The 137,543-nt window shown below is 44.0% G+C and overlaps 1 protein-coding gene across 1 annotated transcript; it reads left to right on the top strand.

Moving 5' to 3' along the window:
• Positions 1 to 33,134: 33,134 nt before the first annotated feature.
• Positions 33,135 to 92,027, top strand: NCLN (nicalin). Its single transcript, XM_082270590.1, has 15 exons — positions 33,135 to 33,474; positions 50,856 to 51,046; positions 52,213 to 52,357; positions 52,471 to 52,565; positions 54,371 to 54,451; positions 54,771 to 54,874; positions 62,233 to 62,321; positions 62,800 to 62,939; positions 63,131 to 63,309; positions 74,122 to 74,209; positions 74,298 to 74,336; positions 77,372 to 77,535; positions 78,233 to 78,286; positions 81,728 to 81,806; positions 91,557 to 92,027. Exons 1-15 carry the CDS (start codon positions 33,300 to 33,302, stop codon positions 91,614 to 91,616), a joined length of 1,683 nt encoding a protein of 560 aa, XP_082126716.1. The 5' UTR covers positions 33,135 to 33,299; the 3' UTR covers positions 91,617 to 92,027.
• The last annotated feature ends 45,516 nt before the right edge of the window (positions 92,028 to 137,543 follow it).

Here is a 137,543-nt window from a genome sequence, read left to right as displayed (position 1 = left end):
TGGACTTTACTGAAAGGGTCAACATGTATTTGTGGGACTTTGCTGGAGGGCTAAAGCTGGCCATAGACTGGTAGACCTTTTTTTACAAATGTTCTTATGGAAAAATCTCATAAATACATTCAATAATGCCAAAGAAGATTTGATGAATGTTGTTCGAAAGTACTTTTTTGCTTGATTTAATGGAATTTTTAGAATGAAAACCACTTGATGTTGTTAGAGCTTTGTTTGTTCAAGAAAACTTTTCCATCCTAATCCTTCAAACTTTCTTGTCACTGCACTTTAAAATGAAAGTCGATTTGACCCCACTAAAAATGTGAAATTTGAACAAACTTTTTGAAATGGAAAATTTGTGTTGCATGAGATATACTTTTTAATAGGAGGCCATAGTTCTAAAATTTAACAAAACATACTGAAAACCGAACTTCAGCCAAAACGTATTCTGATTTAGATTTAGTGCAAGGAAGGGTTAGAGCTACTATAAGGTTTTTATTGCTTATCTGTCTTCCTGCTTGGGAGACTTCCCTTCATTTCCTGCCAATTTCCAAATCACGGCAGTGATTAAACCCAAAATACACATATAAAATAGTTTATTTCTCAAAGCCACTCACATGCACAAGATAATATCTGAAAATATATTTCCAGGAGAAGATAATTTTATATTATATTTTTACAAATTTTGAAAGGCAAAGAGGATTTCCTTAAAGCGGTAGTAAACTGCAACAAAAGTTAAAAAAAAATGGGCCCTGGGCAGTTTAAACCATAATGTGCTAGTATGCACTGCATACTAGCACATTATGATGGACTTACCTGAAAATGAAGTCTTTCAGCGGCGCACTGTCACGGCTGTAGGAGCTTCCATCTTCATTGTGCCCATTTAGCATTTATGCTATAATTATTATAGGCTTACCTGTAGGTAAAACTCAGCCACCTGACTTTACTACCACTTTATTTGGTAATTCATAATGTTTTCTATTTCAAATGACTCTTACTCTAACAACAAAAAAACAAGGTGATGATGGATAAGCAGTATAGGTGCTTACCTGAGCTAGCTTTCAGTGCCCCCTCTCTGCTCAAATGCCAGCCGTCTCTGATCAGGCAAAGCTTTGACATGTCCAGAGAGTCACTTTAAAGTGTAGCTCCACTTCTGTTGGGAACAGCAATGCTATCCAGGTGAATTGTATACATTGTAAGAAATATTGCAAGCTTTGTTGCAGAGCCTTACCTGCTACTAATCTGTAAATATTCTTGCAATGAGTCCCCCTGTACTGCAGGGTGTAAATGCTTGTTAAGCCAAGGGGTACAGGAGTAAAGTGTGATAACTTTTTCCTCTCTCAGGTAGGCCCCCTTCAACTATGCATTCGGTCCCCCAAAAGCTCTTCTTTAGGCTAGTTTTACATCTATGGTTGTCGGGAACGTGCACAAAATCATGCACTTTCCTGACATGCAGAGGAACATTGTGCACTTTAAAAAACGCAGGCGGGGGATAATTTTTTCTGCATTTCTCATGCATTGTGTAGCCTATTAAAATAAATGTGATGCATGGGAATATGCCAAATATGCGCAGAAATGCATTCTGACACACGCACAAGTGTAAACAAGTGTATAGGGTGCTCTGACATTACCAAGTAGTAATGCAGGACCAAAGCCAGAAACCCTGGAGAGAAGAGGAGAGCCTCTTCATGTTGCCTGGGGCCTGATGGCCAGGCAAAGTCCATGGGCACATCAGCGCAGGTGCCATCAATGCAGCGACGGGGGGGTTGCAGCCACAGCAAGAATTTGTACCTTCTGTTGCTTTGTAAATGGACCGGTCTGCAAGTATTGCACCTTAAGGGGCTAAAGAGTGTGGTGAGGAGGCTATACAGCACCTCCTCACCGCCTGTCAAATGCAATCTTATTCTGTGTGCATTATGGCCATTAGATGGAGCTGAGGAGCATAGGAAATACATATATACATATATATATATATACTCTGTATATATATATATATATATATATATATATATATATACATACTATATATATATATATATATATATATATATATATATATATATATATAATGGATCTATTTTTTATATATATATATATATATATATATATATATATATATATATATATATATATATATGAATCCATTATAAAGTAGATGACAATAATAGTCAAAAGATTAAAGTAAAAAATACATGCATTTCAATTCCAGTTTCATGAGTTTTACTTTCAGGTTGTATGCATTTTCCTCCTACTTTACATGTCTTATGGCTCTGGTTTGCATGTGGTTTTGGTGCTTTGCCATTGAAAGCAATGAAGCGTTTGTCTTCTAGGACCTGGGGGGAAAAAGCTGCAGGCTACCCATAGATGGAACCCATTAAAACCCAAAAATGGAATTGTTCCCTTAAACATACAAGTACAGATTTTTCTTTGCTTTTTGTGCAGTTTGGTTTCTTTCCAAAACCTGGGTGAATTGCAGCATTGGAAACGGGCCTTAGAACCTGGCATAGGATGAAATCCTGCCCCAGTCTATCTAAAGTGGAAAAGACTAGAGATGCTTTTTATCCTATTGCCACCGTCCTGTTTTTGGAAGCTAGATTCTCCAGATGGAAAGTTTTATGTTATACAGGCTCTCCTCACTTAACGACCAGGTTCCGTTCCAGCGACCAGGTTGTTAAACAAATTGGTTGTTAAAGCGAGGAGCCGCAAGTGATCAATATTTTAAGCATTCCTAACTACTGTACTGTATTCTGAAAAAAAAGGTCTAAACACAAAACTCCAACTCAATAACATTGTTTTAATTTGAAAAAGTACAGAAAACAAAAATATAAACAACAAAAATCCTTTAGTGCCAGTTCACACTGAAGCGGCACAACTTCGGGGGTGACCTGTGAAGTCGCGTGCACCGCGACTTCAGCACGACTTGCACGGACTTCATAAAATGAATGTCTATGCAAGTCGCTCCAGGTCGCCCCGAAGTAGTACAGGACCCTTTTTCTAAGTCCGAGCGACTTGTGTCGCTCCTATTAGAACGGTTCCTGTAGCAGTCAATGGACCGCGACGGTGCATGACTTGTCAGGCTGACCAAGTCGCCTGACAAGTCGCGGTAGTGTGAATGGAGACTTACTGTACTGTACAATACAATGATTTACAGGGCCCAAAAGGCTGGTTGTAAGTCTAAGCGGTCGTTAAACAGGTAATTCGTTAAACGAGGAGTGTCTGTATACCTAGGATGAAATTGTTCTGCTTGAATTATATGTTTTTTATTCAGCACCAATCAGTGATCAAGCATGGATTGTGTCATGAAATAACATGTTCTTGCTGTGTAAATATATGCATATATGTAAATATATACCTTATAAGCAGAGAATTTTGTAATCATGTGTTATTAGCCAAGTTATACATTTGGTTAAGCAACTTTGCTGAAATTATATCATGGGTAGGTCTATGTAATATGACATCCCAATATATAGCAGCTGCTATAAAGACATCAGTAATAAAGACATCAGTGTTACCTAATTAATTATTTAGCGTTCATAGTTTTCTTTCAATTTCTTTTGCTGTTATTAAAAATGGGTCCTGTGTCAGCCCTCCGCGTCCTTACGTGACAATGTCAGAGTGCCTGTGGCTAGCAAAAGGGTGAAAAGATGCAGCTTAGGGGTATTGGTCATGCAGCTGGGGGAAGCGAGGAATAAGGTAATTATAATAGCTTTTTATGTTCCCCCTAAGCATATAGGAGTGGGCTACTCTAGGCACCTAGAACAGGGTCACTTGCCTAGCACAGGGGGTGCCTTTACTTGTGCCCAAGCTTCGTATACACTTGAACAAATAAACTGGACTGCATGCATGCAATTAATTAACTTTTCCTCTTCCTCTTAACTGTGTACAGGCTGAGAGCCTGCCCCTGTTGCTATGGGAGATGGATCACTGCAGACGGTGTACTGACAACATCTCCCTCTCTGCAAGATGCTTTCTCACCTGCCACACTATGACAAGCTGCTTGCCAAACCTTCGCTACCCTACCCATAACCACTGCATCCTTACACTGTATTAACTCTTTGTACTGATGTCTTCATACCCCAATGTGCTTGTGACCCAACTGTAGACTATATGTGCCAGTTACTTGCGTTGTACCCCTTTAGTTACTTCAGACCAGGCAAAGGCAACGTTTTAAAAGCTTTACTAGAATAATGCGGCATGATGAGAATCACAAGATAACAGTTCAACTTAAAGTGCAGTCTTTTTCTAACATCCCTAATGCCTAATTACAGGCTTGTGGCTGCTCCAGCATACCTGTTTAGGAAAGAGTCCATGGCTGCTATCCTTAAAGAGGACTGCAAATCCCATCAATCCCCCTACATGTGGAAGGCTCTAGGACACAGGTGTCTGACAGAAACAGGGACTCTCAGGGAGGCAGAGAGCTAACAGTAAATAAAGTTGTGGTGGGTGGTAATAACTAGCTTGGCTGATTTGTAGTGTTTATGATCATTTGGGTTTTCTCTTAAGATTGGTTTAGCTGAGGTTCTTCCTTTTTGTCAATAGGTGTCACTGTTACTTTTGGCATTAGTATAATGAGTTATAATGAAGCAAGGTTGTGAATATGCATACTTTTCTTAGCCAATCAGTAGGAGTTTCTCTTTCCGCTGAGCATGCTGGCAAATAGTATAAATATTTGGGGAGGTCAAGTGATCAGGGTCCTACCACCCAGACCTTGGTCTGGTGTGGATGTGTGAGGAACAGCTGCTGTGCTGGGTAGGCCTGAAGCCTAAAGCCCAGTACACACCGATCGTCCATCTTTTGTCCAGAGGTGTTTTGTTGGTTGGAATGTGCCTAGACTGCACACAAATTTTCTCGCCCAACAAAAATCTGCTTCAGAAGTGATGTCATGTGTTGGTTTGCTTTCTTTGTGTTCTTTCTTCTCTGAGCATGCCCAGACTTGCTCATAACATTTTTCCCTGTCGAAATCTGTACTGACTGCACAAAAATCGGCCGTGTTTTGACAGCGGACAAAAATTTTATAGCCTGCACACCGGATTTTTTTCGGCCGAAAAGTCGGAGTCGGTTGTCGGAAGCATCATACTAACAAGCCGAAAATCTGCAGATCGGACGTTGGACGAAAATTCCCTGCCAATTTTCAACGCGTGTGTACGGGTCTTAAGGCCTAGCCATGTGCTCAAGGCTCTGCAAGCGAGAGCTTGCTTATGAACTGGAGGCATGAGGAAAGGATGAAGACCTGAGTTCTTTTTCATTTGCTATAGGAGTCAGCTGTTGCTACAAAAGTACTGGTTCCAGCTTAAAGGCTCTTTTTCTATACTGCTGTCTACCTTTTCTACTTGTTGTCCATGTAGTCTACTAATCTGCTGTTTTATTTGACTAAGGGTGTTCTGTGCCCTTCCCCTCTCTCCCTGAATTGTTGTTGTTATAGGCTATAAACTCACCTTTGTTCAGCATAAACGTGATGGCACCCATCTTTTCTACCTTGTACACCACCCACCATGCCTAGCAACCTGCACCCTGAGATGAAATGTCAGCCCTCTTTGCCTCTGGGGGTCGTCACCACGTCTCTGGAGGTCAAGGGGGCACTACACCTACTATGAAGGTCCTTGTTCAGAACCTTCTTAATAGATATTGACAGCACTCTACCCCATCTCCCAACTGTGCTCCTGCATTGTCACCCTGTCACACAGACTTTTGATGGAAATTTCAAGTGATCATTTCAGCACACATTACATAGGAATGGTCAACTGTGGCCACTATCAGAAAACCTGCCCTGAAAATTTTAATTTAGCCATTTCTGCAGTGCATGCCTATAGGCAGTAATTGGCTGCTAAGAGGCTGCAGGAGATCAGGAGTAGGGATGAGCTGAACCTGGGTTCAGTTCCAGGCAGGTTTGTTAAACATTACTAAAGTTCAATGCCAAATCCAAACTCGATTGAAGTGAAAAGAGCCAAAAAAACAAAACAGTAATTCCCAATTTTTAGGCTTTTAAACAAAAGATTGTCAAACAAAATGGTGTGGGAGGGGCTGTACCAGAGCAAAAAAAAAAATGTGCGGGGCATCTTTTTCACTAATGCTTCAGGGTCAACAATAAAATGCCGAATTCCTTTATCCACTTGACCTCCGGAAGATTTATCCCCCTTCATGACCAGGCCATTTTTTGCGATACGACAAGCCGTTACTTTAACTGACAATTGCACAGACATGTGACGCTCTACCCAAATAAAATTTATGTCCTTTTTCCCACAAATCGAGCTGTCTTTTGGTGGTATTTGGCCACCTCTGCAGTTTTTATTTTTTTGCGCTATAAACAAAAAAAGACAGACAATTTTGAAAAAAAAAAAAAAAACAAAAACAATATTTTAAACTTTCTGATATAAAAAACATAGCCAATTAAAAAAAACTGAACCCCCCCCCCCCCCCAAATTTCATTCATTGATTTAGGCCAATATGTATTACGCTATGTTTTTGATAAAAAAAAAATCCCAATAAGTGTATATTGATTGGTTTGCGCAAAAGTTATAGCATCTACAAACTATGGTAATTTTTTTTTTTACTAGTAATGGCGGTGATCAGAGACTTATAGTGGGACTGCGATATTGCGGTGGACAGTCGGTCACTAACTGACACTTTTTGGGGACCAGTGACACTATAGTGGTCAGTGCTAAAAATATGCACACTGTGTGTCCGACCATTGTTTTATTGTACTGTGGGAGGTGCCTTTACTAGGGAAAGGCATGGATCCATGGCTCTGCTTTGCAGGAACATGGGATCCATGCCTTCCCTACTAACAGAACAGCAATCTGCCTTATTTACATAGGGAGACCGCTGTTCTGCCTCTGTGCTGGATGATCAACGGGTGCCAGCAGACATCGAGTACCTGCAGATCAGCTCCCGCTTTGTATAATTAATAAGTGGCACATCTATTTGATGTAGACAACCTACTACAGCAAAACTGACATTTACAAGGAAAAAAGTATGTTCAAATTGCTAACAAAATGACAGCTTCGGTCACTTTGTTCTGTTTCTAAACAAAGCTGCTAGGGATTTCCTTCATCTATACCTAACCCTTAGGGTCCTTTCACACGGAGCGGACCGTTTTTTGATCCATTTATCTTTCCATCCGTTTGCGGATGATAAACATAGATAATGTATGTCAATGGGATTGTGGATGCAGTGGCGGCTGGTAAAGTTTTAAGATGGGGGGGCGCAAGACCCCGCCCTTCTATTTTGCCCCCTCCCATTTCTCAGAAGCTCCACCCCTTATAGACTCCACCCATTTTGTCCCCTGTATTTTGCTTGCGTGAACAAATTCTCCCAATATATCACATATTAAGGGGTCTCTCAGTACTAGTATATCCTATAATAGGGAGCAGGGGCCCTATTATGGGATATACTGTGAGAGACACGCTATTATGGGATACACTGACTGAGAGTGGCACAAACCCCACAGTACAGGCCCCCTAGCACAAACCCCACACTACAGGCCCCCTAGCACTAATCCAACAGTGCAGGCCCCCTAGCACTAATCCCACAGTACAGGCCCCCTAGCACAAACCCCACAGTACAGACCCCCTTTCAATGCAGTGACCAGCGTACATGCCCCCTTTCAATGTAGTGACCAGTATACATGCCCCTTTCAATGTAGTGACCAGCATGCATGCCCCCTTTCAATGTAGTGACCAGTATAAATGCCCCCTTTCAATGTAGTGACCAGTATAAATGCCCCTTTCAATGTAGTGACCAGTATAAATGCCCCTTTTCAATGTAGTGACCAGAGTACATGCCCCCAATGTAGTGATCAGTGTACATGTCCCCAATGCAGTGACCAGCATACCATGCCCCCAATGCAGTGACCAGCGTACATGCCCCCAATGCAGTGACCAGCGTACATGTCCCCAATGCAGTGACCAGCGTGCATGCCCCCTTCAATGCATTGATCAGTGTAGATGTCCCCAATGCAGAGTTTAGCGTGTGTGCCCCCTTCAATGCATTGATTAGTGTACATGTCCCCAATGCAGAGTTTAGCGTGCGTGCCCCCTTCAATGCATTGAACAGTGTACATGTCCCCAATGCAGAGTTTAGCGTGCATGCCCCCTTCAATGCATTGATCAGTGTACAATCATCATGTCCCCAATGCAGAGTTTAGCGTGCGTGCCCCCTTCACTGCATTGAACAGTGTACAATCATGTCCCCAATGCAGAGTTTAGCGTGCGTGCCCCCTTCAATGCATTGATCAGTGTAGATGTCCCCAATGCAGAGTTTAGCGTGCGTGCCCCCTTTAATGCATTGATCAGTGTAGATGTCCCCAATGCAGAGTTTAGTGTGCGTTCCCCCTTCAATGCATTGATCAGTGTAGATGTCCCCAATGCAGAGTTTAGCGTGCGTGCCCCCTTCAATGCATTGTTTAGTGTAGATGTCCCCAATGCAGAGTTTAGCGTGCGTGCCCCCTTCAATGCATTGATCAGTGTAGATGTCCCCAATGCAGAGTTTAGCGTGCGTGCCCCCTTCAATGCATTGTTCAGTGTAGATGTCCCCAATGCAGAGTTTAGCGTGCGTGCCCACTTCAATGCATTGATCAGTGTACATGTCCCCAATGCAGAGTTTAGCGTGCGTGCCCCCTTCAATGCATTGATCAGTGTACATGTCCCCAATGCAGAGTTTAGCGTGCGTGCCCCCTTCAATGCATTGATCAGTGTACATGTCCCCAATGCAGAGTTTAGCGTGCGTGCCCCCTTCAATGCATTGATCGGTGTACATGTCCCCAATGCAGAGTTTAGCGTGCGTGCCCCCTTCAATGCATTGATCAGTGTACATGTCCCCAATGCAGAGTTTAGCGTGCGAGCCCCCTTCAATGCATTGATCAGTGTAGATGTCCCCAATGCAGAGTTTAGCATGCGTGCCCCCATCAATGCATTGATCAGTGTAGATGTCCCCAATGCAGAGTGTAGCGTGCGTGCCCGACTGAGAGCAGTGCACTTACCTGGAGGCTGGAGCCCTGTGAGTCACGGGGGCTTCTCCTCTGACTCCGTCCTCTTCGTTCTGCGGGAACCGGCGGGAAGGTGAGCGGCTTCTCCCTCTCCTCTTCTTCGTTCGGCGGCGGGAAGGTGAGCGGCGCTTCTTCCTCTCGGCCTCTCCTCTTCTACGGCGGGCGGCGGGAAGGTGAGTGGTGCCGGCTTCTTCTCTGGAGACTCCTCTTCGGCGGCCGGAAGGTGACCGGGCGGTGACGGTGAGTGACTGATGCACGCACCGGCACTGCCCCCAATGAGGTCAGCATGGATGTCCTGAATCATGATTGGTCCAGGCTGGAGTCTGGACCAATCATGATCCAAAACATCACAAAAGGGGTGTGTTGTAGCGAAGTGCTCTGCGCCACAGTTACGCCCCAGAAGGCCGCCAATCGGCGCCTCTGCCGGGTGGAAAACCCCACCCCCCATAGCCACCAATGAGGCGGGTGCCCCTAGTGGGAAAAACAATTGATTTTTTTTTAAATCTTTTTTATTTTCCTTTTGGGGGGGGGCGGCACCCCTGCGCCCCCTATCGGCCGCCACTGTGTGGATGTCAGCGGATGATACCGCTGACATCTTTTTTTGCATCCGTTCCGTTTTTTTAAACGGAAGAAAAATAGGGTTCTCTTCCATTCCGAAAAACGGAACTGATTTTTGATGTTAATAAGGACCCCCTTAAAAAAAGCCATGTTTGTCCAAGGTACCCTGGGTAAAATTTGAATCCGATTCAATCTGTCCTTTTTTTCCTTCAAGGCCTACTGTGGTCTAAGGGAGTTTTACTCTCCAATTTACAAGCTCTAAATTCCCTAGTTGCTCAATCATTCCATCTCTGGAAAAGTTATAACACCAAATTTTCTCTACCTACTCAGGCTCCACCACAAGCACCCTTTCTAGGAGATCCTGCCTTCGCTCCAGGCTACACTAATCTCTTAGATTATACCTGGTGGATAAACTCGGATGTTCTATCTGTAGCACCCTCCTAGATACTGTAGGTGCTAGGAAGCAGATAGGTTTGCTCTGCCTGCTTATCAGGGGAGCAGCAGGCAAATCATAGTCTGCTCCACCTGCTTATCAGGGAAGCCTGATCAGTAGTTATGCCTGTTACATGTGTCCACGTGTGATTCATCTGGGCTGAGGGAGTGTCCCTACTGTATCCAATAGGGTAGCCTGTAGGACAGTGGAGGAAACCCAGCCAGTGACACACAGACTTTGTACCTATCCCAGTGGGTTGGCACAAACAGTGGTGCATCCTGGGATATGTTATAAAAGCCAAGGATACATGTGACAGGGTGTCTTTGGGCGGGAAGCCAGGTCCCAGTTGGAGGGTGACGGCTGTCTCTCCTACTGTCTGAATGGAAGGTGGTCACAGACGGTCGGCCTAGTGACCCAGAAGTGTGGTTCTGACCCAGGAGATCCAGTGGATGCTGAAAAGTGGAGTTGAAGGCAGAGCAACCTTGGGAAAAACAGTGTCCATGAGTACTGGGAAGCTTGCCAGGGGTCTGCCCAGGAAGGGGACCATTCCAGTGGAGAGTCGGTGGACAGGAGCTAGCACACACAGCAAGTGAGAAAGGGGGTGCCAAGTTAAAAACTTTACGACCAGCCGCCGCAGATGTACTGCGGCAGGCTGGCTCGTACAAGCGAAGCCCCGTACATGCTCGTTCCCGGGGCCCTGGGCCCCCCCCCCCCGCGCGCCCCCGGCCCCGCCGATGGTCTGATTCGGTTCAGAACCGATCAGTCATCAGGTCCAGGCCAATGATTTTTGGCCTGGACCTGCTGATCATTCCTGACCAATCACAGACTGACCTGTGCCTGTGAAATGACCCTCTCTCTCCTCCCAAAATCCTTTTTGGATTCCAGCGTGAGAAGAGAGAGGATCAACTCTGAGTATTGCACCAAGCACACTTCCACACACATAGACAGGTACATTTAACCCCCTACACCCCCCCCAGTTAACCCCTACACCCCCCCAGTTAACCCCTACACCCCCTGTCACATTGCACACTATACACAGTATATAGCAGTTTTCCATATTTCTGTATTAGTGTGCCTTGTGACATCATTTAGCGCTAGCGACTGTTACTTTTAGGCTTAGGATACCTGCCACCCCCCCAATAAAGATTTAACTCCCTGATCCCCCCCTGATCACCCCCCAGTTATCCCCTCCCCCCCTGTCACATTGCACACTATATACAGGTACATAGCGGTTTTCTGTGTATCTGTAATAGTGTGATTGTGACTTCAGTTAGCGCTAGCAAGTTAGTTTCTGTCCCAAGTAGGTTTAGGGTCCCCGCCACCCCCCCAATAAATATTTAACCCCCTGATCACCCCCAGTTAACCCCTACACCCCCTGTCACATTGCACACTATAGACAGTATATAGCAGTTTTCTATATTTCTGTAATAGTGTGACTTGTGACTTGGTTTAGCGCATGCAACCGTTACTTTTAGGCTTAGGATACCCGCCACCTCCCCCCAATAAAGATTTAACCCCCTGATCCCCCCTGATCACCCCCAGTTAACCCCTTCACCCCCTGTCACATTGCACACTATATACAGGTATATAGTGGTTTTCTGTATTTCTGTATTAGTGTGATTGTGACTTCAGTTGGCGCTAGCGAGTTCATTTCTGTCCCAAGTAGGCTTAGGATACCCGCCACCCCCCAATAAAGATTTAACCCCCTCATCACCTCCAGTTAACCCCTTCATTGCCCTGTCACAGTGTCACTTTTATAGTGTACAGTTTTTTTTCTGATCACTATTATTAGTGTCACAGGTGACATTAGTTAGCGTTAACGCTAGGTCAGTCTAGGACAGCGCAAATCCCCGCCGCATAGTTAGAAATATTAGTTAACCCCTTGATTACCAGTAGGCCCGGACTGGGACAAAAAATAGGCCCGGGCATTTTGGACTGAGCCGCAAGCGGGGGGCGTGACGGGGGCGTGATGGGGCGTGGCGGGGCGTGGCGGGGCGTGGCGTTCGTCGGGATGGTTGATGACAGGATTGTTCCAGGATGTGTGGATTCAATTACGGTACCTTTTTTAGTTTAATCTGACAGATTGGGTCCAATTTAAATCAGAGCTGCCATATGATGCTGTTTTTTTTGTCTTACTTTAAATCCTGTTTTGATGGTTCAGTCCTAAAAATAGTATGAAGCAGCACAAGATGAGGGTTACTCTAATCAAGGCGTAGACAACCTTTTTGGGCACAGTGTGCCGAAAAATGTTTTCAAAGAAATTGGGAGTGCCAGAAACATAAAAAACAATTGTCAACTTCATATAAAGTAACTGCTGTAAACCGCTTGAATAATAGTAAGAAATCAAGTGAGCTTTGCACCTTCACAAATCAGATCAGCCCCAATTCCTGCACCTTCACACATCAGATCACCCCAATTCCTGCACTCACATCTCAGATCACCCCAATTCCTGCACCTTCACACCTCAGATCACCCCAATTCCTGCACCTTCACACATCAGATCACCCCAATTCCTGCACCTTCACACATCAGATCACCCCAATTCCTGCACATTCACACCTCAGATCACCCCAATTACTGCAATCAGATCTCAGATCACCCCAATTCCTGCACCTTCACACCTCAGATCACCCCAATTCCTGCACCTTCACACCTCAGATCACCCCAATTCCTGCACTATCACACCTCAGATCACCAAATTCCTGCACCTTCACACATCAGATCACCCCAATTCCTGCACTATCACACCTCAGATCACCCCAATTCCTGCACCTTCACACATCAGATCAGCCCAATTCCTGCACTATCACACCTCAGATCACCCCAATTCCTGCACTATCACACCTCAGATCATCCCAATTCCTCCACTATCACACCTCAGATCACCCCAATTCCTGCACTATCACACCTCAGATCACCCCAATTCCTGCACCTTCACACCTCAGATCACCCCAATTCCTGCACCTTCACACCTCAGATCACCCCAATTCCTGCACCTTCACACATCAGATTACCCCAATTCCTGCACCTTCACACATCAGATCAGCCCAATTCCTGCACTATCACACCTCAGATCACCCCAATTCCTCCACTATCACACCTCAGATCACCCAATTCCTGCACCTTCACACCTCAGATCACCCCAATTCCTGCACCTTCACACATCAGATTACCCCAATTCCTGCACCTTCACACATCAGATCAGCCCAATTCCTGCACTATCACACCTCAGATCACCCCAATTCCTCCACTATCACACCTCAGATCACCCCAATTCCTGCACCTTCACACCTCAGATCACCCCAATTCCTGCACCTTCACACCTCAGATCAGTCACAATTCCTGCACCTTCATACATCAGATCAGCCCCAATTCCTGCACCTTCAGGAGGAGGATGAGGAGGGGGGAGGGAGGAGGAGGGGGGAGGAGAGGAGGAGGAGGGGGGAGAGAGGAGGAGGGGGGAGAGGAGGAGGAGGAGGAGGGGGGAGAGGAGGAGGAGGGGGAGAGAGGAGGAGGAGGGGGGAGAGGAGGAGGAGGGGGAGAGAGGAGGAGGAGGGGGGAGAGGAGGAGGAGGGGGGAGAGGAGGAGGGGGAGAGAGGAGGAGGGGGAGAGAGGAGGAGGAGGAGGGGGAGAGAGGAGGAGGAGGGGGAGAGAGGAGGAGGATGCAGGGGGAGAGAGGAGGAGGAGGGGGGGAGAGGAGGGGAGGAGGAGGGGGAGAGAGGAGGAGGAGGAGGGGGAGAGAGGAGGAGGAGGAGGGAGAGATGAGGAGGAGGGGGGAGAGGAGGAGGAGGAGGGGGGAGAGGAGGAGGAGGAGGGGGGGAGAGGAGGAGGGGGGAGAGGAGGAGGAGGGGGGAGAGGAGGAGGGGGAGAGAGGAGGAGGGGGAGAGAGGAGGAGGAGGAGGGGGAGAGAGGAGGAGGATGCAGGGGGAGAGAGGAGGAGGAGGGGGGGAGAGGAGGGGAGGAGGAGGGGGAGAGAGGAGGAGGAGGAGGGGGAGAGAGGAGGAGGAGGAGGGAGAGATGAGGAGGAGGGGGGAGAGGAGGAGGGGGGAGAGGAGGAGGAGGAGGGGGGGAGAGGAGGAGGGGGGAGAGGAGGAGGAGGGGGAAGAGGAGGAGGAGGGGGGAGAGAGGGGGAGAGGAGGAGGAGGGGGGGTAGAGGAGAAGGGGGAGAGAGGAGGAGGGGGAGAGAGGAGGAGGAGGAGGGGGAGAGAGGAGGAGGGGGAGAGAGGAGGATGAGGGGGGAGAGAGGAGGGGGGAGAGGAGGAGGGGGAGAGAGGAGGAGGGGGGGAGAGAGAGGAGGAGGAGGGGGAGAGAGGAGGAGGAGGGGGAGAGAGGAGGAGGAGGAGGAGGGGGGAGAGAGGAGGATGAGGGGGGGAGAGAGGAGGATGAGGGGGAAAGAGGAGGAGGAGGGGGAGAGAGGAGGAGGAGGGGGGAGAGAGGAGGAGGGGGAGGAGGGGGAGGGGGAGAGGAGGAGGGGGAGGGGGAGAGGAGGAGGGGGGAGGGGAGGAGGAGGAGGGGGGAGGGGAGGAGGAGGAGGGGGAAGGGGGAGAGGAGGGGGGAGAGAGGAGGAGGAGAGAGGAGGAGGATGGGGAGAGGAGGAGGGGGGAGAGAGGAGGAGGAAGGGGGGGAGAGGGGGGAGAGAGGAGGAGGAGGAGGGGGGCAGAGGAGGAGGAGGGGGAGGGGGAGAGAAAGAGGGGGAGAGGAGGAGGAGGAGGGAGGAAGGAGGGAGAGGAGGAGGAGGAGGGAGGGAGGGAGAGAGGAGGAGGGGGGAAGAGAGGAGGAGGAGGAGGAGGGGGGAAGAGAGAGGAGGATGCAGGGGGAGAGAGGAGGAGGAGGGGGGGAGAGGAGGGGAGGAGGAGAGGAGGAGGGGGAGGAGGAGGAAGGGGGAGAGGAGGAGGAGGAGGGGGGGGGAGGAGGGGGGAGAGAGGAGGAGGAGGGGGAGGAGAGGAGAGGGGGGAGAGGAGGAGAGGAGAGGGGGAGAGGGGGGAGAGGGGGGGAGGAGGAGAGAGGAGGAGGGGGGAGAGGGGGGGAGGAGGAGGAGAGGGGGGAGGGGAGAGGAGGAGGGGGGAGGAGGAGGGCTGAGAGAGAGAGAAAGGGGAGTGAGGTGGGTGATGAGAAAGATCCAGTGACCAGTCTCTGTCTGAAGATGTGCTGGCCAGCCTGGCCAGGTATGTGTATGATGATGGATGACGGTACCTTAAATTCCTGCCATGCCATGCCAGATGATCCGTCCAGTAAGTTCCACTGGCTCCCGCAGCAGCCTGCGCCTCCCGCCTGTTCTCTGTTACAGGCAGCTCTGTGCCCGGCCGCAATCAGCCTGTCCTCCGGCCGGGTCTGGGCAGGTTAGACTCAGCGAAGAGGAAGTTGGAGCCGGAGCCGTCCATGCTCTGGGTACGCTGCGTCCGCTGATTTTCGCCTCTTTAGGGGGCGGGGTCAGGGGGCGAGGTGAAGGAGGAGGCGGCTGCCGTGGAGCTCTTCTCCCAAGTCCCAGACTCAGACAGGGCCGATCGTAGAGACAGGCAGGTAGAGAAGAGGCACACTAAGAAGCTCCAGGCGGCGGGCGCCCTCTCCTCCCAGCGCCGGCCCTGGCCGTGTCTCAGACTCAGAGAGAGTGACTAACAGTGTCAGTTTGTGATGAGAGCCGCGGGTGGCCCACCGGGAAAATGCTCGGTCTGCCCTATGGCCAGTCCGGGCCTGATTGCCAGTAACACACACATACATACACATAAACACACATACACACACATACACCTCCATTATTGTATAGTATCTGAATGGATCAATATCTTTGATCTGATCAGAACTATACTGGTGTCCCAATAGTTTAGGGTTTCCAAAACGCAGCGTTAGCAGGATCAGTCACGACACCTGCCAGCACCTGCGTTTAGCCCCTCCGCCAAGCCCACCCCACCCAGGCAAGTGCAGTAATCAATAGATTACTGTCACTTCCAAAAAACACAACACACAAAACCGCTGCGTTAGCAGAGTCAGGACTGATCCCTGCTAGCACTAACAGTTTTTTGGTAGCGGTTGAAATAGTCCTTGACAACCAGGTGCTTTTTTACCTGTGAGTCACACTACTGTACCTGTAAATTTAGTTGCTAAAATGTCTAAACCGTGGTACAGTAATGAAGAGGCCTACAGCATACTGACCATGTCAGATGAGAACGATGGGGAAGACTCACTGGCAGAATCAGGGTCAGCATATGAGCCTGTAGAGAGCAGTGGTTCCCTGAAAGATAGCTCTGGCGACGGAGGGGTCCCTGCTAAGATCAGGTGTACCCGACCCCGTTCTGGAGTTGCTGAGGTGCAGGAATTGCAGGGTGCTCATATGGAGCAGAGAGCCAGTACTAGTGCCACTCACACTTCTGGTGAACTGTAAAGCACCAGCGGCCTAGTACACCTTGGTCGTAGACATACCAGTACTGCAGTATCACTCGGTGACGTGGCAAGTCTCATAAGTGCAGTTGAAGATGGTGCGGTGACTAGCACGAGTAGTGGCCCGCAGCCATCCTGAATTCAAAGACAGGTCCGTAGAGTCCATAGTGTCCTCCCTGAAGCGCTGGCATATCCTAATTGGCAGCCCACAGATTCTACAGCGGCCGTACTTCCCCCATTCACTGCCCAACCCGGAATTCACGTGGAAACAGTCAATTTTACTCCCCTTCATTTTTTTAGCTGTTTTTCACTGAAGATCTTTTCAGATCTATTGTGGACCAAAGCAATTAATATGCTGGTCAATATATATCGCCGCACATCCAAATTCGTCCCTTGCCAGAGAATTCGCATAGAAACCTATAACGGTTTCCGAGTTTAAAACCTTTCTGGGCCTTTCCTTCAACATGGGTATACCTGTAACTAAAAGGAGTGAGTTGCGGTTATAATGGTCCACTAACCCAATTCACCATATACCCGTATACTCTGCTTCCATGTCCAGGGCGAAATACGAATAAATTCTGTGGTTCATGCACTTCAGTGACAATGAACTCTGTCGTCCTCAGGGAGACCCTTAATATGACCGGCTCCACAAAATTTGGCCCCTCGTAAACCACTTCAATCAGGGGTTTGCAGCCTTGTTTACCCCCCAACAAGTTGTCTGCATTGATGAGTCCCTGATTAAGTTTACTGGAGCCTGCTTGAAAACTGACAAATTGCTTGCAGTGAAGCGGAGGGATACATGGAATCGCCAAATTCATACGGCAACTGGTGTTTTGGAGAAGCTCCTCTGTGTCCAAGAATATAACCTTAATATGGGAGGGGTGGACCTCAACGACCAGCTTTTGGTTCCGTACTTAGTTGCCCATTAAGCCAGACGCTGGTACAAAAAAGTGTCTGTTAATTTATTCCAATTGGCTTTGCTGAACGCCTTTGTGCTATACAAAGCGTCAGGACGAACTGGATCCTTCCCAGAATTACAGGAAGAGATCATCGGAGCCTACCTGTATCCAGGAGGTGCTCCTGCCCAACTTCCCCTTCCAGATGCAGTGAGCCGGCTGCATGAGAGGCATTTTCCACATGTCCTCCCGAGTACCCCTGCCAAAAGAAACCCCCAAAGAAGATGTTGTGTCTTTAGTAAGCACGGATTTAGGCGTGACACCCGCACTTATTGTCCCTTCTGTCCTGACCAACCTGGTCTCTGCATTGGGGAATGTTTCCAACGTTACCACACACTAGTGGAGTATTAACGTAGGGTACAGCACAGCACAGTCTAGGGCACACTAACACAGGGTCTCGAAAGATGTTCGATGGCTATCGTCATTTTGAGAGACCCTAGCCTGGAATGTTACAGTTGAGTTGAAGAAAAAAAAGTTACAAAAATAAAAGTTACAAAAAAAAAGTTACAAAAATAAGTTACAAAAAAAAATTACAAAAAAAAAATAAAATAAAAAAGACAAAAATAGTTGTCGTTTGAGTTATTTTTCTGTTCTTACTCTGCTCTTCTACTTCTACTCTTCCTACTTTTACTGTACTTTGTTACTGTTTTTCATTGGTAACCATTTTTTACTTTTCAGGTACCAATGTAATGTTTTATGTTTACTGTTCAGTTTGCCTTGCAGGTACACTTATCAGCTGCCAGACTGATTTACTATATATATATTCTGACACAAACAGTGTTTGCGCTCAGCATATATGGAAATCTCTGATGGCAGCGCTGTAGGAGGGGATTTCACCACCACAGTTAAATAAAAAAAATTAGGTATACATGGCGTTGGTCACGTATACCCATCATTAGAAAGTGGGTTGGATGTTTTGGGCGGCTAATGGTGGGTATACTACACATTTTCTGGTGGAATCTGTTACATTCTCTTTTTTTCGTTCAGCCCACAGGCTGCATGAAAAAAAAAAAAAAAAACTACAATATATGCCAAACAAGGACCAGCAAAGTACTGGTACGTTGCTGGACTTTGGGTGGTTATACCAGGATGATGCCTGCAGATTTAGGCATCATCTTGGTATTGTTTTTTTACAGCCAGCGGTCGGATTACATGTAAAAGCGATCCTAGTGGATAATTGGCTGCTAGACTTCTTTTGCAAGCAGTGGGAGGGGACTCCCCTCCCTTCCCGCCGCCTTCCGCGGTTTTTCTTGGGCTCTCCTGTCCCACCGGTTAAACAGAGAGTGCAGCCGGTGGTTCAATTATCTAACCATAGAGCTGATTGGAGACAAGAATGGCTCCAATCATCTCTATGGCCTAAGATACCGGAAGCTACAAGCATTTTCATGACTTCTGTTTCGCCAGAAATAAACAGCGCCATCGGGAAATTGGGAAAGCATCTGATCACACCAATCTTGGTGTGGTCAGATGCTTTAAGGTCAGAGGAGAGATATAAAGTCTAAAATACCCCAATTTTTTTTAAAAAAAGAGTACTACAGATTGCTATCATAGGGGATATGTAAATTCACTGTGATAACAATAAAAATGATAAAAAAAAAAAAAATGAAAGGGAAGGTGTCAAAATAACATAAAAAAAAAAATTCAAGCACCCCTGTCCCCCCGTGCTTGTGCACAAAGGCGCACACAAGCGTCGGTCTAGTGTCATATGTAAACAGCAATTGCAGCATGCATGTGAGGTATCCCCGCAAACGCCAGGTCGAGGGCAGTAATTCTTGCAGTAGACTTCCTCTGTAAGTCCAAAGTGGTAACCCATAAAGACTTTTAAAGGCTGCACGGGTGTGTGCAATTTTAAAGCATGTTATGTTTGGTACCTATGTACTCAGCATAAGATAATCTTTTAAATTTTACCAAACAATTAGGAATTATATAGTGTATTTGTGCATTATATTTAAAAAAAGTGTTTTTTTTTTCACAAAAATTGCATTTGGAAAATCTGTGCGCAAATACCGTGTGACGAAAAAAAACTGCAACATCCACCATTTTGTTCTGTAGGGCCTCTGCTTTAAAAAAATATAGAATGTTTGGGGGTTCAAAGTAATTTTCTAGTAAAAAAAAAAATATTTTTCCATGTAAACAAAAAGTCACAGAAAAGGCTTGGTCTTCAAGTGGTTAGAGGAGTGGGTGATGTGTGGCTAAGATTGAGCATAAAATGCCAGGACAGTTCAAACACCCCCCAAATTACCCCATTTTGGAAAGTAGACACCCAAATCTATTTGCTGAGAGGCATATTGAGTCCACGGAGTATTTTATATTTTGCCCTAAGTTTCAAGAAAATTACAATTTGTTTTTTTTTTGTTTTTTTTTACACAAAGTTGTCACTAAATGATATATTGCTCACGCATGCCATGGGTATATGGGAAATGACACCCCAAATACATTCTGCTGCTTCTCCTGAGTATGGGGATACACCATGTGTGAGACTTTTTGGCAGTCTAGCCGCGTACAGGACCCCGAAAACCAATCACCGCCTTCAGGCTTTCTAAGGGTGTAAATTGTTGGTTTCACTCCTCACTATCACTACCACTATCACAGTTTTGAAGGCCATGAAATGCCAAGATAGCACAAAACCCCCCCAAATGACCCCTTTTCGAAAAGTAGACACCCCAGGGTATTTACTAAGATGCATTGTGAGTATTTTGCAGCTCTCATCTATTTTGGAAAATGAAGAGAAAAAAAAGGAAAATGCATTTTTTTCCTCTTTTTTCAAATTTCAAAACTTTGTGACAAAAACTGAGATCTGCAAAACACTCAACATGCCTCTCTGCAAATAGCTTAGGGTGTCTACTTTCCCAAAAAGGGGTGATTTGGGGGGGGGGGGTGTGCTGTCTTGGCATTTCATGGCCTCCGAGACTGCTATAGATAGTGAGGAGTGAAATCAAAAATTTACTCCCTTAGAAAGCCTGAAGGTGGTGATTGGTTTTCGGGGTCCTGTACGTGGCTAGACTGCCAAAAAGTCTCACACATGGGGTATCCCTATACTCAGGAGAAGCAGCAGAATGTATTTTGGGATGACAACTTTGTGTAAAAAAAACAAAACAAAAAAAAATAATTTTCCCGAAACTTGTGGCAAAATATAAAATACTCCATGGACTTACCATGCCTCTCAGCAAATATCTTGGAGTGTCTATTTTGCAAAATTGGGTCATTTGGGGGAGTTTTGTGCTATCTTGAAATTTCAGAGCCTCCGAAACTGTGATAGGTAGTGAGAAATTAAAATGTGCAATTTACGCCATTAGAAAACCTGAAGGTGGTGATTGGTTTTGGGGTCCCGTACACAGCTAGGCTCCCAAAAAGTCACACACATGTGGTATCCCTGTACTCAGGAGAAGCAGCAGAAAGTATTTTGGGGTGTCATTTAACATATACCCATGGCATGTGTGAGCAATTTATCTTTTAGTGACAACTTTGTGTTAAAAAAAAGATGTAATTTTCCCAAAAACTTGTGGCAAAATATAAAATATTCCATGGACTCAACATGCCTCTCAGCAAATAGCTCGGGGTGTCTACTTTCCAAAATGGGGTCATTTGGGGGGGGGGGGGTTGTGCTATCTTGAAATTTTGGAGCCTCCGAAATCGTGAGAGGTAGTGAGGAAGTAAAATGCACAATTTACGCCATTAGAAAACCTGAAGGTGGTGATTGGTTTTCGGGGTCCCGTACACAGCTAGGCTTCCAAAAAGTCTCACACATGTGGTATCCCTGTACTCAGGAGAAGCAGCAGAATGCATTTTGGTGTGTCATTCCACTTATACCCATGTCATGTGTGAGCAATTTATCTTTAAGTGACAACTTTGTGTTAACAAAAAAAAATGTAATATTCCCAAAACTTGTGACAAAATATAAAATATTCCATGGACTCACCATGCCTCTCAGCAAATAGCTTGGGGTGTCTACTTTGCAAAATGGGGTCATTTGGGGGGGGGGGGGGTTGTGCTATCTTGACATTTCAGGGCCTCTGAAACCGTGATAGGTAGTGAGAAAGTGCAATGACAAATTTACGCCCTTTGAAATTCTGAAGGTGGTGATTGGTTTTTGGGGTCCCGTATACAGCTAGGCTCCCAAAAAATCTCACACATGTGGTATCCCTGTACTCAGAAGAATCGGCAGTATATATTTTGGGGTGTATTTACACATATACCCATGGCATGCGTGAGCAATATATCATTTCAATGACAACTTTGTGTAAAAAAAAAAACATTTTTTTTTTTTTTAGTCATTTTTCAAACACCTGTGACAAAAAAATGTAATATTCAATGAGCTCAACATGCCTTTCAGGACATTCCTTAGGATGTCTACTTTCCATAAAGTGGTAATTTGGGGGGAGGGTTGTACTGCTCTGCCATTTTAGCACTTCATGAAATGAGATAGGCAGTCAGAAAGTAAAAGCTGCATACATTCCAGTATTTACACCATAGTTTGTAGACGCTATAACCTTTGCGCAAACCAATAAAAATACGTTTATTGAGATTTTTTTTGTCAAAAACATGTAGCTAAATACATTTTGGCCGAAATATATGACAAAAATTGAGTACATTGGATATTTTTTAAAAGACAAAGTAGAAAATGTCATTTTTTCTCAAAATTTTTGCTCTTTTTTTATCAATATCGCCAAAAATATAAAGCACAGAGGTGATCAAATACCACCAAAAGAAAACTCCATTTGTGGGCACAGCATTTCATGACCGCGCAATTGTCAGTTAAAATCACGCAGTGCCAAGTTGAAAAAAGTGGCCTGGTCATTAAGCAGCAAAATCTTCCGGTCTTAAAGTGGTTAAGACCCTGAAGAGTAACTATAACAGGTTCATATTCTTTATCTTAACTTCAGTGGCAAGGTGAAGCAACGGACTTGCCACACACTACAGCTAGTTGTCCTCAGATTTGTGCATAGTTCAAATACGACCAAAAGAAAGCTCTGTTTGTGGGGAAAAAAGGAAGTAAATTTCGTTTGGGTACACCATTTCATGGCCGCGCAATTGTCAGTTAAAGTCACGTAGTGCCAAGTTGAAAAAAGTGGCCTGGTCATTAAGCAGCAAAATCTTTCGGTCTAAAAGTGGTTAAGACCCTGAAAAATAACTATAACAGGATCATATTCTTTATCTTCACTTCAGTGGCAAGGTGATGCAATGGACTTGCCGCACACTACAGCTAGTTGTCCTCAGATTTGTGCATAATTCATAGTTGAAGTATCCCACTCATCCCTTCTCCTATCCTAGTTCTAAATAAAACAAAAACCAAATCCCCTGGACTGTTCACTGTCTGAGCCAAGCATTTAAAGTGATAAGTATCCACAGATTGTTGCTACGGGTAACCCAGGGGAATCCAGAAAGTGCAATTCTTAGCAGTTCTCTAGGGGGCAGTGCTACATATTTCTGCACAACTTAGTTGAGAACTAAGTTTATCTTCTTCCAAACCCTTCAAACTAGATACCTTGCCCCAAATAAAGAAATATTTCACTATTTGCAAATCAAAATTTTTATAAATCCCAGTTCCATATAGACACAATGTCAAAACTGTCTCTATACGAGCATATCTGCTTACACAACCCCAGAGGCAAGGGTCTCATCTCCGAAATCTATACACACCTAAACAATCCGTTCACTTCGGATTCCCTCACTTTCAGAGGCAAATGGCAATCTGAGTGCGCATTGCAACATGATGCCCTGAAATGGATTGACTGTATTGATGATTTGAAGAAATGTACAAGGTCTCCTAACGTTAGAGAAACTGCTCTGAAACTACATACAAGTTGGTACCATACCCCAGGCAAAATCTATTCTATCTTGCCTATAGTGTCATCACTATGCCTTAGGGGTTGCCAATTATCTGATACATTTCTCCATCTTTTTTGGGAATGCTCACATGTTGTTTCAATTTGGAGAAAACTTGATATCTTTGCCACAAAAATTACAGATGCTCAACTCGCCCTTACCCCATCTCAGTGTATTTTATTTGCTCCAATGAAAGAGAGTACCACTCTGCAAATTAGGTTAATTCACACACTCGGCATGGCCATTCATTGGGCAATTGCTCTACATTGGAAATCTCAATACGTACCTCTCTCCCAAGTTAAACTTAGAATGGAATGGACTCCATAAGCAGAGTCAAAAATATTTTTTACACTCTTCACCATACTATGCCTTATTATGACTGTGACGGGAGACACTTTGGGTGCGGGCTGACCAGGAAACTGGGGGGCACTGGGGATATGGTTTGGATTGCTCCAAATGGGACAGTGATATTTAGGAATGATGTCTGTCTTGAAATATGAAAATGTTATTCCCTGTACATTGTGAGGTCTATGACCAGGAAGTACAACTGCTAATATGGGCATTCCAGGAAGTTTAATGTGGAGACCGACTGTCTATGGCTTAACGATGTTGCTTTTGTCTGAATAAGTAAATTGTGATATTCTTGTCTGAGGTGGCTTTCCATTCACCTATTGTTGAGTGTGCGAATGAACTCACCTGTTGTCTGCTAAGGGATGAATTGACACTCAGAGTAATGTGTATTGGGGGCTCGTTATGTAACCATTGTGTGATGTTGGGGGCTGGATTTGGGTCATTGTACATGTAGTGACTGCATTACTTCTAACGTGTATATAAAGCGTGTATTCCTTTTCAATAAAGTGTTTGATTCCTGCTTGACCCTCAATACAGAGCCTCGTCTCATACTTGGGGGGGGATTATTCGTATGGGTTTCTTGTTCGGCTGAGTGAAGTGAGCCTTTGTGTTCGGGAATGAAATGTCCTAAACGACTGTAACCCCTTTCATACCCAGGGTGTCGTTACAATTGGTGGCAAGCGGCGGGATAATTCCCACAGCCCAGAAGGACAGCTACAACAGGACACAGGCCAATGGAAGCACAGTATGAATGGCTAAAGCGCTCTACCCTCAAGGACATACTGGAGAACCGGGGCCGACCGGCCAACAACCGTAAGAAGAGGGACATTATCACAGAACTAGTCGAAATGGATAGAGCTGAAAGACCCAACATAATAGAAAGGCCCAGCGTAACAGACAGGACACCCGAAGAGGCAAGTTTTGATCGGGCTGTTAACATAAGACACATTATGGTCCTAACCCTTCAGCAGAGATCATAGACCGAGTTATAGTGGCTGTGGAGGCAAATTGGCTACAGCAAAGAAGTGCTGCAGCAGCAGAAGTCACAGCAGCACCAACTGAAAGGAGAAAGGTACATTTTGCTGCTTTTAAAAATTTAGTTGAAACGGAAGGGGAGATTGATGGGTACCTTGCCGATTTTGAACGGCAATGTGCCCTACACCGGGTGCCCACAGAAAAATGGGTTACCATTTTGTCTGGGAAATTGCCATGCCGAGCCAGTGAAGCGTTCAGGGCCATCCCAGACGAGGATATTATGAACTATGGGCTGGTAAAAGAAGCACTTTTGGCCAGGTATGCTGTCACATAGGAGGCATACCGGAGGCGGTTCCGAGAGACTAGCAAGCAGACTGGAGACTCATATACAGAGTGAGCATGCCGTCTACACCGCACGGCATCTCACTGGTTCGCTGGATGCCAAGCAGTATCCGGGGAAAAGGTGCTGCAGCTGTTCCTGCTGGAGCACTTCTTTGACAAGCTGTCCCCGGAAGTCAGAGAGTGGGTCCAGGACCAAAAACCTTGCACCTTGCTTGAAGCAGCTCGCCTGGCGGACGAATACACAGACGCTCTCAAACTGGATAACCCTGTAGTCAGGACAACAGCTCGGGTGGATTATTGATCAGCGGCACCCCCTACAGCTGCTGCCTACCAACCATAGACGTACCGCCTTACAGCACTACCTCCAGCGGCCACTTATTCTCAGCAGCCCAGGTTCAACTTCCAGGACTACTCACAACCCATCAGGTGTTTTGGGTGTAAACAGCTAGGGCACAAAAAGCCAGACTGTACGTTGAATCCAGCCAGGCAGTCCCAGTCTTGGAGAAAGCCAGCAGGGGGGAACCCCTGAACAACCATGCCTGCGGCCCACTGCGTTGAGGCGGTAGAACATTGGGACGTCCTGCACAAGGCTGATCCAGTAGAAGCGGCTAACCGGAACAACAGGCAGCAACACAGGCAGACTGTCTGGGTTAATGGAAAGGTAGCCAATGGCCTACGTGATACTGGCGCCACCATGACCTTACTACAGAAGAACCTCATCCCAGAGAGCCAACAGACCGGAGACACTGTATCCGTAAGGGTAGCGGGAGGCACCATTTTCTGGCTACCCATTGCCCGTGTTCACCTGTATTGGGGGGTTGGTTCGGGACACGTGAATGTGGGGGTGATGAAGGATTTGCCAGCGGAGGTACTACTGGGGAATGATTTGGCCCCCCTTGTTTCTGCTTACGCCCCGATGGGCCCTGCTGAAGCCAACCCAGTGACTACCAGTGCCCAGACCCATGCAGCTGGAAGCGGCCCGCCCGCTGCTGAGACCCCGGTAAGACTATCTTCCCCGACATGTACCTTAGATCAGGCTCCCCTAGGCTGGGATACCAGCAATTCAGCCAGGGTCCAGGGTCCATTCAGAAGGGAAACCCGGGAGGACCGAACCTTACACTAGTATAGGGCTAAGGCAGATACTCAGGAAAGAGGAATAGATGGGGAGCTTTATGAATGGGTGGGGGATAGACTGTATAGGATCTCTAAGCCATCCCCGAGAAGTAAAGCCCTTTTGCAGAAAAGACAGCTGGTGGTGCCTAAGAAATACCAGCTGGAGATTCGGTGAATCGGGCATGATGTACCACTAGCAGGACATCTAGGGTCCCGTCGCACAGCCCATAGGATTACACAGAATTTCTTCTGGCCCAATTTCAACCAGGATTTGCAACAATACTGCAAAACGTGTGACACGTGTCAATGGGTAGGTAAGCGGGGGGACCACCCTAAGGCCAGACTTATGTCCATGCCTATTATTGACGAGCCCTTTTACCGCTTAGCCATTGACATTGTGGGTCCCTTGGCGAGGCCTAGTCCATCCGGAAAGAAGTATATTCTCACCGTGGTGGACTACGCCACCCGTTACCCAGAGGCAGTAGCTACGGTATGTCCAACATTGAAGCAGAGACAGTAGCTGATGCCCTGGTTAAGATATTTACTAGAGTGGGGTTCCCTAAGGAGATTCTCTCTGACCAGGGAACCCAGTTTACCGCTGTGCTCACCCAGCAGTTGTGGAAGGTGTGCAATATTAAGCCCTTGCTGAGCTCACCTTACCACCCCCAGACTAACGGTCTCTGCGAACGCTTTAACGGGACCCTCAAGGAAATGCTGAGGACATTTTCGGACGCTTGCAGAGACTGGGAGAGATTCCTGCCTCACCTGTTATTTGCATACAGAGAGGTACCCCAGGAATCTACTGGGTTCTCTCCCTTCGAGTTACTCTATGGGAGAAGGGTCCGCGTACCCCTCAATCTCATTAGAGGACACTGGGAGGGAGCGACAGAGCAGGAGGGAACCCCCATAGTGCCCTATGTTCTGGAACTTAGGGACCGCATGGAGCAACTGTCTCTGATAGTAAGGGAGAATCTCCAGGCAGCCCAGGGGAGACAGAAGAGATGGTACAATCGGGGGGCCCGACAGCCTATCTTCCAGGTTGGGCAGAAGGTCTTAGTGCTCAAGCCGGTGAAGACCGACAAGATGCAGGCATCTTGGCAGGGCCCGTATAAAGTAGTAGCCCAGGTATGTGATACTACCTATGTTATTGCCAGCTGTGCAGATGAAAGAATCCAGTGAACCTTTCATGTGAACACGCTAAAGGAGTATCAGGAACGGCAGGAGGATGTTGCTGCAGTATGTGCCCCTACTGTGGACGACTCAGAAAGTCTACCCCTCCCTGACTTACTAGAGAGAGAACCACAGACTGACCTCACTAGCCTTGTACAGCTAGGGGACCGGTTAAGCCCCACAAAGAAGGAACAGGCTAAGCGGCTTCCGTGGGAGAAACAGGCAAATTTCTCCCAAGAACCGGGCTACACGACCCTGGCTGTGCATAAGGTAGAGACCCCGGGACAAGCACCCCTTCGACAGCCCCACTACCGTATCCCTGAAGCAGTCAGAGAAGGAATGCGGAAGGAGATACAGGAGATGACTCAGTTAGGAGTCATTGAGCCCTCTGACAGCCCTTGGGCCTCGCCTGTAGTCCTGGTGCCTAAGAAAGACGGAACTACCCGGTTCTGCGTGGACTACAGGCGACTCAATGAGAAGACCACCACTGACGCCTACCCGATGCCCAGGGTATACGAACTACTAGATCGTATAGCCAGGGGACGTTATTTAACTACAAAACTGACACTAAAGTAAAAATGAATGGTCACACTACACTATCACTATTCTCACACTAAACTAACACTTAAAAAAAAATGAATGGTCGCACTACACTCATGCTGCACTATCACTATATTCATACTACACTTACACCAGGGCTTGACAAATTTTCCTGAAATCTAGGAGCCAGCTAAAAAAGTTAGGAGCCAGTTTTTTTTTTTTAACCACTTTACCACTAGAGCATTTTGCTGTCTTACGTCTGGGCCACTTTTTGCGATTCGGCACTGTGCGACTTTAACTGACAATTGCGCGGTCGTGCGACGCCGTACCCAAACGAAATTGACGTCCTTTTTTTCCCACAAACAGCGCTTTCTTTTGGTGGTATTTGATCACCTGTGCGATTTTTACTTTTTGCGCTATAAACAAAAAAAGAGTGTTTATTTTGAGAAAATAACAATATTTTTCACATTTTTTTATATGAAATTCCCCCCAAAAAAGATGTAAAAACCAATTTTTTTTTTAATTTTTGGCCAATTTGTTTTCTGCTACCTATGTTTGGTAAAAAGAAAATCGCAATAAGCGTATTTTGATTGGTTTGCGCAAAAGTTATTGCGTTTACTAACAAAGGGAAAGATTTATGTCATTTTTGGTGTTTTTTTTTTAACGAGTAATGGCGGCGATCTGCGATTTTTTTTGCGGGACTGCGACATTGCGGCGGACAGATTGGACCCCTGACTGACATTTTTGACACTTTTGGGGGTACCAGTGACATTACTGCAGTAATCAGTGCTATAAATATGCACTGTTACTGTAAAAATGACACTGGCAGGGAAGGGGTTAACTTTATTGGAGAGGGAGGGGTTAATGTATGCCTGGTGCTTACTGACGTGTGGGGGGGAGGTGACTGTGTGAGACAGGGACAGATCGGATGTCCAGCTATGCTGAACACTCCGATCTGTCACTCCCTGTCACTGAGGAGATCCGCCCGCTTGTGTTTACACAGGCGGGCGGATCTCCACACTAGATCCCCGACGATCGGGGCAGATCGCCGCTGATCGCTGCTCCTCCCCTGGCCCGACTCGCGCTGTGAATGAAAACAGCGGGAGCGCGCCTCCGGCGGCGCGCGAGCGCCGCCTACAGGGGAGGAGTCTGGCGACGTAGGTCTACGTCGTCAGACGGGAACGAGCCACTTTGCCGCAGTACTATTACAGTACTTAGTGGTAAAGTGGTTAAACTAACAACAAAGCTTTATTTAATAAAACGGATACTAAATTTACACATAAATACGACTAGAACCCCACTCTCCTCTATAGCACAATTGGATGAAAACAGACTGTCTGTCTCTTTCCATCCGATGCCATCTGATCCGATCCACGGGATGGATAGAAAATAGAACCACCTTCCGTCTGCTTTTGGTGGACAGGATCAGATGGCGGCAGATTACTGCTTCATAGAGGAGAATCAAGGGTCCGATCAGGTCTGCCTGAAAAACTGACAGGCGGACCTGATCAGACAGCCCGTGTGAAAGGGGCCTTCGGACGGCCCGGAAGTCCGTGCACTCCGTGCGTGGAAGTCCGGGCAAAAATGACAGGACACCTTCTGCAGGGCACCCCCAGGCACCAGGTCGCTAATTCTAGTCGCAAATGCGACCTGGCGCCTGGGGATTGTCGAGCCCTGACTTACACTCTACACTCACAATAGAATCACAGACCACGTCCACCTTTGCCTGTGGGCACAGACACTGCTGATCCCCTCACAGTGCCATCGGAACGTCTACCTCACCTTGTTGGCCTCCTAGACATGATGGCGGGGGGGGGGGGGGGGGGATTATTATCAAAATAGCCTCTTTTTGATCTGTAGTCTCACGTGTTCAGTTTTGACAGCCATTTGATCAGTCGATGGGTTTAGTTCCACTTTAAAGCGGAGTTCCACCCAAAAGTGGAACTTCCGCTTTAGGGAGTCCTGACCCCCCGACATGCCACATTTGGCATGTCATTTTTTGGGGGGGGGGGGGAGCGGATACCTAGTTTTGACAGGTACCCGCTCCCACTTTCGCTCGGATCGCCGCGGCGCCCTGAGCGGAAGTTCTCCTCTCCCCCTCCCTCCCTGCAATCTTCTGGGACACGTCAGAGGTCCCAGAAGATTGCCGGCTAATCACGGCGCACAGCGCGACTCGCGCATGCGCAGTGGGTACCCGGCTGTGAAGCCGCAAACTGTAACAGCCGGGTGCCCACAGCAGTGATGCCGGCGCCGAGGGAGAGGATCGAGGCTTCCGGCGGCCGCATCGCTGGACCGTTGGACAGGTGAGTAAATGGCTGGAACTCCGCTTTAAGTACAGCTGTTTGGGAGTAAGAAGAACAGGCTCCCAATGAAGTCAGACCTGTACAGCCAATCACGATCAGCCCTAGGGGTCACAGCTGATTTAAAGCACGGGCTCCTGCCAGCGTACAGGGGTTAAAATGGAATTATATACGTACATACAATCCAACCTGCACTATATGTGTCTCTGTCTATATGTGTCTATGTCTGTTGCTGCTGTTTATTTCTTAATCAAATAGTATGCCACAAACCACAGCGCAAACAGTATTGATAACAAACATCTAAGGTGCAAACACTGTGCATACACCATGAAACATAAGGTAAATATGATTAGTGACATTTCAAAACAAATAAATCATGAAAGTCCAAAGTTATATGAACTGAAGTCCATTTTGGACTTTCACTAGCTACTTGCTTTTCAGCTCTTATAACATTGGACTTTTTATGATTTATTTGTTTTGAAATTTCACTAACCATATTTAACTAATGTTTCATGGTGTATACACAATGTTTGCACTGTAGATGTTTGTTATAAATACTGTTTGCGCTGTGGTTTGTGGCATACTAAAGTGTAATAATACCCTCCTATCCTTTAATACAAGGAAGCTGCCATCTTAGCCTTTGTTTGATTTGCAGTTGCCATGCTGCTCTACATGTGATCAGTTATGGCACCAGCCATTTGAAGGCTTGACAGTTCAGTTGAGAGCACAAGCAACCGTGACACTTATCATTCACAGCATGCCTTGAATGTAACGGTTTTTGGAAGTAGTTTAATTGAGTTAATTTTAATGGGTTTAGTTCCACTTTAAACCTTTAAACTTTAGCCATAACAACTTGATAAAAAAAATAATGCTCTTTAACAAGGAACATACGTTCCACATTAACGTGATTGTAAACTATCATTGTTTCTATTTTTATATGAAAAAAAAAAACAAACATGTCATACTTACCTGCTCTATTGCAGTGGTATTGCATAGAGCAGCCCAGATCCTCCTCTTCTTGGGTCCCTGGCTGGAGCTCCTGGCCCCTCCCTCCTGTTGGGTGCCCCGGCACCCGAGCCAAGCTGCAGCTCTGTGTATCCAGACACAGAGCTGCAGTTCAGCCCCCCCCCCCCCACCACCTTTCTCTCCTCATTGGCTGAGTTTGATTGACAGCAGCGGGAGCCAATGGTGCCGCTGCTGTGGCTCAGCCAATCAGGAGGGAGAGTCCTGGACTGCTGAGGCATTTGTGGACGTCGCTGGATCGAGAAGCGGCTTGGGTAAGTATTGCTGGGGCTGCTGCACACTGAGGGCTTTTCAACTTAATGCATTAGAATAAACATAAACCCTCACATATACCCAATGAGGTGAACAGATTTAGATGATACACAGAGATGATACAAATCTCCCTACATAAGTTTTACATGCATATCTGCTGTCTTCAGCTTTATAAATTCTTTAGAAAGTGTGCATTGTGTTAAGAGATTTTCTTTTTCTTGTTCAGCACTGGGAGTGGATTCTTGGAATACAGCCAAGACAGCTGATTGGAGGAAAGCCCCCCCCCCCCCCCATCTTCCATCCACATAAGCAGAGACTTGCAGAGCTGTGCTGTGACAAGACAAACTCTCTGCTAATCTATCTTTAGCAACCTCCCATGACACAAATTTCAGCCTGGTTTTACCTTTGTTGACAGAAAACTTGTCAGAAGTTATCATGCTGATAACAGAGCAAGGAAACAGCAGAAAAACACTGGACTTAGGGCTTTGGAGAGAGATAAGAAAACACTACAGATATATGTGCCTAGGTCAAATTTCATGAATCAGGTTTACATCCAGTTTAAGATAAAAACCTTCTGCCTTTACAATCCCTTTAATAATTATGCTACCAAAATTAGTGTGTGCTGTAAATTGCCTCCAGCATTGCTCCTGTTCCTTATTGCTGGAGGCTGCCATTTTGCTGAAACCCAGAGCCCCAGCAGTAAACCATAAAGCGGAATTATTTAATGATTTTAAAAAACAGTTACATTCCCAGGAATGCTAAGATTGCTAACGGTCACATTTGCTTGTTTCCTCAACCAAACTGTCAAACCATCAAAAGTCTGGTGTCATAACTGATCACATGTGCATCAACATGGCAGTTGCAGATCAAACAGAAGCAGCTTCCTTGGCTGTAAAAGGATAAGAGGGTTTAATTCCACTTTAAGGCTGCCACCAGATCGGCCTCTACAAATTCAGCAGTGCTTTAAAATAGAGGGCATCTCGGCTGAAACAGAGCAGGGTGAGACAGCGTATTACTGGATTGTAAACAGTATAGAAACCTATTTTTATTGTTTTACATAGCTATAAAAAGGGCCAGCCTAAAGTGATCTAGCAGGACTTCATTGTCTGACTGAAGTTCCACTTTAAGTCATTTTCAAGACAAAAATACGCATTTGAATATGTGATGTGTGCAACAGAATTTAAAAATTGTTTCAGCAAGGAAAGGGTAAAACTGAACAGGACTGCAACCCGGAGATGACCTTTGAATAGAAAAGTCATTGTGACAACACATTAAATGACATCTCCCCTCTAACATTACTCAGTCCCCGAGCTCCGCCCTCTCTTGTCAGTAACAGCCCCCTCTCATACAGTTCTCAGTACAAGAGCCCCGCCCTATCCTTGGGATTGACAGCTCCCCTCTTAGTTCCCGAGCTCCGCCCTCTCGCGTGAGTGACGGACCCTTCTCCTACAGTTCTCAGTACCCGAGCTCCGCCCTCTCCTGTGAGTGACAGGCCTGCTTATGTTCCAGAGCTCCGCCCTCTCGCGTGAGTGATGGACCCAGCTCCTACAGTTCTCAGTACCCGAGCTCCGCCCTCACCTGTGAGTGACAGGCCTGCTTATGTTCCCGAGCTCCGCCCTCTTGCGTGAGTGATGGACCCCTCTCCTACAGTTCTCAGTACCCGAGCTCCGCCCTCCCCTGTGAGTGACAGGCCCGTTTGTGTTTCCCGAGCTCCGCCCTCTTGCGTGAGTGATGGACCCCTCTCCTACAGTTCTCAGTACCCGAGCTCCGCCCTCTCCTGTGAGTGACAGCTCCCCTCCCAAAACAGCTCTCGGTACGAGAGCTCCACCCTATCCTTGTGAGTAACAATCCCCACCTACTTGTGCCCTTCGAAAACAAAGACCCAGCCTTTAGCTGCCTTTTCCATGCCTGCGCAACTTTTGATTGGGTGTCTTTCAATGACTCGTAGGCCCTCTCTGTTAGCTGTCCTTGTAGTGCCTGCTGGTCCCCAGCTGCTGAGGAAGCTGTAGGCATTGCGGGTCCGCCATTGCTTCGGTTCCCGGACGTCCCTACGAGTGTCACGCCGCAGCTTCCTCACATTCCCCTTGGCAGCTCTTCCTTAGACCGGCAGCATGTTGGAGGAAGCAGGAGAGGTGTTTGATAACATGCTGAAAGCGTCATTCCCGCTTACCTTCATCGTCTTCATCCCCGCCGTGCTGCTCCTCGTGTCCCCGCTGCAGGCCGAGGCTGCTCATGAGTTCACCGTCTATCGCATGCAGCAGTACGACCTGCAGGGACAGAGCTACGGTCAGTGACAGCTCCTGGGCCTTCATTGCCACCACGTCAGCACATGCTCATTCCAGGACACACATACAGTACTCATTCATAGTACTATACCTGGACAGACATACAGTACTCATTCATATTACTATACCAGGACAGACATACAGTACTCATTCATAGTACTATACCAGGACATACTCATTCATAGTACTATACCAGGACAGACATACAGTACTCATTCATATTACTATACCAGGACAGACATACAGTACTCATTCATAGTACTATACCAGGACATACTCATTCATAGTACTATACCAGGACAGACATACAGTACTCATTCATATTACTATACCAGGACAGACATACAGTACTCATTCATAGTACTATACCAGGACATACTCATTCATAGTACTATACCAGGACAGACATACAGTACTCATTCATATTACTATACCAGGACAGACCTACTCGTTCATATTATTATACCTGGACAGACATACAGTACTCATTCATATTACTATACCAGGACAGACCTACTCGTTCATATTATTATACCTGGACAGACATACTCATTCATATTACTGCAAACAAAAACACAAAAAAGGGCACACCGACCTAGCGCATTATCCTCAATATAGGCTTTATTATTAAAACATAAAAATGGCTACTCACAAACACAGGTGAAAATCAATCACATCAGACTCATGAACTTGAGTATCAGAAGTAGTCCATACAGGTGTCCATAGTCTCATTAGGATGATGACTGATGCGTTTTGAGGCATATGCCTCTTCCTCAGGGCTCTGAGGAAGAGGCATATGCCTCGAAAAGCGTCAGCTGTCATCCTAATGAGACTATGGACACCTGTATGGACTACTTCTGATACTCAAGTTCATGAGTCTGATGTGATTGATTTTCACCTGTGTTTGTGAGTAGCCATTTTTATGTTTTAATAATAAAGCCTATATTGAGGATAATGCGCTAGGTCGGTGTGCCCTTTTTTGTGTTTTTGTTTGCAGTATTGTTGGACTGCCCCAGTCCTTTAGGGCAGCAAGACCTTAGCCTTCCGAGATGCCATTTATAAAGTCCAGTCGGAAAAGCAGTTGGGGAAGCCTCATTTTCTGAGCGCAGGAGAAAGGTGGTTCATTCACCACATTTTGTTTTGAGTCATTCATATAACTATACCAGGACATACATACTCATTCATATAACTATACCAGGACAGACATACTCATTCATATAACTATACCAGGACAGACATACTCATTCATATAACTATACCAGGACAGACATACTCATTCATATAACTATACCAGGACAGACATACTCATTCATAGTACTATACCAGGACAGACATACTCATTCATAGTACTATACCAGGACAGACATACTCATTCATAGTACTATACCAGGACAGACATACTCATTCATAATACTATACCAGGACAGACATACAGTACTCATTCATATTACTATACCAGGACAGACATTCTCATTCATATTACTATACCAGGACAGACATACTCATATTACTATAACAGGACAGACATACTCATTCATATTACTATACCAGGACAGACATACTCATATTACTATACCAGGACAGACATACTCATTCATATTACTATACCAGGACAGACATACAGTACTCATTCATAGTACTATACCAGGACAGACATACTCATATTACTATACCAGAACAGACATACTCATATTAATATACCAGGACAGACATACTCATTCATATTACTATACCAGGACAGACATACTCATATTACTATAACAGGACAGACATACTCATTCATATTACTATACCAGGAAAGACATACTCATTCATAGTACTATACCAGGACAGACATACTCATTCATAGTACTATACCAGGACAGACATACTCATTCATATAACTATACCAGGACAGACATACTCATTCATAGTACTATACCAGGACAGACATACTCATTCATAGTACTATACCAGGACAGACATACTCATTCATAATACTATACCAGGACAGACATACAGTACTCATTCATATTACTATACCAGGACAGACATTCTCATTCATATTACTATACCAGGACAGACATACTCATATTACTATAACAGGACAGACATACTCATTCATATTACTATACCAGGACAGACATACTCATATTACTATACCAGGACAGACATACTCATTCATATTACTATACCAGGACAGACATACAGTACTCATTCATAGTACTATACCAGGACAGACATACTCATATTACTATACCAGAACAGACATACTCATATTAATATACCAGGACAGACATACTCATTCATATTACTATACCAGGACAGACATACTCATTCATATTACTATACCAGGACAGACATACTCATTCATATTACTATACCAGGACAGATATACTCATTCATATTACTATACCAGGACAGATATACTCATTCATATTACTATACCAGGACAGATATACTCATTCATATTACTATACCAGGACAGACATACAGTACTCATTCATATTACTATACCAGGACAGACATACTCATATTACTATACCAGGACAGACATACTCATATTACTATACCAGGACAGACATACTCATTCATATTACTATACCAGGACAGACATACTCATTCATATTACTATACCAGGACAGACATACTCATTCATATTACTATACCAGGACAGACATACAGTACTCATTCATAGTACTATACCAGGACAGACATACTCATATTACTATACCAGAACAGACATACTCATATTAATATACCAGGACAGACATACTCATTCATATTACTATACCAGGACAGACATACTCATATTACTATAACAGGACAGACATACTCATTCATATTACTATACCAGGAAAGACATACTCATTCATAGTACTATACCAGGACAGACATACTCATTCATATAACTATACCAGGACAGACATACTCATTCATATAACTATACCAGGACAGACATACTCATTCATAGTACTATACCAGGACAGACATACTCATTCATAATACTATACCAGGACAGACATACAGTACTCATTCATATTACTATACCAGGACAGACATTCTCATTCATATTACTATACCAGGACAGACATACTCATATTACTATAACAGGACAGACATACTCATTCATATTACTATACCAGGACAGACATACTCATATTACTATACCAGGACAGACATACTCATTCATATTACTATACCAGGACAGACATACAGTACTCATTCATATTACTATACCAGGACAGACATACTCATATTACTATACCAGGACAGACCTACTCGTTCATATTACTATACCAGGACAGACCTACTCGTTCATATTACTATACCAGGACAGACATACAGTACTCATTCATATTACTATACCAGGACAGACCTACTCGTTCATATTACTATACAAGGACAGACATACAGTACTCATTCATATTACTATACCAGGACAGACATACTCATATTACTATACCAGGACAGACCTACTCGTTCATATTACTATACAAGGACAGACATACAGTACTCATTCATAGTACTATACAAGGACAGACATACAGTACTCATTCATATTACTATACCAGGACAGACATACAGTACTCATTCATATTACTATACCAGGACAGACATACAGTACTCATTCATAGTACTATACCAGGACATACTCATTCATAGTACTATACCAGGACAGACATACAGTACTCATTCATATTACTATACCAGGACAGACCTACTCGTTCATATTATTATACCTGGACAGACATACAGTACTCATTCATATTACTATACCAGGACAGACCTACTCGTTCATATTATTATACCTGGACAGACATACTCATTCATATTACTGCAAACAAAAACACAAAAAAGGGCACACCGACCTAGCGCATTATCCTCAATATAGGCTTTATTATTAAAACATAAAAATGGCTACTCACAAACACAGGTGAAAATCAATCACATCAGACTCATGAACTTGAGTATCAGAAGTAGTCCATACAGGTGTCCATAGTCTCATTAGGATGATGACTGACGCGTTTTGAGGCATATGCCTCTTCCTCAGGGCTCTGAGGAAGAGGCATATGCCTCGAAAAGCGTCAGCTGTCATCCTAATGAGACTATGGACACCTGTATGGACTACTTCTGATACTCAAGTTCATGAGTCTGATGTGATTGATTTTCACCTGTGTTTGTGAGTAGCCATTTTTATGTTTTAATAATAAAGCCTATATTGAGGATAATGCGCTAGGTCGGTGTGCCCTTTTTTGTGTTTTTGTTTGCAGTATTGTTGGACTGCCCCAGTCCTTTAGGGCAGCAAGACCTTAGCCTTCCGAGATGCCATTTATAAAGTCCAGTCGGAAAAGCAGTTGGGGAAGCCTCATTTTCTGAGCGCAGGAGAAAGGTGGTTCATTCACCACATTTTGTTTTGAGTCATTCATATAACTATACCAGGACATACATACTCATTCATATAACTATACCAGGACAGACATACTCATTCATATAACTATACCAGGACAGACATACTCATTCATAGTACTATACCAGGACAGACATACTCATTCATATAACTATACCAGGACAGACATACTCATATAACTATACCAGGACATACATACTCATTCATATAACTATACCAGGACAGACATACTCATTCATAGTACTATACCAGGACAGACATACTCATTCATATAACTATACCAGGACAGACATACTCATTCATAGTACTATACCAGGACAGACATACTCATTCATAGTACTATACCAGGACAGACATACTCATTCATAATACTATACCAGGACAGACATACAGTACTCATTCATATTACTATACCAGGACAGACATTCTCATTCATATTACTATACCAGGACAGACATACTCATATTACTATAACAGGACAGACATACTCATTCATATTACTATACCAGGACAGACATACTCATATTACTATACCAGGACAGACATACTCATTCATATTACTATACCAGGACAGACATACAGTACTCATTCATAGTACTATACCAGGACAGACATACTCATATTACTATACCAGAACAGACATACTCATATTAATATACCAGGACAGACATACTCATTCATATTACTATACCAGGACAGACATACTCATATTACTATAACAGGACAGACATACTCATTCATATTACTATACCAGGAAAGACATACTCATTCATAGTACTATACCAGGACAGACATACTCATTCATATAACTATACCAGGACAGACATACTCATTCATAGTACTATACCAGGACAGACATACTCATTCATAGTACTATACCAGGACAGACATACTCATTCATAATACTATACCAGGACAGACATACAGTACTCATTCATATTACTATACCAGGACAGACATTCTCATTCATATTACTATACCAGGACAGACATACTCATATTACTATAACAGGACAGACATACTCATTCATATTACTATACCAGGACAGACATACTCATATTACTATACCAGGACAGACATACTCATTCATATTACTATACCAGGACAGACATACAGTACTCATTCATAGTACTATACCAGGACAGACATACTCATATTACTATACCAGAACAGACATACTCATATTAATATACCAGGACAGACATACTCATTCATATTACTATACCAGGACAGACATACTCATTCATATTACTATACCAGGACAGACATACTCATTCATATTACTATACCAGGACAGATATACTCATTCATATTACTATACCAGGACAGATATACTCATTCATATTACTATACCAGGACAGACATACAGTACTCATTCATATTACTATACCAGGACAGACATACTCATATTACTATACCAGGACAGACATACTCATATTACTATACCAGGACAGACATACTCATTCATATTACTATACCAGGACAGACATACTCATTCATATTACTATACCAGGACAGACATACTCATTCATATTACTATACCAGGACAGACATACTCATTCATATTACTATACCAGGACAGACATACTCATTCATATTACTATACCAGGACAGAAAGCCTAACTCCAGTGTGTTTTGTTTTCTAGTTTTGGGTAGGGGGGCGATTACAGTTTGTCACATTTTTAACTCTGTGACCCCAGTGGGGACATTTCTATGACTTCCTGCCCTGCTGATGCCTTTTACTGAAAAAAAAAAAAAAGGTGAGGACAGCGAAAAGAAAAAGTAAACTTTTGTTTTCATCTCTGTCCCCATTGGAGACATTTTCCATCAATTCCTGTCCTGAAAAGAAATACCAGGGCTTCTCCCTCCAAAGGGGACACCGAGCAATAAAAACCTGACTGGGGCGCTAGATCTTGGCTGTTCTATTCACCTTGAGGATATAAATACAATGGCTGGTGTTGGGCTGTCATTTTCAAAAAGTATTCACAGGGATGGCTAAAACATGAGAATTCTTTGTTTTATAATCCAGCTGTAGGGGTCATGATATGGTATAAAGTTGTGGGGATAGTACCTAGTTTGCATGAGATTAGACGATGCTGTGTTTTGTAAGTTAGTCCTAGACATGGAAGTGTATTTGGACTGAACAATGTTCCCCTAAACATACACGCTTAAAGCGGAGTTCCACCCAAAAGTGGAACTTCTGCTTTAGGGAGTCCTGACCCCCCGACATGCCACATTTGGCATGTCATTTTTTTGGGGGGGGAGCGGGTACCTAGTTTTGACAGGTACCCGCTCCCACTTCCGCTCGGAGCGCAGCGGCGCCCTGAGCGGAAGTTCTCCTCTCCCCCTCCCTCACTGCAATCTTCTGGGACACGTCAGAGGTCCCAGAAGATTGCCGGCCAATCACGGCGTGCAGCGTGACTCGCGCATGCGCAGTGGGTACCCGGCTGTGAAGCCGCAAACTGTAACAGCCGGGTGCCCACAGCAGTGATGCCGGCGCCGAGGGAGAGGATCGAGGCTTCCGGCGGCCGCATCGCTGGACCGTTGGACAGGTGAGTAAATGGCTGGAACTCCATTTAAGCCTGGTACACACTAGTATTTTTTTTTTTGGTTCAACCCAGCAGGGCTGAACAAAATAACTGACAGCTCAGGAAGGGCTGCTGTACTAACTATGCAATGTTAGGACAGTGATCTCACCTGCTGTGCTGTTGTGTTCTGACAGGGAAGGGGGGTGGGGGCTCCCTGCCAGAACACTGTGATCAGCACTCTCAGCCATCGGCTAAAAGCGCTGTTCAGGAACCAATCGGCAGACCTTTTTTGGTCTTGGCCCTTTGACAGAAGCCAGCTGAACAGCTGGCCTCTGTTAGACTGGCTGCAGTACTACATTTGGCTTGTGTGTACTAGAATTAAGGCTCCATTTACACCAGAGATTAAGGCATGTGTGAATTGTAGCGGCAGTTCCTGATGCGTCTCTCAGCAGCTAGATCAGTGATGTCAAACTTTGGCACCCCAGATGTTTTGGAATTACGTTTCCCATGATGCTCCACTACACTGCAGAGTGCATGAGCATCATGGGAAATGTAGTTCCAAAACATCTTGGGTGCCAAGGTTCGCCATCACTGGGCTAGATGCAGCCGCCGGCCACATTTACTATAATGACAGGTCCCTGGTGGTCAGTTATTTGCGGCTCTCTGCTCAGCCAGTGATTACTTGCAGTGATCACTGCAGGACGCACACATAGTGCCTCCAGTGGCAATCATCTCAGGTAATCACTGGCTGTGTGGACTAGGGCTGCAACTAACGATTATTTTCATAATCGATTAGTTGGCCGATTATTGTTTGGATTAGTCGGATAATAACCTTAAAAGTGTGGTGTATAATTTAGTTAATGTGTAAAGTTAAAAAAAAAAAAAGGCAGTTTATTCCTAAATATATATATATATATATATATATATATATATATATATATATATATATGCAGTGGTAAATATAAACTAGAAAACGTACAAAATCCGGGGAAATTGTGTGAAGTGTTCTTGCCGCCACCGGTAGTCTCCAGCTGAAGTGGGCGGAGTAACTATGTGTATGGGAGTGGCAGCAGTTTGTGTGGTGGGTGGGAGTGGCTGTGTGGGAGTGGCAGCAGTTAAGAAATGTTGGCAGTTGGAAACAAACGGTCTACTTTTGAACATTCTGGAACATTCCCCCATTCATTCTTATAGGGCAACTTACCAAAGTTGGAGGTGCCTATTTTCATCAGGCTCTAGTGTAAAAGCTATAAATCTCACAGCTTAGAGACTTATACCGTAGGAATCACAAGGCCCCGGCAGACATTTTGTTGTATAGTATGTCTATGAAACATTAAAACTGAAGGCACAGTCACAGGTTAGAAAATGGCCTTTATATTTGAGATGGTTTGAGTGGAGTTTCAATGAATGTGAATGGAAGGTGTGAGTTGGAAACAAACGATCATAGTGTAAAAACTATTAGGGCTATGGCTTAGATGTGGACATGTTAAGTGGCAGCAGGGATAGGCAAACGTTTTGATGTAACATTTGTGTAGGTGGTTTTAAAAATGAGGGAGTGGCAGCAGTTTAGAAATTGTGGCAAGATTTCTTCGCTCACCCTCTAACTATTTTCAGGTCCCACTCTAGTTTTGAACATTCCGCTATTCGTTCCTATGGGGCCAATTTTGCCACAAAAACGACGATATTTCACAAACCATTCAGCGAAACCTTCCAAAAAGTAACAGCAATGTGATCGGGAACGATCCGCTCGTTTCGATATATTACTTGTCTGTGTAGTGTAAAAACTGTGGGAGGAGTTAGGGTGCCTACATTTTCCCATAGGCTTTCACTATCATAAGAATAACTAGAAAACGTACAATTCCCGGGGAAATTGTGTGAAGTGTTCTTGCCGCCACCGGTGGTCTCCAGCTGCAGTGGGCGGAGTAACTGTGTGTGTGGGAGTGGCAGCGGTGTGTGTGTGTTTAAGAGCTGGTTCACACTACCCCTACCAGAAAGTCACCCCGTGACTTGAAGAGACTTGTTTAGAGACTTGTTTAGAGACTTGTTTAGAGACTTGTTTAGAGACTTGTTTAGAGACTTGTTTAGAGACTTGTTTAGAGACTTGTTTAGAGACTTGTTTAGAGACTTGTTTAGAGACTTGTTTAGAGACTTGTTTAGAGACTTGTTTAGAGACTTGTGCACTACTTTGAAGAGACAGGCGACTTTGTCTGTGGGGAATGCCTGGCTAATCTCTTTCTTCTTCCTGGAAAGTCTGATAACAAGTCGTGTCAATTAAGATAAGGAGGCAACTCCCATTGAAGTATATGGGACAGTCGGATCACAGGTCGCTTCAAAGTAGTACAGGACCCTTTTCTGAAGTCGGAGCAACTTCAGTAGTGCCAATTAAGACGGCACTGATTGATTAACATTGCTTGTGTTATGTCAAGCTACCTGGGGCAACACAAGTTGCCTCACAAGTCGCGCTAGTGTGAATGGGCTCTAAGTGTGGTGTGTGTGTTGAGTGGCAGCAGTTAAATGTTGGCAGTTGGAAACAGTCTAGATTTCAAATAGGGCAGGGAAGAGCGGTTAAAAACAAACTGCTCCAAATTGCTCACTTCACTGGCGGTTACCATCTTCAAACGGTCGTAGTTTTAAAAACTATAAATCCTACAGTGAAGCGCTTTATATTGTGAGAATCACAAGACCCAGACCTACATTTTGATGCATAGTATATCTCTGAAATATTAAAAATGAAGGCACAGTTGCAGTTTAGAAATTGCCCTTCAAATTTGAGGTGGCTAGAGTGGAGTTTCAGTGTCAATGAGCGGCGTGAGTTGCAAACGGTCATATTGTGAAAACTATCAGGACTATGGCTTAGCCGGGGACATTTTTAGTGGCAGCAGGAATAGTTGAACACTTTGAAATATGTGTAGGTGGGCCTGAAAATGAGGGAGTGGTGGCAGTTTAGAAATCTTGTCCTGATTTTTCAGCTCCCACTCTAGTTTTGAACATTCCACTGTTCATTCCTAACGGGACCAATTTCGCTACAAAAACCCAGATATTTTGTGAACTATTTGGCAAAACGTTCCACAAAGTAATAGCACACCAATCGGGAACAATCCACACGTTTTGGTATATTGCTGTCTATGTAGTGTAAAAACTATGGGGGGGGAGGGGGGGAGAAAGGGTGGTAAATTTGGATATAATAAAAATATATACCATATGTGAGATAACAGTAAGTGGTCTTGCCATGCAAGAACACTTAATAACCAACTATATGGTTGGGGAGCAAAATCTCTAATCCACTCTGAGAATAACAGACAGAAGAGATATACTGTATATACTACTAGAGGTTGAATCCAGTAAATATCATCAGACTCAGAGATCAAATTTATTTCAAGAAAAAAAAAATTGATTGTTTTGCCGATTTTCAGACAGAACTTCCTTTTTTCATTCAGCGAATGTATAAAGATTTTTTGTATAAATATTCTCGCCTGAAAATGGATACAGGTATGGCCAGCATAAGGCTAGGTTGCCACCTATGCAGTTTGCTTTTGAGCCGTTTCTGCAGTGCGTTTTTGCCACGCGATTTGCTTTATGCATTTTTTTGCTTGTTGGGCAAATTACAAAATGCAATTTGTGGCAAAAACGCACTATATGCTTTTCTACAGTTTCTCCATTGAAGTCTATTGAAGCCAAAAAATGTGGACGTTTCCCATAGGAAACAATGTTAAATGAACAGTAATGCGTTTCTGCAGAAAGCACCAAAAAAAAAGCATCGGTGTGAACCAGGCCTGAGACGTTAAGTAGCAGCAGCATGCTTTTTTTTTTTGGAAGTTTTTTGGAAGTTTTTGGGGTTAAACTAAAATGAGCGCTTTATAGTACAAAAAGAGCAGATAATCGCGACTATAAGGGGTTAATTTATACTGTAAAACAGTAAAAGTAATATATATTACTTATAGATATACATACATATATATATATATACATATATATATATATATATATATATATATATATATATATATATATATATATATATATAATCTATGTATCTATATCTCTAGAAGTAGGATTTTTGGGCATTTTAACTAGGAGTCAGATATGGAGCTGTATGAAGGGTGAAAGGGAGATATAAATCTTTTATATTAAAGTAGTACAAAAAGCTGAGATTTTTTTTTATGGATATAATCGTTTTAAATACCATGCACAATACTGGTAAACATTTACTTTAAATGTAATTGTATTGCCTTGTATTACCTTCAATCTTTCAGCTTCCACCTTCTCTGGGTACAGATGCTCATCTTCCCCCTTCAGAGTGCCCCAATAGCAAGCTGCAAAATATAGTATAGAGTGCTTCTATAGCAAGGTAAAAAAGTTCTGCCTTTAGAACCACTTACTTCCTGCCCAGGACTACATGTCCCACGAGGCACTGCTCCTCACACATTCACAAATTTTCAGGCACTTACTGACATGTATGGTGGGTGTTCTGAGTTGTATGTGTGCTGCACTGTGTATACTGACATGTGTGAATGGTGTACTGAGCTGTATGTGCGCTGCGCTGTGTATACTGACATGTATGGAGGGTGTACTGAGCTGTATGTGTGCTGCACTGTGTATACTGACATGTATGGAGGGTGTACTGAGCTGTATGTGTGCTGCACTGTGTATACTGACATGTATGAACGGTGTACTGAGCTGTATGTGTGCTGCACTGTGTATACTGACATGTACGGAGGGTGTACTGAGCTGTATGTGTGCTGCACTGTGTATACTGACATGTACGGAGGGTGTACTGAGCTGTATGTGTGCTGCACTGTGTATACTGACATGTACGGAGGGTGTACTGAGCTGTATGTGTGCTGCACTGTGTATACTGACATGTATGGAGGGTGTACTGAGCTGTATGTGTGCTGCACTGTGTATACTGACATGTATGGACGGTGTACTGAGCTGTATGTGTGCTGCACTGTGTATACTGACATGTATGGAGGGTGTACTGAGCTGTATGTGTGCTGCACTGTGTATACTGACATGTACGGAGGGTGTACTGAGCTGTATGTGTGCTGCACTGTGTATACTGACATGTATGGAGGGTGTACTGAGCTGTATGTGTGCTGCACTGTGTATACTGACATGTATGGAGGGTGTACTGAGCTGTATGTGTGCTGCACTGTGTATACTGACATGTATGAACGGTGTACTGAGCTGTATGTGTGCTGCACTGTGTATACTGACATGTACGGAGGGTGTACTGAGCTGTATGTGTGCTGCACTGTGTATACTGACATGTACGGAGGGTGTACTGAGCTGTATGTGTGCTGCACTGTGTATACTGACATGTATGGACGGTGTACTGAGCTGTATGTGTGCTGCACTGTGTATACTGACATGTATGAACGGTGTACTGAGCTGTATGTGTGCTGCACTGTGTATACTGACATGTACGGAGGGTGTACTGAGCTGTATGTGTGCTGCACTGTGTATACTGACATGTATGGAGAGGGTGTACTGAGCTGTATGTGTGCTGCACTGTGTATACTGACATGTATGGACAGTGTACTGAGCTGTATGTGTGCTGCACTGTGTATACTGACATGTACGGAGGGTGTACTGAGCTGTATGTGCTGCACTGTGTATACTGACATGTATGGACGGTGTACTGAGCTGTATGTGTGCTGCACTGTGTATACTGACATGTATGAACGGTGTACTGAGCTGTATGTGTGCTGCACTGTGTATACTGACATGTATGAACGGTGTACTGAGCTGTATGTGTGCTGCACTGTGTATACTGACATGTATGGAGAGGGTGTACTGAGCTGTATGTGTGCTGCACTGTGTATACTGACATGTATGGAGAGGGTGTACTGAGCTGTATGTGTGCTGCACTGTGTATACTGACATGTATGGAGGGTGTACTGAGCTGTATGTGTGCTGCACTGTGTATACTGACATGTATGGAGGGTGTACTGAGCCAAGGGTGTAGGAACCCACACAAATCTGGGGAGGGACAGCATTTTTACTCGCCAGGTATATGTTTTTTCAGTAAACTGCGAGAGAGAGAGAGTGTGTGTGTGTGTGTGTGAAAAATCTCACAACAAACAAATATGCAAAAGGAACAGTTCTTTATCAGGTCAAAACAATTGCAACTGTGCTGTGCCCCCTTTAATGCAATGAACACTGTGCTGTGCCCCCACAATGCAGAGTTCAGCGTGCGTGCCCCCTTCAATGCAATGAACACTGTTCCGTGCCCCCATCAATGCAGAGTTCAGCGAGCGAGCCCCTTTCAATGCAGAGCGCCACAGCATTGTCCCCCAATGATTGCAGAGTGCCCACAGCATTGTCCCCCAATGATTGCAGAGTGCCCACAGCATTGTCCCCCAATGATTGCAGAGTGCCCACAGCATTGTCCCCCAATGATTGCAGAGTGCCCACAGCATTGTCCCCCAATGATTGCAGAGTGCCCACAGCATTGTCCCCCAATGATTGCAGAGTGCCCACAGCATTGTCCCCCAATCAATGCAGAGACCAGCGTGCGTGCTCCCTTCAACCCAATTCACTTACCTGGCGGCGGCTCGGCTATCGGCGGCGGCGGGAAGGTGAGCGGCTTCTCCCTCGTCCTCTTCTGCGGCGGGAACCGGCGGGCGGCCTCTCCTCTTCTCTGCGGCGGGATTCGGCGGGAAGGTGAGCGGCGGTGACGGTGAGTGACTGACGCACGCATCGGCACCGCCCCCATTGCGACGTCAGCGATCGGATGTCCTGGATGATGATTGGTCCAGGCTGGAGACTGGACCAATCACAGCCAGGACATCACGAAGGTGGGGGTGGCCAAGCGCTCTTTCCAAGTACTAAACTGGGGGGGATTTCACCATACCTGTCCCCCCCCGCATTATTTCCTGGGGGGGATGTGTGTCGTCCCCCCCATCCCCCCCCCCCCCGGTTCCTACGCCCATGTACTGAGCTGTATGTGTGCTGCGCTGTGTATACTGACATGTATGAATGGTGTACTGAGCTGTATGTGTGCTGTGCTGTGTATACTGACATGTATGGAGGGTGTACTGAGCTGTATGTGTGCTGCGCTGTGTATACTGACATGTATGGAGGGTGTACTGAGCTGTATGTGTGCTGCACTGTGTATACTGACATGTATGGAGGGTGTACTGAGCTGTATGTGTGCTGCGCTGTGTATACTTACATGTATGGAGGGTGTACTGAGCTGTATGTGTGCTGCACTGTGTATACTGACATGTATGGAGGGTGTACTGAGCTGTATGTGTGCTGCACTGTGTACACTGACATGTATGGAGGGTGTACTGAGCTGTATGTGTGCTGCACTGTGTATACTGACATGTATGGACGGTGTACTGAGCTGTATGTGTGCTGCACTGTGTATACTGACATGTATGAATGGTGTACTGAGCTGTATGTGTGCTGCGCTGTGTATACTGACATGTATGGAGGGTGTACTGAGCTGTATGTGTGCTGCACTGTGTATACTGACATGTATGGAGTAGGGCTGCCACGACGCGTTGACTACAAAAAATAGTCGACGTGCGTGAAAAGCGTCTACGCGTGACGTCACACGCCCCCTGGCCGGCCGCCGCGCCGCTTGAAATTCCCCCGCCGGGCTCCGTCCACACCGATGCCGGAGACAAGACCGTCCACACCGATGCCGGAGACAAGAGGTGAGCGCTGACCGTCTCCAGCACCCCTGTACTCCGCCACAGCTTCTGCCGCAACGCCATCCTCCCCGATCACCCAGCTACTTAAGAGATGTCACATGTGCGGCACTACACCGGCTTGTAATGGCCTGTACTAGGTGGGAGGGCTTACTGGGGGGTCTGTACTGGGAGGGGGCTTACTAAGAGGTTTGTACTAGGTTGGAGAGCTTACTGAGTGGTCTGTACTAGTGTACTGGGAGGGGGGCTTACTAAGTGGTCTGTACAGTACAGACCACTTAGTAAGCCCCCCTTCCAGTACAGACCCCTCAGTAAGCCCTCCCACCTAGTACAGACCACTTAGTAAGCCCCCCCCCCCTCCCAGTACAGACCCCTCAGTAAGCCCTCCCACCTAGTGCATACTGTACTAGGTGGGAAGGGCTTACTGAGGGGTCTGCACTGGGAGGGGGGGCTTACTAAGTGGTCTGTACTAGGTGGGAGGGCTTACTGAGGGGTCTGCACTGGGAGGGGGGGCTTACTAAGTGGTCTGTACTAGGTGGGAGGGCTTACTGTGGGGTCTGTACTGGGAGGGGGCTTACTGAGGGGTCTGTATTAATTACAGGATTAATTAGCTAATCAAAAAAACACTCAATTAAGCAAAAAAAATAAAAATAATCGTTAGATTAGTCGACTAATTGTAAAAATAATCGATAGATTAGTCGACAGACAAATTAATCGTTAGTTGCAGCCCTAGTATGGAGAAGGTGTTTTTCATAATTGATTAGTTGTAATATATAGTTCATGTTAAGTACAGGCATGCTATGTAATTTCTACTATTTAACAGGTATTTATTACCTTTAGCAGAAATCACAGTACTATCCCCACCAACACCTTAATCTGCTTTTCTATTCAGAAAAACAGCACCATATTTGTTCAAGCATTACCCAGGGCTGGAATCGACTTCCTGGACTGAGTGACTGGCACAAAGAAGACACAATCATGTGATTCCTGATGCCTGTGCAGCTCTTTGCTGTGTTCCAAGATGTCTGACACAGCCTCTCACCTTGACAAGTTACATTATTGCAATCTGATTACAGAGTGAGTGATTGAGGAAGTGCATCTTCTTACCTGCAGCAGACAGACAACATCATCTCAGTCCTGAGGCCCACACACTCGATCATAAAATTATACAAAAAATACCGCTTTTGAAGCAATCATACAAAAAACTGATTAATACACAGCTTTCGTCCAAAATTATCTAAAGGGACAAAAGCGAGAATGTTTCTCTTACGATTTTTATTTATTAAGTACAGTTTTCATCCCAAAATACAATACAAAACATTACATTACTTCTGAATTTTTATTCTGTCATATGAGAATTTTCGATTATGGAGACTAGCATGCAAAAAAAAAAAAAAAACATTCGTCAGATAATCATTGCGTGTAGCACGCTTAAAAAAAGTCACTTAAAAGGTCAGCCTAATGAGAAAAGGTGTAGCTTTTTTAGCAAATATACTACCGTTGTATATTGTGATCGGTCAGGAATATATTCATACAAGCCTGTAAAATTACTAAAAGGTCAATTGAAGTAGATCAACCATTTACACCCCCATATCTTTCTCTTGATAGGTTTACTTTTAGAGTCCGTTTTAGCTGAGACAAAACTCAAATGTGTTTGATGTTTCCAGTGCTTCAGTGATGTACTGCTCGCTACTGGGGTGCTAAATACTGGATATAAGTGCTGTCTTGCCTTATACACAAGGGCTTAGTTTGTTTTCTAAATACTGGATAGTCATTCAAATTCTTCCCAAATTACTATCTTAGGGCCGGTTCACATTAGTGTTATCACAGAGATCGCATGTAATTCGGAGCGCACTGCTCCTAAAATACATGCGATCTCTGTGCGGTGCAAATTTCAGCCATACACTTTGTATGGCTGAATTCGCACAGCAATCGCACTAAACACGCACATGGCCCTTTTTTTTTATCTGCAGCAGAATCGGATCGCATGGTGGTTCACACTAGTGCGATCCGATTCTGTGAGAACTTGCAGATCGCACTGTGATATGCAATCTTAACTGGGGGTGTCAACTTTTAATTGACACCCCCTGCGTATCGCATATGGCAGTGTGAACTGCCAGGGGTGCGGATGCGATGCGGGAACACGCTGTATATTCGCAGTGTTCCCGCATCGCACAAGTGTGAACCGGGACTTAAAGTGATTCTAAACCCAGACATTTATCAAACCTTGAATAGATTGGGCACACCACCAGGGATTCAATAGTAAAGTAAACAAATAAAAAAACCTAGTAATACCTCGTTTTTAAATTTATTCCTTAGATAATGTGATGGTATTTCTTCTATACAGCCCGGCAATGCCCAAATCAGGGGCTGTGCTAAGTCCTATGTATTGGTGATGTTGCTTCAGCTATTACATACCCTCCCTTTCAGGCCATTCAGAGTGGAGTGCATTTTTAGTCAGGCATCTGATCTGTTTGCAACAGCGCATTAAGTGCATTTGAATCAGCATAGTCTTTTATTGCTTCATGAGAGCTGAGATTTTTCCTAGTTCAGACGTACTTCGTTGTAACATGATAAAGAAGACTGGCCACATAATAATAAATTCAACCTTTTTGCAGATTTCTAATAATTGTTACATTCCCATCCAAGTTCACTGATCAGGAGTGGCTGTTCAATCATATACATAAATTCTGTAATCTGCCCTAGATAATAGTTCTTATATTTGTGCAAAGAAGGAAATGCTACCAATTTTCTAAATGTTGAAGCTGTGATCTTTATATGCTTTTTATTTTATTTTTTTATGTAGGTACTCGCAATTCGGTACTAAACACAGAGGCCCGTACAGTAGAGGCAGACCTGCTTAGTCGGCGATGTGTGCTTATGCGCTTAGCAGATTTCTCCTTTCAACAGTATCAGAAAGCACTTCGTCAGTCAGCGGGTGCAGTGGTGATAATCCTGCCTCAAGAAATGGCAGCCTTGCCACAAGATATTGTGCAGGTGAGAAAATTTCCAAGTCTTCTTTTTAAAAAGCACTGGACTTTATATGTCCTCTTTCATTTGTTGACTTTTTTTCTGACATTGCTGGTTGCCTAGATCTCTTGCTTTAAAGTGGTTCTAAGCCCTTACTTTTTTTTAAATTAAAAGAACAAACATGTTATACTTACCTGCTATGTGCAATGCTTTTGCACAGAGCAGCTCTGATCCTGGGGCCCCCCCACCGGCCTTTCAGACCCCTCTTTGGCGGGTACTTTCCATGGGGGCACTCTTGCTTGCTCCCACCCAAGCCCTGTTGCTGCGTCCATTGACACAGACAGCGGGTCTCGAAGTCTTGTAAGTTGGAAGGTTATTTCCCTGTAACTTGTTTAGCTCAGACATAGTTCTGAGACCTAAAATCTGAACAAAGCGCCTATTTCTATAGTTTTTACCTGCCTCTCTCCAAAGCAATGAGGCAGGCCACAGACGATGCAATTTTTCTTTCCTGCAACACACGATTCCCCCATCAACATGGAATTGATGGGGGAATCCCTCCTGCGGGGCTATTGAGAGCCACCCCAGCCAAAAGAACACAGTAATTATTGCTAGCGGGTATAGCCACTGGCAATAATTGCATGCTAGAAAGCCAATATGCACGCTGGTTGTATCCAAGTCGATCGATGGATCAACTTGGGAACAATCAGCCTGTCTATACATGGTTTGAATCTCGGCCAGTCAATGCTAAATTCGAACCATCTATAAGTATCATTTCTGTCTGCTGTCTCATTTCTCATCAGCATGCATCACTTCTGACAAGTTTTCCTGGTACCACGAGATAGAGAGTTGACGGGAAGGACCTCCAGCACACAGATTGTGATGGACAGCCTTCGTTCTGTTCTGTGTCTTTACACACAGAGATAGGGGGAGCTCTTGTACAGTGTATAACTGCAGCTCCCCAACACCACACACCCCACCCTGAGAGTCTGAAAAATGATTTTAATCTCAGAGTTTTGCAAGGATGTGCAAATAAACAGGTACAATGTATGTAGGAGGATTCACTGGGTATAGGTAAGGGTTTACAACCACTTTAATAATATTTTTTATGTAGAATTTGAGAGAGCAATTCATCTTTTGTTATAGACCTTATTGCATATGGTTCTTATGTTTTTCATGTTCTCATTGTTTTGCAGCAATTCATGGATATTGAGCCTGAAATGCTTTCCATGGAGACTCAAGTCCCAATATATTTTGCAGTGGAGGATGCAGAGCTCATATCTATATACGAACAAACTCTTGCAGCTTCTGCAAGTCAGGGCACCTCTTCTGCTGCTGAAGGTAACGCTGTTTTTAAAAAGAGGTCTTCATGTAAAATGTTTTATACAAGATAAAAAGACATAATTTCCAATGCTTTTTGTAGATCACATATTCTACAATTTCTCCCCATGTAGTGCTTCTTCATACAGCCACTGCCAATGGCTTCCAAATGGTGACTAGTGGAGCCCAGAGTAAGGCTGTTAGTGATTGGCTTGTAACCAGTGTGGAGGTAAGCTTGCTTGAAGGTATTAAAACTAATATGAATTTTAAATACATCCTTTAAATTCTCAAAAAAATTAGAATTAATATTTTATTGTTGGGTATGAAATATTCAGGTCTTACAACTCCCATGTCAAAGTAAACCTGACACAAACCTGGGCAGATTGCATTAAAAATGTAAACCGTTCTCCACATTGCATGAAAAAAACCCAAGCTTAGTCCATACCCCACCTCCCCAAGGCTGCTTTTTAGTGTTTTAAAATTGTCTATCTCATCTCATAAAAGAGAAATGGAGGGGCTGGGAAAGTTGTGATAGGGCCAAGTACGGATGTTGACAGTCAAGAGTATAGTTCTTCTAAAAAGAGAATTATTTAGGCTGCCATTGTTTGACCCAATTTGATATTGGGTCCAGTAAGCATTGAAGCTAAAGCATCAGCTTGACATCCTGACTGTCATGGTGATGCTTTAGCTTCAATGCTTCCTAGACTTGGAACAAGCATAGAGATGAGGATTTATGACACACAATGACACGCTTGTTTCCAGGTTTGTAACTTGGGCAATAGAGCCAGGCAACTTAGACTAACAGAAGAAGGCTTTCAATGGCAGCCCCAGTATTTCTGTTCTGACTGGTAAACTTTGAGCTACCAAAATTTGTACTAGAGGCTACTAAAAGTAACCACTACTTATGCAGTTTGCCTCAAATTCTTCCCACACCAGGAAAAAAAAAATGGGGTGCCTGCATTTGCCACTGTATGCTCAATTTAGAATGACTGATAGGATTCTTTGTGACTCAATTCAGCATAAGCATTGAGCCATAGCCCCTTGTATCTAGTGCATGGTGCTTTTGTTACTGAAAATATCAGTGTTTACATTGTTTTTCCTCTTTCCTTTCCACCTTTACTACCCTCCTACCTTCCCTTTCCCCTTTTATCCCACTACAGTGTTATACCACTATAGGCATGGCAATAGTACAATGACCAATTGTAGGAATGTGCTGTATCTTGTAATACTGACACGTTTTATGTACACTGTACTTTTTCTCTGTCAGGAGTGGACTTGAATAATGTCAAATAAAGTTATGACAAAAAAATAAAGGGGCCTGCAACACAAGTAGGGCCGAAACAACTAATCGTTTATGAAAATAGTTGTCAACTATTTTCATAATCGATTAGTTGGCCTGCATACAGAATGCATTATTTGTTTACATATCAGGGAATACAGTGCAGCACACATACAGCTCAGTATACCATCCATACATGTCAGTAAGTGCCTGAGAATGTGTGAGGAGCAATGCATCATGGGATATGTAGTCCTATGCAGGAAGTGAGTGGTTCTAAAGGCAGAAGTTTTTTTACCTTGCAATACGAGCATTCTATGCTATAATTTTGCTATTGGGGTACTGTTGGTTCCCTACTGCATGCGCAGTAGGGAACCGGCTGTGAATCGTTAGTAAATAATTGTTAGTTGCCGCCCTAAACACAAGTGGTGTCCAGGGATGCTTGGCAGATGGTGTTATATTGTTTCTCTGGGGTGGATTTTCTGAATCATTACCGTTACTTTGCTTTGTGGCATGATCTGCACAAATGTTGGCCATAGGGCTCAGAAATGGAAGTAGCAATGTTATGACGGTGAACGTTTTTTTTTTTTTTTTTTTTTTTTTTTTTTTAAATAGAGGTAAGGAAGTGGGTGGGCAGTTTTCTCTAAAGGCATTAGCCATGAAATTAGCATTGTCCACTCCACATCAAAACTCTGTTAGCTACCTGATATTATAAAGCCTTGTTTATATATTAATATTGATTTCTTGTCTTCATGCAGGGACGTTTGACTGGTCTTGGCTCAGAAGACCTTCCTACCATTGCCATTGTTGCTCACTATGATTCATTTGGAGTTGCTCCGGTAATTCTCACACCAAAGCTTTCTAATGTAGTGTACAAGACATTCTGTATGTGATCTATTTTTTTTCGGGCAGTTTTTACAGCAATATTAATGCAATATTGCGTGTTTAAGTGAAATTGAAGAAAATGGTTAAATGCACATACATATATGCATATCATCTTGGGTGAAGCACAAAACTTTAAAGCTCCCTTTTTCAAAACTTTTATAGCTCCCTGGCTATGCTTTCATAGCAAACTTGTGAACATTTTAGAAGTTATACTTTTAAATATTTTAGAAACAGTTATGCTGTGGCAACTGATAACACTTTTATTCTATGCAGTGGCTGTCATATGGGGCCGATTCCAATGGAAGCGGGGTGGCTGTCCTTCTAGAGCTGGCACGTCTCTTCTCACGACTCTACACTTACAAGCGAACACATGCCAGGTTAGATTCCCAAACATAGCACTCTTGACTTAGTCCTACCAGCCCTGCAACATGTTTCTGTTTCTTTCTGGCTGGGCCTGAATGAAGCAAGGCCTTAACCACACCTATATCATGCTTACAGTTAAACAAATGCTTTCTTAGAACTGTTGCAGAGTTTGTCTTGCGTTGACTACATTTTCTGTAATTTAAAGTTGTAAACCTTTACCCTCCTCATTTCTGTACTGTGTTTTGTTTTTAGGGACACTACAAAGTTTTTTCCTTTTTCTTTTTTTTGCCTGTGGTTCAAAAGTGTGTGTCCTAAAATTCCACTGGTGTAAAGGGCCAATGTACACCAGTTAACTGTTTAATGAATGTAATTTACAGCACAAACATGGAGCAGATCGGAGGATATAGCACAGTGTATAGACAGTGGTCTAGTGTATGTAGTATGCAGCACGGCATCCAGAATGCAGTGGTCCTAAATATTTAATGTAAAGCAAAATGTACAGAGTGCAGTGGTCTGCTGTAAGTAACATACAAAATAGTGTAACCTTGGTTCTTGATTATGAATGCCATGCTCAAGCTGGAGAAGCCAAACTCCTTCAGTCACCAGGGAGAAAGGTACAGACCCAATGATTAAGCTCCAGTGGGCGGAGCGAAACATGGGGGGTGGCTTTGGTGGAGACTCATTGGCTGAGGCTGCTTTTAAGTCTACCCAAGGTTGGCTGTACGGGAATGTGGCATTTCTATAAATTTATACCGAAATGTATACATTGTGCATCAGTCTGCGGTATGTAAAATTCAGCACGAGTGTTCTGTGATCCAAATGATGTAACATGCATTACAATGTAAGAAGTGCAGTGGTCAGGAGTATCTAAAGTTCAGATTACAGTGGTTTAGAATATGTACCATACACTGAGGTGTATGAAAACTTTCTACATATGTATCTGCTTACATACTATGTAATGTACAGAGTTTATTGGTTCAAAGTATAAAACTTACAATGCAGCATGCAAATGACATACAGCATGGTGTGCAATAGTTTTCTTCATGCTGGCGGTCGGTAGGAAGGTGTCCCTGTATGTTGGTGGAAGAATGTTCCTACATATTTATAGTCCGAGATAATTTTTGCATAAAAGTTGTTGCTAGCATAAAATATGACTCTCCACTAGTCAATTGCTACTGTGTGCCTAGTGACATCTGCATCTATACAAGAATTATGCAGGCACCATCAAGTGACAGATCAATCCACCTGCATGTTTAGTGTAGTGACGTGCACTTCCTCAGCAACATTGTGGCAGAGAGAACTTTTGATCAAAAGCTGTGAAGTATGCATTTCTGAAAATCAAAGATTGTTGGTTCTTGGTTGTTAAGCACAGGGCTTGACAAATTTGTTTGGGATCTAGGAGCCAGCTAAAAAAGTTAGGAGCCAGTTTATTTTTTAAAAACAAAGCTTTATTTTCAATGACGAAAATAACCGATCTTAAATTTAAACAGTGCAGCAAGGTTGGGGCGATAGGAGATCCAGTGACCAAGAGTAACATATGCCACCTTAGGCCCCTTTCACACGGGCGCCTACGCTAAGCAGAATCCGCATGCTCAGTGGGGATCTCTCTGCTGATCCCCGCTGAGCAGGTGGAGGACAGGTTCTGTCTGCTATGCTATGCAGACACAGCCCATTCTCCTCTATGGGGCAATCAGATGGAAACGGACCGTCTGTTTCCATCCGATTCCATCCAATCCGTTTCACTGGACGGATGGTAAATAGAACCACCATCCGTCTGTTTTTGGCGGACAGGATCGGATGGTGGCGGCTTGCCACTCCATAGAGACTGAAAGGTCCGATCAGGTCCGCCTGAAAAACTGACAGGCGGACCTGATCAGAAAGCCAGTGTGAAAGGGGTCATCGGCTGTGTGGCATGACAGGGCAGGGAGATGATGAAAAATATTTATTTATTTTTTTCCATAAAAGATTCTTATTGTGAATAAGGGATTTTAATGCAAAACAAAAGATCAACACATTGCAAGGAGATTACAAAATGCAATTTTTAAAGTAACACTCTTTTGCAGAAGTGCATAAATATGTAGAACACATTATCCTTGAACTTCCAGGAGAGAGCAGTGTAAAATGGGATTTAAAAATAAAATCAAATAATACCCACACTCCCTGCACACTTACCTTTAAACAAAGGGCGCCAGATGAAGACTGCAAAAACTTCCATCTCTCCACCTCCTTGGGAAGGAGAAGGGCGGGCATTGAAAACAAGCAGTGGAAATTCCTTGCATTCCTAATTACTGCTTGTTGTAATACTCCCGGCCACCACAAGAGGCCGCCAGTTTCACATTGGCAGCATCTCAGTGAAGAAGGCCCAAAAGCCGGGGGCCTCAATTTTCAGATGATGCGGTAGTTCGAGCGCTGGGGGGGGGGGGGGGGGCGCAAAGCGACAGGACATCTCCTGCAGTGCACCCCAGGCGCCAGGTCGCTAATTCTAGTCGCATATGCGACCTGGCGCCCGGGGATTGTCGAACCCTGGTTAAGCACCTGAAGTTCAGATGCAACTCTCTAGAAAGGAGGATGGGGAGCGCAACCACACTTTCTGGATTGTAGTTTTCATAGAACTATAAGATATGAAATACAGTATATGTTCATGGGAATGCCATTACTAATTTGTAGTATAGCATAGTACATGCCTGTTGCTGTTATTCTCTTCCGTTTGCATGTCCATCGATTTAGTCAGGCAGATTGATATCCATGATCTTGACAGTCCTCCAATATAGATGCTAATTGCATTCCCCGATAATACAAACCAGACACTTAGGGGAGTCTACAAATCTGTGTGCAATATCATCGAAATATGAAGCATGAAAAGATGTGACAGTAACATCCAAATTACATTTATATAAATACTGAAAAATGATTAACTACAGGTCCTTCTCAAAAAATTAGCATATTGTGATAAAGTTCATTATTTTCTGTAATGTACTGATAAATATTAGACTTTCATATATTTTAGATTCATTACACACAACTGAAGTAGTGCAAGCCTTTTATTGTTTTAATATTGATGATTTTGGCATACAGCTCATGAAAAACCAAAATTCCTATCTCAAAAAATTAGCATATTTCATCCGACCAATAAAAAAAAAAGTGTTTTTAATACAAAAAAAGTCAACCTTCAAATAATTATGTTCAGTTATGCACTCAATACTTGGTCGGGAATCCTTTTGCAGAAAAGACTGCTTCAATGCGGCGTGGCATGGAGGCAATCAGCCTGTGGCACTGCTGAGGTGTTATAGAGGCCCAGGATGCTTCGATAGCGGCCTTGAGCTCATCCAGAGTGTTGTGTCTTGCGTCTCTCAACTTTCTCTTCACAACATCCCACAGATTCTCTATGGGGTTCAGGTCAGGAGAGTTGGCAGGCCAATTGAGCACAGTAATACCATGGTCAGTAAACCATTTACCAGTGGTTTTGGCACTGTGAGCAGGTGCCAGGTCGTGCTGAAAAATGAAATCATCTCCATAAAGCTTTTCAGCATATGGAAGCATGAAGTGCTCCAAAATCTCCTGATATCTAGCTGCATTGACCCTGCCCTTGATAAAACACAGTGGACCAACACCAGCAGCTGACATGGCACCCCAGACCATCACTGACTGTGGGTACTTGACACTGGACTTCAGGCATTTTGGCATTTCCCTCTCCCCAGTCTTCCTCCAGACTCTGGCACCTTGATTTCCGAATGACATGCAAAATTTGCTTTCATCCGAAAAAAGTACTTTGGACCACTGAGCAACAGTCCAGTGCTGCTTCTCTGTAGCCCAGGTCAGGCGCTTCTGCCGCTGTTTCTGATTCAAAAGTGGCTTGACCTGGGGAATGCGGCACCTGTAGCCCATTTCCTGCACACGCCTGTACACGGTGGCTCTAGATGTTTCTACTCCAGACTCGGTCCACTGCTTCTGCAGGTCCCCCAAGGTCTGGAATCGGTCCTTCTCCACAATCTTCCTCAGGGTCCGGTCACCTCTTCTCGTTGTGCAGCGTTTTCTGCCACACTTTTTCCTTCCCACAGACTTCCCACTGAGGTGCCTTGATACAGCACTCTGGGAACAGCCTATTCGTTCAGAAATTTCTTTCTGTGTCTTACCCTCTTGCTTGAGGGTGTCAATGATGGCCTTCTGGACAGCAGTCAGGTCGGCAGTCTTACCCATGATTGCGGTTTTGAGTAATGAACCAGGCTGGGAGTTTTTAAAAGCCTCAGGAATCTTTTGCAGGTGTTTAGAGTTAATTAGTTGATTCAGATGATTAGGTTAATAGCTCGTTTAGAGAACCTTTTCATGATATGCTAATTTTTTGAGATAGGAATTTTGGTTTTTCATGAGCTGTATGCCAAAATCATCAATATTAAAACAATAAAAGGCTTGCACTACTTCAGTTGTGTGTAATGAATCTAAAATATATGAAAGTCTGTTTATCAGTACATTACAGAAAATAATGAACTTCATCACAATATGCTAATTTTTTGAGAAGGACCTGTGTGTGTGTGTGTGTGTGTATATATATATATATATATATATATATATATATATATATATATATATATTTATTCCTCCTGAGAATACCCTTTTAGTTTCCCTTTTTTAAAGTGTACGTGAGCCTAAAACCTTTTTTTTTTTTTTAGTTTTGAATGAATTAGTGAAGGGTTAAATCTTCTGTCAATTTACATTTTTGCTGTCTGTGCAACAGGAAGTGAGAGGGGTTCTCCACAAAATAGACAATTCCTCTTAGCTGTCTTTAAAGTAGGTGTCTACACTGGAATATTTTTCCTCCGCTGCTTAAATATTTGATTTCCCATCACTTCATGTCCTGAAGACAATAGTCACCAGGAAAAAATAGACATGGTGAATCTCCCTAGCAGGAGACACAGGCAACAATATTTTTTTGGGGTCCTGTTCTTTCCCTACCCTATCCAAAACCTGAAAAAAAAAAATTGGAGTATACATACTTTATATAAATGTAGAATGATTTGTTATCCAACTCTTTTGTTGAAGTTTTAATAGCTATACAAAATAATGAACAATGGTAATATTGTCAACTCTGACCTAATGGATAGTTTGTGTTCTTGTGACTTGGTTTGTCTTGTAAAATAGTTACTTCTACTACAATGCAGCTGAGATATGTGACTGTATTTTTTGTCTCTTAGGGCTCATGCACACTGCATCTCGCAGAAGCTGCTCCTACAGGCTTTTGAGCTCAATTTTTTTTTTTTTGCCTGAAGACTTCTCTTCATGTTAGCCAATGTGTCCATGCGCACAATGGCTTTCCCAGGAGTTTACAGTCATATGAGCTTACAGGCAGAAAAAAAACCCACCGAACTTGTATTTTTGAGAGGAGCTTTTGAGCAGAAAAGACGCCTAGGCACCTAAAAAGTGAGAATAAGCGCAAAAAAAGCACAAAATTGAAAAATTTGCTGTGGGGACAGTTTGTGTACAAAAAAAATGCAATAAAATGCGTAAAAGAGCACAAACAAGCTTTAAGGCAGAGAGATAAAAGCTTAAATGCCTCTAAAAGCATTGCCTGTCCTGTACCAATTCTAAATACAATAAACTGCTTCTGTTTTGCAATGGCAAGCACTACCAGGTTCCCAAAGATATCCCCAAGTTATTGTTTAAAGTGCTATATTAAGCAAATATCAGTTCTTCAGCTAGGAAGTTAGTACAGTAAAACCTTGGATTGCGAGCATAATTCGTTCCGGAAGCATGCTTGTAATCCAAAGCACTCTTATATCAAAGCGAATTTCCCCATAAGAAATAATGGAAACTCAGATGATTCGTTCCACAACCCTTTATTCATAAATCCTTCAATTTATAGTCCATATAAAAAGATTATAGCATTGCGATAGGTGGTGTAACCATAAAATGTCCATCCACAAATAGCCGCTTCCACAAGGGGATTGGAAGCAAAATCCAGCAGGAGCTACAGGGTATCAAAGAGAAGAGAGGCGCCTCTAAGTGTAGCAATATGGTTCCATTTAATGAAGGTACAACATTTAGCAACTCACATGGTTGATGAATAAAACAGGCACATCTAAGTATGCAGGCATCCGGGGTAAAGCTGTCCACATAGACCATCTTCTGCACTGCCGGCTGCCAGTCTGTAATACTGACCGGGAAGACCACCCTGCAGTAAAGTGATCTGAAAGCGAGGGGTAGCATGGAAGGGATGACGTAGATGACGGTGCGGAGGATGGTCCTATGTGGACAGCTTTACCGCTGATGCCTGCATACTTAGATGTGCCTGTTCCCATCATCAGCCATGTGAGTTGCTAAATGTTGTACCTTCATTAAATTTAACCATAGTGCTACATTTAGAGGCGCCTCTCTTCTCTTTTATACTCAGCTGTGACTTGACGCTACTTGTATATCAAGACATCGCTTGTATATCAAGTCAAAATTTATTTGAAATTTTTGCTTGTCTTGCAAAGCGCTCTTAAACCAAGTTACTCTCAAACCAAGGTTTTACTGTATTTCCTTTTTAAAATGTTTTATTAGGTACAGAGGTAGTACAGCTATAATAAAACAACTCCTGCAACATCTGTACATTTTGAGGCATTTACATTTTAGTCCAAAGGCACCACTGAGCTAGTACACAGAAGAACAGGGTCATAAATATTAATAATAGGAAACCCAACTAGAAGCTGGTATTTCTGCCTGCCTTCTGCACTTCACCACTGGTCCATTTGGCCACCCTCCACGATGACTAAGAAGTAGTAAGGTCTGGGAGGGTTGAGGACAAACAAATTTTGCCCCTCCAAAGTCAGTATTTGCATAATTGATTTTATTAGGTTTTGAGCCTTGTTGGGTGTGCTAGAAGTTAATGGAGGATATTTACTGACACCTTGAGGTGCCAGCCAAGTTATCGCAGAGACAAGGGGTTCATTTACTAAAGGCAAATAGACTTTGCAATTGCTCCAGAGCTTAGTAAGAGAGCAACAGCTGTGCTGACTTCCATCATCCAATCATGTGCAAGCAAAAATGCATTTATATTTTCCTTGTACGTGATTGGGTATTCTTTGCAGAGTGAAGTTTTACTTAATTTACTAAGCTCTGGAGCAACTGCAAAGTGCACAGTCTATTTGCCTTTAGTAAATCAACCCCAGTGTTTTAGAGCAAGTACAGGCTTAACCTGCTCTGGCAGGAATCAAATGGCTTTTGGACCTCTTGTATATGCAGTTGCACAGATCTGCTTTTTCCTTATTTAGTGGCTCACATAGTAACTGTCCAATTTGCTATTGCCTGTGTTTTTCATATAATGTCCCTGTTTTTTTGTGATGGATTTAATTGTTGGTGTCACCTGCCCTTAAATTCACATTTCTCCCATGCACAGTTACAATCTGCTGTTTTTCGCATCAGGAGGAGGGAAGTTTAATTATCAGGGAACAAAGAGATGGTTAGAGGATCATCTGGATCACACAGGTACTATAGCATGCTGACTAAAAGCAGCATTGCAAATACAACCACTGAAAAAACAGTCCAGAGAAACATGTGGACTGCCGTGGCTGACCATCCCCTAAAAAAGCTAGTTGTCCTTTTGTTTTTAATTAAGATTATACTAACACATTTAGGATTCAAAAGATCTGCACTAGTGCAGTCATTTTTGGAGGCTAAATAGTTAGCTTGAAAGCCAGGCAACTAGCATTTTCAGAAGGAAGTAAGCAGTGGCAGCCCACATCCTTTCTTTAGAGGTTCCCTGTAACGACAGGGATTGTATGTGTTTGGCTTTTTTAAAAAAAATAATAAAATCAAAATGAATTATTTTAGCTCTTAACCTATTTTTCAATGTTATCAGTTGCTTGTCTCTTCCACTTATATTTTGATGAGTGAGTGTGGGAGGGGTTTTGGGACTGCATCTTAAATGTTTTGTTCTAATCCTTCTAATTCTACATATTTATAGATTCTAGTCTACTTCAAGAAAATGTGGCCTTTGTACTTTGCCTGGATACAGTTGGAAGTGAAAACAGTTTGCACCTCCATGTTTCCAAGCCTCCCAAGGAGGGCACCTTGCAGCATGCTTTCCTTAACGAGCTGGAAATGGTAAATTACTAAAATAAAAAATAAGTGTACTGTTTGCCATTATTCTGCCTAAAATAGCTTTTCCTGTACAAGCTTGAACTGAAAGGAAGAGTATGATTTGTTGCTGTTAACAAAAGAACCAGGAGTGTGAAAAAATTGTTCCATTCTTGCTAGAGTGCTTTTAATTATTTCTCTACATCTTTTTGGTAAAGATTATCGCCAATCAGTTTCCTGAAGTGAAGTTTTCTATGGTTCATAAGAAGATCAACCTGGCAGAAGATACATTGGCCTGGGAGCATGAGCGATTTGCTATCCGAAGACTTCCCTCTTTCACCATCTCTCATCTAGAAGGACATCGCAGTGGTCACCGTAACAGTGTCCTGGATCTCAGGTAAGATGATCACCAACATATGGGGAAAATAATGCCAAAATTGTTATTCTAAGAGAAAGTATGCGCATGCTTGTTATATGGTAGCATAGTAAATTTCTTTTAGATGCTGATCGCCAGTTACTTGGTGTATACAAACCTCAATAATGATCTTCCTTTATTTGCTCTCATTTGGTCTGTTTTTACCATTTAGCCAGTAACTTCCATTCTCTCTGTCTACTATTATCAGTTGCATTCTTCCCAGTTCTCTATGTGGACTACTGAACACCACCTCCTCTGTTCCAGAAAAGAGGGGTTCTGTAGTCATGTCTAGGGTGACAATGCTGCTTCATCATAGATGCAATGCATTGTAAGCGCTTTCACCCTTGGTCAGGAAGTATGTTACTGGCAAGCTATCCAGGGGGACAAAAAACCTGAAAAAAAGAAATCAAAGGCATCATCTACTTTTACGAACTTGTAAGGTGCAATATTTATTATTTTTGTATCTAGGTTTGAATTGAATAAAAAAAAATCTACGATTATAAAGCTGTAATTGCATTAATAAAGTAAACGTTTTTCTTTCACATCCATTAAGGCTCGGTTCACACTTATGCGATGCGGGAAGGCTGCAAATTCGCAGCCTGTTCCCGCATCGCAAACGCACCCCCGGCATATGCGATACGCTGGTGGGTGTCAATGTAATCTTAACGACACCCCCAGTTTGATCGCATATCGCAGTGCGATCTTCCAGTTCGCACAGGATCGGATCGCACAAGTGCGGACCGCTGTGTGATCCGATCCTGATGCAGCTGCAAAAAAGGGTCCTGTGCGTGTTTGCTGCGGGTGCGGTGCGAATTTAGCCATACAAAGTATATGGCTAAACTCACACCGCACAGCCGATCGCATGTAATGAAGGAGCAGTGCGCTCCGACATTACATGCGATCGGCGCAGCCGCATCAGTGTGAACCGGCACTAAAGCTGGCCATACACTAGCCGAAAAATCGTTCAAACTAATTTTCAAAAAACGAAAAATCGGCTGTGAGAGTAGACGATCGTGCCATCATGTAATGACCGGATTTCGATCGGTAAACCGTTCAGTGGACGTTTTTCGTTCAGTTTGTCACATATGCCTAGTGCAAACAGTTCGGCCAAGAAACACTTTAACCTTTCAATTTATCGTTCGTTCGGCAGAATTTTTCAAACTGTTACTTCGATTTTTCGGCTCTGAAAAGTTAAAAATTATTTTCTATTTGTGCCCATTACCTGGACGAAAAATGAACGATCGGACCAAATGACAGATTTTCGAACAATTTTTCGGCTAGTGTATAGCCAGCATTAGGGACACTGGATGACGGGTTATGCTGCCACCCACAAAAGGGTTGGACAAAAAAAAATTAAAAAACTGCCCAGGATTTTCCCTCCCTTTAGCAGCATGTCTCAGTATTTTGCTAGTGTCCTAGGAGAAAGAGAATGTATTTTCCCCAGCTCTGCTGTAGTAAAGACTAACTTTGCTACCACTTTCTTTTTTTTTTTTTTCTTGCCATCGTAAACTCTTCTCTACACTGGTGCCTTCGATTGCAGCTCTCCGATGCGACCAGCCTCGATCTGGTTTTTGGAGTTCTGCGCACGGACCCCACTGAAGGGCTGAGTTCCCTATAAGGCACTTTCCAGAATTTGTTCTGGAGAAAGTTACCTGCAAAGCACTTTAGGTACAGTGCCATTGACATTGCACCTAACTGGTGCTTTGTTACAGCTTCCCACTTACCTTGGTCATCTTTGGCCACCCAAACCTCACCAGCTTTCTGAGTTTCATGAGTACCTGAGTTCCTGGCTCTCACCTTCAACCTATATTTAATGTTTCTGATTCTGGACATGGACAGTGTATGGAGGTCCCCAGCTCAAATTTTGTCAACCTATCTCCAGGGCTGCTTGCAGTGAATCTGCAGCCTGGAATCAAGTGATCCTCTGCTTTTAGAGTCTGTTCTGTCCTTTGGAGTTCTATTTGATTCATTTGGGTGTTTCTAGATCATCTAGGCTGAGGTTTTTACCATAGTTATTCAAGAAATTGGCCCAAATCACTCATTTATTGGCTAACTCTTGTCGCAGAGGCCACAGGCATGTTCCCAAGCCCTCTCTTGCTAATTCTTACATAGTTGCATAGTAGGTGAGGTTGAATAAAGACCACAGTCCATCCAGTTCAATCTGTGTAGGTGTGTGTGGCCGTAATCGTCTCTCATACCCCTGAATGTTTTTCTCCTTGAGAGGTACGTCTAAGAGTCTTTTGAGAGCCTCCATACCTCCCGCAGAAACCACCTCTTGTGGTAGAGAATTCCACAATCTTGTAGCCCTAACAGTAAAGAACCCCCCACGTTGCTTGAGGGTAAAACGCTTCTCCTCCAATCGTATTGTATGCCCCCGAGTCCTCATGCAATCCTTTCGACTGAATAGCTTTTTTTCTATGCTGAGATCACCATTGAGATATTTATAAATTGCTATCATGTCCCCTCTCAGGCGTCTCTTCTCCGGGGAGAATAAATCAAGCGGTTGCAGACGCTCTTCATAATTAAGGTCCTCCAATCCCCTAATTAGTTTAGTCGCCCTTCTCTGGACTCTCTCCAGCTCCAAAACATCCCTCCTGAGGACTGGTGACCAGAACTGGACAGAGTACTCCAGATGTGGTCGGAACAGAGTTTTATAAAGTGGAAGGATTATAGTCTTATCTCTGGAATACATCCCTTTTTTTATGCATGCTAATATTCTGCTGGCTTTGGCAGCTGCCGCTTGACATTGCATGCTATTGCCTAGTCTATCCTCTACCAAGACTCCCAGATCTTTATCCATTTTTGATTCCCCCAAAGGTTCCCCCCTTAAAGTGTATTGTGCTTTTATGTTTTTAGTCCCCAAGTGCAAAACCTTACACTTCTCCACATTAAACCTCATTTGCCATGTCGTTGCCCACTCTGTTATTTTGTCCAGGTCATTCTGTAGGATATCTGCTTTATGCTGTGCAGTTATTGCCCTGCCCAATTTTGTGTCATCAAAAAACTGATATAGAACTACTGATCCCGTCCTCAATGCTGTTTATGAATAAATTGAACAAGGTTGATCCCAGGACTGAGCCTTGGGGGACCCCACTTACCACCTCAGACCAGTCTGAGTATGCGCTATTTATTACCACCCTTTGGACACGCCCTTTTAGCCAGTTCCGTATCCAAGAGCAAACCCTGCGGTCGATGACTGCAGACCTTATTTTATAAATTAAGCGCTTGTGGGGAACTGTATCAAACGCCTTAGCAAAATCCAGGTACACCACATCCACTGGTCTCCCCCTAGCTAGCTCACAGCTCACCTCCTCATAGAATGTTAAGAGATTGGTTTGACAAGAATGCCCATTTGTAAACCCGTGCGGATTACTGCTGATGATGTCTTTAGCAAACACTACGATACTATCGATGTCAGACTGACAGGCCTATAATTTCCCGGGACGTGCCTCTGCCCTTTTTTGAATATCGGTACCACGTTTGCTTTCCTCCAATCCCCTGGTACATTTCCTGTCATAATACTGTCAGCAAAGATCACGAACAGTGGTCTAGATATAACCTTACTAAGTTCTTTGAGTACACTTGGATGTACGCCATCCAGGCCTGGTGATTTATTTGTTAATTTTATCCAGCCTTTTCATGATTTCACCCTCTGTTAGCCGTAGCGGCAAGTCCCTGTGTATTTCTACTAACCATACAGTCATGGTCAGTGTACCCCTCCTTTTCATGTGTAAAGACTGACGAGAAAAAAGCGTTCAGCACGGTTGCGTTTTCAGTGTCCCCTGTAGCCATCCTCCCATCATCGTTAATTATGTGTGCAATATGCTCTGCCCTAGTTTTTTTGCTGTTGATATATTTAAAGAATTTCTTTGGGTTCTTTTTACTATCCTCCGCTATTTGTCTCTCAAAGTTGATTTTAGCCATTTTGATTTCGTATTTACTTTTCTTATTTGCCTCCTTGTATTGCTCGAAAGTCGATACTGTGCCCTCTGATTTATATTTCTTGAAGGCCATTTTTTTCCCCCTAATAAGTTTTTAAAAATTATGCTTTAGCCAGCCAGGTTTGGCTTTCTCTTCTAAATTTATTTCCCATAGGAATGCACTGCGAGATGCATTTGTTTAATATGTTCCTAAAGCATTCCCATTTTTCCTCCGTGGTCAGTGTTCCCAGGGTTTGGTCCCAGTTTACCCTTTCCATCATTGAGCATAATTTGGGAAAGTTTGCCCTTCTGAAGTTTAGGGTTCTTATGTTCCCCTCTTGCCTTTTTATATTGTTATTTACACTAAATGTGATCATCCTGTGATCGCTAGAGCCCAGGTTGTCCTGGACTCCTACCTCCAAGATTGTCTGGGTCATTAGTGATCAATAAATCCAGGACTGCATTTTCTCTAGTAGGAGAATCCACCAACTAAGACATGTAGTTGTCCTGTAACGTTTTCATGAATAGACGGGCCTTCTGTGAGTGTGTAGTCCCCTCTTCCCAGTCAATGTCGGGATAATTGAAGTCCCCCAATATGATGACTGATCCCAGTCTTGCCGCTTTACCCAACAGTGATATAAATTCCAGCTCTACCTCCTGCCTTTGGTTGGGTGGCCTATAGCAAACCCCCACAATTACTTTTCCCTTTACTTCTTCCCCTACGGAGTTCTGCCCACACGGATTCTAACTCCATATTCATCCCTTCCATAATATCACTCCTCTCTATCACCCTTACATTATTCTTGACATAGAGACATACCCCTCCCCCTCTTTTTCCTACCCTGTCCTTCCGGTACACCGAATACCCTTGGATATTAGCCAGCCAGTCATGTGAGGGGTCGAACCAAGTTTCCGTTATTCCCACAAGGTCTATGTCCTCCTCATGTACTAACATTTCCAACTCCAATTCTATATTCAATTTACCTACAGCCTTGGCGACATCTGAGCCATAAATAACAAAAGCCGACTCACCTCGCGCTGTCACTTACGCAACAATGACACATTCAGCTGTATAGTTTAATAAAGTAAAAAATGGTGCAAATATATCATTTTTCGTACATATTTTAACAGAGTGACAACAAGCACAGAAGATAAAGGGGTGAAAAATGAAAAGTACTTGCAAGTCCAGTTTCAGCATATTTCAGTCTGTGAGCAAAATGATCTATTGCCTCTCATAACTTGACAAGTCTTTTTACTTGATGGTACACAAAAGCTCACAAAATGTGGATGCAGTCTACATTTCTTTGCATGAAGAGGGGATGTTGACAGAGACCATCTGACCAATCATCTGGTCTAAGACGTGGTTTCTGGGCTGTCACCATGTTTCTGACCAAGTCCCAGATAATTTCCTATAAGTATTCATATCTCTGAATATCTGTAGGGTACAGTCGGCTACCCTGCATATGATTGTCCAGCATAAAATTTAGCTTTGAAGTGGATATAAATATAACCGGTCTCGGATATCCATTTCTCATAGGAGTGTGGGGGCCTAATCTATTCTGGTACCTTCTAGCATAGGGGTGTTTGGGTTCAAAATGCTACAAAATAGCTGAGGTTGGTAAATGTTGTTTTTGTTCTGGCTGTGCTAATATTATTTAATGAGTTATGATATATACTGTGCTTTGAAGAGGACGAGACCGAAATGTGGATTGCTGGAGGATTCAGCTAAGGTATTCCTGATTTGATGGTCTGGCAGACCTGTTTATTTCTCTATCAATCATTGACGGACGCAGTTCTCTCTGATTCATATCAGTAGGGTAATAATGCCCCCTACAGAAGTAGGACACTAGGCAGAAAAAAGTCCTGGCTATGCCTATGGGCAGTCCCGGAGGGTACACCCTCTCTCTCTTCCTGCATAGGATGCCAGTTTTAATCTGCCTAGTCAGGAGTAAGGACCTAGTTCCTTGCTGGGATCTTTGGTCCTGGCATAGAAGTTATTTTTTTATGTCGTTTTTTTTTTCTTTTTTTTTTTTTTAACTAGTAATTTTTTCTCTGGATCGTTTTCCCTGTGAGCTCTTCTAGCAGTAATGCCAGGCTGGGCAACAGACTGGACCCCGATATCCAGTGGTCGCCCCAGTCTGGCCATCGAGCGCGTGCAGGCCTTAGCTCCGTGCTGGGTTGGCCGCGACATAGTCCCGCTGGACGGAGACTGGCCCCGCGAGTTAAACGGCTCGCCAGGACGCACACGACAGGGTCTAGGCTGATGTCGCAGCGTTCCTATTTGGCCGACAGCTCCCCTACTCTGGTGGCGTGGGGTCCTGTCATGAGATGGCGCCCGCCTGTGTTCCCGGTATGGGGGAGTAAACGTCTCCCCCCCCCCCCCCCCCCCCTGGCGGATTTTGGGGTGGACGCGGGCTCTCTCTCTGGGGTGGTCGGACCCTCACACTCCAGGGTTCTCGCTGTACTGTTGTGACCTCCCCCGGAGGCCGGTGGGAGAGCCTGATATCTGAATGATGCCGGCATCCCAGATATCTCCACTCAAAGTCCAGGACATCATATGACATCCTTGGCGGAAGTGGTTTAAAAAAAGTGTTTGTATAATTTATTATTCTAGACTTTTTTTTTTTTTTTTTTATTCTTTTTGAAGTGCTTTTGCGTTTAAAGAAAAAAGTGCAAGAAAATTGCATTATTTATTTGTTTGTACAAACTTTATTGCTATCACAATCCCTTGTGATGGCATGGCATTAAAAATAGCGGCGGCCATAACAGTGGAGCCCTGTGGGCGGTGACTTTGGCGGTGGCAGCCCCTCCTCATCCCCTGGTGCTGACTCCTGGATCTTTTCACTTCCCGATCGCTGCATGTGGAGTGCAGATTATCCTGGTGGTTGCAGGTGCCTGTTTCTGCTCGGTGGTGATTCTGGTGGGGTTCTCTCCCTCTCTGCTGAGGATCACTTGGTGCTTGTCCCTGGCGACCGGGTGGTGCTGCCAGCTCGGTGGGGGTTGTCCTTTGCAGTTTTTTACACTTTTTGTGGGGTCCCCTAGTGAGTCTTTGGAGTACATCTCCCCCACCTGATCACCTCTCCATCGATGCACTGAGGGCGGTCCTGGAGTCCTTTGTGCCCCCGGTGGAGGTGGTCGTCGGGTGACGGGCTAGTAAAAAGTGCCCCCTGCCTTATCTGTCTCATCAGATCCTGAAACTGATTTGGCCGCCGCTGACATGGGTCACCCTGCTGAGTCTGCAACCACGCACGAAAAGGCAGTGATGGAAGCACTGATTGTATCTGTGCGTGAGACTTTGAAGATGGAGGATGCAGCTATAACGGAGGAGCAGGTTCCCTTTGGCACTCCCAAGACATCCAGAGCGGCAAAGGTGTTTCCTCGCCTATTTTGACAGAATATTTTGACAACCAAAGCGTCCATGTGGGGTCCCCAAGCGCTTTACTACCTGTTACCCCTATGAGGAGTTCTTTCTTAAGACGTGGACAGTTCCACCGGTGGTGCAGAAGGTCAGAATGGAGTCCATTCGCATGGTGGTAGTATTCCTGCGTCAGGAGTTTCCTCGCCTCGCATCAAGGATGCTTACCTTCACATTACAATATGTGCCAGTCACCAGCGCTTCCTCTGCTTTGCTGTGGGAGAGAAGCATTATCAGTTTGTGGTGTAACCCTTTGGTCTTGTCTCTGCTCCTTGGGTTTTCACAAATGTGTTCGCCGCTGTGCTAGCTTTGCTACACCAACGGAGGATTGCAGTACTGGGATACTTGGACGATCTCCTTCTGCGAGCGGAGTCTCCTGCTCTGGTGGAAAACCTGGAGATCACAATGCAAACTCTGCGGGAGTTCGGCTGGATTCTGAATTTTCAGAAGTCTGCCCTGGTTCCGTCCACAAAACTGGACTATGTGGGCCTGACTCTGGACTCTACCTTAGCCAGAGTGCTCCTTCCTCTGGACAATCTCTAAAATTGCAGGCTGCAGTTCATCTCCTGCTGTCCAACAGATGGTCATCCCTCTAGGTGTACATGCGGGTGCTGGGCCTGATGGTGTCAACCTTCGAGGCAGATCCGTTTGTACAGTTCCATACGAGGTACCTGCAAAGGGAGATTCTGACCAAATGGGACAAGACTCCAGTCTCTGGACAATTGGATCCTGCAGGGGAACGAATGTCAGGGAACTAATGAGTCTAAGATATGTCCAGTGAGCATTCAATCAGACAATGCCACAGCCATGGCTTATGTCAATCACCAGGGGGGCACAAGAAGTGTCCTAGCGGCTCTGGAGGTAGCCGGCATTCTAAGGTGGGCAGAACGGTGCCCTCTCCTGCCGTATACATTCCTGGAGTGAAAAACTGGCAGGCAGATTACCTCCATGGGTAGGCGTTGGACCAAGGGAAGAGTGGTCCTTGCATCCGGAAGTATTTCATCATTTGTGTCTCTGGTTGGGCACCCCGAGGGGGATCTGACATCTCAGCTCAACAGAAAAGTGCAGAGGTTTGTGGCTTTAAGGGAGTCTCTGGCGGACGCCACAGACGTGGTGGTGGCCCCGTGGGGTCAGTATTGTCTGACTTACGCTTTCTCTCCTCTTAAGCTTCTGCCAAGACTTCCACACAGGATTGAGGCAGAAGAGATTCCAGTCATCTAAGTGGCTCCGGACTGGCCTTACTGGCCTTGGTACACCAATCTGGTGCAGCTGGTCCCCGACGTTACTTGAAAGCTTCCTCTCAGGGAGGATCTGCTGTCCCAAGGACCATTTTTTACATCCTGCTTTACAGTCGCTGGCTTTGACGGCTTGGCTGTTGAACGCCAGGTGCTGATGGATAGAGATTTATCTGAGTTGGTGATTCCTACACTGTTAAAAGCTAGGAAATGTACTTCTAGAAAGATTTACCATCGTACGTGGAAGACTTGCATTGCGTGGTGTGAGTCTCTTGGGGTAATCCTCGCTCCTTTTCAGTGGCTCAGATCTTGACCTTCCTTTAACGGGGGGGGGGTTTGAACAGAAATTTGCTTTGAGTACCATCAAGGGCCAGATGTCGGCTTTGGCGGTCTTTTTCCAACGACCTTTGGCCACACACTCCCTGGTGCGTATCTTTTTGCAGGGTGTCTGACATTTGGTTCCTCCAGTGTGGTCTCTGTTGCTGCCTTGGGACCTCAATTTGGTGCTTTCAGCCCTCCAGAAGCCTCTCTTTGAGAATCTTCAGTAGATTCCCCTGCTTACGCTGTCCCATAAGGTGGCCTTTTTTAGAGGTGCCTATCACCTCTGTGCACAGGGTGTCAGAACTGGTGGCGTTATCCTGTCGTTCACCTTACCTGGTGATTCCGAGATAAGGTGGTTCTTCGCACTTACCTGAGCCCAATCTTGATCCAGTGCTGTGCCCAGGAGCAGCGGCTCACTCCGCTCATGCTCTGTTTTCATTGGACGTTCAGGCAGCAGCTGGAGCCATTAGCTTCTGCTTCTGTCAGTCAAAGCCTTTGAGTAAAGAGCATGGGGCAGGGCTGAGCTGTGTGTCAATTGACACACACACACAGTTTGGTTTGAGGTCAAGCCCGCATGAGTGCCCCCATTGCAAGTGGCTTGCTATGGGAGCACTCAGCAGTGGGAAGGAGTCAGGAGCACTGACTGGGGACCCCAGGAATAGGATTGGGGCTGCTCTGTGCAAACCCATTGCACAGAGCACATATATAGAACGTATTTTTAAAATAAATTACATCTACAATCCTTTTCACTTGGTGTGAGTCTTGGGTCTTCCACACCAGGGATTTATCTGGGGACAAATCCGCTGGGTCTGAATCTACATTTTGCTGTGAACACTATCAAGAGTCAGACTTCTGTCCTTTCTCATTCTGTTTCAGAAGATATTTGTACAGTGTAAGCTGCCTGTTCTGTGAGTTGTTGGGATCAAAAACTTTTCTTTTTTTTTCCTTGTAGCCATCACCTCTGAAGTGTGTGTCTGAATTGGTGTGATTATTTGAAAGGAACCCTTTCTGGTTTTGCATAGGAACAAGATGGTGTTAAGGCTCAGAACTTTCTTCTTGTCAAAGGTAGTTTTTATCTTTTACTTCAGCCCAGGACATTGTTCTTCTGTCCCTTTGTCCAGCTTTAGTTCACGAAAGGAAATTTCCCTCCACAGTATGGTTGTGGTTGGTACGAATCAGCCAATACTTCTATCAAGAAGTCTGATTCCCATTTTTGTCATCCCAGATGGGTACCCCATTAAGGGTGCACCAACTTTTTCTTCCATACTCTCGTAGGTGTCTCCAGCAGATCATTATCCAAGCTTATGGTCTCTGGGATTGGTTCCACCCTTTCCTCTGACAGCTCACTCTCACTAGATCTGTGAGTGCTTTTGGTCTTTTCTGGAACAAGCAACTGATTCTGAGATCTGCAAAGCTGCCACCTTGTCTTCATATGATCTCTAGTTTCTACCAAGTGAATATTGCAGTCTCCCCTGATGCCAGCTGCTTCGGGCATAGGATCCTTCAGGGAGTCCCCATTTCTTAGTTGATTTCTTGGGCCTTGGCCCCCCCCCCCCCCCCGTTGTTCTACGTTTTGGAGGTCATGAAGGATAAAGACTACCTATTTCCCTTAATACAGGTCCCATACATCTGTATTTATGATCATGCTTTTAGTATTGCTTTGCTGGTAATGGGAGGGGTTATACTGGGCTGTCCTACAGCTTTTTTGTTTGCCAGTGTCTGGTCCTCCCTGTAGATGGCAGTATAGCCCAAGGGTTAAAGACTCCATAGATGCCAAAAAAGGATTTTATGGTGAATATGAATCCTAATTTTATTTTGTAACAAAATACTGTTTTATTCAGGCATTGTATATTATCTAAGCCTTTAGCTTTTTAAATACATTGGTTTATTGTTTGCTTTGTAGGTGGAAAGTAGACACAGATGTCCTGGCCCGTAACACCCGTATTATTGCTGAGGCTTTAACCCGTGTCATTTATAATCTAACTGACAAGGTATGCTGTTTTTAAACCTGTACTGGTTTATAGATTTTCCATGTGCATTATTTATCCATATTTAGTTCATTTATTTATTTTTTTACAGGGTGCCCCAGCTGACCTACAGATTTTCACACAGCAGATGGTAAAACTTTTAGGCACAACACATTTTCTGTCTTTCGCATAAAAGATTGATTGTCTATTCTTCCCTGAGCATAGTGTCATCGTCAGTATTGAAGGATAACAATTCATTGTTTATTTAAAGCCTAACTCCATGTTACAAAGTATTTCCTTCACTAAAAGATGGGCGTGCTGTATGAATTGTATGTAGCCTCATACAGTATACAGCACTGTGTTCTGTTAATGGGATGGGGACTTCATATCCCATTCTTGGAATAAAATCGAGTGAGGCTAAACACTGCTCAGCCGTTCATAGGAAGCTTGGTATAAATTATTGCAAAGCTTCCTCTGATTGGCTAATGATGTCACTATTTTCAGATGAATTTATGTATGCATTCTTAGGATACACCTCTTTCTGTGAATGGCTGTGCTCAGCCTGACTCGAAAGAAGACTTAACTTAAGCTGGACAGGTCCCTCGGAAGTCATGTCCCTGTTCCTGTCAAGAGGATACTTGCAGCAGGAGACTAATTTGTTCTGCCCACAGACAGCCCCAAGAGACACAGGGCCCTTCTCCACCATCCTTCACCTACAGAGCAGGGTCTGAGATAAACAATGTTGCATGGAACTCTCTACCATGTCCAGAAGCTGCTAGTTGGGAAGAACTAGCCTGCAGGAAATTGCCCTTTTGGAGGTCAGTGTGAATAATACTAGCACTCATGGCACTTTTCAACACAGGATGGGGATGGGGACATACCAGTAGCTAAACCAGAAGACCTGACCAACAAAGAATAAACAACTGTTCTGGAATTCTTTAATGCCGCTCCGGAGACATTTTTTTTACAGAGAGGAACCCCCACATAGATGAAAAGCAAAGCCTTTTTAGCCTTTTGGTGGGGAAACTGAGTAACCAGACCAATAACTACCTGATCAATAGGTGCAGAAACCTTAATCTACTTAGGGACTAGATCAGCAACAAGAGAGTAAGGGGCTAGGGTAGACCGAGAAGAAATGGGAGAGAAAGCGGTGCCTCTGAGGTTAATGTCATTTCACACCCAATATTCCCGCAGATGATGAGTGACCGGTAACTCCCTGTCTAAGGAAAAAGGTCTTGCAGGTGACCATGCTTTGGCTCCTTCCACCAAAGGCATAGCCTGTACAGCTGATGACCTTGCATACCCCACAGGAAGAGAATTTCCTTGAGGAAGAGGGTGGTGGCCAGGCAGGGACACAGTTTCAGAGGTCAAACTGACACAGGAAGAAGAGCAGGAGTCCATTGTTTGAGGGGACCCTGGGAGGCAGGGAATAGTCTGTTCATCTTTTCAGTGGCACAGGGGAGTAGAAGGGGAGCAGCTGAAGAGGAGTGCAAGAGGCAGGGAATTCACCAGTGAACAAGGGGCACACTCTGCACATGAGTCAAAAGGTTAACTACCCAAGGATCTGCAAGGATTATTGACTGTCTCCCTGCTTGAAAAAGAGGGGGGGTGCCTTCATGCTAAAGACCTCGACAAGGGCTTAGCAAGTTTCTTGCTTCCACCTTGCAAGCTGCCTATGAATCAGGCTTAAAAAGTCTTGGTGTGCCTACTCCATAAGTAAATGAAGGCGAAGGATGGTACTCAACTGACTTTTCTTTGAATTTCTTAGGCTGAGGCAGGTGTACGCTTTTGCCTCCCATGATATACTTGATGATAATGTTAAGGGTAGATTCCAAGACATGGGGTCCCTCAAAGACCAGATACAGCATCTGCATCCCAGCACCTTAACCAGAGTGCTGTGCATATGTATAGACCACCACTGAAAAGTAGGGCTTTTGCCCTCTTCACATGATCTTTCAGGAAGGGTTCCACTGCAGCACTTGAAAAGTCTCTTGAGAGATTTGAACCCATTCTGCCATACCATGACAAATTAAGGTCACAGCAGAGCATGCCAGAAAAAAAATGGGTGTTAAGGAGGGGTTCCAACTGCTGGTTAGTAGAATCCTTAAAGGTAAGCACACGACTACTGCCTTTATGGTTTTCCAGTTCAGGTGGGTCACTGCCCGATCCACAGTGGGTTTCCCCCACCATTTAACAAATTCCCTTTTCATAAGGGAACAGTTCCAACACCTGCTCGGGTGTGGTTCAGCATCCTTCGGGATGCTTCAATTCCACACAGAGGAGTCCTTAAATTACAGATCTAAGGAAAAGCTCTTCATCAAGTGGGCTCCGAAAACCCAGTGTTGGAGACCTCAAGTTGATTTTCCAAATGTAGACTAGTATGTACTGCATCAGGAAGGGGCAAAATGGTCTGTTGTACAACAGCGTTGTAGCCAGATTATCTGGTTCCTGAAAGGCATGTCATCCAAGAGAGACTGAGGCATCCCTGAACTTGAGCCAGAGATGGTCATTTAGACCTGTGGCCATTCCTCCCTGTCCTTTTCTAAGGCAGCAGGAATATAACCCATTAACTTGTTAGCGATATTTTCCCTCACTTCCTGTCCTGAGGAGAACCTTTCTGCCAGACAGGAAGCGAGTCTCTCCAACCAAACCTCTGGCAGTGGTAAAGTGTTGCAGGAGTTGTAATTCTTCTCCACACTATCCAAATAAAACAAAAAAAGGTTTGCCTATAAATGCAATTTAATCAAATTCTAGTTACTGTGAATTATGTTGCACTAGTATCCCTGTTTCCCCTGCTTCATTGAATATGTTGCATTGTTTGGGCTTTTACTTTTGCCTGTATATGAGGAGTATATGCCAGCATGTGCATCCCAAGTGCAAGATTGCTAGAAGAATAGGTAAAGCATGTTGTCACAATTCTGTATGCAACTGGCTATAAGATTATTGTTTGTGTTCAGTGGAGAGAGGAAAAACTCTACCTGCGTTGTTGTTATAGGTGTTTGTTTCCTTTGTAGATTTGTACAGTTGAGACAAGGCTCACACTTTAGTTTATGGATGGAGCTACAATAATTGCTTGTTTACATTCCGCAAAATATATACCGAGGTGTATTTTTAAAATCAAATATTGTATGCAGTGTAATTTGATTGAATTATGTCAATAGAAAGTTTTTTGCATTTTCCTTGCAGCAAGTCCAAAGGGAACAGCTAGATGCACTGATGCAGTGGTTGACCAGCCAGCCCCGGGCTGCACAGCTAGTAGATAAAGAGAACACTGTAATCAGCACTCTGGAGTATTATATGAGCCGATACTTGAAGGATGTGAAACTTCATCATGTGAAGGCTGACAAAAGGTAAGAAGTATGGATTTGTTTTGCTAATTAACTCCAATCTCTGCATGTCTTGGAATCTGTTTATATTTATGGTAAACCTGCCGTCACATAAAATATAATTATGGCATCCTTGTCTGAATCAAATCTAGCAACCCACTGCTCAAATTTCAGCAAGAATAGGCAGAAATTTTGAGCCATGTATAGCCCTGTTGACACCACCTGGCTCAATAAAAGTTGGTTTAAAAATGTCTGAGCTGGTTTGAAAATGATCCACTAGCAGATGTAGTCACTGTTCTAGCATTGGGACAGTCGCAGGTGCTGAGGCTGTCCGAATACAAAAGCCAGCAGGGCAGATTACTCTATCCATGCTGTTAAACTTGAATGGCGGAACCTGCTTATTTTTTCCTTTGTTCAGCCCGCTATGGCAAGCTTTGTTGAGATGGGCTGAGTGTAAGGCCCTGTTCACATATAGTGCGGTGACATGTTTTTTTACCGCACTGGTTAAACGCAGGTCACAACTGCTTTGTGTGTGTTCTTTTCACAGTCCGATGCACCCCGGAGTTGTTGTGCAATCGGCTGCAATAAAATGCGGGGGTTGGTACATTCATAACGTTACATCTTGAATATGGGTGTAACCTGGTATGAAAGGTGAACTTATCCTTTGAGTATCTTATAGCATGTACAGCGTATATTAAGTTTTTCATTCTTTTGTCGGCAGGGACCCTGAATTTGTGTTCTATGACCAGCTGAAGCAAACCATGAATGCATACCGGTAAACCTCTTGTTTAGAATTGAAGATTTGTCAAGGCCCTTTGGGGTCTTTTTATTTAGTATTCTTTATTTTCGAAAGGCAGAAAACATCAAGAAACAATACAATGTATACAGTCTAGAAATTATAACTGTGATACAGGTTATACTTTTTATAGTAAAAACCTAGCGAATTAAAGACATTCCAAGGATGGATTAAACAAAAGCGGCAGTGTAAATATGGCTAATAAGATGTCATGACAACGAAAACATCAGGGTGGGCCCCCTGATGCTGAATCATGATGGATCATACTGTTTCCTGGAGTTAGATTTTTTTTTTTTTATTTAATAGTGAAATGGGTGACAGTAAGTGTAGGGAGCTGCTACTGTGGATGGGGCAGGAGGCATAAGGAACTCTGTATTGAACGGAGAGAAAGATGGGATTGATCTTACAATGTGCCAGGTTAGGAAGGGAGGGTAGGGAGTCTACATAAGGCCTGGGGGTTGGGGAGAGAGAGTAGAAAGGAGGAGTGCCAGACAGGAGGGAGCCAGGAATCCCACTCGTAGTAGGGAAAAATTGGGGATAGTAGAGTTAAAGTTGGATGGGAAAGAGAAAGTAGAAAATATTGTTAGGCTGCCGATAGATGAGTCCACTTATTCCTTTTTTTTTTTTCTTTTTCTGTTTAACCAGTGGGTTGAATGGAAAAAAAAACAAAAAACAGACCCGATTGCCCCAGCCACACATTCGAGGTGGATTAGGGAAATCCTCCATGCTGTTTCTTTGTATTCTGACGGCAGAGAATCTTCCCTGCTGTCAGAATATACAGATCAGCGCTACAGTATGCAGTATAGATCAAGCAAAAACTTTGGATTGGTAGCTCAACTTATGATGTTCAACCACTGTGGCCATTCATGGACTGAAATTCTGCCAGTCCCAGCTGAAGCGGCTGAATTTTGATCCAAGTATGGCCAGCTTAAAGGAGTGGAAACCATACAAAACAAACAGGAGGACGAACAGACCTAGTGCATTCCTGAGACAAATAATGTATTGTATAAAAACACAGGAAGTAATATACTCACAAAATTGCAATAGTTAAAAGCGCATCACAAATCTCGGCATGCAAATGTATCAACATGTGCAGATACAACAGAAACTGAAGACCCCCCAAGGCTGACGCGTTTCGAGGAGTTCTCTTCTTCAGAGCCACACACAGACTACCAGCACCCTTCTTTTATACAGAGTAGAGTGACAAACCGTTTTAGATGTGGCGGGGTGGCTTTTGCCATCAACAACCCCTGGGCATAAGTAAAATTAAAATGTGTGGGAGAACAAAAAAAAAAGTTGTTTAAATCGTATATACAAGTATATGTATACACCTCCACATGCACATGTGCATCAACTAGAAATCATCCCTATATTATCAGTCACCATCCAGGCCATTTGATTCAGTACCTGAGTTACCTCAACTGACGCTTTCCTTCCAGTCCTGTAGGACATTAGGATGTGATCATCCCCCCACTTCAGATCTCCCCAGACTCAGGGCGCCAATGATCCACAATCGCTGCGCCCCACAAGCAGAGCAGTGCAAACTACTTCCTGTATTGTGTGGCTGGAACACACGTGGGCGCCACCTCGGAAGTGCGGCCGCACTCTGCGCTCCAGCCCTCCCTGAGACCGCAAACTCCGACTGAATCCGGTCATGTGATGCACTTCAGCTTGGAGCGCACCGTGGTAACTTCAGCTTGTATCATCACTGCCCCTTGTGGACGAGAAAATATATGACATTCTTATTTCTTTTATGAGTCTTCCACTATACCTATTAGGGAGCCTAACATGGAGGAGGGCAGATCTCAACAGGGGCCACTTGATTCATTAGTATTTATTTGGGGCATGATCACTCTGATGAATGGCTCTGACGAAGTTGATGACGAAACACGTTGGGCCTGACCACAAGGCTACTTTACACCGGCTTCCAAGTACTGCCTCCAGCCCTCTCCGCCAGTGGTGATCACAGGATGGCTAACGGTGAGAGACGCGGGCAGTTCGAGCCATGTTATCTTGATGCATTGCTTTGCTTACTATGTAAGTGCATATGGAGAAGGGGGGTTTTTGTGGATTAATAAAGTGTTTACAGACTACACTTTGAGCTGTCCTCTTTTCCTATGATCCATGGTCCGTATGCCTCTTTATCCATCTGGAGTGGACAGGATCAGCTTGACAAGGGATCGGGTCCAGTGTCTGATGATACAAGATCTATCGTCTTACATGTTTTTATTGGCAGTGAGGATTCCCACGAGGTGTGGTGACGGTCTTTTCAAGTTTGCCTCCAGCCATACACATCCTTCTCGATCGTTCAATAACCATAGTTTTTTCACTGGCTGCTATGCATTATATGGATTAGCGGACTGTAAAACTAGGACTGCCATTTATTCATTTGCAGCACTTTTTGATTATTTATATAGCGCCACTAATGTTAGATTTTTTATAAATGTCTAGCATATTTTAATTTGACACATGTATATATGTATACACATGATTTATTTAAACAACTTTTTATTTTTTTTGTTCTCCCACACACATATTTTGATGTTACTTATGCCCAGGGATTGTTGATGGCAGTAGCCACCTCGCCCATTGAGGGTGGGCTGGTAACACCCACATCTAAAACCGTTGTCACTCTGCGCTGTATAAAAGAAGGGTGCTGGTAGTCTTTTCGTGTGGCTCTGAAGGGGAACTCCTCGTAACGTGTCAGCCCAGGGGGGGTCTTCAGTTTCTGTTGTATCTGTACATGTTGATACATTTGGATGGAACATGCTGAGATCTGTGATGCGCTTAACTATTGCAATTTTGTGAGTATAATACTTACCGTGTTATACAAAAAATTATTTGTCTCAGGATAATGCATTAGGTCGGTGTGCCCGCTGTGTGTTTTTGTATGGTTGCGGTATTGTAGACTTCCCCAAGTCTTTGAGAGCAGAAAGACCGTTGTTATCCGCTTTCAAGCGCAATGAAGATCTAAGTATACCTACTTGGAGGGGCCATTTTCCTAAGCGCAGGAGGTTTTGTGTTTGTGACTGTTTTTTTAAGGCGGGAAAAGTAAGGTAATGTGCGGTGGGGAAGGCACCCATTCAGGATTAGTTAGGGTGGGACCTGAGATAAGTGGTTTGTATTTCTCAGTGATAGAGAAGTCTATAGTTCATAGTAGAACCATATGTCTCAGAACTTTGCAGTCCATTCCTTTATGGGAGCTAGTTAGGCCTTCCATTATTTGATAGGGTTCTTTTTATTTTTAATACCTATAATCTTTTTGGCGTTTGTATAGTTGATTTCAAAGCAAAGTCACAGACATGTAATGTTTATCAAATCCTTTAATGTCTGATTGGGATATGGGGTATTTGAAATGTTTATATAAATGTTTGCATAACCGAAAAATAAAGTAGTAACTGGTTATTATACATTTTTCAGGGTGAAGCCAGCAATTTTTGATCTTCTCTTAGCTCTGTGCATTGCAGCATACCTTGGCCTTTCATATTTTGCAGTTCAGGTATGGATACAACCTTATTCTGTGGTAGATGTCTATACTGTATATATATATATATATATATAGTGTGTGTGTGTGTGTGTGTGTGTGTGTGTGTGTGTGTATGTATGTATAATATATATATATATATATATGTGTGTACATACATACATACATACTCACTCCAACGGACATAGAACACCACACTCCTGCGCTTAGAGGTGGGCCCTCATGGAGGTATCACTCTAGGCTCTTGAACTTGTCTACCCAGGATAATCCGCCACCTTGCTGCCCTCTCATAACCTGGGGATGTCTGAATACACTGGAAACAAGAAATAGACAGAGGGCACAAGGGACTAGCGCATTTTCCATAATAAAAAAAACGTCTTTATTCATACTCAAACATAAGTTTGACAAAGGCACATAAACTCCAATGTTACAGCATCAAAATTATTGTATAACGGGTATGACCTTTTCAATACACCCGGCTAACTTGTTTCAAGGTCTTGCCTCTTCCTCAGAGCCACTGTATATGTGTGTTTTTATACCCTGAAGTCACTTTTAACCTCGTGCCATCCCACTCACTTTAGATTTACTGCGAGAGTGCGGCAGAGCTACTTGCCCTGGTTTGGCTGCGTGCATGCGCACCCCCCTGCTAGACCCATTCTGTGATTGGAACCAACACGAGTTTGTCAGCAGATTTCAGCCAATGATTTTGGCTGAAACCTGCTGATCGCCTGTGTCCAATCACAGCACAGAGTTCTGTGTTAACAAACTCTGTGTACAGACAGCGATCTGTCTGTTTCTTCTGCCTGAAATAAACTCTGATTTCAGGGAGAAAAAGCAGACCAGTCAGGTAGTAAAAGCAGCACACATTACACTTGTTAGGCATACAGTTAACCCCTTGAATGCATTTTGATATTAAGCCCTTTCCAGTCAGTGTCATTAGTACAATTTTTTATTTTTTTTTCATTACTAGTAGTGTTTGTACAAATCAGTATCTCAATCAAGATTAGAACTATACTAGTGTGTCCCCAAAAGCGCAGTTTTTACCAAAGCGCAGTACATTTTGGCCTTAATTTTATGAAGAAATAGAACTTAATTGGATATGCTTATATAACAGAAAATTAAATTTTCTTTAAATTTTTTGTATTTTTTGTTCATATAATAAAAAAAACAGTGGTGATCAGATACCGCCAAAAGAAAGCTCTGTTTGTGTGAAAAAATTATGTAAATTTAATTTGCATGACTGCGTAGTTGCTGGTTAAAGTAGCACAGTGGTAAATAGCAAAAAAAATGCCCTGTTTAAGAACAGGGTAAAACCTTCCGGAGGTCAGATGTTTGGAGTCTTAGATTTTAATTGTCATGCAAATCAGTGAGGCCACAGGCCAAGGGGACATGTTTCTCCTTAACATACACCAAACTTGCATACAGATATTAGACGCCGTGATGGAAAAAACTGAACATAGATTAAGATGAACAAACACTAACTGACAAAGCATAATGTGCTCAAAGTAAGATCAGCTAGCAGTATGAAATTCACTTTGGAAAACTACTCCAACTCTTGGAGAAATTATCACCTTGTGGGGGGTTGACTGGAAAAGGCGAGGATTACCTCTGCAAAATGAGGCAGTATATGGTAATGTAATAAGCTGTCATTTACAGTGCCTTGAAAAAGTATTCACACCCCTTGAAATTTTCCATATTTTGTCATGTTTAAACCAAAAACCTAAATGTATTTTATTAGGATTTTAAGTGATAGACCAATGCAAAGTAGCACATAATTGTGAAGTAGAAGGAAAATGATTTTCAATTTTTTTTTTACAAATGTGAAAACTGTGGTGTGCATTTGTATTCAGCCCCCTTTTACTCTGATAAACTCTGATAAACTGATATACTCGGATACTGTAACTAAAATCTAGTGGAACCAAGTGCCTTCAAAAGTCACCTTATTTAGTAAATAGAGTCCAGCTGAGTGTAATTTAATCTCAGTAGAAATATAGACATTCTGTGAAGCCCTCAGAGGTTTGTTAGAGAATTTTTGTTAAACCGCTTCATAAAGGCCAAGGTACACAAGATCGGTCAGTGATAAAGTTGTGGAGAAGTGGTTACGTTCTAAAAAAAAATATCCCAAGCTTTGAACATCTCATGGAGCACTGTTTAATCCATCATCTGCAAATAGAGTATGGCACAATTGCAAACCTACTAAGACATGGCCAGGCAAGGAGAGCATTAATGAGACAAGCAGCCAAGAAGGCCCATGGTAACTTTGGAGAAGCTGTGGAAATCCACAGCTCAGGTGGGGAAATCTGTCCACAGGACAACTTTTAGTCTTGCACTCAAAATCTGGCCTTTATCAAAGAGTGGTGAGGAAAAAAGCCATTGTTGAAAGAAAGCCTTAAGAAGTCCAGTTTGCAAAAAGCCATGTGGGGGACACGGCAAACCTGTGGAAGAAGGTGCTGTGGTCATCTTGGACCAAAATTGAAATTTTTGGCCTAAAAGCAAAACACTATGTGTGGCAGAAAACTAACAGTGCATCACCCTATACACACCATCCCCACTGTGAAACATGGTGGATGTGACTTTGGGTGTGGGGGGGGGGGGGGGCGTCCCGTGGAACCCAGCTTCCCTTGGAAAAGTTAGGAAACCCTTGACCAACAAAATGGGACAGCTACTTAATGGACTCTGAGAATGTGATTTGCATTACTTCAAATGGGACATTGTATGAACTTTGCCATATAGCCCGCTGTAGACCGTTGCCATGCTGTCTGCAATTCCTGATTAATCAAAGCATTGCTTGGATGTGGATGCCATGGTTACTTGAAACACCTATTGTTTCTTCTAGCAAGCCCTTGTAGGATGTGTTTATACTTGTAATAATGTGTTCCTTTGTATTCACTGTTGTAGGGTTCTCAATAATCTAGTCATCCAGGTGGTGTCCTCCTGTGTGGTATATATTCTGTGTGAGTTTGTTCAATAGTGTTCCAGATTTCGTACAAGCTATTGACAGCTAGTCTTGTATGTTATGCAGCTATAATATCTCATATCTATGTTCACACTGGAGGAAGTTGTATACTGACGGAAGCACTCAAGCACAGTGTGGGTGAGATCCATCCGTGTGACGGAATCCACCCACACTGTGCTTGAATGCTTCCGTCAGTATAACACTTCCCTTATGCCTCGTACACACGTACCGATCGTCGGCCGTCTTTTGTCCAGGGATGTCCTGTCTGCTGCACACAAATTTTGTCGGCCAACAACAGCCGACTGCAGAAGTGATGGTTAACTTTCCTTGTCTTTTTTTTCTTTTCGGAGCATGCCCAGTCTTGCAAATCTGCTGTCTGTCGGCCAAAATCTGTACTGACTGGCGAACAATCGGCCGTTCTGGTGTTGGCCAACAAAAATTTTAATGCCTGCACGACGGATTCTGTTCGGCCGAAAATGCGCCGTCGGCTGTCGGAAGCATCATACTAACAAGCCTACAGTCGGCTGATCGGTCGCCGGCCGAATATTTACGGCCGACAATCGGTACGTGTGTATGGGGCTTTAGTCTTGTACATAGATATCAGTTCTTATAGCCGCTTATATTTTAGCTTCAAATCTGCAATTGTTTATTGAACAAACTCACACAGAATATATACCCCACCAGGTCAGGTGCCTGAATACATTTTGTATGCAGATGAAATTGTATTCAGAAACCTAATTAACATATCTAAAGAACAACCAACACAAACTGTATACTACTTCCCCCTAGCAACTAATAGCTGATAGTGATTTAATTGGCTTGAGCTAATTAACTAGCCACCTGGACACTCAGAGGTCTCATTCCAGCAGACTTGCCGGCATCAAGCTCATGCAGTACAATACACAATATTACAAGTGTAAACACATCCCTTAGCAGACAATAGGTGAGTTAACTAGCACAATTAACAATGTGTTGAAGACATGTGTTTTGGGCTGATGATATTGTATATATATTATATATGAGTCTGACTGTGTGGAGCAGTCCCTATTGGTAATAGGCAGCTAAGCCCTAACAGGGACCACGGGCCTAGAATCCCAGAGTCTGTCTCTTGGGGAGACATGAACTTGAATCCAAAGTAACATTACTCCAATGGTTACCCCCCCCCCCCCCCCACAGCATACACCTCACAAACAGTAGTGTTCCTTTCAAAGACAGGGCCCATTGTCAGTAGGCAAGAGCAGGGTTCATACGGTCCTTGAAAACCTGGAAAAGTTTTGGAATTTGGAGATGACACTTTCCATGCCTGGAAAGGTCATGGAAACTTAGGATTCCACTAAGGTTTTGGAAAAGTCATGGAAATATATACTGGGGAGGAGCGGGGAGCGGATGCTTAAAGTGTAATTTATTATTTTATTCAGTAATGTTTAATAAATTATTGCCAGTGCCACATACTATTTGCCTTCCGGGTCCGCGGTATGCCCGTACGCTGTCACTGGCCAGCAGCAGCCGAGGAGATGATCGTGAACCAATCACTGGCAGCGGGGAGGGCCGGCCGCGGTTTGCCTGGATGTGACTGGCCAGCAGCAGCAATAACAGCCGGGAGATAACAAACCAATCACAGGCAGTGGAAGCATCACTGGAGGGCGGGCCGGCCGCATGAACGTGATGATGCGGAAGGGGGCGGTAACCGTTTCGGGCAAACTGCGGACCCGGAAGGACACCTACCCTGTGATGTCCGCACCCTCTGACCACCTCCTGTATCATGTCCGCACCCTCTGACCACCTCCTGTATCATGTCCGCACCCTCTGACCACCTCCTGTATCATGTCCGCACCCTCTGACCACCTCCTGTATCATGTCCGCACCCTCTGACCACCTCCTGTATCATGTCCGCACCCTCTGACCACCTCCTGTATCATGTCCACCCTCTGACCACCTCCTGTATCATGTCAGCACCCTCTGACCACCTCCTGTATCAGGTCCGCAGCCTCAGACCACCTCTTGGATCATGTCCGCAGCCTCAGACCACCTCCTGTATCATGTCCGCAGCTTCTGACCACCTCCTGTATCAGGTCCGCAGCCTCTGACCACCTCCTGTATCAGGTCCGCAGCCTCTGACCACCTCCTGTATCAGGTCCGCAGCCTCTGACCACCTCCTGTATCAGGTCCGCAGCCTCTGGCCACCTCCTGTATCATGTCCGCACCCTCTGACCACCTCCTGTATCATGTCCGCACCCTCTGACCACCTCCTGTATCATGTCCGCACCCTCTGACCACCTCCTGTATCATGTCCGCACCCTCTGACCACCTCCTGTATCATGTCCGCACCCTCTGACCACCTCCTGTATCATGTCCGCACCCTCTGACCACCTCCTGTATCAGGTCCGCAGCCTCTGACCACCTCCTGTATTAGGTCCGCACCCTCTGACCACCTCCTGTATTAGGTCCGCACCCTCTGACCACCTCCTGTATCAGGTCCGCACCCTCTGACCACCTCCTGTATCATGTCCGCACCCTCTGACCACCTCCTGTATCATGTCCGCACCCTCTGACCACCTCCTGTATCATGTCCGCACCCTCTGACCACCTCCTGTATCATGTCCGCACCCTCTGACCACCTCCTGTATCATGTCCGCACCCTCTGACCACCTCCTGTATCATGTCCGCACCCTCTGACCACCTCCTGTATCATGTCTGCAGTCTCTGACCACCTCCTGTATCATGTCTGCAGTCTCTGACCACCTCCTGTATCATGTCTGCAGTCTCTGACCACCTCCTGTATCATGTCTGCAGTCTCTGACCACCTCCTGTATCATGTCTGCAGTCTCTGACCACCTCCTGTATCATGTCTGCAGTCTCTGACCACCTCCTGTATCATGTCTGCAGTCTCTGACCACCTCCTGTATCATGTCTGCAGTCTCTGACCACCTCCTGTATCATGTCTGCAGTCTCGGACCACCTCCTGTATCATGTCTGCAGTCTCGGACCACCTCCTGTATCATGTCTGCAGTCTCGGACCACCTCCTGTATCATGTCTGCAGTCTCGGACCACCTCCTGTATCATGTCTGCAGTCTCTGACCACCTCCTGTATCATGTCTGCAGTCTCTGACCACCTCCTGTATCATGTCTGCAGTCTCGGACCACCTCCTGTATCATGTCTGCAGTCTCTGACCACCTCCTGTATCATGTCTGCAGTCTCTGACCACCTCCTGTATCATGTCCGCACCCTCTGACCACCTCCTGTATCATGTCCGCACCCTCTGACCACCTCCTGTATCATGTCCACCCTCTGACCACCTCCTGTATCATGTCAGCACTCTCTGACCACCTCCTGTATCATGTCCGCAGCCTCAGACCACCTCTTGGATCATGTCCGCAGCCTCAGACCACCTCTTGGATCATGTCCGCAGCCTCAGACCACCTCCTGTATCATGTCCGCAGCTTCTGACCACCTCCTGTATCATGTCCGCAGCCTCTGACCACCTCCTGTATCAGGTCCGCAGCCTCTGATCACCTCCTGTATCAGGTCCGCAGCCTCTGACCACCTCCTGTATCACGTCCGCACCCTCTGGCCACCTCCTGTATCATGTCTGCACCCTCTGACCACCTCCTGTATCATGTCCGCACCCTCTGACCACCTCCTGTATCATGTCCGCAGCCTCTGACCACCTCCTGTATCATGTCCGCAGCCTCTGACCACCTCCTGTATCAGGTCCGCAGCCTCTGACCACCTCCTGTATCAGGTCCGCAGCCTCTGACCACCTCCTGTATCAGGTCCGCACCCTCTGACCACCTCCTGTATCAGGTCCGCACCCTCTGACCACCTCCTGTATCATGTCCGCAGCCTCTGACCACCTCCTGTATCATGTCCGCACCCTCTGACCACCTCCTGTATCATGTCCGCAGTCTCTGACCACCTCCTGTATCATGTCTGCAGTCTCTGACCACCTCCTGTATCATGTCTGCAGTCTCTGACCACCTCCTGTATCATGTCTGCAGTCTCTGACCACCTCCTGTATCATGTCTGCAGTCTCTGACCACCTCCTGTATCATGTCTGCAGTCTCTGACCACCTCCTGTATCATGTCTGCAGTCTCTGACCACCTCCTGTATCATGTCTGCAGTCTCTGACCACCTCCTGTATCATGTCTGCAGTCTCTGACCACCTCCTGTATCATGTCTGCAGTCTCTGACCACCTCCTGTATCATGTCTGCAGTCTCTGACCACCTCCTGTATCATGTCCGCACCCTCTGACCACCTCCTGTATCATGTCCGCACCCTCTGACCACCTCCTGTATCATGTCCGCACCCTCTGACCACCTCCTGTATCATGTCCGCACCCTCTGACCACCTCCTGTATCATGTCTGCAGTCTCTGACTACCTCCTGTATCATGTCTGCAGTCTCTGACCACCTCCTGTATCATGTCTGCAGTCTCTGACCACCTCCTGTATCATGTCTGCAGTCTCTGACCACCTCCTGTATCATGTCTGCAGTCTCTGACCACCTCCTGTATCATGTCTGCAGTCTCGGACCACCTCCTGTATCATGTCTGCAGTCTCGGACCACCTCCTGTATCATGTCTGCAGTCTCGGACCACCTCCTGTATCATGTCTGCAGTCTCGGACCACCTCCTGTATCATGTCTGCAGTCTCGGACCACCTCCTGTATCATGTCTGCAGTCTCGGACCACCTCTTGTATCATGTCCGCAGCCTCTGACCTTCTCCTGTATCATGTCCGCTAAATGTACAGTGTGTGTTGTAAAACGTTTGACATTTCGAACATGGGAGAGGCAGCGCTGTCTGCACCAGTCTGCAGCTGTGTGCTTGACAGCTTCCAATCCGATCGCTGGCTTTTTCACCCGTGCGCCTGAAGTGACACCGGCTCCCAGCTGCGGCAGCGGTGCTTCCATCTCATCCTCTGTAAAACAAGGGACCATTTTGAGTCACGCTGTATCCAGAAACGAAACCCGAAACCCCTGCAGAAGTACTGTACACTACAAAGATTGTCATTTATTTTAGTAAAAATATGCTAGGTGTGACATAGATTTTCTTCTTATTTAAAATGTATACATAGACATTTCATGAAACATTAGGTCATGAATATTTACGTGAAGTCATGGAAAAGTCATGGAATTTTATTGGTGAAAATGTGTATGAACCCTGCAAGAGGCTAGCCTGCAGTCCCCTATAAAAGCCTCTGTCGCGAGTGAGTCTATCACAGTGGCAGCATCATGTTGTAGGGATGCTTTTCTTCAGCAGGGACAGGGAAGCTGGTCAGAGTTGATGGGAAAATGGATGGAGCCAAATACAGGGCAATCTTAGAAGAAAACCTGTTAGATTCTGCAAAAGACTTGAGACTGGAGCAGAGGTTCACCTTCCAGCAGAAGAATAGCCCTAAACATACAGCCAGAGCTACAATGGAATGGTTTATATCAAAGCATATTCATGTGTTAGAATGGCCCAATTGAAGTCCAGACCCTAATCCAAATAAGAATCGGTGGCAAGACTTGAAAATTGCCGTTCAGAAGCTCTTCATCCAATCTGACAGAGCATAAGCTATTTTGCAAAGAATGGGCAAAAATGTCACTCTCTAGATTTTCAAAGCTGGCAGACATACCCAAAAAGACTTTCAGATTTAATTGCAGCGAAAGGTGGTTCTACAAAGTATTAACTCAGGGGGGCTAAATACAAATGCACGCCACACTTTTCAGACATTTATTTGTAAACGATTTTGAAAACAATTTATCATTTTCCTTCCACTTAACAATTATGTGCCACTTTTGTGTTGGTCTATGACATAAAATCCCAAAAAAATACATTTACGTTTTTGGATGTAACATGAAAAAATGTGGAACGTTTCAAGGGGTATGAATACTTTTTCACGACGCTGTACAATGTTAGAGCTCATGACAAAGGATTTTTGGATAAAATATTAACCACATCCTATCTTTCCTTTATTTTACTTTACCTAACAGAAGTACAGCCAAAGCTAGTTTGGCTGAACTTCTCCTGTGGATCACAGGAGTGTAGTTCATTCTGCACTCCTGTGACCTGTTTTCAGCAGACAGCGTTCTGAAGCCAGCTGTCGGCTAACATCACAGAGCCGGTCCAGGCTCGGGCAAGATTTCAGCAATGAAGTCGGGATCCACTCACATGCTTGGATTGACATCCGGCTCAGCCTCTCAGCGAGCAGCTGAGAGCCTGAGCCGGCCGCTCCCGCCTTATCCACAGCCCAGCGCTGACAGTCAGCAGCTGTCTGCTCAGGGAGCTCTGAGAACCTAGCGATCGGTGGTGTTGGGGGACAGATGCAGCATCAGACTGATGCTGCATCCACCTAGGTAAGTATGATTCTTAAAAAAAAAAAAAAAAAAAACCCCCATACAGCTTTTAACTTTGCTTAGATGATAACCTAACAAGCTGCAGATATTCTGGCAGTACTGCACACAACAGAAGGTTGTTGTTTTCCAAGAGAAAAACCTTAGATTACATCTAGGGAATGTCTAAAAAAAAAAAAAAATGAACATACCATTAAAGGACTGGCCTACTTTCTCCACTCCATTTTGAGATGACCTTGAGTTAAAAGCTCCTAGAGTACGGATATATATATATATATATATATATATATATATATATATATATATATATATATATATATATATGCAGGCACTTGAGAGCACTTGCATTTGATTTTGTGATGCCGGTTTACCAAGATCAGCTGTACTTTAAGTAGATAACTAAATGAAAAACCATCTTTAGAAATTGTTAAACTATGGTTACACTAATCAAGTGTTTGTTTTTTTTTTCAGAACTTTGGAGTGCTTTACAAACTGGTCCAAAGAGTTGCTTGGAAGCCCAAACAAGTCTGAGAACACATTCCTAAGCTATGGTTAACTCTCTAAAATGCTGGTGGTCCAGATTTTTTTTTTTCTTAAGCACTGGAGTTTGAAGGTCAACATAAACTCTGTTGCATGGATATCAAGTGTATCATCACTCCTCTCTTTACTAAACTGCGTAGAACACAATGGATTATGCTCACTTAGACCTGGTGGCGCTGTGTTGCAGTTTACGTCCATGTGAAATGGACCAATCATTGCGGGTACTCAGGATGACTATAATGTGGTTTAAATATTTATACCAGGGAATCTCCCCACCATTTGCCTTTATTTTGGTTTTGTTTTAAATCATGCACTGACTTCCTCCCTGTTAATTCCTTGGTCATTAATGTTTAATTAAAACATGGATTGATGGATAATATTAAAAGATGAAATACAAAAATAGTAATGGTGTTGGTTTTGTAATGTTGATTTGACATAAAAAACTTGTGCATTACTTTTGTCACATCCCTCACTCATCCTACAAACCAGTGAAAGTGCCACTACTGGCAGATGAAGGACCTGCATTGGTTTGTGAGGTTGAGGGCTAGGTAAGCTCCACATCAAAAAAAGTAAAGTCCATTGGCATAGTGCACCTATGATAATGGCACTCAATTCATGCACAAACATTTTGTAATTAAAGAGGCCCTGTCATCAGATCTTGTCAAATGAAGACCTTGCAGCAGTGGAAGATAATAACCATTTGCATGTTTCCCCACTTCTAACGTGTTTTTTTTCTCATGTTGCGACCTGTAAATCTTTAGTAAGAATATGACAATTCCTTGAAAATGTTGATTATTTTCTGTGCCATCCATTGCTTTTGCCCCCTTAGCCAACATGCAGCTGTGCAGGCTACTCCTATGTGCCTACATAGCAACAAATATTTGGATTATTAGGGACGATCAGTTATTTTATTTTCTGCGTGCCCATTAAGTAATTCCATATTGTCATTAGAGTGGAGCAGGTATTAATTTTTCAGCACTCAGCAGTGTGTGAGCTATCAGCCTCTCTGACCTGTTAGGTAAAAGAGAGCTTGTTCTGGGAGCCTCAAACACAAATAGTGGGTAAAATAAGTATTGAACACGTCACCATTTTTCTAGGTAAATATATTTATAAATGTGCTGTTGACATGAAATTTCCACCACGTCGGTAACAACCTATGCAGCCCATATATACAATGAAACCAAAACAAATAAGTTAAGAAATTAGATTTTTTGTAAGAAAATGGAATGACTCTGGGAAAAAGTATTGAACACATGAAGAAAGGGAGGTGCAAAAAGTAATTTAAAGCCAAGACACCAGCTGAAACCTATCAGTAATTTGAAAGCAATCCTGCCCCTTTTCAGTGCAAGTTAATATCAGCTGGTTCAGTCTTAACTGATGGCCTATAAAAAGGTGTCTCCTTACTAAGTTGCCACACAAGAAACATCTCATGATGGGTAAAAGTGAAGAGCTCTTAAGACCTTTGCAACCTTTTTTGTTGCAAAAGATACTGATGGAATTGGTTACAGAAGGATTTCTAAACTTCTGAATGTTCCAGTGAGCGCTGTTGGGGCAATAATCCAGATGTGGAAAGAACATAATTTCACTATAAACTAGAAACGACCAGGTGCTCCTCGCAAGATTTCTGATTGAAAAGAATTAGCAGAAGAGTTGTTCATGAGCCAAGGAACATTTGTGGAGAGCTTCAGAAAGACCTGGAATTAGTAGGTACAGTTGTTTCAAAGAAAACGGTAAGTAATGCCCTCAGCCGCCATGGCCAATATGCACGCTCACCACGCAAGACTCCAATGCTGAAGAAAAAGCACGTTGAAGTTCGTTTAACAGCTCGCAGACCGCCCAACGTATAATATGTACTGCGGGGTGGCGGCGGATCCTACTTCTGAGCTTGTGGCGCACTGCCGGTGACCAGCTCCCGCTGTGATTGGACACAGCAGGAGCCAGTCAGCGGGTCCGGCGGACCCGATGTTCACCGGGACCCACTGATTATTACCGAGAGAGGCAGAACAGTGGCCTTCCTATGTAAACAAGGCAGATCGCTGTTCTGTGACAAGGGATGACAGAGATCCTTTTTCTGCTACGCAGGAACACTGATCTCCGTCTTTCCACAGTACTAGCACCCCACAAACAGCACTCCCTAGGGACACATTTAAACCTTTTGATTGCCACTGATGTTAACCCCTTCCCTGCCTATGTCATTATTAGTGACAGAATTGATGAAGAAATTAATTTTTATATATATATATATATATATATATATTTTTTTTTTTAATTGGGTGTGTTTTTATAGCAGAAAGTGTATGTAGTGTGTGTGTGTGTGTATGTATATGTATATGTATATATATATATATATATATATATATATATATATATATGTTTTTTTTTTTTTTTCAAAATTGTTGGTCTTTTGTTTATAGCCCAAAAACTAAAAACCACAGAGGTAATCGAATGCCACCAAAAGAAAGCTCTATTTGTGGGGAATAGAGGATATCTTTTTTGTTTCGGTACAGCGGCGCACGACTGCGCAATTGTCAGTTAAAGTAATGCACTTGTGGTATCGCAAAAAATGGCCTGGTCATGAAGGGGGGGTAAACCTTTCGGAGCTGAAGAGGTTAAAGTTTGCTCCACAACCTTAAGACAAGCCTGTGAAATAATGGGAGAATATAGTCTGGTCAGATAAGACCAAAAATGAAATTCAAATGGCACTTCACATCACCCCAAAAACACCATACCAACAGTGAAGTTTAGCCCCGCAGGATTTGGCTGCTCAATGACCAGGCCCTATTTTGCGTTTCGGCACTGCGTGATTTTAACGGACATTTACGTGGTCGTGCGACGCTGTACCCAAATGAAATTGACATCCTTTTTTTTTCCCCCACAAACAGAGCTTTCCTTTGGTGGTATTTGATCACCTGTGCAATTTTTATTTTTTGCGCTATAAACAAAAAAAGAACGACAATTTTGAAAAAGTAACTATTTTTCAAATTTTTTTTTATATGCAATTCTCAAAAAAAAATCAATTTTTTAACATTTTAGGCCAATTTGTTTTCTGCTACATATTTTTGGTTAAAAAAAAAAAAATCGGAATAAGTGTATTTTGATTGGTTTGCGCAAAAGTTATTGTGTTTACTAACTACGGGAAAGATTTGTCATTTTTTTTTTTTTGCGGGACTGCGAATTTGCGGCGGACAGATCGGACCCCTGACTGACATTTTTGACACTTTAGGGGTTACCAGTGATATTACTACAGTAATCCAGTGCTAAAAATATGCACTGTTACTGTAAAAAGGACACTGGCAGGGAAGGGGTTAACTGTACTGGTGATCAAGGGGTTAAATGTATCCTTAGGGGCGTGATTCTAACAGGAGGGGCGTGGCTTGTGAAGTAATCACCGAGACATGCGATCCTATATAGCAGGATTACATAGCCTCTGTGATCACTTCAGGGAGAATGACAGATGGCTGTGTTTACATCAGCGAGTGGCCGACGGCCATCGGAGCAGCCAGTCACGCGCTGACTCCTCAGCTAACGAGCAGGAGCGCGGCGGCGCACGCTCGCCCCCTACAATCTCCTGAGCGAGCGACTTAGGGCTAAGTCGCTTTGCCCAGCAGCGGCAGAGTGCTGCAGTAAATGTACGGTGGGCAGGGCACAAGTGGTTAAAGGTGGGTGGGAACATCATGGTGTGGGGCTGTTTTTCAGCATAGGGTACTGGCAAACTTCATATCGTTGAATGGAAAAATGTGCCAAAACATTCTTGATAAAAAATATCTGCTGCCATCTACCAGGATGATGAAGATGGTGGACATTTCAGCAAGACAATAATTCCAAACAAAAAAGCCAAGGAATCTCGCAATTGGTTTCAAAGAAAATAAAGCTACTAGAATGGCCCAGCCAACCACCTGACCTGAATCCAATAGAAAATCCATGGAAAGAGCAGCATTCATAGAAGATGCCCATGGAACCTTCAAGATTTGAAGACTGTGGAAGAATGGGCCACAATCACACCTGAGCAATGCATGTGACGAGTTTCCCCATACAGGAGGCGCCTTGAAGCTGTCATTACAAACAAAGGATTTTGACATTCCATTTTATTACACATAACCTAAATTCTTAACTAATTTGTTTTGGTTTCTGTGTATGGGTTGCTACCGGAAGATGGTGAAAGTTTCATCTCAATAGCACCTTTAGAAATATATTTACCTAGAAAAATGGTGGTGTTCAATACTTATTTTACCCGCTCTATCTATGATAGAGGAATACTATAGCGCATCATATGAGTGATAGCTCTGTGGCTCCTGATGTTACATCCAAGATGGCGGTGCCCAGGCAGCAGTTTCAGGCCTGTTTAGTATGGTAATACCAATAAATATAGAGAGAGAGATTAGAGACCCAAAACAAAAAAGGTAATTTGACATATATAATCCTATGGGAAGATTGTTGCTAATAGTAATAATAGAGGGTCCCTCTAACCCTTTCGCTGCCAATGATGTGGACCACACTTCATGGCATTGAAAGGTCCAAAACAAGCTTGCAGCTGTGAGCTTGTTTTTAAATTGTATTTCTCTATCGTTCATTGAGAGACGCAGTCTTCTGATCTTCATATCAGTAGGATTATTCTGCCCCCCACAGGAGTAGGACACTAAGCAGAAATAAGTTCTGGCTACACCTATGGGCAGTCCCAGGGGTTATCCCCTCTCTCTCTCCCTGCTATAAGATGTCAGTTTTATTCTGCCTAGTCAGGAGTAAGGACCTAGTTCCTTGCTGGGATCTCTGGTCCTGGCAAAGTTTTTTCTAGATAGTTTTTTTTTTTTTATAGTTAGCTTTTTCTCTGGATTTTTTTCCTGTGAGATCTACAAGCAACTAAGCCGGATCTGGGTCACAGGCTGGATGTATAGATCCAGTGGTCACCCCAGCCGGCCAACGAGTGCGCGCAGACCTTAGCTCCGGGCTGGGTCGGCCGCATCATAGTCCCACTGGACAGGGACTGGCCCCGCGAGTTAAACGTCTCGCCAGTTCGCATACTAACGGGTCTAGGCAGTGCCATCTTAAGAGCCTTATAGGCCCCTGGGCAATGCAGTGCACTGGGGCCCCCTGTGGAGCAGCGATAGCCGGCGGCCAATGGGAGGGGTGCCTGGAGGAAGAGGGCGACTGTAATGTGTATATAGACTATATACACATTACAGGGAACACTATATACTACAAGAGAGTACAACTACTACCTGGAGGATATACCTTACTATATACATATTACAGGGACCAATATATACTACAAGAGAGTACAACTACCTGGAGTATATACCTTACTATATACATTACAGGGACCAATATATACTACAAGAGACAACTACCTGGAGTATATACCTTACTATATACATATTAATATTACAGGGAACACTATATACTACAAGAGTCTCTTGTAGTATATAGTGTTCCATGTAATATGTATATAGTTAGTAAGGTATATAATATACTCCAGGTAGTTGTCTCTTGTCTTGTAGTATATATTGGTCCCTGTAATATGTATATAGTAAGGTATATATCCTCTCCAGGTAGTAGTTGTACTCTCTTGTAGTATAGTGTTCCCTGTAATATGTATATAGACTATATACACATTACAGGGAACACTATACTACAAGAGAGTACAACTACTTACCTGGAGGATAATATATACCTTACTATATACATATAGGCCAGGGACCAATATATAGTAGGTAGTATATCCTCCAGCCAGGACAGGTAGTAGTTGTCTGTCACTGTCACATCGATTAGATCCCATCATACTACATTGCCATCATCATCACATGACATCATGCCATGAGATTTGAGAATGAGAGAGAGTTAAAAAAACTGTCAGGCTGTGGCAGCCTTACCTTACACGGCTGCACTGCACATGGCATGGGAGGAGGTGGGTGGAGGCGGAGCCAGTCTTCTTCTAGGGTCGACTCGAGAGGGACGGAGCCGGAGGAGAAGGGTGAGGAGGAGAGCCGACGAGGAGGAGCCAGGAGGATCCTCCTTCGAGTCCTCCGCTGCGGCGGCGGCGCTGTGCATCCTGGGTCTGCTCTGCTGCTCACGTCACTGGTTGCTAGATGCCAATCGGGCTGGCCTTAGCAACCAGTGTGTGCAGTGCAGACTCAAGCCACCCACGGCCGCAGCCGGACTCGAGGGGAGGAAGCAATAAGGGGGGGGGCCCTAGACCACCAGGGAGTGGGACAACATGCCACCAATCCATCGATCCATGTGGGGCCCCTTGGCAAGTGGGGCCCCCGGGCAACCGCCGTGTATGCCCAGTGGAAAAGACGGCCCTGGGTCTAGGCCCAAGTCACAGCGTTCCTATTTGGCCAACAGCCCCCCCCCCCACTTCAGCGGAGAGGGATTCTGTCAGGAGATGGCCCCCGCCTGTTCCGATATAGTGTGTAAATGTTCCCCCCTCTTCCCCTGGTGGATTTTGGGGTGGACACGGGCCCCTCCATGGGACGGTCGGACCCTCACAATCCCGGGTTCCCCTCTGTCCTGTCATGCACCCCCATCTACCTGCCCCCCTCACTACTGGATATTGGGAAGTTGGTGACTACTCCCGGGGGGTGAGTCCGACCTTTAGGCCGCAGGGGGGGTGCGCCGTCGGCGATGGACGGACAAACGATCCTGCAGGGGGTTTCTACCTGTCACGTTCCCGTTCAGGAGGCTGGGGGGTCCCCACGAGGGTCCTTGGTAGCTCCGCAGGCCGCACTGGGCCACCATTTTTTTGTAGCCCTTGTGCTCTGCATGATGTGGTGGCCATCTTCGTACACCCAGTGCCATTTTTCGGTGGTTTTCTAATAGGAATCACTGAATGGGAGTTCCTGGAGGTGTTTTTGTGGGAGGAGCTCCTCCCTATACCCTGGTGCCTTTGGTGTAGTGTAGTGAGTCTGGGGGGGTCTCTCTCTCTCTACTGGGGGTCTCCAGTGCACGCTGCCTGACCTCTTGGGGGCGCTGTAGCGCGGTGGGACATTTAAAAAAAAAAAAAAGTTTTTCAATATTTTGCGGACGGGTTCTGCTGGTGCAACATGGACCCCGCAGAACATGTGTCCCCACCTGACCCCCCTCAAGGATGCTGCAGGATCCCAGCTGTCAATAGATGCACTTTCGGCGGTCCTGGAATCGTTTGTGTCCCAGGTGGAGGTGGCCTTTAAAGGGCGGGGTGCTAAAAAACACCTTCCGCCTCTGTCTGACTGGTCTGCTACTTCGTGCCCTGTCTTCTCTGACAGTGGGGGTGACATTTTTACCTCCGCTGCCGCGCAAAAAAAGGTGCTGGTCGATGCACTGGTTGTGTCAGTGCGTGAGACCCTAAAAATGGAGTACGCGACTGAGGCACAGGTTACGTTTGGCACTCACAAGCCATCTAGAGTGGCAAAGGTTTTTTCCCGTTCCCGCGTATTTTGACAACATGCTCAAAAAAAGAATGAGACCACCCAAAACGTTCCCCTGGGGTGCCTAAGCAGATTGCTAGACGCTACCCTTTTATGGAGTCCCTTATAAAGAAGTGGACTCTGCCACCTACGGTGGACACTCCGGTCTCAAGACTGAATAAAGCTACCATGATCCCAGTGAAGGATTCCCCGTCCTTTAAGGATCCGGCAGATAGACTTCAAAGAAGCCTTGACTGTTCTACATTTTCAAGGAGATCACCTGTGTGGAGCTAAACTGGATGACATTATCAAAGGTCTCACAGGGGTAAGAGTACCTCTCTCCTGCAGGCTCACAAGGGTAATGACCCTCATCGCAGACGGGGTCTCTCCTTTTCAGTAAACAAGACGTTTTTTCGTCCCTTGGAGTCAGTCGATAAGGCAAAGCCCTTCAAGACTCCCTCGGGTGGTTCCAATCGACCCTGGTCTAGCAAACAAAAATCTGGTTTCTCCAGACCTGAGGACAAGGCCACTTGGGTCTGAAGGTGCGCCCTCACGCGTATATGAGGTGGGGGGACGTTTGCTGGTTCCCGGACCTGTGGCTATCCCGGATACAAGACAAATGGGTTCAAGAGGTTAAAAGATCGAGTTTCGATCCGTCCTGCCTGTAAGGTTTTTCCCTTCCAATGTGCGACCGTCCCCAGATCGCTTACAGGCTCTCTTTGGGGCAGTTCAGGACCTGGTACAACTGGGGGTAATAGTTCCGTTCCGTGTGCGGAATTTTTTCAGGGCTTTTATTCAAACCTGTTTATGGTCCCCAGGAAGGAAGGCAAGGTGCGTCCAATCCTTGCCCTAAAGGCGCTGAATTGCTTTGTACGAGTTCAAAAATTCAATATGGAATCAGTTCGCACAGTGGTGGCTTCCCTACATCAGGGGGGATTTCCTGGCCTCCATAGACATCAAAGATGCCTACCTTCACATCCCAATATGTGCAGGCCACCAACGGTTTCTCCGTTTTGCTGTGGGAGAGGCTCACTATCAGTTTGTGGCGTTACCCTTTGATCTCGCCTCTGCTCTTCGGGTCTTCACAAAGGTGTTGGCTCTGGTTCTGGCGCTGTTGCGAGAGCGGGGGATATCGGTCCTGGGTTACCTGGACAATCTGCTTCTACGTGCGGAGTCTCCCACAGTCCTGGAAACAAATTTGGAAATCCCCATGAGAACTCTGGAGTAGTTAGGGTGGATTCTAAACTTCTGGAAGTCGTCTTTGGTCTCTTGAGACTGAATTCTCTTCCATGAGACTGGACTATCTGGGCCTGACTTTGGACTCGTCCTCAGCCAGGGTGTTTCTTCCTCCAGACAAACTCCAAAAACTCCAGACCGCAGGTCAGCTGTTGCTGTCCAGCAAATGGTTGTCTCTTCGTACCTGTATGAGAGTTCTGGGACTGATAGTGTCGTCCTTTAATGCGGTCCCCTTCGCTCAATTCCACACGAGAATCCTCCAGAAGGAAATCATTCTCAAATGGACCAAAAATCCAAATTCCCTGGACAATCCGATCCAGCTGAGCCAGGTGACCAGGGAGTCTCTGATATGGTAGCTTCGGTCTCCGATGCTTAAGCAAGGGAAATCCTTCCTCCCTGTATATTGGACAATTGTCACCAGGGATGCCAGTCTGTGTGGGTGAGGAGGGGTTCTCGGCAGGATTTCTGCTCAAGGAGTCTGGTCCCTGGAGCACGTGTCACCACCTGACCCCCTCTTAAAGGCTGCGGGGTCCCATTCCGCCTTGTCTGCTATGGTGGCGGTCCTGCAGTCACTGGTGTCCAAAGTAGATATGGCCCTCCAAAATAGGACTAGTAAAAAGCACTCTGTCTCCTCAGATTCTGAGGTTGATTTGGCTACCGTGGATGCGAGCTACCCTACTGGGTCTGCGTCCATGCACCCTGAGTGCTCTGATGGGATGATTCCTCTTCCACTACAGCCACACATAAAAATGCGCTAGTGGATGCACTGATTGTATCAGTGCGGGAAACTTTGAAATTGGAGGATGCAGCTACTGCTGCATTGGCAGCGCCGGTGCAATTTGGTACCCGGAGAGCTTTAAAAGAGGCAAAGGCGTTTCCCTTTCCTGCCTATTGCGACAACATTGTCGTGATTCAGTGGGGTTCCCCTAAACACACTGTCGGGGTCCCTAAACGTTTCGCTTGAAGGTATCCTTTTGAAGAGTCCCTGTTAAAGAAATTGACAGTTCCACCTGTGGTGGATTCGCAGGTTTCCAGGTTTAATAAAGCCACCCTTCTCTCGGTGGAGGACTCTCAGTCCTGTAAGGGCCCTTTTGACAAGAGAGCGGAATCTCTGGTCCGATACCTTGTCCGATACCTTTTTTACCATGACTGGTTCCATTCTGCGGCCAGTTTTTTCCATAACCTTGGTTTTCCAGACCTTAACAAAATGGGTTAAGCTCCGGCGCCAGGATTTGGTAGGGGGACAGCCCCCTTTTGGCCTGGCGGACTAGTTGGTCCAGGGGTTGCAGTATATCTGTGATGCCTCTCTGGAAGTGGCCCCCTTAGCCTGTAGGGTATCCGTGACAGCGGTGACTCTTCGCCGCATGATATGGCTGAAATACTGGTCTGCAGACCAAGGCTTCCAAGAAAGTATTGACTGATCTTCCTTTTGTAGGAGAGCGCTTGTTCGGAGCTTCCATGGAAGAGATCATTAGGGAATCTTACTGGAGGTTAGAGTACTCTGCTTCCACAGACTACCAGAAGCAAAGAGTTTTGTCGCAAACATGGCCCTTTTTTTCTCGGCCCAAAGGTGGTCCTTTCGTCCCTTGGGATCTAAGGACCAGGGATCAAAATCTTCCTGTGACCCCGCAGGGGGTTCCAAGAGGCCCTGTCCTGGTAAATTGAGAGCCTGCTCCCCTGGGACTGCAAACTGCCTGAAGGGGCGCCCTCACCCGGGGGGGGGGTGTCTTCGCTTCTTGATTCAAGACAAATTGGTTCACGAGTTGATTCGGTTCAGTTACAAGATCGAGTTCCGGTCCTTGCCCCAGGTGAGGTTCTTCACTTCCAGCCTGCGTTTGGCCCCAGATCACCTACGAGTTCTTCTTGGGGGCAATACAGGATCTGCTTTCACAAGGGTTCATTGTACCAGTTCCGGAATCAGAACGCTTTCAGGGGTTTTATTCAAACCCATTTACTGTTCCCAGGAAGGAAGGCACAATAGTTTGGGGGTATTATTAATTTTCAGACCTAAATGCAAATTTTAATTTGATTCTAGTTTTTAATTTATTAATGTTAAATAGTAAAACTTTCTCAACTATGGGCTGATGCCCCCAACCCTACCCCTGACCACTCAGTTAAAAAAAAAAAGTCAGCTTTGTCTTCAAGGGATATTTTTTTTTTATTTAGGCAGTCAGTGTGAGAAGACAGAGAAATCCATTTACACCTGACTGCCCATACAGCAGAGTGTGCTTGGTCCGTTTCTTCTCTTCACAAACTAAGTGGACACAGACCTGTCATCCTCCTGCTCAGCAGAGGATCAGTTGAAAGACACCCCTCTGAGCAAAGCAGAGTCCCCCCGTGTGATGGGGCCTAAAGACTGGTACTCAAGGGCCAAATATCAGCCAGGTCAACAGAAACCAGACGATATTAGACCCATGTGTACAGCAGCCTGTCCAACAGAAGCTGGCCTAATGTCCAGCTTCTGTGGAACGGGCATGCTGGAAAACCAGCAGCCAATTGGCATCTGATCAATGCTTGCAGCCAATGGCTGTGAGTGCTTATAAGTGTGTTCTGGTGGGGAAATTGCTGTACCGACATCTTGCAGTTAGTACAGCGAGCTCCAGGCTTAAGGATGCATTTTACTATCCTTTAATGATCATCATAATTACACAGTACGTGTGCTGTGGCTCAAAGCACTTGTACTCTGTGCCTATCATGATGATGATCACATTTTCCTGCATCAATGGCAACAGCCAGGGCATAGGGGCAAGGTGTGTTTACTGTACCTTTTCTGGGACTTCTCTGTAGTATCCCTCCATGTGCTGGGTCTGTATGTCACGGATGAAGAAGTGGATGAACGTTTAATGTAGCGCTGGTGCTGGTAGTCTGGTAAACCTGCCTGTGTGCCGAAAAGGAAAATAAAGTCCCCCTACCTACACTCTCTCCCAGGCCCCTCTGGATTAACTGAGTGCCCCCCCTCCAACCCATGGAATATGACAGTATAATAGGAACATATACTACATACAGCTTGAAGCGGCCAGTTGGCTGGGTCCCCTACAGGCTACAGTAGGCCCGGTGATATTCTCTTATCTGTGGCTCTACCTATGGCAAAAAGCCCTGCTTCTCTTTTGTTACTCCAATGATGGTGTCTTTAAAGGGCAATGGCATGCTCTCCAACAGTGGTGGTAGGGCTTAGTTCCATGGGAGGACATGTCCAAAAAATTACTACCTTTTTTAACAATGTAAAATGATCAGAGGGGAACACAAAGGGGCTTTTCTGGCTAAAATAAAATCCAGCAATTTATTTAGCAATACAAATTAACCTTTCTGGCTATGAAGCTGACCCTGTATTAGGTATGTGAAAAAGGTGTTTTGACCTTTCATTGGCTTTCCACATAGTGGCTCAAAGTACCAAGGGGAGCCCCAAATTTCCTCAACTCCAATCAGCTGATTAAAAAAAAACATTTTATTTTGGTAGCTGCCACCCAATATAGTAGGGTTCTAATGCTCATTTCTAGGAGGGCATATAATGGGCAGAATTACCTTGGGACCGAAGGTGATGAGAAATATCTCCATTAGGTTAGAACTTTTGACAATGCTTTTTGTCTGTGCCTTTCTGTCCTGGTGACCTCCTATTTTATGTACAGTCATCCCATGGATGGAGAGAAGAAATTCCCGGGTTGGTCACAGACAGAAATCATTATTCTTTTCCACACCAAAATTTTAAAAAATGGCTGGGGTTGGTCTTTAAAGCAGAATTTGATTCCAGCTACCACTTGGCTGTCTAAGCACTAGCAGCGGTATAGTTGCAAAACTGGGGGAAATACTTTACATTCCTATTAGGTTTGTGGCTGTATTTACCAACATGATTAAAAAGAGGAAAAAGGGGGGGGGGGGGGGTTTAGGACTTGAAATAGGTACGTGAGGACAATTGGCACATAATATAGCAAAAGAAATACCTAATAATATATAGGCGGGTCCACAACATAAATAACGTTATAAAAAATGGCCAATTGCCTCCACCCCTAATAATAAGGGGGGAAAAGGGGGGGGGATTGGGACTTCAAATGAGGTGCGTGAGGACGATTGGCACATAATATGTAAGAAATATCTAATATATACAGGCGAGTCCACAACATGATAACATTGTAAAGAACAATTTAATTGACAAGTGTCAGCGACACATACAAGAATACATGATGGTATTGATACATACATGTGATAAATGGTGCAATGGTGCAGTTAAAAAAAAATAACATGTCGTATAAATGGGAGCTGACTAGGCGTAAACTGGGATGGAGCAATAGCTACCAAAATTGCATATGAAAAATCTAACATATGATAAAGTAAAAAATGCATTATAAGCAAGCTCTATGCGTTTCATGGAATACGTTCCACTTCTTCAGGAGCGGATGCATCATGTGCCACTGTAAAAAAGAAAAAATTTACAGACAACATTGGAGTAAAAATAGTAATATGTATAGAAAAGTGAGGCAAGGATATAAGCATCCCAATTTGGATTGTCCCCACTCAATATCTTCATAGCTCAGCTCTAATAACAGCACATAATATTATGGACAACAGGCCACCGGGGAAATGCCTACACCAGGAGCTGTGGGAGTATAATCCGCAGCCATCAGGGCACAATGAGAGGATCTCAAAAAAGACAGGAATCTTCCATTGTATAGTGAATAGTGTCATGGATAGCAATCTCCGGAAAGTTCTATAATCGAGTATTGAATGTCAAAATTAATATAAGTGAATTCACTAGTGCTACAATAACATGAGTAGTGTGACTACTAAGGAGAACCCATACCATGACAGGCCCCCCAGGCTTTACACCTTTTACATCTTTTACACCTTTTACATCTTTTACATCTTTTACATCTTTACACCTGCAGGATCGAACAGTGCTGATTTTTCTGTCTCAAAAACTCTGTTTGTAAGTACTTTCTTGTTTAAGATAAATGATAATTTTTTTCTTACCAGATTATCCTGTGTGATGTGTCTTTTTTCCTTTCTATGATCCACATCTTTGTTTGATTTATAAGATCCATATGCATTTAAGCCATCAACACATGGAGGTCATGTGAGTTTGGGAAGAAGCTTGTTATTCTATTGGTGGTGAATCACAGAAGTGGACATGTTTGAAAAATAATCACACAGTTTTTGTAATTACTGTATATACAGTGCCTTGCAAAAGTATTCAGCCCCCTTGAACTTTGCCACATTTCAGACTTCAAACATATAGATATAAAACTGTAATTTTTTTGTGAAGAATCAACAACAAGTTGGACGCAATCATGAAGTGGAACGAAATTTATTGGATATTTCAAACTTTGTTAACAAATAAAAAACTGAAAAATTGGGCGTGCAAAATTATTCAGCCCCCTTACATTAATACTTTTTAGCGCTACCTTTTGCTGCGATTACAGCTGTAAGTCGCTTGGGGTATGTCTCTATCAGTTTTGCACATCGAGAGACTGAAATTTTTGCCCATTCCTCCTTGCAAAACAGCTCGAGCTCAGTGAGGTTGGATGGAGAGCGTTTGTGAACAGCAGTTTTCAGTTCTTTCCCCAGATTCTCGATTGGATTCAGGTCTGGACTTTGACTTGGCCATTCTAACACCTGGATATGTTTATTTGTGAACCATTCCATTGTAGATTTTGCTTTATGTTTTGGATCATTGTCTTGTTGAAAGACAAATCTCCGTCCCAGTCTCAGGTCGTTTGCAGACTCCATCAGGTTTTCTTCCAGAATGGTCCTGTATTTGGCTCCATCCATCTTCCTATCAATTTTAACCATCTTCCCTGTCCCTGCTGAAGAAAAGCAGGCCCAAACCATGATGCTGCAACCACCATGTTTGACAGTGGGGATGGTGTGTTCAGGGTGATGAGCTGTGTTGCTTTTACACCAAACATAACGTTTTGCATTGTTGCCAAAAAGTTTGATTTTGGTTTCATCTGACCAGAGCACCTTCTTCCACATGTTTGGTGTGTCTCCCAGGTGGCTTGTGGCAAACTTTAAACGAAACTTTTTATTCATATCTTGAAGAAATGGCTTTCTTCTTGCCACTCTTCCATAAAGGCCAGATTTGTGCAGTATACGACTGATTGTTGTCCTATGGACGGAGTCTCCCACCTCAGCTGTAGATCTCTGCAGTTCATCCAGAGTGATCATGGGCCTCTTGGCTGCATCTCTGATCAGTCTTCTCCTTGTATGAGCTGAAAGTTTAGAGGGACGGCCAGGTCTTCGTAGATTTGCAGTGGTCTGATACTCCTTCCATTTCAATATTATCGCTTGCACAGTGCTCCTTGGGATGTTTAAAGTTTGGGAAATCTTTTTGTATCCAAACCCAGCTTTAAACTTCTCCACAACAGTATCTCGGACCTGCCTGGTGTGTTCCTTGTTCTTCTGCGCTTTAAACAGACCTCTGAGACTATAACAGCGCAGATGCATTTATACGGAGACTTGATTACACACAGGTGGATTCTATTTATCATCATTAGTCATTTAGGTCAACATTGGATCATTCAGAGATCCTCACTGAACTTCTGGAGAGAGTTTGCTGCACTGAAAGTAAAGGGGCTGAATAATTTTGCACGCCCAATTTATCAGTTTTTTATTTGTTAACAAAGTTTGAAATATCCAACAAATTTCGTTCCACTTCATGATTGTGTCCCACTTCTTGTTGATTCTTCACAAAAAATTACAGTTTTATATCTTTATGTTTGAAGCCTGAAATGTGGCAAAAGGTTGCAAAGTTCAAGGGGGCCGAATACTTTCGCAAGGCACTGTACATTGGATTTAATGCCTATATATAATTTATATCATTATGGTTCATTGCATGGAATCATTCATTTCACTGGTGTGTGAATTGCCACAATGCACTATATTGTGTGGTTTTTGGTTTCAGATACTTATATAAAAGAGTAGCGCAACATTTTTAGCATCACTTATTTATTATACTGTACTTCCATCTTTTGAGTACAGCTCCTGCTTAACCACCTCAATTCAGGGCACTTTCACCCCCTTCCTGACCCGGCCAATTTTCAGCTTTCAGCGCTGTCGCACTTCAAATGACGATTGCGAGGTCATGCAACACTGTACTCATATGAAATTTTTCACACAAATAGAGCTTTCTTTACAGTGTTATTTAATCAACACTGGGTTTTTTATTTTTTGCTAAACAAACGAAAAAAGACCAGAAATTTTGAAAAACCTTTTCTTTTCTTGTATACAATTTTGCAAAAAAGTTATCTTTCTTCATTGATGGGCGCTGATAGGCTGCAATGATAATCAGAGCACTGATTATCATTTGTAAATGTCCCCTGTAAATGGAAAGCCGGTTATCGGCTTTCTCTTCCCCAGGCACTGGCAGCGCTGAGGAAAGGAAATGCCATTAACCGGCATTTGTTTACGTGTGTCTTTTACCAAAGACGTGTCTTTCCCTTCCCCAGACACTGACAGCACTGAGGAAAGGAAATTCCGATTAACCAGCATTTGTTTACATGTGATCGGCTGTGACTGGACACAGCTGATCACATGGTATAGAGCCTACATCATCGGCTCATTACCCTGATCGTGATTTGCTGTGTCTGAGGGACACAGCTCACCACGATTGCCGCACTACGCAAATAAGAGGCATGATGGGATGGACGTCATATGGCCGTAATTCTGCTATAAGCAGTTTTTTTCCTCTGCTTTGTTTTCCTGCAATGCATTATACAATTTGTAAAATCAAAATATTAGCAGTCCCCAGGTCCTTTAACCACTTGGCAACCGTGTACTGTAGTTTTACGCGTATATCACAACCATCTAACCATGCTGTGACTGGCTCCAGCACATACTAATCACTGGTTCCTGGCCAATGATTTATGACTGGGACCCGCAGATTGTTGGAGCGAGTGACAGAAGAGAGCTTTGTGTATGTAAAGAACATAAAACTCTCTTCTGACAGTGGCGATGTGCCAGTTTTTGTTTCCCTGCAAAGCAGAGAATAAAATCCAGCGCCTCCCTTAGTAAAAGCACCAGACAGTAAACACTTTAAACATAGGCAAGTGTATATTATTAGCGCTGATTACTGTATTAGTGTCACTGAAAATCTCAGTGGCAGTTAGCCAGTTCCCATAAAGTGTCAGTTAGTGTCAGATTGTCCGCCGTGCTATTACAACCACGCTATAAGTCACTGATCACCCCCATTACTAGTGGGGGTGATCAAAATTCCAGGATACTGTATCTCTCATAGTTTGTAGACGCTATAACTTTCACACAAATCAATCAATACACAGTTATTGGGATTTTATTTTTACGAAAGACATGTAGCAGAATACATTTTGGCCTAAATGTATGAAGAAATTAGATTTTTTTTTTTTTTTTTTATTGGAAATGTTTTATAACAGAAAATTGCATCACAGCGCAATCACCAGTTAAAGTAGTGCAGTGCTGAATAGCAAAAAGTGGCCTGGTAATGTGGGGGGGTAAAAGTGATGAAGGGTACCTGACACAGAAGATACAAGGCGGTTATCATTGCTGACTTCTCCTAGTAACCATCCTAGTTTTCCTGGTGCCTTCATGGCAGCATACGCATTGTTGGTTGCTCCGCCCCCAGCCAACCCACGGGATCGTTATAACTCTATAAAAGAGAGCGACGCCCCCATTCTATTTTCTGTCCTCAAGGCCACATAGGATCATAGATTCGCCATCCCCTACTCCACCCAAAAAAAGTAGTGCCGCCATTCAGGTTCATGCTCTCCTTGAGATGAGGTCCTTCCACTTGGGCTGCTAAATGTGCTGAGGAGTGGGGGATCCCGTTTTTCTGTGGATCATTTTAGGGCAGTGTATATGGGACTCACCATTTGGTCCCCACAGCAGTTCTGCGGCTCTGTCCTGCCTTATCCTAGTGTCAGATTTTCTTTCACTGTTTTCTCTGCTCTGTAGTGTAGAAGTGCTGTCCCTGTAATTGCAGCCCGTGTGATAGTTGTGGGCGCTTGACGTGCCTCTTCCTACTTCCTTTTTCCTGGATAGGGAGGGTAGCTGGATGTGCAGGAGCAGCCATCTTGGTTGTTCCTCAACTGATTTTGCCCTCACTTTAAACCGGTGAGGCAGCAGGGGAAATGGCTTTGTGTTGCCTCCCACCTGCTCTGCTGCTTGCTTGCCATTCTGCTGCCCAGAGAAGCCAGCATAGAGAGTACCGAAGGTTGGGAGCATTTGCTTATGAGTACGTACTGCATTTTTTTTCTATGTTGACATGTTTTCTCTCCTCTGTGATGATTCTTTTTTTTTGCTGTCTTTCCTTAGCCGCTTCACATAGCCTGTTGCCATGCACAAAAGATCCTCAACATTCCTCTGGATATGAGGCTGCAACATATGGGTGAGTACAATAAAAAAAAGCAGGGCCTCATTTTAAGGGATATCTCTTTGTCCCTTTCCAGCCCGCAACAGCACTTGCCTCGCAGAAGATCCAGTAGCTGTGGCCATACACATGGACACTCTTCGCATTCTGCTCCAAGATCACGTGACTTAGCACATCATGCTGCTAGGTGCTCTTGGTCTTCCCACAGTGCGTGTAGACCCCATGAGAAAGCCAGTTGGACCTGCAGTAAGCAGACACTGACCGACAAACTGGCTGGGAGAGCAGTTTCTCAGAAGCCTCTAGAGACGAATAGAAATAAACCGGAAACAATAGTATCTATGAAGAAAATGATCCAAGACTCAATCAAAGAATTGGCCTTTCCTCAAGAAATAGTTGAGCCCTCAGGGATTGATAGACCAACAGATACACTTGCCGACCAGGGGGGCTCAGTTACAGCTTTGGAGGATGAACCCTACATCCCTGGACTTTGCCATTATTGACCCCTTTATAATGGCGGTAAAACAGGCCATACAATGGGAAGAATCTGTTAAACCTCTGCCAAAGTCACAGAGATATTTCCCTCATCTGAAGAATTAATCTTCAACTTTCCCCCTGATGGATGAGATCAAGGACGTTTTTGAAGAGTGCAAGAAAGCTGACAAGATACTGTTACCATTCAACCATTTCCAAAAGCTTCATCCCCTGTGAGATGCGGACGCACAACTGTTTGACGCAGTGCCCCCAGTGGATGCCTCAGTCATTAGGCTGGCAAGAAACACGGCACTGCCGCCGGAAGGTGCGGTCTCCCTTATGGATGTGCTTGACCGCAGGATTGACGCAGACATAAAAAAGACATACCAGACCGCAGGAGGTCCCTGCAAGATGGCTGTGGCCCTAACCTTGATCCCTAGGGAAGTTAGAGCTTGGACAGAGAATGTCAAGTCAGCTCTGCGGCAAAGAGTGGGTCTTCATGGCATCGTTGGGGTAGGTGAAAAGAGCGTCCAGTGTCTAATAAGAAGTAGTTTTATTGAAGATGGCAAAGCATGATAAAACCAACTTGTTAAGGGAGAACAGAGACTCCCCCTTCTTCAAGGCTGCTGCTGAAGTGAAATGCTGAAGTCGTAAAAACACTTTAGTTTTGTTAGGAAAATCAACATCCTCAAACACCCCCAGAAGGCACCATTTAGGAGTACAAATATTAGGGAGATCAAAGGCTTCCGAAATGAAAGCAGTCACTACTGACCAGAAGGGTCTGACAATACATGACCATACCATGTGCAGGAAATCCTCTTGCTTCCTGTCACATTTATGGCATATGGGGCAGACCCTTTTACGCATCAAGAAAAGCCTTTTGGGAGTAAAATATGTGCGATATAGATATCGTAACTGAATCAATTTATCTCTGGATGAAATTACTGTGTCTGGATAGGAGATACACACACACACACACACACACACACCACTTTCCAGTCTTCCTAGTTGAGGTTTGGTATATCTGCCATCCATTTGTTCCAGGACCTCTCCAATTGTGATGAACTTTTATCCATGAGTAGTGCATAATAAGTAGAGATTAGTTTGGAGTGGTCAGGTGAAAGAAATTGAGGGTACCCAAAACTCACGCTGCATTTGGGCAAAAGTCTTAATTACCCTTTGCCCAGTGCAACGCATCTTCTAGAGTGTAAAAATGTGGTAAAGTAATTAAACCATATGGGCTGGTTGGGAGATGTTATATGATTGGCTGTGTTAAGGATGTTGAACCACTTAAGGACCAGAGGATTTGGCTGCTCAATGACCAGGCCCTGTTTTGCAATTGGCACTGCGTTACTTTAACAGTCAATTGCGCGGTCTGTACCCAAACATAAATTACATCCTTTTATTTTTCCCACAAATAGAGCTTTCTTTTGGTGGTATTTGATCATCTGTGCGATTTTTATTTTTTGCGCTATAAAAAAAAAAACGACAATTTTGAAAAAATTACAATATTTTTCACATTTTTTAATATGAAATTCTCAAAAAAAAATGTAAAAATCTAAATTTTTTAACATTTTAGGCCAATTTGTTTTCTGCTACATACCTTTGGTAAAAAAATCGCAATAAGCGTAGTTTGATTGGTTTGCGCAAAAGTTATTGCGTTTACTAACTACGGGAAAGATTTATGCAATTTTTATTATTTTTTTTTTTTTTTTTTACTATTAATGGCGGTGATCTGCGGGTTTTTTTTTTTTTTTTTTGCAGGACTGCGACATTGCGGCGGACAGATTGGACCTCTAACTGACATTTTTGACACTTTTGGGGGTACCAGTGACATTACTACAGTATTCAGTGCAAAAAATATGCACTGTTACTGTAAAAATTACACTGGCAGGGAAGGGGTTAACATTACTGGTGATCAGTGGGTGAAATGTATCCCTACGGGCGTGATTCTAACTGTCAGGGGGCGGGGCTTGTGAAGTAATCACAGAGACATGCGATCCTATATAGCAGGATCACATAGCCTCTTTGATCACTTCAGGGAGAATGACAGCCGGCTGTGTTTACATCAGCCGTCTGTCTTTCTCTCTGAGCTGCCGGAGATTGCGGGTGGCCGGCGGCCATCGGAGCCGCCGGTCACACGCACTTGCTCCCCAGCTGACGAGCGGGGGCGGGAGCGCGCCGGCGGCAGGGTGTGCTTGCCCCCTAGAGTCTCCTGAGCGAGCGATGTAACATAACGTCGCTTTGCCCAGGAGCGGCTGCCTGCCGCAGTAAAACTTTAGTGGGCGGTCGTTATGTGGTTAAACAATGGTTGTAGATTTGTAAAGAAGCTTTCAAAGTTACAGTTCCTTGTAGTATTAACAGTCCATCTGTAAATAAGCTTACTTAGGGTTTCACAGAATGAGATAACAGCTGCTTTGGTGGCTGTATCAACGTTTTTCTGTTTCTTCCCACTCATTTTTTATAAAAAAAATTATAGAAGTACAAAAACAAAGTATGGTCAAACAATATGTTTACAATAGACAGGTTCTTGTTATAGCACTTTCAATAATGATGAGATGAAGGTGTTAAGCCCTCATCTAACCTCTCACTCATTGGTTGGAGGAGCCTGTCGTGTCGGAAAATAGGAGATAGACCTATCTCCACCGTGTCTAAGGGCTTGGGTAAGAGATGCTCTTCCCTCTTACCATTTTGTCTATTGTGATTTATCAAGGCCAAGAGTGCAGAGCAAAACGAAACGGAAAGAAAGAAAAAAGGTAAAAACTGAAAAATATGGAGATTGAGAACAAGAGATAAGACATATGCGATCCACAATCAAATCACCAAATACGGATATTAAAATGTGTAATAAGGCTACATTTTGTTTAACAGTTTGGTTCGTGTTCAAAGGGATACTTCAGTTAAGCAGTGATTCATGGTCAATTATACAGAAAGGCATGGGGAGGTTTTATAGCATGAGATTTTTGTTACTCAAGGATGGAGATGGTTTATATTGGGAGCCTAAATAGTATTTATGTGATACAATAAAACAAACCTTAGTGCTGCGCTAAATAAGATCATATAAAACAATCAAAAATTAATAAACAACAACTGCTAAAACCTCAGTTGGGACAAGTGTGTGCTATACTATAGATAACATGTGAATTATTAATACTTGTGCTATAATCAGATGCTTCTTAAAAACATAAAGTCCACAACTACGCAAATTTTTTGTAAATATAGATCCTTCACGCCATCAACATCAGTGTTGTATAGGGTGCTGACTCTTCCTTCTCCTTTCGGGCAGTTAAATGAACACATCCATGTGCCACCACGATGAGTGCTTCCCCCCTTATAGTTAGGTTCTCACCTCAAATCATGTGATCTCGCACCTAAGCTAGGTCTAATAACACCTTTTTTCCCCTCCCCGGCCTGTAGATGAGCATCCAGTTAGCCCCAATACGTACTGCTTGTCTTCTCACTCTACTCCTCCACAGCACTGTTGCAATGCCACATACGAAGAAAGAATTCAATAGTGCTTATACCCTTAAAAGCATATCTTTTATTAAAAACAATAGTATGGGTACTCACATTTTGCTGATGCTTCCAGCGCACCAGTCTAAACATACAAAACATCCTCCAACAGCATTTTTATTCGTGCCTTCTCCTGGGAGCTGGTTCTGCCTAGCCGCCAGGTGCTGTCACTATCCTTGTATCTCCCCTACGCTTATCGACACAGGATTACGTGTCTTCATCAGGGGGCTGACTGACTTTTTATACTGGGTCATGCGCCATTTTCTTATAGCCCTTAATTTAAAGAATAAGATAATTAGAAATACCATAGAACCCCCCAACAATTTTCCTTTTGGGATATTAAGGGATTTCGTGACTGGGGAAGATGTTATAGCTGTATTAGAGTACCCAGTAATATGAAGAAAAGATCATCATTTGTGAACCCCAACACAAATAGAATCTATGATATAAAGGATTTCGTGTCATGTGACACTAAAGGAGTGGTGTATGCCATAAAATGTCCTTGCAACTTACTCTATATAGTCAAAAAAAGCAGAAATACTCCTTCTGAGGTACCTTGTAATGAAAGTTGCCCAGGGCCAGACCAGGTCCAGTGGAAAAGGCCCCCTTAGTCACAGATAATTACAACAGTGTCCGTTAACAAAAAAACATGGAAAAAAAACAAAAAGAGGAGAAACAGAGGTCCCCCCTGAAAGAGTCAACTAAGGACACTGAAAAATCGTGAAACAACTCTATTACTTTAATTAAACAAAAATTCAGACAGGTGACTAATGGTGTGGAACAAACCACAGAATAAAAGACATGTATAATGTAAAAACAGAATGGGATTTGCTGCAGCAAAACATGCATGGATGGGGTGCAGGTCTAGGGATATGAACAAATAGGTGGGGGAATGAAACATTCACCAACAGATGGCAAGTCCCAAGAATTAATTGCACTTAGTGGGTAGTTCGATATAGCATGGATTGAGTCCCACAAGTAGGTATATTCAACCAAGGATTGATAGGATAAAGAGCAGGATGTGATGCCGGGAATGCTGGGGTTAACCAGAGGGGAAGTCCCGGTACTGACAATCCAGGTATACAAATCAAAGGGCAAAGGGATAAACAGTCCTGGGCACGGAGGCTGATTACTCAGTTAGGGAAAGGCACAGAGTATTCTGTATGATATAGGTAGAGACACAATACCTCCTTAGGTGACAGAAACTGTTCCGTTTGCCGGCATGTAGCAGAAGATCCAGATATGAAGGGAAACAGTGGTATCACCTCCTTAAACTCCTCTCTCCACAGTCACCGCCAGGTGCATGTATAAAATAAACACAGCGATCTATTGCTCTCCGTATAAAATTATTTATTGAGGTAGACAAATAGTAAACAACTCACATTAACTGGCACTCAGCCTGTGCAGGCATGGACAGCGGGATAGGTATTGCTGTGGCGTGTACAGGCTCCTCCCCCGTACGCGTTACGTCAAATCCACGACTTCATCAGCAGGGGTCGAAGTCGTGGAGCACGAAGTCAGGGATTAATGCAGGTATTAAAGCACCAGCACCTGATTGCTATATCTGCACAGCACAGAAGATTTATTTACTTATTTTGATCATAGACTATGCACACTGCTTTATCTGATTATTACCTATCACTTGGATTATTTTTTTATTGTCACTTAATTAATTAGCACAAGCACTTTAATGTGACATTTTATCTATTATTCAATATTTATTTTTATATTTAATTATTTGATTCACTAATATTGCACTTTACTATATTTCACAATTTTTATCAATCTTATTCCTTTGGCGCTGCATTTTTTATTGTGATTGTTCTATTGTGTTTATGTGGAAAATACTTAATGTTAGCAGCCAGTGGTCCCCTTATATGGTAATTAATTGGAGAGTAATATTTATTGCATACTTACTTGGTCAGCGCTGATTAGAACTACTACTTATAAAATTTGCATAGTTGTGTAATTTGTGTTTTAAAGAAGCATCTGATTATAGCACAAGTATTAATAATTCACATGTTATCTATAGTATAGTACACACTTGCCACAACTGAGGTTTTAGCAGTTGTTGTTGTTTATTCATTTTTAATTGCTTTATATGATATTATTTAGCGCAGCACTAAGGTTTGTTTTATTATGTCACTATACACTTTAGTATGAGATGGTGATCAGTGCTTGCAGCTGGCTTGATTGAAATAGTATTGGTGATAGTAGCTCGCAGGATCCTTTGATATTAGTATTTATGTGATATCCATATTTCCATGAAGCAGCAAATGTTTGGAAATTGTCATTTTTTAAGAGCATAGAGTCATTCTAAGGAACAGATTTGGTTTAGGTTAGATATAACATCTGATACATTGCGAATTGTATTTCATTTAGCAGAAAATAGTATGTGTATAATTAGAGTTCTGGCTTCTTTAGAAATAGATTCTATATTCAATTGCAATAGTGCCATTGTTACATTAGGAGATATGGGTGACGGGGTAAATTTATAAATCAGTTTGAAAATTTGGTTCCAGTAGGAGGTGATAGATGGACAAAACCACATTATATGATTCAGGGAGCCTGTTATGCCACGGTGGCGCCAGCATAAGGCTGGTGTAATAAGGTACATTTTCGAGAGCCTATATGGTGTTACCCTATACCCATTTATGCCAGAATTACAATACACGATAATATATCCTTTACCCATTCAGGCTATATTACAATGCACTTCATATACTTTTCACCCATCTATGTCATACTACAATACACGATTAGATATCTTTTACCCATTATGCTATACTACATTATACAATTATATATTCTTCATCTACTTATGTTTTTAATCATATAACATGATCATATATCATTATACATAATTTCTTACCTCTGTTATTTCATTCTGTAGCAGCACTATGGTGACTCCTATTCACTATACTCTGTATTACTATATTACCATTTATATATCTATTTTTTGACAGATGTCTTTTTATGCTGCTACATATCCTTGATCTTTCATCATATCTACCTAGCCCACACTCATCATGTGTGCGGCGCGCTCTGCCTGGCCCGCCGGCCTTGTGTGCCCTCAGCTCCCGGGGGGAACTCATGGGGCCATATCCACTCTCCTTTCCACCCACCATCTGAGCCCAATTTAAGTGTGGGTATGTATGGGGTTTTGCCCCCTCCCCCCTTTTTTCAAATTCGTATTATTAGCACCGTGTCAATTTGCTTATATGCTTCTTTTTAGATTTTATTTACATCTACTCCTGATGAAGTGGCGATTTGGGCCACGAAAGGCGTTGAGGTCATGATGTTTTAAATTCTACTTCTACTCTACTACTACTTGGATTCAGTCTGTGATGCTGTGTATACTCCCCAATACTTTATCATATATGGAATTCCACTCTGTTGATTTCTATGCAATTGGACTGTGGGATCACTTATCAGCTCTCTCAACATGTTGATTTGATTTTTTCTGTAATATTTTATATGTCATATTGAACTGTATGTACCAATAAATATGTCATTTGTTTCCTGCCGACCTTGTCTCTCACTCAAAGTCCCAACTTTCCTCTTTTTACCTATTGAAACGGGATGGAGACGCACGGCACTCCCACTGTGCGCCTAATCTAAAGTCCCAAACCTCCCCCCCCTTATACACACCAATTTAGGGAGGGAGAGACGTAACTTTGGCCGGCAGGTATATATTTGGCTAACCTTTCCATGACCACACAGCATGGCTTTTATTCCCTTAGCCTAAGCTGTTGGTTCTGGTAAACTCCCCCTAGTGAAAGATAAAAAGGGCATATAAATGATAATCGTTTCCAAGAAACCTCTGATGACACCTCAAAAACTCGTGGTGAATCAATAATCCCTTCACCAATTAAACAGGCAGCCCCTTACCAGATGTAAAGAAATGAAGAGCGTTTTAAATCATTCCTTTCTCCCTGTACTTGAAGTGATGGAAAGGTTTCTCCTGGCACTTGCACTTTATTTAACATCCATAGCAATTCCACATATGCGAGAAAAGCAAGGAAGGCCACAAATAGTGCATTATCCCCAAGTAAAATTTATTGTATAAGGTAAATACACTTACATTAATCTTGAAAAGAAAGTGCCTGTAACGATCGGTATCCGCGGATTGTCTGCAGTACAATACCAGCGGTGTGTAGAGTGGCGGCGCGGCTCCTCCTCCTTCTGACGCGGCGTTTCTCCTCAATAGGCTTCCACGGAGACAGGAGGGAAGCCCGTGCCGTAACTCTTGCCCTTTTGTATATGTTGTTTTTTTTTTTACTTCCGGTGTCATTCATGATTGAAACAGGATATGATGCAATGAGTATCACCGCTATTATTGCACTATTTCTCAAAATAAAAGCATCTCAATCCTTTATAATTTGGCGAGCTTACATCTATATCTGAATATTCTCACATTTTGAGCTTTTGTGCATATATCAACCAATCAATCAAAACTTATGTGAACTCTAACATCGGAAGTACTAAACCTCATACAATTTGATTTAACCCTTTGTGGTTGTCCCACCAGGGTATAAACAGTTAAAGGATATAAACAAGGGGTAAAACATTGTTGCAAATGTTAAAATTATTATTTAGTCCCCTGCCTAGGTCCTACAAAGTTAAAATGCATGAAATTACATATTTTATTAGATAAAATAATACTAAAAATACATTCTAAAATATTAAAATATTTAAACTTTATTATGTTAAAAACATTAAATATGAGGAAGATTGCATAAAAACCCAAACATTCCAAATTTTTCCTAGACCATGCATCTGAAGGTTAATCAGCCTACCTCCCCACTAAGGCACATCAAGGAGTGCCTGTGGGTTGGGAGATGCATGGTACTTCTAATTGGAATGTTGGTTCCTACACAGTTCTCAACATATCAATTAAAACTAATATATCAGTATATCGGGAGTAGATACATGTGAATGGAGGGAGAGAGGAAAAAATTGTGTGTATCCACTTTAACTATTATTGATGTATGAGTTTATATCCCACTCTATGTTATGGCCTAGAGGTCTAAAACATTTCATTTCATAAATCCAGTAGACTTCTCTTCTGGAGATGGACCTTTTTAGGTTACTTCCACGCCAATGGGGGTTATATTTTTCAATCACTGTGATGGTCAGATCTCGTGGGTTTTAAAACTCTGTTGATTTCTATGCAATTGGACTGTGGGATCACTTATCAGCTCTCTCAACATGATGATTTGTAATATTTTATATGTCATATTGAACTCTATGTACCAATAAATATGTCATTTTTCTCCTGCTGACCTTGTCGCGTCTCTCACTCAAAGTCCCAACTTTCCTCTTTTTACCTATATGGTGTTAGGTACCACCTATGTAGTATTTTATAGTATAGCTGCCTGTGATCAGTGCAGTGTTGCTTTATAGGTCTCTTTTATAGCTTTTTGCCAGGTGGTGTTGGGGAATATAAGGCCCGTTTCTTTTTCCCATTTCTCAATAGTTGTGGTTTTATGAAATTCATAGGAATCAGTTATGATTTTGTAGAATAAAGAAATGCCTTTAATGTGTACTGTTTCATTCTGATAGAATGGAAACACTGGTTGAGTTAAGGCTATTTCCGTTGGGGGTAAAGTTTTTTTGAGGAGATATATTTGTATGTATCTATAGAATTAACTGTATGGGAGATTTAATTTGCATTGAAGTACAGAAAAGGGAGGAGAGAATTATCTTCCAATAGGTCTTTCAAATTATGCATACTTGCTTAATGAGGATAGGTTAAGATGAGATATGTATATTTGTAGGCATTAAATTGGTAGAGGGATGGTGTGATTTGCTTTCCTCAGGCATAAGTTTTTGGAGCAGGTACGAATAGCCTGAATAGTGGCTTAGATGGATGGGAATGGAGATTGTGGGATTTTATGGCCAGCTAGGGTGGCTAGTAAAATAACTTTAGTGCTTGGAGTCGGTAGAGATGGGGGGCCGGATTTAAAGAAACTGCAGCTTCAAACATCTATGACGTGTTTCAGTTTCGCCGCGTTCAAATCAATTAACTGGCGCTGCGGCGAATTGGCTAGTGAAACAGCAATAATGAATTCCGCCGTCAGCGGGATTCACTTACGATCGCGGCTTCGCCAATTCGCAAACTTATGTCTTCGTGCTTATAGCAGTTTCACATAGCGATGTGGGCTAGTGGATTAGTGCACACATCACACGTCTGTAATTCATCTCCCTCTGCTGTAGGTTCGAGGCTTACCATCTCCACCTACTTTTTTTATTTTCTTTTTTTGTTTATATTGCTAAAATGTAACGGATTACATCATATATATTGCTAAATAATGTTACACTCAGAAGCGCTTGCAAGCTTACACCATTTTAAGTGTTTTTTTGATCTTGTCTGTGTGTCAAATCGATCTTATGATTGAAAGTACCAAAGGCAAGTGACCAAACCCCTACCCTACTTCAGGGCAAGATGAAACCTCACAATTTTACCATGGTCTTCTTCCCACATTCCATACAATGTTTAGTTCTTTAGCTATATGTGCTTTTTAGCCTTAACACACTCCTTTTTTTCCACCATACAGCTTTATTCTGCACAATAGCTAAGTGCTTTGTAACTTCACTGCAGTTAACAACGTCATGGGTTCAAATCACATCACTACACTTGGGATCTCTTTTCACTCTCATTTTTTTTAACAGTTTTTTTTAACTATCTTGAATTTGGGGGGGGGGGTGTCCTACCCAAATTTCAAGCACATCAATGGAAACAACACAATTTTGATTTTAAGAGTGTGGTCCTAGTTTTATCGAGATGCAATTCTTCACATATTTACCATGGTTCTTACAATTTCTTGACCAATAAACATAGGTGTCTGATATTGGACTCTCTCCATATTTCAACAACACAGACCCTCATAGTCCAACACTACATTTGCCTCAAACCTCAACACAACACTGTCACATCCCTACTCTACATTAAAACCCCTCACATCACCAGTACAAGCAGCATGCAAAGTGCAAAACTCCGGCCTTGGCAGCTTAATGGGCCATACACTAACAATTTTTCTAGACTTTTTCCTGTAGACTTAACCAAACCATATAATATAAGCTCAAACCTCAACACTTTCAATTTGGATGCAATCAGGCAGGCCCTTGCACTACATAGAAAATGTCAATCTGAAGGATAAAGTCTTCTCTAAATCTTACAGTGTGGATGGCCCTTTTGTCTGTAGGCACCCACACAAAACAAAAAAACACATGTTCAATTCTAATGTCTTTATTTATTTGAGAATGACAGCAGAAGGAGGGATGCAGCAAAATAATATTGTCACTCTCCAGTCCGTGTGCCTTTACAGCGCCAGACCACGATCTTTGCTCCATGGCTACGGGATTCTGATGTCTTCCACAACTTCCGGCAGAGTTCAGAATCCATTCTGCACCTCTACCAGCTCATAGGGGACAGGCATGGCAAGGTTGCTGGTCAGCTTCCAAGCCACTTTCGAAGTTCCAGGGTGTTCATGTTGGTCATTGGCCATGTGCCTTACCAAATATCCACTGACCACAAAAGAAGATGAGTGGAGTCCATCAAGGTGGGTTTCTACCACCTACACCCGCAAGCAGTACCACTCCTGGAAAAATAAAACAAAGGATAAGACATTTCATTATGAAAATCACATCTTAATGCCTGTTTGCTTCATTCTGAACTTCATTTAATTTCGACATCACGAGTGAAATAACACATTTTATGCCAACTTACACAAACCAGAAATCATTAATGTAAACATTTGAATACACACCTGTGACGCCAGACAGCCCATCACCACAGGCTTCCCATGGTACGTGCCATGATTCCAAGATGTTGATGTTCTGGAAAATTAAAACACCATAAGATACCAAGCAGCCGTTCATGTTATCAATAACTACACAGGTGGCATAGACACAAATAAACACCTGCCAGCTCTTCTCAGCCCTTTACACTATTCACAATACCAACATGTTTATGGTTAGAGGTGCATGTTTTTGCTCAAGTAACACAATTTTACCAATGTTGACTACACTTTATCTACAATGGCAAGTGTCATTGGCAGATGATAATGACCCTCTGTCTCCCTGTGAGTGGCACCTCTGCTAACTAGCTAATTAATACACATGCCCTATCTTGACCGGTTACAGTACTTACATGTAAAGTGGCTAGCAACCAGGGTATTCCGGGTGGCCATACCGGCAGCGGTGCTCCGCCGCCTGGGGGCCGCCGGCTGACGGACCTCTGGCTCCCTCTCCTCCGTCAGCTCCCAAGATTCATCCCGGGCAACGCACATGTTGTGCAACACGCAGCACGCCAGGATGATCTTGGAAGCCTTTGTAGGAGAGTACAGGAGTTCACCCCCAGGCCGGGCCAAGCAGAGAAACCGGGATTTGAGAAGACCTATGGTCAACTCAATGATACTCCGGCTTCTCCGCAAGGCCCTGTTGTAATTCCTCTCTGCTGGGCCCTGGGGGTACCTGATTGGAGCCATCAGCCACGTCAGCTGCGGGTAACCAGCATCCCCTGAAAAATAAGAAAAATATACATTAGTTCTTCCTATCATGTGACTTTAGATGACTCCTCAAAATGGGAGACAATTAGGCATTTTACTAAACAACCTGCTCGTCTGTTTGCAAAAAATCATATGAAACATCTCAACTCTGTCTAACTGCCTAAATCACTAATACAAATGGGAAAAAGGACACACAAAGTGGTGGGTTTCTCTTGCAAGTTCCAACTTGGCCCCTATTTTGTTCCTATTACATTAGCCTAGGTCTTACTTCTGGAATATATCTGCAACTAGAGTGAGGAAACCAATATTGACTCACTTATGCAAAGTACTTTGGGGATATGGCAATACCATTGGAATCATTTGTAGGTTTTCTTTGGGTGGCTAGAGGACACCATTTACACATTGGTTAACCACCTTCATTGGACTCAAAGACAACTTTGCAAATCTTTCTTTTGTGAGCTGCTAAGCTGCTGATCTGGTTGTGTGTGAACAGCCTGACAACTCCTAACACATCCATTTTAGGTAGGCTTTGCTTAAATCAGGGTGTACACCGATGTAGCTTATTCCTATGTCTATGTAATCTTACAGTTTATGTTGTTAAGACAAAATACTTTACCAATAAGCCACCCTTCGGGCATTTGTCCACTTTCAAACACCTCGTACAGAGTACTGGTTCTTAACATACTGGAATCATGGCACGACCCTGGGTGACCAGTGTTGACACTCATGATGCGCTGTTTGGCGTCACACACTAATTGGACGTTCACGGAGTGGTACTGCTTGCGGTTCCGGTACTCACTTTCGTGGCTCCTTGGTGGCCTAATGGCTATGTGGGTGCCATCGATTGCCCCTAGGATTTGCGGCATGTGTGCCCGCAGGTAGAAACCCAACTTGACTTCATTCCACTCATTTTCATTCTGTGGCCAGTGGATAAAATTGGGCACTATATCCACTATGGCATTAATGACCAACATGAACACCCTTGAAACTGTGGGCTGGCTAATGCCCATGATACTTCCCGAAGTGGCTTGGAAGCTGCCACGCCCTAAAATATACAAAGTGGCCAGCAATCTGGCCATGCCGGGCACCGCATGGCCGCGCTGTGTGTCCGGGTCAATTTTGTCTGCTATGAGCTGGTAGAGGTGTAGAATAGTTCCTCGCTCGAGCCGGAACTTCCTCCTGACATCAGAATCCCGCAGCTTGTCCAAATAGATCCTTGGAGCAAAAATGCGTGGCTGGCGAGGTAAGGGCACACGGACTGGAGGTGCTGCTGCTGGAGGTGCTGCTGCTGCTGCTGCAGCTTCCCCACCTTCTGCTGCAGCTTCCCCACCTTCTGCTGCCTCCTGTGCCAGGGCCTCCTCAAACAAGGCACCGATAAATGCCAGCATTGCACCATCTAATGCGTCTGGGATATCGTCCTCCATTTTGAACGCGCAAATTCGCGAATGCGCAGATATATATAGAAACGGCCGCTAATTATCACACCTGTGAGCCAGCTATAAAAGGAGCACATGGCCAATATGGCTGCTGGATGTTATAGATCGATGTTTCTTATGTGCTAGCAAGACCCTGTGACCCACAACCTACATTATCTGGAGGTAAGACAATTGTATCTCTCTCTCCCAAAAAAAAGGAAGGAGAGAATTTGTACTTATCTTGGGTGTGCTTAAGTTGTCTATGGTGAATCCCCTCCAACCCACAATAGCTTGGGAACCCCTCAAGTGTCTTTTAATCATTGGCAGTTGGCCCCATGTGCATGTGGTTTGGACATGTGTTTTCTCATGTTTGTTAAAGGTGTGCAGTCTAGATTTGGCATCTAAACCTGCCCCCTTACCTTCCCAGCTTCCAAAGACACCATTTTTGCTTTCCTGATAACTGTAATTTATTATGTGCACGTATGTAGGTCATGCGATTTCTCATGTATGTTTAATGTTTGCAGCCTCCTTTTGCCTATAAAGGATTACACCACCCCCCCCTCCACCAAGTCTGTTTGTGCCATTAGGTAAGTGTTTGGAGGGCCTTGTGTGATTTGTACCCATATGCGTTTTCTTATGTGTTTTTTGTTTTACATTTCTTTGCAACCTCTTCTGCTTTTTTTGCCACCACCACCACCACCGTGTTTGTGCCATTAGGTAAGTGTTTGGAGGGCCTCGTGTGATTTGTACCCATATGCGTTTTCTTATGTGTTTTTTGTTTTACATTTCTTTGCAACCTCTTCTGCTTTTTTTGCCACCACCACCACCACCGTGTTTGTGCCATTAGGTAAGTGTTTGGAGGGCCTCGTGTGATTTGTACCCATATGCGTTTTCTTATGTGTTTTTTTTTTCCATTTCTTTGCAGCCTCTTCTGCTTTTTTTGCCACCACCACCACCACCACCGTGTTTGTGCCATTAGGTAAGTGTTTGGAGGGCCTCGTGTGATTTGTACCCATATGCGTTTTCTTATGTGTATTTTTTCCATTTCTTTGCAGCCTCTTCTGCTCTTTGCCACCACCACCACCACCACTGTGTTTGTGCCATTAGGTAAGTGTTTGGAGGGCCTCGTGTGATTTGTACCCATATGCGTTTTCTTATGTGTTTTTTGTTTTACATTTCTTTGCAACCTCTTCTGCTTTTTTTGCCACCACCACCACCACCGTGTTTGTGCCATTAGGTAAGTGTTTGGAGGGCCTCGTGTGATTTGTACCCATATGCGTTTTCTTATGTGTTTTTTTTTTCCATTTCTTTGCAGCCTCTTCTGCTTTTTTTGCCACCACCACCACCACCACCGTGTTTGTGCCATTAGGTAAGTGTTTGGAGGGCCTCGTGTGATTTGTACCCATATGCGTTTTCTTATGTGTTTTTTTTTTCCATTTCTTTGCAGCCTCTTCTGCTTTTTTTGCCACCACCACCACCACCACCGTGTTTGTGCCATTAGGTAAGTGTTTGGAGGGCCTCGTGTGATTTGTACCCATATGCGTTTTCTTATGTGTATTTTTTCCATTTCTTTGCAGCCTCTTCTGCTCTTTGCCACCACCACCACCACCACTGTGTTTGTGCCATTAGGTAAGTGTTTGGAGGGCCTCGTGTGATTTGTACCCATATGCGTTTTCTTATTTTTTGTTTTACATTTCTTTGCAACCTCTTCTGCTTTTTTTGCCACCACCACCACCACCACCGTGTTTGTGCCATTAGGTAAGTGTTTGGAGGGCCTCGTGTGATTTGTACCCATATGCGTTTTCTTATGTGTTTTTTTTTTCCTTTTCTTTGCAGCCTCTTCTGCTCTTTGCCCACTACTACCACCACCACCACCACCAAGTCTGTTTGTGCCATTAGGTAAGTGTGTTCTGTAACTGTTCACTAATTATACTGTATATGAAGAGCAATCTGCAAATCCTGTTTTTTCTGTTTTCTCTTTTGTCATTTCAGATTTAGGAGTTTGGGGCTCTTTGCTGCTGCTGGACAGCCAGATTCTCTGCCCACCTCGTGCTCCCATGGCCCCACCCACTGGAAGGATGAGAAGGGGCAGGGTGGCCAGGGTGGCCAGGGTGGCCAGGGGGGCAGGGGGGGCAGGGTGGGCAGATCGTCTGGCTCTGGTGTGAGGGAGGCTCCAGCTGTATCCATGAGGGAGTCCACCATCCCCATCCCGGAGGAGGAAGCCGGGGGAGGTGGTAACACACCAAGTGGACAAGCTGGCTCTTCTGACAGTAGTCCTGGAGCGGGTCCGTCCACCAGAGTCAGCTTGTCCACATTATCCCGGCTTCCCCGTTTCACCCACAATCAGTGCTGTGCCCTGGTCCACGCCTATATGGCCAGATATCAGGCGATACATGGGACCAGGGCCGCGTCTTACTCAGTAACAGAGAAGAACAGATTGTGGGATGAAATCCGGGATGCTGTAAATGCACTGGGTGAAGCACCTCGCCACCGTGACAGTGTGCGGAAGAAGGTCAACGACATCTGTGGGTCCGTTCGGAAGAAGCTAATTGCATGGGCTGCGGAGGGTCTTTATGACCGACAAGGTCGGCTGGATGAACGTGCACGAAGTTCTCTCTGGGATTATCAATTACCTTTCTTGAACATCATAGGACCTGATACCATCTTTACCAGAGAGGACTTAGATTCGGATGCTTTGCACCGAGGTAGGATATTATCTTGGATGTCAATTGTGTGAGTTGTTTGGAAAAGATTAACTACTATCCTATGTGTGACATTAATAGAATGTGATACTTGCCCTTCCAATTGTCCTTTTTTTGTTTTCCCCAACCTGCAATTTGTTCATCTGTAGCACGGATCTCAGCCCCTCCACAGCCCATGCAGCTTGGCGAACCAGACGGACTCACAGGTGTTGACATCAGTGCTGACCCTCCTCCTGGTAGGTCCAATATCATACTGTGCCAAACAATGTAGATGTTTTTTTTTTTCCAAGATAGCTCATATTGCTATGTCCTTTACAGAAGATCCGCAGCAGGGAACACACCCAGTGCAGCTAGGCCTGGAGGAAGGTGTTGGTATGTCTAGCCAAATAATGTTTTTTGGAATCTTATTAACCCCATTAACACACATGTTTTTTCTTATGAAAGAGTGTTGCCTTTTAGATGTTTACCCTGCAAAACACAGTTGACAGCATTAATGGGTGCCGTCATTAGTAGGCAGACCAAGCCTTCTTAACCTTTGGGAGGGTTTAGCAAGTGTCCTATGAGCCCAGGAAAGCACTTTTGAATGTTTGGCCTCAATGCTTCATTCATGAAGCTAGGAGGGCAATCTGGCCATAATCATTACTGACTAAGGTTATGTACTAAACATGTTTTTTTTTTTTTGTTTTTAAAAGAACATCAGGCCCCTCTTGACGTTGCAGCTGGAGTTGGATCAGGAGCTGGCGACGATTCTGCATCCAGTGCTGTGGTATGTGATATAAGGGAACAAGGTGCACATGTAACATTTCAATGGTAGCATTGATTTTGGACTAGATGTGGCTTACATTGTGTGTGTTAAATTAGTGCTATGACATTCTGACGATGCACCAGCACAACAAGAGTTCTATCTTGAACATCAGGGAATTATGTTATAATTTGGTGTGCCACTAATGTTCCAAAAACATCCAGGATCTTTAAAGTCCGGCCCGTCTTTGATTTTCCAGGTCCAAATTCATGGGTATCGTTTGTTTGGGTTGTCCTCTAGCCGATTGATGGCAAGATTTTAGACAACATACGTAGATGTATAAAGTCATTGGTGTAGTAACAGATTTACCAAAAGCATAAACAACCTACCACACCAGGGTTAATTGGGAACACCTTCATGTTGAATCTTTTTTGCCTTTGTCATATTAGTCATACCAATATAATATGTACCCATTATCAGAAGTGTTGCTAGCTTGGATAATCTTACAATGAACAAGTACTCATTAGAAGCACATCAAACTTTTCAACGTTCTGCTTGGGGTGTTAAGTTGTCAAACTAATCTGAAATATTTAGTCATGATGTTTGATAATGATTTGGTCTATTTCTTCTGCTTTCAGGTAGCCTTAGATGCAGAGGGATTGTCACCTACCCAACTTCGTCCATCTATGCTGGATGTAGCCGAGAGGCTGCTTGATGAGTATCAGGTCCAAAATGAGTTAAGGAGGCGTACTCAGCAATCTACTGAGGCAGTACGTCTGCTCGGGCTCATACAGGAATCTGTAGCAACAATGGTACAGGTTCACCAGGATATGTTACAGGTTCAACAGGATATGCGTAACAGCTTGGTAAGTTTAGCAGACCAGCATCAACGGGATCGGCAAAGTGTTGACACTCAGGTGCTGGCCACACGCCAATGCCTGTTTGGATCTGAAGATGCCCCATTGGCAGAGCCCTCCCAAACATCTCACTCACCTGCCACTGCAGGTTGTGGTAGTGGGAGGGTAATGCCAGTGTTGGCCACTTGTCAGGCAGCTGGGGATGGGACAATTCCTCCTGTAGCCACTCCTAGCACTTCACACTCCGTTCGGACTCCCACACCCCTCAATGAGCAATCCTCCTGCACAACCTCAATGCGCACTGGTTCCACAGTACCCCTTCCACCTGACTACATTCCCTCCACACCTTTATCACTTCACTCCTCCCCAGGCCGTTCTTCTTTTTTGTCACCAATGCGACATGTCGTTTGCCCCCGCACCGTGGACCACAACAACCAATCAACCACCACTCCCCACACATCTTCACAACCCTTGCACCACCAGCAGCATCAAATAGCCTTGGAGCAGCAACGATCCCATCTCATGTTAATGGCACACGTTGCCCAAATTCTTAGGCTGACCCCAGAGCAGATGAGACTATTGGCACAACATCTTCTGTCTGGGACATTTCCAAGGTTCAACACCCTGCATCATCAGCAGCCTCAGACACAAGATCTGATCCTAATGGGCCACTTGACCACAACTCTACAGCTAACCCCAGACCAGATGGAACTATTGGCCCACCATTTGATGGCAGGAACCTTAACAGTGCTCACCACACTGCTTCAGGCACCACCACCAACTTAATTTTTTGTTTTTTTGTTTAATTTGGTTTAGTAAGTATATGAAGAGTAATGTTCTGATCTTATTTTTAGCCTCCAAGGGGGAAGCTAAGGAAATGTTAACAGGAAAATTCTACAGAGAATGAAAATGACACTTCATATTTCTAGATGAAAGCATGTTTTTCGTCATACTTTCAGCTTTTATAGTGGTTTATGTACCACTTCTTCTTCTTCTTTTATATATTTATATATATATATATATATATATATATATATATATATATATATATATATGTATATATATAATATAAATAAATCTGCCTTTACAAATCCAGATTTGGAGGGGCTTTTAAACTAGGAGACGGGGGGGAGGGCTCAGAAGTAGAGTCAGTCAGGAGGGAGCAGAGGACTGAAGGCAGCTGTAGGGTCAGCAGCGACAGTAGGTCCACAATGTCAATTGGCAGGTCTGTGCGGGAAAATCTCAGACAAAACAGGAATAAACATAACCGCCAATTGCGCTTAACTCCCGTAAAACTAAGAGGGGTATATGCTAATGCCAGGAGCCTAGCTAATAAAATGGATGAGTTGGAAATATTGGTACATGAGGAGGACATAGACCTTGTGGGAATAACAGAGACTTGGTTCGACCCCTCACATGACTGGCTGGCCAATATCCAAGGGTATTCGGTGTACCGGAAGGACAGGGTAGGAAAAAGAGGGGGAGGGGTATGTCTCTATGTCAAGAACAATATAAATCTGATAGAAAGGAGTGACATTACGGATGGGATGAGCATGGATTTAGAATCTGTGTGGGTTGAACTCCATAGGGAAGGAGAAAAGGGGAAAGTAATTGTGGGGGTTTGCTATAGGCCACCTAACCAAGGGGAGGAGGTAGAGCTGGAATTCTTAGCACTAATGAGTAAAGTGGCAAAATTGGGATCAGTCATCATATTGGGGGACTTCAATTATCCCGACATTGACTGGGACGAGGGGACTACACACTCACAGAAGGCCCGCCTATTCACGGAAACCTTACTGGATAATTACATGTCACAGTTGGTGGATTCTCCGACTAGAGAAAATGCAGTCCTGGATCTATTGATCACTAATGACCCAGACATAATCTCGGAGGTAGGAGTCCAGGACAACCTGGGCTCTAGCGATCACAGGATGATCACATTTAGTATAAATAACAATATAACAAGGCAAGTGGGGAACATAAGAACCCTAACCTTCAGAAGGGCAAACTTTCCAAAATTGTACTCATTGATGGAAAGGGTAAACTGGGACCAAACCCTGGGATCCCTGACCACAGAGGAAAAATGGGAATGCTTTAGGAACATATTAGGCAAAGGCATCTTGCAGTGCATTCCTATGGGAAATAAATTTAGAAGAGACAAAGCCAAACCTGGCTGGTTAAACCGTAGCGTCAAAAAACTTATTAGGGGAAAAAAATTGGCCTTCAAGAAGTATAAATCAGAGAGCACAGTATCGACTTTCGAGCAATACAAGGAGGCAAATAAGAAAAGTAAACAAGAAATCAAGATGGCTAAAATCAACTTTGAGAGACAAATAGCGGAGGATAGTAAAAAAAACCCAAAGAAATTCTTTAAATATATTAACAGCAAAAAAACTAGGGCAGAGCATATTGCACACATAATTAACGATGATGGGGGGATGGTTACAGAGGACACTGAAAAAGCAACCGTGCTGAATGCTTTTTTCTCGTCAGTCTTTACACAGGAAATGGAGGGGTACACTGACCATGACTGTATGGTTAGTAGTAATACACAGGACTTGCCACTATGGCTAACAGAGGGTGAAATCAGGGAAAGGCTGGATAAAATTAACACAAACAAATCACCAGGCCCGGATGGCGTACACCTGAGAGTACTCAAGGAACTCAGTAAGGTTATATCCAGACCACTGTTCCTGATCTTTGCTGACAGTATTAGGACAGGAGATGTACCAGGGGATTGGAAGAAAGCTAACGTGATTCCGATATTCAAAAAGGGCCAGAGGCATATCCCGGGAAATTATAGGCCTGTCAGTTTGACATCGATAGTATGTAAACTTCTGGAGGGGATGATAAGGGACTATATCGTAGAGTTTGCTAAAGACAACATCATCAGCGGTAATCAGCACGGGTTTACAAATGGGCGTTCTTGTCAAACCAATCTATTAACATTCTACGAGGAGGTGAGCTAGATAGGGGGAGACCAGTGGATGTGGTGTACTTGGATTTCGCTAAGGCGTTTGATACAGTTCCACACAAGCGCTTAATTTATAAAATAAGGTCTGCAGGTATCGACAGCAGGGTTTGCTCTTGGATACGGAATTGGCTTAAAGGGCGTGTCCAAAGGGTGGTAATAAACAGCGCATACTCAGACTGGTCTGAGGTAGTAAGCGGGGTGCCCCATGGCTCAGTCCTGGGACCAACCTTGTTCAATTTATTCATAAACAACATTGAGGTCGGGATCAGTAGTTCGATATCAGTTTTTGCAGATAACACAAAATTGGCCAGGGCAATAACTGCACAGCATGAAGCAGATATCCTACAGAATGACCTGGACAAAATTACAGAGTGGGCAACGACATGGCAAATGAGGTTTAACGTGGAGAAGTGTAAGGTTTTGCACTTGGGGACTAAAAACATAAAAACACAATACACGTTAGGAGGGGAACCCTTGGGGGAATCAAAAATGGATCTGGGAGTCTTGGTTGATGATGGATTAGGCAACAGCATGGAATGTCAAGCGGCAGCTGCCAAAGCCAGCAGAATATTAGCATGCATAAAGAAAGGGATGTATTCCAGAGATAAGACTATAATCCTTCCACTTTATAAAACTCTGGTCCGACCGCATCTGGAGTATTCTGTCCAGTTCTGGTCGCCAGTCCTCAGGAGGGATGTGTTGGAGCTGGAGAGAGTCCAGAGAAGGGCAACTAAACTAATTGGGGATTGGAGGACCTTGACTATGAAGAGCGTCTACAATCGCTCGATTTATTCTCCCTGAAGAAGAGACGTCTGAGGGGGGACATGATATCAATTTATAAATATCTTAATGGGGATCTCAGCTTAGAAAAAAGCTGTTCATTCGAAGGGATTGCATGAGGACTCGAGGGCATACAATGCGATTAGAGGAGAAGCGTTTTAACCTCAGGCAACGTGGGGGGTTCTTTACTGTTAGGGCTACAAGATTGTGGAATTCTCTACCACAAGAGGTGGTTTCTGCGGGTAGTATGGTGGCTTTCAAAAGACTCTTAGACTTACATCTCAAGGATCAGAACATTCAGGGGTATGTGAGATGATTACAGCCACACACCTACACAGGTTGAACTGGATGGACTATTGTCTTTATTCAACCTCACCTACTATGTAACTATGTAACTATGTAACTATGTAGTTTTGTTAATGATTGTTACATTGGCCAATTTGTTGGGCCATTTTTTTTTTTAATTTGAGGGTGGCACAATATGATTTATTATAGTGCTTCTTTTGGGGATGAAATAAAATTTTATGCAAAATGATTAGTTTGTGTTTGCTCTTTGGTTTTTTAGGAGTGTTGGTGGCCAAGTAATGGCCCTGGTTAATGTAGGCATTTATACACACGTGCTTCTCGATCTCCAAACATATGATTTCATGTAAATTTAGATAACTCAATGTTCACATAACGACCCAAGAAAAGGTCTCCCTTCAAATGTAGCTTCAAAACAAGTCTCAAGGCTAACATAAACCAAAGCCAACATACTAACAATTACAGACCACACCACTCGACTAAACAAATACAACACAAAAGACATTCGATGTGTACACCAAAAAGAAAACTTGGGTAATAAAATAAATTTTTTAATAACACATGTGGGTGTCTACCAACTGTAGCGTACAAAAAATATATTACAATATATAATAGAATGAACTAAATTGCCAATGTAACATTTGTGTTGCAAAGAGCAACATACTTTAATTTTATTTAGATAAACATATTTTGTGTTCCAAAATTTTTTTTGAGGTTTTCACTAAAACAAGTCTTTTTTGTAAACATTTTTGGTTTAGTTTGTTACCAAAAACAACAAGTCTTTTTTGTAAACATTTTTTTTTTTTGGTTGCCAAAAACAAGGCTTTTTTTTTTTTTTTTTGTTTTTTTGGGTCCCAAAAAAAGGGTTTTTTTAAAATTTTTATATTTTTTTTGGTTGCCAAAAACAAGGCTTTTTTTTGTTTTTTTTTTTGTTTTTTTGGGTCCCAAAAAAAGGGGTTTTTTAAAATTTTTATATTTTTTTTGGTTGCCAAAAACAAGGCTTTTTTTTTTTTTTTGTTTTTTTGGGTCCCAAAAAAAGGGGTTTTTTAAAATTTTTATATTTTTTTTGGTTGCCAAAAACAAGGCTTTTTTTGTTTTTTTTTTGTTTTTTTGGGTCCCAAAAAAAGGGGTTTTTTAAAATTTTTATATTTTTTTTGGTTGCCAAAAACAAGGCTTTTTTTGTTTTTTTTGTTTTTTTGGGTCCCAAAAAAAGGGGTTTTTTAAAATTTTTATATTTTTTTTGGTTGCCAAAAACAAGGCTTTTTTTTTTTTTTTGGTTTTTTTGGGTCCCAAAAAAAGGGGTTTTTAATTTTTTTTTTTTTAATTATAATTTTTTTTTTAAGGGAGAAATGTCACATTGCTGGGTACAATAACAAAACCAATGAAAAAAAACTATGATCTTTTTAACGGGGTGACATTCCGCACAAATGGCTCCTTTGGGTCTGGAGCAACCCCCGAAATGTTTTCTAAAACTAGAATTCGGTCAATACACCATGTCACATACTCCAAAAGATCCTCATATGTGAGGTGGGTGTGCCCTGGGTAGAAAAAGACATAACAATTAGTTTTAGCCAAAATGATCCAAACAACGATTGTAATTAATGTGCCTCAACAAATATGCTTAGGAGTCTATTGTTTGGCTTTTATCAACACTCTGAAGCAAATATGCTAAATTGCTGTTGTAAACCTTGAACTCAAACTTTCACAGCAAATTGGTCAAAAGGTTACATAAGATGGCTTGGAATGTTAGTAGCAGTTCCACCAAAGCTAAGTAAAAGGCTTTTCTTCATGTCAACACAAGCAATCATTTAGAAGAATGTAAGGTGTTTTGGGTTCAATTGGTCAACACGATACATGTGCACACATTTATCTCTATCACCATTGGAGTTTGTGTAGCGTTCTCTCTCCCTCTTACTGTCTATAGATTGAACCTGACACATAGTAGAGACTTACCCTTTGGAATTCGGAGGGCCAGTTCTGGCCAGAGGAGATATGTCTGCTCCCCTTTATGTTTTTCCGCCATCCCAGCTGTGTTAAGAGAAAATAAAAAATGTATCTAAAAATCGAATCACGCTAACTGTAGGTTACGCAGTCATGAAAACGCTCTAACACCCACTCATTACCCCTCCACATTTCCCTGACAGTTAGATTTAGACTTTGATATGGTGGTGATGCAGATTTGTACAGTGCAAGCGTCATTCTACTGGGTGAAGCTTGTAGCGTTAAGGATACGTACTCCCTGCTTTGGTGCTGATTGTGTTTTTCGGATGTTTTTTGTGCCTCAGCCCTGCCTGTTCTAAGTGTTGGAAACATATCATTTTGGGAGGGCTGCGGAAAACTAATCAGGTTAGACTTACACTCTCTAGGTTTTTGGGGACAAGAGAAATAACAATCCTCCTTTTTACATGGCCCCTGTACACACCTCTAGGCACCTCCCTCCTGTTGTTTGACCCCACAGCAGGCAGCTTGCTATGGAGGCACATGAGATGAAGCCAAGCACCCTGTGCCTGTTCAGGCACTAGGCTGTGAGCCAGCCTTGCCCCCCTCCCTTCCAATGGTCTCAATGATTAGGAGTGACAGCATCAGGAGGCAATATTGGCATGCTGTCATCTCAGTTAAGGAGGAGGGGGAGTCTGTTCCAGACAAGTATTAGTGCAAAAATTTGGACCGTAAAAAATGGTCCCAGTAAGTCTTAGGGGGAATATGCACACCTATCACTTGGAATACTAATGCATAGAATGCATTCACATAAAGAACCTGCTGCCTTTAGAACAACTTGAAGCCTGAGCGGGGACATACACAGTTAGCATTTCTCCACTTACTAAGTAGACACATTACTGGAAAAGCACACAACTTACCATCATCAGGTTTTTTTGGGGCCCCTGAAGTGGATGGCGTGGCTGGCGTGGCTGGCTCTGGAGAAACTGCACAAAAAGAACACAAATTGTGAACTGGAATGTGTTACATTACCGAGGAAGAGTATTTATGAAAGATTGACAAACACACATTTTCAGTGTTGACTAAATCAGGACATGATTAAATTACAATGTCCACAAAAAATTTACAAGTACAAAGCACACCATTTCCAATGTAGAGAAACTAACACCAATTTAGAATAGGGTGGCTTGAGATAACTTACAAAAGATAACATGTCCTGTAAAGCTCCCCAAAACCACCTTTCAAACATGAAGGTTAAGCAAGAGTGTTTCATGACCAACCTTCCTGTCACATATAGCAAAACTACACTTGCTTAGACTCCAACTTAGATTATCCTAGATACACATCATCCTAGCACACACAATTCATGTGAGAATCTAATTTTAGGTACTTACAGACTAGTTCAGGGGAGCCTGGAGTGGGGGAGGATGGGGGAGACCCTACATGGGGGGATGGTGTCCCTTCATGGGGGGATGGCGTCGTATCTCCTAGAAACACAAAGACACAAATACAATCCTTGAACCAAAGCTATTTGATAAAGGCACACAGAAAGTAGTTGGGAAACATTGAAGGAAGTAGTTACTTTGGACTGGGTAAGCAGCAGCCCCTCTTCACCAGTCCTCCACAACTAACATCCTCAATGTCAGCTGCTACATAACCCCAATGGCAAAATATAGATATTACAGCCCTTAGATTTCCCAGGACACATTGAACACACAAACACATGTAGAATACTTACTTCCCATTTGAGGAGAGCCCAGGTCCTCATCCGGTTCAGACCAATTGGCCTCTTCTTGGGCACCAATGTGTTCCTGGCCCGGATCCAGGCGACTTGGCCCTGCCTGAGGCTCCTCTCTTGCTGAAGTTACATCAACCACAAAAGAAAACAAAACAAACAATCATTCCTCCAAGTTCGACCTAATACACAACACACCAGCACATCCACATTACTTACAGGGGGCCTGAGAAGGCTGAGCCTCCACATCCTGATCACTGGTTTCTAAAATAAAAGAAAAACATTATATATTATTTATGGACACAAATAGGCAGTAACCTCTCATCATGCTAGCACCATACTCAATGCCCCTACAATTCAGAACATAGAAGTGCACTTACACCAATGAGATGCATTGACCATGTTTTAAAACAGGAGGGCACCATGCAAATTAAGCGGGCGCCTAAGGCCTCGCACCTACAGGGGCCTTGCGGCCAGTGGCGGAGCACCAACATTTCGAAGGGCGCAGTCAGGGAAATCTCCCAAGTAAAAGATTGCTTTCAATCCTCGGATCAAAAAGTTGCAGCAGTGTGCTGCAGTCCCTTCACTGCGTCTGCCAGGTGTCTGTTGTCCGCTGACACTTACTCCTCCTTTTCTGCCTGGGGATTGGCCGTCTGATCATGTTATCCTAAGATGTGGAGGAATCGGTAGGTGTGTACCTGCACCAGTAGGAAGTGACTGGCCGGTCAACTCACTCTGCTATCATCAGTTGTTGCTCTGGGAGGAGAGCTCCGCCCTGGACCCGGAACATACAGGTAACCAGGCCCAGACTTGATATTTTGCAGGCTGGTCATAGATTTGTTGTGTCCACTATGCAAAGTGGTTGAGTAGCCCCAGGGAAGTTGGAAGAGTCTGAAAATGGTTGGTGGAGGAGGAGGAGAAGAAGGCCCTGGGTGGCTGGGGGACAAGGAGAGGGCCCCTGGGGGTTTTCTAGAGGAGGAAAGATCCACAATGACGCCAGAGTCAATTGCCAAGGAAGAGAGTGGAGCTGAGCAAGTCCTGCCTATCTGACATGAAAGCCAAACATGGTGTAGATGGAGCCCTTTGCCCTACACAATGACAGCACCGGAGGTGGAAGGTGAGTGGTAGCGGGTATTTGACATTATAGAGCATATGGACTCTGTCCATTATTGGTAGTTTTGTTTGGAGTTGTCCTTTAGATGTTTAACTGTGTTGTTTTTGACCCGAGCTGTGAGGGACTGAGGTATGACAGCCCACTATGCTGAGACTTATAGTGCCCTAGAATGTTGAGGACTGAGGAATCCTTAGTCACTAACAGAGGGCACTACAAGTCTTAGCATAGCAGGCAGTAGTTCCTCATTCCCCTACAGAGAGCATTACAAGTCCAAGCAGGTAGCCTTCTGCAGTGGGACTTGTTGTGCCCTTGACTGTGGTGGACTGAGGAAGGGAAGTGTAAGAGGGTCTCTGTAAGCTCAGATTTATGGGGGAGTTTTGGGGACCACAGAGTTCCCTTTTACACCAGAGTCCACAGCTTCCCCCCTCAAATAATGGTTCCCAGAACTCTCCTTACATCAGAGTCTTCACACTTCCCTCTTACAGTGTAGTAAGTCTGGAGACTCCGATGTAAAGGGGGCTCTGTAAAATGTGATTAGAGATTTGAAATTTCTACCATTTTTATTTTCTACTTACGATCCACAATTTTCAGCTGCTCAAATGGCTCGCTGTCTCTGAAGGCATATTGGAGTGTGGCCGTCCTCCTCCTCCCCTTCTTCACCAAAAGCACAAGAGGGTGCCGGCCGTCCGCTTTGGCTAGAAGCAGAAGAAAAAAAAGAAACATAAAAAATACGAATGTACATAGTAGTATTAAAGGTTGTGAAGAGACACTTGATGGAGGTAGGAAAGGTAGGAGCGAGAGGGAGGGGGGGGGGGTGTGTTGGTATTAGTGTTGTTGCATAGCTAAACACATGTCCACCTACCCAAAAAATTGTAACCTATCTGGTCACATGTAATGTATATTTTTACT

Source organism: Pelophylax lessonae, assembly GCF_965119305.1.
Source record: "Pelophylax lessonae genome assembly, chromosome: 1".
NCBI classification, from domain to species: domain Eukaryota; kingdom Metazoa; phylum Chordata; class Amphibia; order Anura; family Ranidae; genus Pelophylax; species Pelophylax lessonae.
The sequence above is the reverse complement of the archived record's forward strand: the minus strand, read 5'-3'. Positions and strand labels throughout refer to the sequence as shown.

Excerpts from the sequence above, each read along its gene's own strand:
- NCLN (XM_082270590.1), top strand. The coding sequence starts at position 33,300 with ATGTTGGAGGAAGCAGGAGAGGTGTTTGATAACATGCTGAAAGCGTCA. Across the intron at positions 62,322-62,799 it reads GGATCATCTGGATCACACAG|ATTCTAGTCTACTTCAAGAA; the intron begins GTACTATAGCAT and ends ACATATTTATAG. Across the intron at positions 74,210-74,297 it reads TTTATAATCTAACTGACAAG|GGTGCCCCAGCTGACCTACA; the intron begins GTATGCTGTTTT and ends ATTTTTTTACAG.